Source organism: Salmo salar, chromosome 24 (genome assembly GCF_965601325.2).
Source record: "Salmo salar chromosome 24, fSalSal1, whole genome shotgun sequence".
Classification (NCBI taxonomy): domain Eukaryota; kingdom Metazoa; phylum Chordata; class Actinopteri; order Salmoniformes; family Salmonidae; genus Salmo; species Salmo salar.
This window is the reverse complement of record NC_138314.1, coordinates 3798447-3942625: the sequence shown is the minus strand read 5'-3', so window position 1 is coordinate 3942625 and position 144179 is coordinate 3798447. Positions and strand designations below refer to the sequence as shown.

Below are 144179 nucleotides of genomic sequence, written 5' to 3'. Positions count from 1 at the left end.
TTATTTCATTAAATGTTTTTAAAGTACAGTGGGGGAAAAAAGTATTTGATCCCCTGCTGATTTTGTACGTTTGCCCAGTTACAAAGAAATTATCAGTCTATAATTTCAATAGTAGGTTTATTTCAACAGTGAGAGACAGAATAACATGCTGGAATACCCATCCACGACCCATTTTCAATGCCCTGGCTGAGGGAAGGAGGTTCTCACCCAAGATTTGACGGTACATGGCCCCGTCGTTCGTCCCTTGGATGCGATGAAGTTGTCCTGTCCCCTTAGCAGATAAACACCCCCAAAGCATGATGTTTCCACCTCCATGTTTGACAGTGGAGATGGTGTTCTTGGGGTCATAGGCAGCATTCCTCCTCCTCCAAACACGGCGAGTTGAGTTGATGTCAAAGAGCTCCATTTTGGTCTCATCTGACCACAACACTTTCACCAGTTGTCCTCTGAGTCATTCAGATGTTCATTGGCAAACTTCAGACGGGCATGTATATGTATTCTTGAGCAGGGGGACCTTGCGGGCGCTGCAGGATTTCAGTGCTTCACGGCGTAGTGTGTTACCAATTGTTTTCTTGGTGACTATGGTCCCAGCTGCCTTGAGATCATTGACAAGATCCTCCCGTGTAGTTCTGGGCTGATTCCTCACCGTTCTCATGATCATTGCAACTCCACGAGGTGAGATCTTGCATGGAGCCCCATGCCCGAGGGATATTGACAGTTCTTTTGTGTTGCTTCCATTTGCAAATAATCGCACCAAATGTTGTCACCTTCTCACCAAGCTGCTTGGCGAAGGTCTTGTAGCCCATTCCAGCCTTGTGTAGGTCTACAATCTTGTCCCTGACATCCTTGGAGAGCTCTTTGGTCTTGGCCATGGTGGAGAGTTTGGAATCTGATTGATTGATTGCTTTTGTGGACAGGTGTCTTTTTTACAGGTAACAAGCTGCAGTTAGGAGCACTCCCTTTAAGAGTGTAGTCCTAATCTTAGCTCGTTACCTGTATAAAAGACACCTGGGAGCCAGAAATCTTTCTGATTGAGAGGGGGTCAAATACTTATTTCCCTCATTAAAATGCAAATCAATTTATAACATTTTTGACATGCGGTTTTCTGGATATTTATGTTGTTATTCTGTCTCTCACTGTTCAAATAAACCTACCATTGAAATTATAGACTGATCCTTTCTTTGTCAGTGGGCAAACATACAAAATCAGCAGGGGATCAAATACTTTTCCCCCCCACTGTATATGTGTGTATCTATATATGTATATATATATATATACACTGCTCAAAAAAATAAAGGGAACACTTAAACAACACAATGTAACTCCAAGTCAATCACACTTCTGTGAAATCAAACTGTCCACTTAGGAAGCAACACTGATTGACAATAAATTTCACATGCTGTTGTGCAAATGGAATAGACAACAGGTGGAAATTATAGGCAATTAGCAAGACACCCCCAATAAAGGAGTGGTTGTGCAGGTGGTGACCACAGACCACTTCTCAGTTCCTATGCTTCCTGGCTGATGTTTTGGTCACTTTTGAATCTACAACCCACACAAGTGGCTCAGGTAGTGCAGCTCATCCAGGATGGCACATCAATGCGAGCTGTGGCAAGAAGGTTTGCTGTGTCTGTCAGCGTAGTGTCCAGAGCATGGAGGCGCTACCAGGAGACAGGCCAGTACATCAAGAAATGTGGAGGAGGCCGTAGGAGGGCAACAACCCAGCAGCAGGACCGCTACCTCCGCCTTTGTGCAAGGAGGAGCACTGCCAGAGCCCTGCAAAATGACCTCCAGAAGGCCACAAATGTGCATGTGTCTGCTCAAACAGTCAGAAACAGACTCCATGAGGGTGGTATGATGGCCCGACGTCCACAGGTGGGGGTTGTGCTTACAGCCCAACACCATGCAGGACGTTTGGCATTTTCCAGAGAACACCAAGATTGGCAAATTCGCCACTGGCGCCCTGTGATCTTCACAGATGAAAGCAGGTTCACACTGAGCACATGTGACAGACGTGACAGTCTGGAGACGCCGTGGAGAACGTTCTGCTGCCTGCAACATCCTCCAGCATGACCGGTTTGGCAGTGGGTCAGTCATGGTATGGGGTGGCATTTCTTTGGGGGGCCGCACAGCCCTCCATGTGCTGAGGTAGCCTGACTGAGATGAGATCCTCAGACCCCTTGTGAGACCATATACTGGTCTCTTGTGTATTGCATCCAAGTCCATACAGATCCAGACCGAAGCCCAACAATGTAATTTCAAAATCAGGCGCAGTAATCAACTCATTTCTAGAATCCTATAATTTGTCTGATCCATGGAGGAGGAGCAATCCCAATGCTAAACAGTACTCCATTTTTTCTCCAGTCCACAGCACATACTCTAGGATTGACTTTTCCTGCTGGACAATATAATTCTTCCTTTTGTAACTAATAGCCAATATAATAGCATCGTTATCTCAGACCATAGCCCTGTCCAGCTAGATATCCGCTTTCTGGACAGTACTGTGTCATTGACCCACTACTACTATCCTGTAGTGCCTTTAAAAAATACATATCAACTCACATTGATGTCTTTTTACAGATCAACTGCACACCTGACGTGTCTCACTCTGCTGTGTGGGAGTCATTAAAATAATATCTAAGAGGCCAAATGATTTAATACACAGTGTATGACAACAAACAGTGCACCACACGCTTATCGGAGCTATCTCAACTCATTCTAGATGTGGACAACAGATATGCCTCTTCTCCAACTCCTGAACTCTACAAAGAGAGACTGTTACACCAATCGGAATTTGATAATCTTTCCACCAAACAAACGGAGCAACGTCTGTTTAAGTTGAGGCAAAAATTCTATGAACACTGAGAGAAAGTTGGCAAGTTGTTATCTCACCAGCTTTGACAATCTGCTGCTAGCAGCACCATACCTGAAATCTGTGTTGCAGCTGATTTAACTTCTACCAATCCCAAAGAAATCAACAATCAATTTAAGCAATTCTACTCTGCTCTTTACTCATCAGAGGCTTTTCCTGACACATCTCGTATGCATGCATTTCTAGACAATCTGGACATCCCCTGTCTCAATTCTGATGAACAAACCAACATGGATGCCTCAATAAGTGGTGATGAAGCTACTCTGGCAATCCACTCCATGCAGAGCAGTAAAACCTCTGGACTGTGGCTCATACCGCCCTATAAGCCTTTTGTGCTGCGATTATAAAATTCTCACTAAGGTCCTCTTGTGCCGTTTAGAGACAGTGATACCTAATATAATTAACTCTGACCAAACCGGATGTATCTCAGGTAGGCAATCTTTCCATAATATGTGGCAGCTATTTAATGTTCTTTATTCTGCCCACTCAACTCTACAGCCAGAGGTTGTCATCTCTCTTGATGCTGAAAAGGCTTTCGATTGGGTTGAGTGGGAATATCTATTTACAGTACTAGAGAGATTTGGGTTTGGCCCGTCACTCCTTTCCTGGATTAAGATTTTGTACTCGTCCCCAGTGGCTTCTGTTCGCACCAACAATGTTACCTCCAGCTACTTCGCTCTCCACAAGGGGGACCAGGCAGGGTTGCTGTTTATCCCCTTTCCTATTTGATATGGCTATTGAGCCTCTTGCTATCGCCCTGCGGGCGGAGGAAATTATTAAGGGAATATTAAGGGGCAACATAACTCACAAGGTGTTTTTATATGCAGACGATCTTCTTTTATACATCTCTAACCCTGTGGAGTCTATACCCTATCTCTTGGACAAGCTACAATGTTTTGGGACATTCTCTGGTTAGAAGTTAAACCTAATAAAAAGTGTGCTCCTCCCCATGAATCAGTTAGCAGAAGGAATTGTGTATGCCAATTTAAGGTGGAGCATCAGGTCTTTACTTATTTGGGGATAAAGGTCACATGATAATTTGAAGTTCTGTTTAAACATCACTTCAAAACACTTCTGGAACGCACTAAGCAGGATTTCATAAGGTGGTCGTCTCTTCCCATTTCATTAGCAGGTCGCATTAATTCTGTTAAGATGACTGTACTACCTAGGTGTTAGTACTTATTCCAAATGATTCCCATTTTTTTGCCAAAGTCAATGTTCAAACAACTGGACAATTACATTTCCAACTTCATTTGGAATAAGTCAAATCCACAAATGAGAAAGGTATATCTAGAGAGACCTAAGCCTGCAGCAAATATATCAGCAAATATATCTAAATGTGTTTATTGGGTTTCTACATTTGAAAACAAGGATGGCCCAACTTGGGCCATCATGGAGTTACAGTCAAGCCTTCCAACTTCTCTGATCTCACTCCTGTGCTCCTCAATGCCTATGAAACTTGGCACCCATGTTTTGAAACCCATTGTTAAGAACTCCCTTAAAATCTCGTCCCAATTCCAAAATCACTTTAGCCTTAAACAAGCTAGCTGCTTCTCTCCATTAACATCTAATCATCTCTTCTCAGCTTCACAGATTGACATGGTATTCCAGTTGTGGCATAGGAACGGTCCGGTGTTTTTTTGTGGGCTATTTGTTGATAACACATTCGTCTCATTTGATACTCTGAGGGTTGACCATAATATTCCCAATACCTACTTTTTTAGATACCTGCAAGCTCGCAGCTTTGCCAAAAAACATTTCCCTTAATTTCTACTCAAGCCTACTAAGTGTCCAGTTGAGAGGTGCTTAGATCTTAACCCTTATCTGAAGGGCACAATCACCAGATTATACGACATAATACAGAACATTAATCCGCCTTCCTTTGCAAATACAAAATATGCATGGGAGCAAGACACAGGTGGCGAGCTACCTGATGATATATGGCAACAAAGTATTGAGCGTATCCACACATCATCATTTTGCATAAGGCATGGGCTTATTCAGTTTAAGCTTTTGTACCGTCTCCATTACTCAAATGACAGATTGGAAAAAATATATCCAAATGTTTACCACAAGCGTTTTAGATGCCACCAGAGTCCAGTGACTGTGGGACACATGTTTTGGTCATGCCAATCTTTGAGTGGCCTCTGGGACCCCATTTTTGAGGCATTCTCACATATGTGTAATACAACTGCTAGCCCCAACCCGGTCACTGGCATTTTTGGGACACTTCCCCTAGACCAGAATGCTACCACGCATCAGGCAAATGCGAAAGCTGCTATCTCGCCGCCTTGTCCTATTTCACTGGAAGTCTGCAAAGCCGATCTCCTTTATGCAGTGGGTTAAGGAGGTGATGTCATCTCTGGAGAAGGTTAGGTACACTGTGCATGGGTCCCAACAAAAGTTCTACTTAACCTGTTCCCCATTAATACAACACTTTTACTTAGTGTAACTTGCATAGTTTGGTAAGCAGCCATGTCTGTTCTAGTGGCTGTTAGTGCTGATAATAATGTTTATATTACTTTTTTCTTGTAGAGATACCTCAGCCAACCACAACATTGAATATAAATGACTGTTCTAGAATTGATATTGCTATGTGGGGAGCAGACTTCTTCATTAAAAGTGATAGTAAAAGGAGCCTGGTGGTGTTTGTTAGCAACAGGCTCTCTAGGCCCAGCAGGTGGGTTGTGTTTTGTCCGCAGGCTAGGGGCAGCCCTCCAACTGAACATACACACAGACGCCACATCAATCAGGCTAACTAACAAACCTTTCAGCTTCATGAAGAGATATAATGGATGCTGCGAGTAAGTCTTTTGAATAGCAATCCATTGGGAAACATTCACATACAGATGACAATGCCACTGTCGAAAAGAAAACTAAAAACAATTCACACAAAGAACCATGACTCCTTTTACTATCGCAAACTAACATAGACAAGGGCAACAACAATTCAGTCTCCGTTCTGACTCATTCTGAGCAGGCACCAGTTCACCGCCTTCAGCTCGGCCAGCTATCTTCATGGGGTCCTTCGTCTTTGATACAGATATCAGAGGCAGTTAGTTGGTTCTTGTTGTGCCAAAGCATCTTGAGCCATGCAGATGAGACATGCTGAGCGGATACTTTACAAGGAGTGTACGCACCTCCATTAAATTGCAGATGCAGGGCACAAAAAATTAAGTATTGAAAGAAAGATAGAATCCCTCACACCGTTGCTCAATAAAACTGTGGGAGCATTCAATACTGTGTGGGTATATATTTTTTCCCTTCCGGACCCCAAGCAGACCCATTACCAGATTGACGACAAACACCAGGCCGGCTCTTTGCTGCTATGACACTTACTGGGACCCAAGGGGATGCTCGGCAGGCAGATAAAAGTATTAGGGATGCCGCCACAACACAATTAAATCATTAAATCATTCCTTTACTAGGAATAGGCTAACTGCCTTAGACTGGCATTTGTCTTAATCTCTAATGTCTTTGTCAGGACAACAGTAAGATGATAAGCCATACCAGAAGTTTCTCCCTGCCTGTACCAGGGAAATTCCACTATATTGTAGTGCTTGAGGGCCAAGCCCTGTTGGTTGTTCTGGAGTGGGTGGACTTTGCCCCTAACAACTAATAATAATAATTTATTCAACTTCTATAGCGCTTTTCAAAGAATCTCAAAGAGTTTGAAAAAGCAAAAACAAAAAATTATCAAATTATTAATATGACCAAATGTATGAGCCTGTGCACCAGCAGTGGCATCACCCAAGTGGGTACTGCACAAATGGTAGATCTGGAGGAATAGTAGTACGCTATCTACAAAGCCAAGGGCACGGAGAGGATGTTGGGGAAAGCGTGGTGTGCTGCTGAAGCTACGGACATGTCTATCTCTGACTCCCTGGCTGTTACTGAGCTGCTCCCTCCTCAAGACAATTGATATTTCCTCGGCTGACCATCCAATATGCAAGCTGTGCAACAACCCTGATCATACCCATGACTTCGGAACTTTCTTGATACTATATCGTATTTATTGATTTATTTACTTTTCTAAAATTTCCTGATGTATATGCAATTCAGCTTTTAGCTGCCATGTTCACTGACAAAAATGTAAATGCCACATGCTATAATTTCAAATCAGTCAATTGAAATAAATTCATTTGGCCTTAATCTATGGATTTAACATGACTGGGAATACAGATATGCATCTGTTGGTCACCACTATTTGCCTCATGCAGCGCGACACTTATATTTCCCTCACTAACTTTAAACCACAGCTTTCTGAGCAGCTAACCGATCACTGCAGCATTACATAGCCCATCTGTAAATAGCCCAACCAATCTACCTACCTCATCCCCATATTGTTTTTATTTACTTTTCTGCTCTTTTGCACACCAGTATTTCTACTTGCACATCACCATCTGCTCATCTATCACTCCAGTGTTAATTTGCTAAATTGTAATTACTTCGCTACTATGGTCTATTTATTGCCTTACCTCCTCATGCCATTTGCACACACTGTATATAGACTTTCTTTTTTTTCTATTGTGTTATTGACTGTACGCTTGTGTAACTCTGTGTTGTTGTTTGTGTCGCACCGCTTTGCTTTATCTTGGCCAGGTCGCAGTTGTAAATGAGAACTTGTTCTCAACTAGCCCACCTGGTTAAATAAAGGTGAAATGTTTTTTATTTTTTTTAAACCCATCTCCTTCACATAGAGTTTATCAGGCTGATGATTGTGGCCTGTGGAATATTGTCCCAATCCTTTTGAAGTTCCTGGATATTGCTGGGAACTGGCCAATATCCAGGAACACAACACACTGTCGTTGTAATGATGGGGCGGTGAGTCAAAAGCAGGTGCAACGTTTTAATAAACCAACAAAACCAAGAACACAACACTAATATAAGGCGAAACGCAGATACACAAAAGCAATACCAACTGGTGAGTGAACATGGGAGAATGACATATTTACATTTACATTTAAGTCATTTAGCAGACGCTCTTATCCAGAGCGACTTACAAATTGGTGCATTCACCTTATAATATCCAGTGGAACAACCACTTTACAATAGTGCATCGAAATCTTTTAAGGGGGGGTTAGAAGGATTACTTTATCCTATCCCATATAAAGGGGAGGAGATGATGAAGGTAATGGAGTCCAGGTGTGAAACATAATGATTAACAGGTGCGCATAATGATGAGTGCCAGGTGTGCATAATGATGAATCCCAGGACTGGGGGTTAGTACTCTGGCGACGTCGTACACCGGAGGGGAGGAGCAGGAGCAGATGTGACAGTCGTACATGTCGATCCACAGCATCCCAAACATGCTCAACGAGTGACATGTCTGGTGAGTATGCAGGCCATGAAGGAACTTGGACATTTTCAGCTTCCTGGAATTGTGTACAGATCCTTGCGACATGAGGCTGTGCATTATCATGCTGAAACATGAGGTGATGGTGGCGGATGAATGGCATGACAATGGGCCTCAGGATCTCGTCACGGTATCTTTGTGCATTAAAATTACCATCAATAAAACACAATTGTGTTCGTTGTCCATAGCTTATGCTTGCCCATAACCACACCGCCACACTCTGTTCACAACGTTGACATCAGCAAACCGCTCACCCACACGACGCCATACATGCAGTCTGCCATATGCCCGGTACAGTTGAACCCGGGATGCATCCATGAAGAACACACTTTTCCAGCATGCCAGTGGCCATCGAAGGTGAGCATTTTCCCACTGAAATTGGTTACGACGCCGAACTGCAGTCAAGTCAAGTAACTGGTGAGGACGACGAGCTTGCAGATGAGTTTCCCTGAGACGGTTTCTAAAAGTGTGTGCAGAAATTCTTCGGTTTTACCAGTGGAGGCTCCTCGGAGGAGGAAGGGGAGGACCATCCTCCTCAGTGAATTTCATAAAAATTATGATTTTGAAACATTTGAAAAGTTATCCTTAACTATACAAAACTGTACAAAATCACCCAAAAATTGATTAAAACGCACTGTTTTGCAATGATGGTCTACAGTAACCTCAACAGCACTCTGTAGGGTAGCACCATGGGGTAGCCGGAGGACAACTAGTTACCGTCCTCCAACTGGGTACGTTGACTTCAATACAAAACCTTGCAGGCTCATGGTTCTCACCACCTTCCATAGACTTACACAACAATTATGACAACTTCTTGAGGACATCCTCCAACCTGTCAGAGCTCTTGCAGCATGAACTGACATACCAATCAAAGGATCAGAGAATGAAACTCAGCAAAAAAAAGAAACGTCCCTTTTTCAGGACCCTGTCTTTCAAAGATAATTTGTAAAAATCCAAATAACTTCACAGATCTTCATTGTTAAGGGTTTAAACATTGTTTCCCATGCTTGTTCAATGAACCATAAACAATGAATGAACATGCACCTTTGGAACAGACGTTAAGACACTAACAGCTTACAGATGGTACGCAATTAAGGTCACAGTTATGAAAACTTAGGACACTAAAAGACCTTTCTACTGACTCTGAAAAACACCAAAAGAAAGATGCCCAGGGTCCCTGCTCATCTGTGTGAACGTGCCTTAGGTATGCTGCAAGGAGGCATGAGGACTGCAGATGTGGCCAGGGCAATAAATTGCAATGTCCGTACTGTGAGACACCTAAGACAGCACTACAGGGAGACAGGATGGACAGCTGATCATCCTCGCAGTGGCAGACCACGTATAACAACACCTGCACAGGATCGGTACATCCGAACATCACACCTGCGGGACAGGTACAGGTTAGCAACAACAACTGCCCGAGTTACACAAGAAACGCACAATCCCTCCATCAGTGCTCAGACTGTCCGCAATAGGCTGAGAAAGGCTGGACTGAGGGCTTGTAGGCCTGTTGTAAGGCAGGTCCTCACCAGACATCACCAGCAACAACGTCACCTATGGGCACAAACCCACCGTCACTGGACCAGACAGGACTGGCAAAAAGTGCTCTTCACTGTCTCACCAGGGGTGATGGTCGGATTCGCGTTTATCGTCGAAGGAATGAGCGTTACACCGAGGCCTGTACTCTGGAGTGGGATCGATTTGGAGGTAGAGGGTCCGTCATGGTCTGGGGCAGTGTGTCACAGCATCATCGGACTGAGCTTGTTGTCATTGCAGGCAATCTCAACGCTGTACGTTACAGGGAAGACATCCTCCTCCCTCATGTGGTACCCTTCCTGCAGGCTCATCCTGACATGACCCTCCAGCAAGACATTTTACATTTACATTTTAGTAATTTAGCAGACGCTCTTATCCAGAGCGACTTACAGTAGTGAATGCATACATTTCGTACAATTTCATACATTTTTTTCTGTGCTGGCCCCCCGTGGGAATGCCACCAGCCATGCCACCAGCCACACTGCTCGTTCTGTGCGTGATTTCCTGCAAGACAGGAATGTCAGTGTTCTGTCATGGCCAGCGAAGAGCCCGGATCTCAATCCCATTGAGCACGTCTGGGACCTGTTGGATAGGAGGGTGAGGGCTAGGGACATTTCCCACAGAAATGTCCGGGAACTTGCAGGTGCCATGGTGGAAGAGTGGGGTAACATCTCACAGCAAGAACTGGCAAATCTGGTGCAGTCCATGAGGAGGAGACGCACTGCAGTACGATACTGACTGTTACTTTTGATTTTGACGCCCCCTTTGTTCAGGGACACATTATTCCATTTCTGTTAGTCACATGTCTGTGGAACTTGTTCAGTTTATGTCTCAGTTGTTGAATCTTGTTATGTTCATACAAATATTTACACATGTTAAATTTGCTGAAAATAAACGCAGTTGACAGTGAGAGGACGTTTATTTTTTTTGCTGAGTTTAGTACTAAAAGCATAAGCTACAGCTAGCTGTCAATGCAGTACATAAAGGCTTAAGGATAACAAAGTCAAGGTATTGGAGTGGCCATCACAAAGCCCTGACCTCAATCCTATAGAAAATTTGTGGGCAGATCTGAAAAAGTGTGTGCAAGCAAGGAGGCCTACAAAACAGTTACACCATCAGGAGGAATGGGCCAAAACATATATATACATATATATGTATGTGTAGTTAGGAATCCAATTCGTACAATATTTTACAAATTTGTTGTGCTTAAGATCCCGGACTGCATCTTTAAGTGTTCTATTGTATCCCTGGTATTTGCTTAGTCAATTAGTCTCACTGAACAGAGAATAGACACATCTGCTTTGCCAGGTTTGAAGTCGTCTTGTCAGTCACTGACAGCAAGAAAAAACATAACCATCAGTGGTCCTTAAAGATTGGAGCTAAATACACTTAGTTTATAGTCCTGAATATCTAGAGGCTAGAACCACTTATACTGACAAAAAATATATACTTATTTGTGACTTTTAAATAACAGCCAATTACAAAGACATCAATTACTGAGGGAGATATTAGACTACCAAGAGCACTTAACTTTTTAGCAACTGGTGTAGAATTGAACATGACTTAACAAGGAGCTTGTCATACTCAATCATGCAGCAGGGAGGATAACCATCATCATTCTTGCCCTCTCTCTCGTTCTTTCACTCTCTCTATTTCTAGCTATCCTAAACTCTGTGTCTATCTTTCTGTTCTGTCTATCTCTGTCTCCCCTGTCCTTCTTGCTCTCTCTTCTTCTCTCTCCCTCCCTATGCATGAGTCTAGGCTAGTGGCCAATCTTCAAAAAGGGCTTTAGTTTTTGAGATACCCCTACCAGAGGTATAATAAAAACAACCATGTTTTTTTTACCTCCGTTATGTCTCACATTTATGAAATGGATGGTTGTGTAATAATATTTTACTGCAAAAGTGGTTAAATTGATCGATATTGTGACCCACACCCTAAACTAAAACAGTGCAGAATAATGCCTGACTAGAGATGGAATCAGCTGCATGAGCTCATGTAACCCAGAAATGCAAGCTCTGATATTGCTATCATTTGGAATACAAGCAGTCAGTTGCCTGCCCCTACACCACAAACAAACAGCATTAGAATATCTTAATGCATCATGGAAATATAGAAAACAAGTGGGCTTTTTTTTCAGTCAAACATTCCTCTGTGGATTTTTATTTCTTCACCCCCTATTCATGCAATTATGATAGGGGGTTCCCCTGGATTTTAATCCAAATCAAATATGGCTGCCACAATACCATTAAATGGTGGTTTAATCACCTGTATATAAACATGTTTTTTTTTGTGTGCAATTCAACTAGGTTCGAAATTCAATATGCCTGCCATAATTACACTCAAACACCATTGCCTGGATATAGAAAAGGCGGCAGACTGCTTGGCATGGCACCACCAAGTACTCCAAGTCTTTGAAGATCAATGAGGCATCTCAGAGGCTCCAACGAAATGAAAGAGAATCCAACACCCTCTCCCTAGCTCTACAACTTGCCCCCACCGTGGTATAACTTGTACCACCAGGATTGGGTTCTTCAGTCACCTCCTTATCATTTAGATGTGAGCTTTGATTCATGGCTAATCCAATATGGCTACCTGAATCCAACATGACCTTCTGCTGGCTCACTGCATTTGTGATGCACATTGGGATGTTCTGATGCACTCTTATGCTGTTCAGGTTGAGCTGGCACATTGCTTTTTCCAGACAATCATGTCCACCATCCTGGCTGTCTGCCCTGGAGTTGCCGTATGTGTCTTGGTGACATAATGGTGTATGTAAGAACCGACGCTGGAGTAGAGAAGCAGGTACGGGGAGTAAACATTTAATAAGGAACAGCCATGGAACAAGGCAGGAACAGCGTCAGCACACGGGTAACACAATGACATACAACAATTAATCCTGAAGCAGGGAACAGAGCTTGGGAACAGACAGAAATAGGGGATGTAATGACACAGGTGATAGAGTCCAGGTGAGTCCAATAATTGCTGATGTGCGTGATGATGGTGGCAGGAGTGCGTGATGCTGGGCAGCCTGGTGCCTTCGAGTGCCAGGGAGGGGGAGTGGGAGCAGGCGTGACAGTGTATGTGGAGGATGTAACCACATATGATGACAAGCACATAAGGCAGGTGTTCACTACAATGAACCAACACAACCTGAAACTCAGTGGGTCTTCACATGTCATAGGAATTGCAGCTCTCCAATGGGAATGCCATCCTGAATCTCCCAGTCTGTCCTGAGGGGTATACTACGATTGAAGCTAGATCTGCTCAGGGTTTTCGAAAGCTAACCAGCTTCAGTTAGCTTCACATTACAGCTCAGGCTTCATCCGTACTACAACAGTGGATATTGCTGCTTCTAACTCTAGCAGGCTTGTAACTGCGTGTGCACGTGCACCTTTACTCCACACAGAGATGCATACAAAGCTCTCCCCTACCCTCCATTTGGCAAATCTGACCATCCTCCTCCTGATTCCTGCTTACAAGCAAAAACTAAAGCAGGAAGTACCATTGACTCGCTCAATACGGATGTGGTCAGATGACGCGGATTCATCCAATGGCAATGAGGAGTATACCACCTCAGTTATCAGCTTCATTAATAAGTGCATCGACAACATCGTCCCCACAGTTACCGTACGTACAGTTCAAGTCGGAAGTGTACATACACTTAGGTTGGAGTCATTAAAACTCGTTTTTCATGGCCGATTAATTAGGGCCGATTTCAAGTTTTCATAACAATCGGTAATCTGCATTTTTGGAAAATTAGGTAAGGTGCTAGCTAGCATTAAACTTATCTTATAAAAAACAATCAATCTTAACATAATCTCTAGTTAACTACACAAGGTTGATGATATTACTAGTTTATCTAGCTTGTCCTGCGTTGCATATAATCAATGCGGTGCCTGTTAATTTATCATTGAATAACAGCCTATTTCGCCAAAACGGGTGATTTAACAAGCGCATTCGCAAAAAAAAGAACTGTCATTGCACCAATGTGTACCTAACCATAAACATCAACGCCTGTCTTAAAATCAATACACAAGTATATATTTTTAAACCTGCATATTTAGTTGATATTGCCTGCTAACATGAATTTCTTTTAACTAGGGAAATTGTGTCACTTCTCTTGCGTTCTGTGCAACAGAGTCAGGGTATATGCAGCAGTTTGGGCCGCCTGGCTCGTTGTGAACTGTGTGAAGACCATTTCTTCCTAACAAAGACAGTCAACTTTGCCAAACAGGGGATGATTTAACAAAAGTGCAAAAAAATTGCGGAAAAAATCACAATCGTTGCGCGAATGTACTTAACCATAAACATCAATGCCTTTCTTAAAATCAAAACACAGAAGTATATTTTTTAAACCTGCATATTTAGTTAAAATAAATTCATGTTAGCAGGCAATATTAACTAGGCAAATTGTGTCACTTCTCTTGCGTTCATTGCACACAGAGTCAGGGTATATGCAACAGTTTGAGCCGCCTGGCTCGTTGCGAACTAATTTGCCAGAATTTTACATAATTATAACATAACATTGAAGGTTGTGCCATGTAACAGCAATATTTAGACTTATGGATGCTACCCGTTAGATAAAATACGGAACGGAACGGTATTTCTCTGAAAGAATAAACGTTTTGTTTTCGAAATGATAGTTTCCGGATTTGACCATATTAATGACCTAAGGCTCGTATTTCTGTGTGTTATTATATTATAATTAAGTCTATGATTTGATATTTGCTAGAGCAGTCTGACTGAGCGGTGGTAGGCAGCAGCAGGCTAGTAAGCATTCATTCAAATAGTTTCCTATTTTGCCAACTTTCCTGCGTTTGCCAGCAGCTCTTCACAATGCTTCAAGCATTGCGCTGTTTATGACTTCAAGCCTATCAACTCCCAAGATTAGGCTGGCAATACTAAAGTACCTATTAGAACATCCAATAGTCAAAGGTATATGAAATACAAATGGTATAGAGAGAAATTGTCCTATAATAACTACAACCTAAAACTTCTTACCTGGGAATATTGAAGACTCATGTTAAAAGGAACCACCAGCTTTCATATGTTCTCATGTTCTGAGCAAGGAACTTAAACGTTAGTTTTTTTACATGGCACATATTGCACTTTTACTTTCTTCTCCAACACATTGTTTTTGCATTATTTAAGCCAAATTGAACATGTTTCATTATTTATTTGAGACTATATAGATTTTATTGATGTATTTAATTAAGTTAAAATAACTGTTCATTGTTCATTCAGTATTGTTGTAATTGTCCTTATTACAAATATATATATAAAAATCGGCGGAATAATCGGCAGCGGCTTTTTTTTTTGCCCTTCAATAATCGGTAACGGTATCGTCGTTGAAAAATCATAATCGGTCGACCTCTAGTCCAAACACACCAAGACAGCCATGAAGAGGGCATGACCATACCTTTTCCCTCTCAGGAGACTGAAAAGATTTGGCATGGGTCCACAGATCCTCAAAAAGTTCTACAGCTGCACCATCGAGAGCATCCTGACCGGTTGCATCACTGCCTGGTATGACAACTGCTCGGCATCTGACCGTAAATTGCTACAGAGGGTAGTGTGTACAGCCCAGTACATCACTGGGGCCAAGCTTTCTGCCATCCAGGACCTATATACTAGGCGGTGTCAGAGGAAAGCCCCAAAAATTGTCAGACACTCTAGTCACCCAAGTCATAGACTGTTTTCTCTTGGTACCGGAGCGCCAAGTCAAGGAGCCTTTTGGTCCTAAACAGCTTCTACCCCCAAGCCATAAGACTGCTAAACAATTAATCAAATGGCCACCAGATTATTTACATTGACACCCACCCCCCTCCATTTGTTTTGTTCACTGCTGCTACTCGCTGTTTATTGTCTATGCATAGTCACTTCACCCCTACCTACATGTTCAAATTACCTCGACTAACCTGTACCACAGCACATTGACTCGGTACCGGTACCCCCTGTATTTAGCTTCGTTATTGTTATTTTGTTGTGTTGCTTTTTATAATTTTTTACTTTAGTTTATTTGGTAAATATTTTCTTAACTCTTTCTTGAACTGCACTGTTGGTTAAGTGCTTGTAAATAAGCATTTCACGGTAAGGTCTACACTTGTTGTATTCGGCGCATGTTACAAATAAAGTTTGAATTTATTTGAAATAGGCTTGTTGAAATGCATTCTTTATTTTATTATCGTTAATGCCATCTTTGATGTGCTTTTCAATGCACAAGCACCTTTTTTCCCACTCCTATCGATAAAATAATTGTATTAAGTCATACACAAATTTTACTATGCGTGAAGTTTCAAAAGATTCTGTCACTATTAAATGTTCAATGTGATGGGTATGTTAACGTTGTAATTTTTTTACACACACAAACATTTGATTAATAAAATACACGGAATTTCCAATGGTATGCGAACACCTGCTTGTCGAACATCTCATTCCAAAATCATGGGCATTAAAATGGAGTTGGTCCCCTCTTTGCTGCTATAACAGCCTCCACTCTGCGCATGGTGATCTTAGGCTTGTGTGCGGCTGCTCGGTCATGGAAACCCATTTCATGAAGCTCCCAAGGAACAGTTCTTGTGCTGACGTTGCTTCCAGAGGCAGTTTGGAAATGGGTAATGAGTGTTGCAACCGAGGACAGACGCTTCAGCACTTGGCGGTCCCGTTCTGTGAGCTTGTGTGGTCTACCACTTCACGGTTGAGCCGTTGTTGCTCCTTGACGTTTACACTTCACAATAACAGCACTTACAGTTGACCGGGGCAGCTCTAGAAGGACAGAAATCTGACAAACTGACTAGTTGGAGAGGTGGCATCCTATGACGGTGCCACGTTGAAAAACTGAGCACTTCATTAAGGCCATTCTACTGCCAGTTTCATCTATGGAGATTGCATGGCTGTGTGTTCGATTTTATACACCTGTCAGCAATGGGTGTGGCTGAAATAACCAAATCCACTAATTTGATGCGGTGTCCACATACTGTTGTATATACAGTATATATGGAAAGAATTCAACCCCTTAACTTTTTCCACATTTAGTTACGTTATAGCCTTATTCGAAAATGTATTAAATAAAATACAATTTGCATCAATCTACACATAATACCACATCTTAAATGTATTACAAATAAAAAACTGAAATACCTTAAGTATTCAGACCCTTTGCTATGAGACTCGAAATTGAGCTCAGGTGCATCCTGTTTCCATTGATCATCCTTGAGATGTTTCTACAACTTGATTAGAGTCCACCTGTGGTAAATTCAAATGATTGGACATGATTTGGAAAGGCACATACCTGTCTATATAAGGTCCCACAGTTGACAGTGTATGTCAGAGCAAAAACCATGCCATGAGGTCGAAGGAATTGTCCGTAGAGCTCCGAGACAGGATTTTGTCGAGGCACAGATCTGGGGAAAGGTACAAAAAATGTCTGCAGAATTGAAGGTCCCCAAGAACACAGCGGCCTCCATCATTCTTAAATGGAAGAAGTTTGGAACCACCAAGACCCTTCCTAGAGCTGGCCGGCTGGCCAAACTGAGCAATCTGGGAAGAAGGGTCTTGGTCAGGGAGGTCGACCAAGAACCCTAAGAAGAATTGAGGCTGTAATTGCTGCCAAAGGTGCTGCAACAAAGTACTGTTGAAACACTTATGTAAATGTTGGGATGACTCATGCATTGGTCTGGGAAACTGCGCAATAATGTCAACATCCTTTTAAGGACATAATGCCATCTATGACAAATAGGATGGTCAGACTTCAACAAAGATGCTGTATGTCATTGTGTATGGTGGCTGGGGATTAACTGTGATATAGTGGCCATGCTTGACCAGCTCCACCTCCCCTACAACCCCTTTAGTGTAAATTCAAAGCCCAGGGATTATATTCAAATGTACAGTATGTGTCTGGACTACGTCCCTCAAAACGCTTCTTATTCATATAGTTTAGGACCTACCCTCTAAGTCACTCTCCTTATCTCCTGCTGGACCTGCCCCAGACCGTTATCAGAGCCTACCACCCACAGTTCCAATCTGTTGGTGTTTTTTTTCATTAGTTCACTGTTGATACAGTCCCAAACTGTTTTGCATGTCAGCAGTCAAGTTCTCAAAATATCGGACTTTCAAGAAGCAAAGTGTCACTGGCCACATCATCATCGGCCAAATTATCATCCTACCCAACTTCCAAAGGAATATGAAGGAATATGTTGGACAAGCTGGTCAGGCCCCAAAACCACAACCACCACTGGCTACTTTGTATCCTCGACCTGTTAGGACACACTCATGTCCTGGTCACTTCAAAGACTGTATCAACTTTGCACACTTAGTTTCATTGGGGAAAAGAGGGAAAAGGCTTGCGCTGACTGTTGTATTACAGGTTGCTTCCCTGTAACTTGGTTACGCTACTACGTGCTTGTGTCGTGAAAGGCTTGTTATTATATTTTGTTGAAATGCCCATTGTTGATATGCTGTAAGTGTGTGAATGAGATTTAAACATGAACAAACATTGAAAAGTTATTTGGCTATTCAAGCACAACAGAGGCATGGCAGTACCACTTATATTCCTAGATATACCGTACCAAGATAGTGCTGTGGCGGTCATGAAATATTGTCAGCCGGTAACTGTCATGTAAATAACTGCCATTCTCACGGTAATTGAATGGTAATTAACATAAATTAACATAGAATTAACGTAAATACACTTAGCATCTCCGGGCTACCATGCATAGCCTAAAAAGCCACTGATGCGGACCTCTGGAACTTTTTTTTAAAAGTCTATTAATTCCATTTAATATAGCCTACACCATCACAATAAATCCTTTATTTAATTTAGGCAGGTCTAAAGAAACGTTATGATATGAAGAAAATGTAGCCTTTATTTCAGAAGAACAGAATAGCATATTCTGAGTCGTCCTTATGTTAGACCCTGATCTGGCTATGCCATATGACTGTGGGCTACACTAGTTCATTAAGCAGACAAGATGTACTTATAATTCCCGTGGCATTATTTTATATTATTTTCTAGTAAGAAGAATACAGTTGATACAATAGCTGATATTTTTCCCAAATTATTTCCGAGGGTGTGAGCACATGCAGCTCATTCTGTGTTGAGCGTTTAACAAAGTGATTATTTCAAACATGTCCTCCTATATTCTTAATTTATAGTTATTTATGCAACTTTAGTTGTGATACAAACCTTAGAATGTATTAGAAATCAAAACATATATCCTAAGACTGCATGATGCAACTAACGATGATGAAGAAAAAAGTTGCATTAAAGGCTCTGTTTCTTGTGCAGGCTGCACACATTTCATCAATCTCTAATACACAATTTAACAAGCACTTGATAATATTCTCACCTATCAGACTCTTCTCAATTTAATCTGGTCTTTACGTACATATAGACAACTAATATACTATATGTGCAGAATTAATTTTGAGTTAGAATGGCCCACAAAAAAAACATGTAATCCGTAGGCTACACTCGAATAGCGTTTCGCACATGTACATTTTTAATACAGTGCCTTCAGAAAGTATTCACACCCCTTGACTTTTTCCACATTTAGTGGTGTTACAAATAGGGATTCAAATGTATTTAATTGTCTTTTTTTATCCACACAAAATACTCAAAGTGGAAGATATATACACAACCCTTTGCCTTAATGACAGCTTTGCACACTCTTAGCATTCTCTCAAACAGCTTCATGAGGTAGTCACCTGGAATGTATTTCAATTAATAGGTGTGCCTTGTTAAAAGTTAATTAGTGGATTTTCTTTCCCTCTAAATGCATTTGAGACAATTAGATTAGATTCAACTTTATTGTCATTAAACAAGTAGAGTACAACAAAATGCAATAAGCATCTGACCAGAAGTGCAAATGAAAGAGTACAAAAAATGTACTAGTGAAACAATTAAGTACAATGTATGTTATTAAGTGGGATGTATAACTGTGCAATGAAGGCAAATGGCAAGTACAAATGGCAAGTCTAAATATGCAATGAAGGCAAATTAAAAGTGCAAGGAGGCATGCAACTGAAATGCAGGGATAGCAGTAATGAGGTTACCGAGGTAAACATGTACATGTACAACTGAATAATGTCCTTAATCAGACTTTGCAAAGCAATATCAGAGTCCAGTAGTACATTGAAGAGTGCAAAGAGAGTAATGCAAAAAGGTCCCTGAGAGGCAGTACTAAGCGGTGGGCGTGTGGATATGGCTGGTGCCGTGTCACAGAGTTCAGTAGGGTTACAGTAGCTGGAAAGAAACTGTTCTTGAGCCTGTTAGTGCGGGAATGTAGAGACCTGTACCGCCTGCCTGATGGTAGGAGGGCAAACAGTTTGTGGCATGGATGTAAAGGGTCCCTGATGATGCGGCGTGCCCTTTGTAGACACCGCTTGCGCTGGAAGTCTACGATGGCAGGGAGCTGGGGACGAGTGATGTGCTGGGCGGTTTTCACCACCCGTTGCAGGGCCTTATGGTCGGCCCCGGAGCATCCGCCAAACCACACTGTGGCGCAGTTAGTCAGAATGCTCTCGACTGTGCAGCGGTAAAAGTTCACCAGGACCTTGGGAGACAGACGGGCCTTCTTCAGTCTCTTCAAAAAGTACAGGCGCTGCTGCGCCTTTTTGACCAGGGTTGAGGTGTTGACCAGTTGTGTTGTGACAGGGTAGGGGGGCATACAGAAGATAGCCCTATTTGGTAAAAGACCAAGTACATATTATGGCAAGAACAGCTCAAATAAGCAAAGAGAAATGACAGTCCATCATTACACTTTAAAGACATGAAGATCAGTCAATACGGAAAATTTCAAGAACTTTGAACATTTCTTCAAGTGCAGTCGCAAAAACCATCAAGCGCTATGATGAAACTGGATCTCATGAGGACCGCCACAGGAAAGGAAGACTCAGAGTTACCTCTGCTGCAGTTCATTAGAGTTACCAGCCTCAGAAACTGCAGCTCAAATAAAGGCTTCACAGAGTTCAAGTAACCGACACATCTCAACATCAACTGTTCAAAGGAGACTGCGTGAATCAGGCCTTCATGGTCAAATTGCTGCAAAGAAACCACTACTAAAGGACACCAATAATAAGAAGAGACTTGCTTGGGCCAAGAAACACGAGCAATGGACATTAGACCGGTGGAAATCTGTCCTTTGGTCTGGAGTCCAAATTTGAGATTTTTGGTTCCAACCTCCGTGTCTTTGTGAGACACGGTGTGGGTGAACAGATGATCTCTACATGTGTATTTCCCACCGTAAAGCATGGAGGAGTGGTTATGGTGTGGGGGTGCTGTGCTGGTGACCCTGTCTGTGATTTATTTAGAATTCAAGGCACATTTAACCAGCATGGCTACCACAGCATTCTGCAGCGATACGCCATCTCATCTGATTTGCGTTTAATGGGACAATCATTTGTTTTTCAACAGGACAATGACCCAACACACCTCCAGGCTGTGTAAGGGCTATTTGACCAAGAAGGAGAGTGATGGAGTGCTGCATCAGATGACCTGGCCTCCACAATCTCCCGACCTCAACCCAATTGAGAGAACGTGGGATGAGTCGGACCGCAGAGAGAAGGAAAAGCAGCCAACAAGTACTCAGCATATGTGGGAACTCCTTCAAGACTGTTGGAAAAGCATTCCTGATGAAGCTGGTTGAGAGAATGCCAAGCAAAGCTGTGATCAAGGCGAAGGGTGGCTATTTGAAAAATCTCACTTTCTTTAACACTTTTTTGGTTACTAAATGATTCCATATGTGTTATTTCATAGTTTTGATGTTTTCACTATTATTCTACAATGTAGAAAATAGTAAAAATAAAGAAAAACCCTTGAATGAGTAGGTGTTCTAAAACTTTTGACCGGTAGTGTATATTTTTTTGATGATTAATGAAAAATAAAAACACGTCTTGCACACCTGCGCCTCATGACACTCACCTGGACTCCATCACCTTCTTGATTATTTTCCCTATATCTGTCCCTCCCCTTGGTTCTTTCCTCAGGTGTTATTGACTCTGTTTTCATGTCGGTGCGTTGTTTGTGTTTTGTGTTCATTATTTATTTTATTTATCAAAACACTCACTCCCTGAACTTGCTTCCCGACTCTCAGCGCACTCGTTACAGGTGCAACTTTCACTGGGGATGGGAGGGACATGACGCCCCAGTTTTATCATTGCACTGTGATACAAAAAGCTGCAACTGTGTGCTTTAGGACCATACGGACGCCTCAGAGCGGTCGGGTAGGCTGTTTGTCAGTTTCAGCCAGATGGATTTAGGACAACGCAGACACAACAGTGCATGCGAACAGAGTCAGCTGTTGTCTTTGTGTGTTGTGATTTTTCTCAGAGTTGTCAAAGCAAGCAGAGCAGAAACTGGCTACTCTTTATTTGACTGATGAAGCTGGAAAGGTAACTGCTGTTTGACTTAGCAGGAAAAAAGTACTAATTCCTAGCTAGCTAGATCACTAAATTGAACTATTCTCTTTGCCTCGATCACACTAGACCTGAATCAAACATTGAAACCAGCGGCCGATATTGAAGACCTATATTCTGACGTTTTTTGACAGCGCAATGTGAGTTTTTATTAGTGTCAGTATAGCAATGTAACGTTATTGGTGTCAGTTTCCCCAAGTAATACCCTACTTTTCACAATGACACGGTATAAACAGCTCTACAGGTTTCACTGTCATGGTGCACAGTCAGTGCACAACACTATGCTCATCATGTCTTAGCAGAATCAGATGGTGACGGGTGTCCCAGCAGGGTCTCAGTGAATGGATATGAAGTTCCATCTTGAGTTGATTGGTAGGCTACAGTTAGAGATCTGGGAATAATGGTAATTTCAATTATTGAAGCATTGATTCTATTCTTGGATAATATAATGTATTTATGTACCCCAAGGTAATTCTTTGTCATGCCTCATCTGAGCAGGATCAGATGGTGACAGGGGTCTCAGCAGGGTCAGGCAGCAAGTAAAGACCTGTCTGTGACCGCTGACGTGACATTTTTCAGATGCAACACATTATTCTCTCTGTGCAGCAAACACTGGACAAAACAGAAAAACTTCAAAGATCGAAACTATGTTATGGCAGTCAGACAAACCTCTTAAGTTGTGAGGAAAACCTGGGAGACACTATTGATGATGATGAATGGATACAGATGTAAGACCATCCAGCTCCAGCTCCCGCTCAGCCCAAGCTCTTCTCTGTCCTGGCACTCCAATGGTGGAATCAGCTTCCCCTAAAGCTAGGACAGCAGAGTACCTGCCCAACTTTTGAAAACATCTGAAATCCTACCTCTTCAAACAGTATCTTAAATAATCCTCCTCCTCCTCATCTCGACCCCCCCCCCCCCCCCCAAAAAAAAATGTTTTACAAAAAATTATAAATACACTGTACACTGTACTTTCTATGCCTGTGATACATGATTGTCCCACCTAGCTATCTTAAGATGAACTGTAAGTCGCTCTGGATAAGTGACAAAAAATGTAAATGTTTTAATAGAACATACCTATATGCCAGTGAAACTGAATAGCATGCACTCAGGAATGTAATTCCTCTAATGGAGTTGTAAAACACAAAAAGGGACATATTTGATCTTGTGAAGGCTGGATGAATTCTGGCATGTCTATAGATTCTCCCTTCTCCCTGTTTTTGATTGCTTGGAAATGTTGATACTGGAGACTGTTATAAAAAGAAACTGTGTAACCATAGCATTTATAGCGGCTAAGAAATGCATTACCATTAATTGGAAGGTTGGTTATCCTCCCACAATGTCACAATGGACAGGAGAAATGTCAAGTTATGTAAGATTAAGGGTATACTGTGCAACTTTCACAGGGTCTAGGTGCCTTATATGGAATACTGTATGACAAAAGGGGTCTGTATTTAAAACATTCGATTTTTGGGGGTCAAGCAGTCACAAATGTTTTAATTTTTTTATGCCACACGAGACACCTGTTGGATTTGTGCCTGTTTCAGTGGACTAATTCATTGAGGAGGCCGTGGTGATGCCACGCTACAAGAATATGGGGATTGTGGCTCAGATGCACAAGGCACATCTCTCTCCAGAATGTGCTCTCTCCTGTCATTTTGTGGGTATTCATTGCTTCATAACTTTATTGTGTGCATTGTTTGCTATGTCTATTAATTCCCCATTACAAATATCACCAGAAGTAGCCTACATTTACTGTTAATTCCCATAATTTCTAATCTGCAATGTTTATTTGGTTACGGTAATTTCTGTTAATGCATTCAATATATTATTATTACAGTCATTTACCGTTCTTATTGTCAGAGTGGACATGTGTTTTGCAGAACACACAACCTATGCTACACCTGATTACGCATATAAAAGTATGACTAGTCTACCTGGCCTGCACGCAAATGTAGGCCTATAAATGTGCCCATTTGGGGATGTCTGATATTATTTCTGATTGTCTTAACTCACCACCACTAATGAGCTGTGGAGCTTCTCAAAGTAATTTTTCTTCACCTCAAACAGCAACTAAACAAAGTCTGTTTTTAGAATCAGTTGAGAATGACAATAGTTCCTCAAAATATTTGAACAATATTTATAGTTCGCCCCTTTTCGATTACCACTTGGCATAGAAGTGGAAAATGTAATGCTCTGATCCAGTGGAAACATAAAATACCTGATTACTTCTTATCCCTTACACAAATAGCCTACAGCTGTGTCTGTCCCGAGCTCACTGGCGCAGGAAACTCTGAGGGCCCAGAATATTTTATATAATGTTTCAAGTTTGCTAGTGTGAGTTTCTGGGCGACCCAGTTGACAGTTGATACAATGTTTCGAGATTGTTGCAGACAGGCCATGCGGAGCCAATGTGATTTATAGGATATTTATTTTCATCAGGATATTTTCTGCCTGCAGGCTGCAATGTTTTTATGTTGGCTTTATGTAGACTCATTTTACATAGTTGGTAATGGCAATAAAAGTTACTTTTAGATTTGTATAATTTTAATTTAGATTTAGATAGAACCACAGACAATGATTTTAAGATACAAAGACTATTATAAATTAAACTGTTCCACAAAAATGTGCATATGAAAAACATAACTGGCACGCAGATTGGTAGAAATGGTAAGATAAATTGGCAATCCAAATGGAAAAGGTCGCTGGTGTAGCCTATTACCGGCATTTTCAGGAGCTTAACGGCAGAATCTGCGAAGGCAAGCAGCACCGGGAGAAAAAGGGTAAGAAACAGTTTTTTTTATCTCTGGCTCCCTCGAATCATTTGTGTGTCTTAATTATTTAACCAAACAGCATGTTTAAAGCATCACACAAGTTCAGTACACATAGTTGATTTTAGTAAAACACATTGGGTGTGTCTATATATGGAAAAATGCATGTTTAAAAATGTTGACCAATCGATTGGTCAAAAGAAAGACCACCCTTGGTCGACTAAGATTTTTTTCCGTCAGCTACAGCACTAGTAGAAATGCAGGAAATTTGCTTTAGATGCCTCAAAAAATGTTTTACCAAAGTTGCGCCCCTGGTTTAGTATAGATACACACGGCAAGGCAGGGCTTAACATGACCACGCCCGAGTAGGGTACAGCTGTAGGGTACTCGCATTACTCCTATGTTAAATTGCCTACCTTACTCATAACCTGACAACGGCTGTATTCTTTTTTTTATCATTCTATAAACATTTTGGATATGCTTGGTTGGTCATTCTTAACATGCTTCCATGCTGTCTTAATCAACAAACGATATCATACCTAAAAACATTTTAATTCTAAACGTAGAAATGTTAGGATGAACACGTGAAATTTATGTCACGATTATCAGCCAAACAGACTTTATTAATTAGCTAGCTAACCCTCCTTTTACGATGCTGATAAGCTGTTGCGTACTGTTCTGCTTGAACAATGTTAGGAGAAAAAGACTACCAAATTAAGTTTCATCAACTACCCAAGGACCAGGTTAACCTCATGGTTTCAGGCTTTTACGCCGCGATGTTGATGGAAAGTTGTGGGCTCCGCTTCCTCGATACGTTTAAGTGTGTTAGAAGGACTTCATCACTGTTATGTCGCTAACACTTGTTTGTATCTCACTAGCTACAGTTGGAAGTTTTCATACACCTTAGCCAAATACATTTAAACTCAGTTTTTCACAATTCCTGACATTTCATCCTTGTAAAAGTTCCCTGTCTTAGGTCAGTTAGGATCACCACTTTATTGTAAGAATGTGAAATGTCAGAATAATAGTGGAGAGAATGATTTATTTCAGATTTTATTTCTTTCATCACATTCCCAGTGGGTTAGAAGTTTACATACACTCAATTAGTATTTGGTAGCATTGCCTTTAAATTGTTTAACTTGGGTAAAAAGTTTCGGGTAGCCTTCCACAAGCTTCCCACAATAAGTTGGGTGAATTTCGGCCCATTCCTCCTGACAGAGCTGGTGTAACTGAGTCAGGTTTGTAGGCCTCCTTGCTCGCACATGCTTTTTCAGTGCTGCCCACAAATGTTCTATAGGCTTGAGGTCAGGGCTTTGTGATGGCCACCCCAACACCTTGACTTTGTTGTCCTTAAGCCATTTTGCCACAACTTTGGAAGTATGCTTGGGGGCACTGTCCATTTGGAAGACCCATTTGCGACCACGATTTAACTTCCTGACTGATGTCTTGAGATGTTGCTTCAATACAGTGAGGGAAAAAAGTATTTGATCCCCTGCTGATTTTGTACATTTGCCCACTGACAAAGAAATGATCAGTCTATAATTTTAATGGTAGGTTTATTTGAACAGTGAGAGACTGGCAAGTTGAAAGGACATATAGGCAAGCCAAGAATAATCAACTTTCTAAATATGTACCTTGACCATTCAGAGACAGGCAAAGACTGGAAGAAGTTACACGACATATTTAAGACTAGCGAATTAGATTGAGATGAACTTCTCTCACTAGCCAGGTAGATGTCAACTAACCAGCAAAAAAGCTAGGGGTAAACAAACAGTGACGTAAGTATAATGCGACAGCTTTACTAGCTTTACTGTCAGTGGTGGCCGGTCGTGTAAAAATGTAGAGTGTCAGAATACAGTGAGGGAAAAAAGTATTTGATCCCCTGCTGATTTTGTACGTTTACCCACTGACAAAGCATTGATCAGTCTATAATTTTAATGGTAGGTTTATCTGAACAGTGAGAGACAGAATAACAACAAAAAAATCCAGAAAAACGCATGTGAAAAATGATTTGCATTTTAATGAGGGAAATAAGTATTTGACCCCTCTGCAAAACATGACTTAGTACTTGGTGGCAAAAGCCTTGTTGGCAATCACAGAGGTCAGACATTTCTTGTAGTTGGCCACCAGGTTTGCACACATTTCAGGAGGGATTTTGTCCCACTCCTCTTTGCAGATCTTCTCCAAGTCATTAAGGTTTCGAGGCTGACGTTTGGCAACTCGAACCTTCAGCTCCCTCCACAGATTTTCTATGGGATTAAGTCTTGAGCCACTCCTTTGTTGCCTTGGCTGTGTGTTTTGGGATATTGTCATGCTGGAATACCCATCCACGATCCATTTTCAATGCCCTGGCTGAGGGAAGGAGGTTCTCACCCAAGATTTGACGGTACATGGCCCCGTCCATCGTCCCTTTGATGCGGTGAAGTTGTCCTGTCCCCTTAGCAGAAAAACACCCCCAAAGCATAATGTTTCCACCTCCATGTTTGACAGTGGGGATGGTGTTCTTGGGGTGATAGGCAGCATTCTTCCGCCTCCAAACACGGTGAGTTGAGTTGATGCCAAAGAGCTCCATTTTGCTCTCATCTGACCACAACACTTTCACCCAGTTGTCCTCTGAATCATTCAGATGTTCATTGGCAAACCTGCTTTCTTGAGCAGGGGGACCTTGCGGGCGCTGCAAGATTTCAGTCCTTCACGGCGTAGTGTGTTACCAATTGTTTTCTTGGTGACTATGGTCCCAGCTGCCTTGCGATCATTGACAAGATCCTCCCGTGTAGTTCTGGGCTGATTCCTCACCATTCTCATGATCATTGCAACTCCACAAGGTGAGATCTTGCATGGAGCCCCAGGCCGAGGGAGATTGACAGTTCTTTTGTGTTTCTTCCATTTGTGAATAATCACACCAACTGTTGTCACCTTCTCACCAAGCTGCTTGGCGATGGTCTTGTTGCCCATTCCAGCCTTGTGTAGGTCTACAATCTTGTCCCTGACATCCTTGGAGAGCTCTTTTGTCTTGGCCATGGTGGAGAGTTTGGAATCTGATTGATTGATTGCTTCTGTGGACAGGTGTCTTTTATACAGGTAACAAGCTGAGATTAGGAGCACTCCCTTTAAGAGTGTGCTCCTAATCTCAGCTCGTTACCTGTATAAAAGACACCTGGGAGCCAGAAATCTTTCTGATTGAGAGGGGGTCAAATACTTATTTCCCTCATTAAAATGCAAATCAATTTATAACATTTTTGACATGCGTTTTTCTGGATTTTTTCGTTGTTATTCTGTCTCTCACTGTTCAAATAAACCTACCATTAAAATTATAGACTGATCATTTCTTTGTCAGTGGGCAAACGTACAAAATCAGCAGGGGATTAAATACTTTTTTCCCTCACTGTAAGTATCATGCAAAACATTTGCATGATACTTACAGTGTCATGCTGTAAGTATGACACTTACAGCATGACAGCCAAGTATGTTAATAACGACACGTGAGGCTGCTGAAAATGTTTATTTATTGAAACTACAAAAAAGTGTCAGTTTGCTGAGGATGCCATGAAAGTTTGGCTAAATACATGGGAGTAATGCGAGTACCTTATTGCTGTACCCTACTGGGGGCATGGTCACATTAAGCCACGCTGAGCCGTGTGTATCTATTGTGGAGTAACAACAATATTTGAGATCCATCCTCAGTTTTCTCCTATCACAGCCATTAAACTGTGTAACTTTTAAAAAATCCCTTTTGGCCTCATGGTGAAATCCCTGAGCGGTTTCCTTCCTCTCTGGCAACTGAGTTAGGAAGGACGCTTGTATCTTTGTAGTGACTGAGTGTATTGAATACCCATCTAAAGCTTAATTAATAACTTCACCATGCTCAAAGGGATATTCAGTGTCTGCATTTTTTTGTTGTTGAAAACCTCCCTGGTCTTTGTGGTTGAACCTGTGCTTGAAATTACTACTCGGCTGAGGGACCTTACAGATAATTGTATGTGTGGGGTACAGAGATAGGGTAAACATAAAAAAATCATGTTAAACACTATTATTGCACACAGAGTGTGTCCATGCAACCTATTATGTGACTTGTTCAATAAAATGTGCTGAAATGTATCCTGAACATATTTTGACATGCCATAACAAAGGGGTTGAATACTTATTGACAAGACATTTAAGCTTACATTCTTTATTCATTTGTAAACATTTCTACAAACAAAATTCCACTTTGACATTGTGAGGTATTGTGTGTAGATCAGTGGCACACAATCTCAATTTAATCCATTTTAAATTCAGTCTGTAACACCATTTATTTGGGAAAAAGTCAAGGGGTGTGAATACTTTCTGAAGGCACTTTATGCCAGATAGGCTACACCGGTTGTAAAGCGGATTTATCTGCTAATTTTAAGAACTAAGCAATAAATATAGCAGCAGGAGAAAGCTGGGATCTTCTTTTAAAAAGTGTCCACCCAAAACTATGTTTTCACACTTGATTGACTGGGCTTATAAGAACCCGTTTCACTTGGCTCTATCGGCTATGCATGGGCTCTCCAACCCTGTCCTATAGGCTATGCTTAGAGTTATATACAATAGCCACAACATCAAAAAAACATGTGCAACTGCATGCATTTTCATCAGGCAGAACCATAACGCACTGAATGACAGAACATTTGACTTGGAAAGTTGTCTATTAATCAGTTACCAAAAAGCCAAGCTTACATTCATCTTAAATATACATAGTTGACATTTCCACCTATTGTATCTCTGTGTTTACAGGTCTATATTTCCATGAGGCATTAAGATATTCTAATCATTGTTGTGTATGATGGGCAGACAACTGACTACTTGTATTCCACATTTTAGCAATATCAGAGTTTGTAATATTGGGTTACATCCCCCCTCTAGCCAGGCATTATTCAGCATTTTTTTGTTTAGGGTGTGTGTAACAATATCAATGTAATCACTTTTGCAGTAAAATATCATAAATGGGAGACATTAGGGGAGTGAAAAACATGGTTGTGTTTTGTTGTACCTCTGGTAGGGCTATCACAACTGTTTGGAGGCATTGCCACTAGCCTAGTCTGTGTACGGATGCACTCTGCGGCCCAACAGCAAATCAGCTCCAAGTGATTCACATGCATAATCGAAAGATATACACTGAGTGTACAAATATTAGGAACACTCTCCCTTTTTGCCCTCAGAACAACCTCAATTCATCAGGGCATGGACTCTATAAGGTGTAGAAAGTGTTCCACAGGGATGCTGGCCCAAGTTGACTCCAATGCTTCCCACAGTTGTGTCAACTTGGCTGGATGTCGTTTGGGTGGTGGACCATTCTTGATACACACGGGAAACTGTTGAGTGTGAAAAACCAAGCAGCGTTGCAGTTCTTGACACACTCAAACCGGTGCACCTGGCAACTACTACCATACCCCATTCAAAGGCGCTTAAATCTTTTGTCTTGCCCATTCACCCCCTGAATGGCACATATACACAATCCATGTCTCAATTCTCTCAAGGCTTAAAAATCATTCTTTAACCAGTCTCCTCCCCTTCATCTACACTGATTGAAGTGGATTTAACAACTGACATCAATAAGGGATCATAGCTTTCACCTGGATTCACCTGGTCAGTCTATGTCATAGAAAGAGCAGGTGTTCCTAAAGTTTTGTACACTCAGTGTATGTGATCGTACACAAATGTAAGCAAGGTTTGACATTATTATGTTTTAGTCAAATATTATATCTGTTTGGGCTTCTTGGGGTCAATTTGCAGTCTACAAATTATTTGTAATTATGTTCCGGCCCCCTGACCATCCACTCAATTGGCCCACGGCTGAATCTAGTTGATGATCCCTGGTCTAAACCCATTCAGGTCCCCTATCGACGGCCATATTTCACTCCTGTCCCCGACACCCCTGTCCCTGCCTCCGTCATTCTCAGTCTCCTCACATCGTCTTCCTCTCACTCTCTTTCTCAGTACCGCTCAGGCGCTAATGGCTTCCGGTGGGGACACTAAGAAGGCAACAGCCAATAAGGTGGCTGTATGCGCTGACACGGTACCTCTGGGTATCCTGGGATACGTGTATGTGATCTGTGAAGGATTAGTCTTCGTCTATGTGTATAATCTCACTGAGAGAGAGAGAGAGAGAGAGAGAGAGAGAGAGAGAGAGAGAGAGACTGCAGTCACTGGGTTTAGGGCTGAATATAGAGAGAGACTGAATGGGAAGTGGAGGTATGGCTAAGACACTAAACTATATTATGTGGTACTACCATAGAGTTACCATAAAACTGGACACAGACAATGGTCATATGACACTTGAACAGATAAGAGAGTGGACAAACTGTGAAGTCAATACAGTCGTATAATGCCTGAAACGTATGATTTAGGAAAGCTGTCTGCATACCTGGGTATCATAACTTGTTAGTGACCAAGGTAGTCTAGAAAGGGCACTTACTTGCATCGGAGTGGACGGGGGGAGTGGAGGGGATGAAGGTGGGGAAGAAGAAGGAACGGAGTGAGCGATGGTCAGAGGAGTGGAGGGGTGAGCGTTGGGTAGGGAGGTTCTCACAACTCCCCACACTGCTGTTGATCTTCAGGTGCTGAGGCTTGGACTTCTTCTGCTTCACTCTGAAACACACACACACAGCAGAATGGTTATACTACCATTAGACTGTTATAAATTATTATAAACTACAGTTAAAGAGTTTATACTGCAAATATACGGTTATAAAACAGTTATAGACTTCTATTATACAGTTAAATGTCCAGTATATTTATAGCTCTTATACAATAGATATACTGTTATTAAACAATCTACAGTAATAAAGCTCTTATAGTAGTATTATACTGTAATAAAATGGTTATTAACTACAATTAAAAATGTATACTTAAATAATAATAATATATTATACCGTTAAAATGCTCTTATAATACAAGTTCTTATACAACTTATACAGTAGAACATGGCAAGGGTTATCCAGAGTAAAAAAAGTCATATTTTTCTTTGAAAATGGGGAAAATCAAACAACTTGAGACATCTCAGATATCCTGAGAAATGATATCACTTCAAGGGTAATAGTGTTAAACTTTCGACATTAATCATCACTCTCCCTGAAGCCTCAGCCTCCCCCCAAAGAAATGCCAGGGGGAAGAGGCAGTTAGGTAATACCTAGTACACAACCCACCAATTAACCCTAAGGCCTGACAAACAACAACAACAGCAAACATGGCTGCCACCCAACGGGAGTGACTCACCGAGAGAGAGAGAGAGAGAGAGAGAGAGAGAGAGAGAGAGAGAGAGAGAGATAGAGACAGAGTGCCCCGAGAGAGACAGAGAGAGAGAGATAGAGAGTGCACCGAGAGAGACAAAGACAGAGGGGATGGATGGCTCTTCAAGACACGGGCTGTAAAACTAGGCTAGGTATGGGCTCTGCCACCTAACCAGTCCATAATGGGATTACACACCCCCAGAGTGGCCCAGAGCAGTGGCCCTTCAGCCTCTTTCAAGCATCACTGAGGGGGGCTTGTGTAACCCATCAAAAACGAGACAGGAACACTCATCACACACGTATCACTCAGTTCCCCTTGACACTGCTAATGATGAGCCTGCAGTGGCACCTGGGGGACTGGGGTGGTGGTGGGGGGCAGATATATATATATACACTGCTCAAAAAAATAAAGGGAACACTAAAATAACCCATCCTAGATCTGAATGAATTAAATAATCTTATTAAATACTTTTTTCTTTACATAGTTGAATGTGCTGACAACAAAATGACACACAAATAATCAATGGAAATCCAATTTATCAACCCATGGAGGTCTGGATTTGGAGTCACACTCAAAACTAAAGTGGAAAACCACACTACAGGCTGATCCAACTTTGATGTAATGTCCTTAAAACAAGTCAAAATGAGGCTCAGTAGTTGTGTGTGGCCTCCACGTGCCTGTATGACCTCCCTACAACGCCTGGGCATGCTCCTGATGAGGTGACGGATGGTCTCCTGAGGGATCTCCTCCCAGACCTGGACTAAAGCATCCGCCAACTCCTGGACAGTCTGTGGTGCAACGTGGCGTTGGTGGATGGAGCGAGACATGATGTCCCAGATGTGCTCAATTGGATTCAGGTCTAGGGAACGGCTGGGCCAGTCCATAGCATCAATGCCTTCCTCTTGCAGGAACTGCTGACACACTCCAGCCACATGAGGTCTAGCATTGTCTTGCATTAGGAGGAACCCAGGGCCAACCACACCAGCATATGGTCTCACAAGGGGTCTGAGGATCTCATCTCGGTACCTAATGGCAGTCAGGCTACCTCTGGCGAGCACATGGAGGGCTGTGCGGCCCCCCAAAGAAATGCCACCCCACACCATGACTGACCCACTGCCAAACCGGTCATGCTGGAGGATGTTGCAGGCAGCAGAACGTTCTCCATGGCGTCTCCAGACTCTGTCACGTCTGTCACATGTGCTCAGTGTGAACCTGCTTTCATCTGTGAAGAGCACAGGGCGCCAGTGGCGAATTTGCCAATCTTGGTGTTCTCTGGCAAATGCCAAACGTCCTGCACGGTGTTGGGCTGTAAGCACAACCCCCACCTGTGGACGTCGGGCCCTCATACCACCCTCATGGAGTCTGTTTCTGACCGTTTGAGCAGACACATGCACATTTGTGGCCTGCTGGAGGTCATTTTGCAGGGCTCTGGCAGTGCTCCTCCTGCTCCTCCTTGCACAAAGGTGGAGGTAGCGGTCCTGCTGCTGGGTTGTAGCCCTCCTACAGCCTCCTCCACGTCTCCTGATGTACTGGCCTGTCTCCTGGTAGCGCCTCCATGCTCTGGACACTACGCTGACAGACACAGCAAACCTTCTTGCCACAGCTCGCATTGATGTGCCATCCTGGATGAGCTGCACTACCTGAGCCACTTGTGTGGGTTGTAGACTTCGTCTCATGCTACCACTAGAGTGAAAGCACCGCCAGCATTCAAAAGTGACCAAAACATCAGCCAGGAAGCATAGGAACTGAGAAGTGGTCTGTGGTCACCACCTGCAGAACCACTCCTTTATTGGGGGTGTCTTGCTAATTGCCTATAATTTCCACCTGTTGTCTATTCCATTTGCACAACAGCATGTGAAATGTATTGTCAATCAGTGTTGCTTCCTAAGGGGACAGTTTGATTTCACAGAAGTGTGATTGACTTGGAGTTACATTGTGTTGTTTAAGTGTTCCCTTTATTTTTTTGAGCAGTGTGTATATATATATATATATATATATATATATATATATATATATATATGAGAGAGAGAGAGAGAGAGAGAGAGAGAATACAAGAGGGATGCCGGGAGGAGAGAGAGTATACAAGAGGGATGCAGGGAGAGAGGTGATGAGGGGCAGAGAGAGAGAGAGAGAGAGAGAGAGAGAGAGAGAGAGAGAATACAAGAGGGATGCCGGGAGAGAGGTGATGAGGGGCAGAGAGAGAGAGTATACAAGAGGGATGCAGGGAGAGAGGTGGTGAGGGGCTGAGGCAGAGAGAGAGGAAACAAAAGAGTGAGGAAGTGCCATAGTGGGAGACAGACAGAGATGGACAGGCTGAGTGAGACTGCTCATTTGGACTGCAGTCAGTTTCTGGTTGGTATTAAAGCCTGCAAGACTTTTCCTCAATCACTGACACACAATTAGACCTTTTAAGCAGTCCTTCGACACATCATCACAATCACTCTCCTGCAATAAGGAAGCTCCCTGCAGGTTATCCCTTTCTCACTCAAGCCTTGGTTGGCAATAACGCTAAAACCACATTATGCCATTCAAATCTAATTTGGCCCATTCATCTCTCCTTGTGTCTATAGATGAACCTCCAGTGATGGATAGATTATTTGCAGAGGGGGAAAGAGGTAGAGAGAGACATAGAGAGTGGATGGGGGAGGACAGGTGTCAAGTAAGATGTGAATAATTGTACACTGTTGCTCAGATCAGCAGCATGGCAATCTGTTCAGTCATTGTGTCACTACTATGTGGAATACGAAACATGCTACTGTACCATTCCATCATACTGCCAGACATGGAAGTATTTGAGGGGAGCCCCCCCAAAAAAATCTATGAAATGGATTCCTTCCACATGGTGGGTGGCCCATAAGTATACCCTAGCTAGCGCAATAAGCATACCACTACTGGTAAGTATGCCATCATACTGTCAACCATGGTAGTCTGTGGTGGAGTTAACATTTGCGAGAGTTCCGATGTCCATGTTATGGATTCCATACTAGCATAAGTAGCACACTACAGTACATTGTATTATATTATGGATAATGGGACACAAGCAATGAAGAAGAAGAAGAATTTGGTGGGTTATGATATTTGTCCAATTTCACACATACAAGTGTGTATTAATACACATGTGTGAATTGGAAATGTGTTTTTTGCATATCCCAACTCCTACTGAGATGATCTCGGAGAGTGGGCTCTCGGCCAGGGTCTGAAGTTCATTACCTTATTATTTGTACATTGTATCAAATCAAATCAAAGTTTATTTGTCACGTGCGCTGAATACAACAGGTGTAGACCTTACAGTGAAATGCTTATTTACAGGCTCTAACTAATAGTGCAAAAAAGGTATGAGGTAAACAATAGGTAGGTAAAGAAATAAAACATTAGTAAAAAGACAGGCTATATACAGTAGCGAGGCTAGATACAGACACCGGTTAGTCAGGCTGATTGAGGTAGTATGTACATGTAGATATGGTTAAAGTGACTATGCATATATGATGAAGAGAGAGTAGCAGTAGCATAAAAGAGGGGTTGGCAGGTGGTGGGACACAATGCAGATAGCTCGGTTAGCCAATGTGCGGGAGCACTGGTTGGTCGGCCCAATTGAGGTAGTATGTACATGAATGTATAGTTAAAGTGACAATGCATATATGATAAACAGAGAGTAGCAGCAGCGTAAAAAGAGGGGGGGGGGGCACACAATGCAAATAGTCCGGGTAGCCATTTGATTACCTGTTCAGGAGTCTTATGGCTTGGGGGTAAAAAACTGTTGAGAAGCCTTTTTGTCCTAGACTTGGCACTCCGGTACCGCTTGCCATGCGGTAGTAGAGAGGTGAGTTTATGACTGGGGTGGCTGGGGACTTTGACAATTTTTAGGGCCTTCCTCTGACACCGCCTGGTGTAGAGGTCCTGGATGGCAGGCAGTTTAGCCCCAGTGATGTACTGGGCTGTACGCACTACCCTCTGTAGTGCCTTGCGGTCAGAGGCCGAGAAATTGTCGTACCAGGCAGTGATGCAACCAGTCAGGATGCTGTCGATGTGGCAGCTGTAGAACCTTTTGAGGATCTCAGGACCCATGCCAAATCTAGTTTCCTGAGGGGGAATAGGCTTTGTCGTGCCCTCTTCAAGACTGTCTTGGTGTGTTTGGACCATTCTAGTTTGTTGTTGATGTGGACACCAAGGAACTTGAAGCTCTCAACCTGCTCCACTACAGCCCCGTCGATGAGAATGGGGGCGTGCTCTGTCCTCCTTTTCCTGTAATCCACAATAATTTCCTTAGTCTTCGTTACGTTGAGGGATAGGTTGTTATTCTGGCACCACCCGGCCAGGTCTCTGACTTCCAGCCCTATAGGCTGTCTCGTCGTTGTCGGTGATCAGGCCTACCACTGTTGTGTCGTCTGCAAACTTAATGATGGTGTTGGAGTCATGCCTGGCCGTGTATTAAGTGAGTTGAGTAAGAATCACATGGTCCAGTCTCGTGTCTGTGTTTATATACCGTAACTCGAAGCCTGACGCAACACAACAACACTTTGATTTTCATTAAAGGTTCAACTCTCTTTTTTGGCAAGTCATTAGAACTGCTGGAGGGAATAGATAAACACAAAAACCACATGATCTGGTGTGGATGTTACACAGACAAGCAAACATGCACACACCCGAATGATGTTGATATAAACAGAACAAATTCTCATTTGATCAGGCAGAATACAGCGGTGAGAAAGGCAGCACTTCAAACAAACATCTTTTGCGGATAAATTAAATGAAGAAAGTGAAAAGCGTAGGTCATGAATATTTCACAGGTTCCTGTCTCTACGTGTGCATCATCCCAGCCCAGCTGGAATATGTACACTGAAGAATTACAGCCTGTATTACGCCCTGCAGAGATTCCATCTGCATACCTCTGCACTAATTAACTAATGTCAGACCTGGGTTCAAATACTATTTCAAACCTTTCAAATATTTTTACCATTTGCGCTAGTATAAGATGGGCAAGGTTTGCAATTTCGCAATTAATCTATTGGTTCCATTGCGCCAGGCAGGGTCAATCAAGCCCAGATAAAGTATTTGAAATGATTTCAAATAGTATTTGAACCCAGGTTTGACTTACGTCGCTAACGAGAAATAGTCTTATGTTTTCACTAAGCCCATATGTGAAAGAAGCGACCAGTTGTTTTTTATGCAAATGCCCTCAGGATATTAACATTCTCTCAATGACATCTTTATGCAGCTTTAATAGAGGTTGGCGAGAGATGAGATAAAAAATATATGAGGCAAATGCTTCAGAGGTGGGCTACTGACAGTGAGCCATTATTCCCATACTGATCTATAGTCAATATTCTGCTGTGATATTCTCTCTCTCTCTCTCTCTCTCTCTCTCTCTCTTTCTCTTTCTCTCTCTCTCTCTCACTCTCTCTCCTGTCCTCCTCTCCCTGTGGGACCAATGTGTGTCAGTGCTGTCAGAGGCTGTAGTGGGTGAAACTCTGAGACACACAGCCCTCAGTGGGGATGCATGGAGGAAAGAAGGAGAGTGGGAGAGAGAGGGGAAACAGGGTACAAGTCCATTTAAAGCTGAACATGTTGGAGGGGTGACAGCAGGCAGTGAAGCCAGTAGGTGCAGTGAGCCCAGAAAAAGACAGGCCGAGAGAGAGAGAAAGAGAGAGAAATGGCACAATGCAAAGGACTTCCTCTCCTGTCAGTTTGTGCTTTCCAACCCCCCTCTCTGACTTCACTTTTGAAATAGTTAAGAACTTCTTGGTGTAACGAGGTTTCCCATTCATAACACATTAAGAAGACATTGTTAGAGGGGTGATATTTAAATATTGTACTGGATAATATAGTGGTTTCCACTACAAAGACGCAATGTGATTTCTGTCAGAGTTAACTTTGTTCTCGTCCTCTTGGGCCATGAAGATATCACATAAAATTTAAAAAAATAATGCATAAATTAAAAAATGTAAAATGCATTCAAAAAAATTATCTTGGAAGATTTCCCAATAAACCTGCAATTTCCCAATAAACCTGCCACACTATTACCAAGAACATCTAAAGCATGCGTTTTGTATCTTTGTGGTAAAGGACAGTTAGAAATTTATTGGGGTGGGGGGGGTGGGTCTGAAATAGGGGAGGGTTTTTTGTGCTTTGGGGATGGTTGTGTGGTTTTTTATTGTGCACAGGGGAGCACAGGGGAGGGTAGAGTCCTCATCTGCTTGCATGCGCCTCTGTTATATCAAGGTATTTTGGTACTTTCCTTATGCACTATGCTTTTTCCGTGTGCTAACTTTTTCTATACCACAGGTCAATATAGTCTACCAGTCTAACTGTCTATCCTGCCCTCAATCAACCATTCATAATGACAATAGTGGTAGGTCGATCGTTTGTCCAGATCTGCAATAGGCTAACTAGCAATCATACCACACATAAATGCATTCAAAGCTGCATAGATTTTCTATATGAATCCAAAAGAACAAATAGGAGGAATAGCTTATAGGCAGCAGAGAAGCCAGGTGCGTCAATGCACGCGAAAGAACAGTGAATACGAGACACGCAACTCAAAAAGCTCCCCTATTGATCTTGTTTAGGGACAACACAATTATCCTACCTAGACTAGCCTGCAACGCCACAATACAATGAATAATTGCATTATTGTTTCCTAGTGAGTACAACATTTTACTCTAGGCTACAGTCAAAATGTCATTTGAATAATGCCGCAAAAGCCCTGTAATTTGAATGTTTCATTTCATTTGGATAATTTGCAGGTCTACTATCTACAGTTTATAAGTTCTAGAAAATGCACAGTAGCAGGCCAGTCTGCCTGTATTTTTACTTCTGCTACTGACATGCGCTGTCTGTTGTGGATCAACATTCTTCCAAGTCGTCCTATATTAATGTGGTCACATATGCTCCCGGCAGGCCAAGTAATTCAGGAAAGAGTAACACGCTCTGCATCTTCTCCAATTCGAGCGGCTATTCCTCGCGCACCTAAACAATGTCAGGACAGGCCTGATGGAAACATCAAATTTGGTGGTAAACTTTCCAAATGTCGACAAAACTAAATACGCTAATGAATATGCACATCTTTGGTTAATCCTGAAACTGTTTGACCACACAGAAGATCAAAGGGTCGTAGTTAGTCCATCAGCAAGATGATATCACTGAAACACACACACTTTCAAACACCAAACATGACAGTATCTGGCACACTGGCCTGGCGCCTAAACGAATATGCTTTCATGGTATAATCACACACAAGCCCACACGCGCTATCACTATGTTCAATAACACAGAGACAGTCTAACTCATTTCAGAAGGTGATCCCCAGTTAGAGGTGTGTGTGTGTGTCTGTGTGTATGTGTGCGTGTGTGCGCATGTGTGTGTGTCAATATCACCAACAGTCCCAGTGGGAGAAGCAAGCGAGAAGAGAACGGCTTTACACTCAGAGCTCTACCTATCTAGATCCACATTTATTTTCCTATTATTTCAAAATGAAACCATACCTCAACCCTTGTATGAGCAAACCTTAATATTAAACAATGCTGCTGGAGACAAGAAAAGCATAGCCGTGTTCTTTAAGTGGTGCTTTAGGACCGTGGTAAAGGGAATGGAGAACAGTAGAGCAGAGACTAACCAGAGGAACAAAGGGTCCGCGAAATATTGAACCAAAACCAAATGAAAATGACGCCTTAAAACTCATTGAGATGATTTCAATACCAAAGCACACATCAGAGATAAATCTCACCTATGGTCTTCAAGATAAATTGCAGAAAGAGTATATGTCTTGGTCGTCGGCTGTGAAAAACAAATAAAACTCAACATTGAACGTAGGCAGGGTATCAAACCCTCTGCATTGCCTTTAAATCCTCTCTCTTACGGCGCTCCACCCTGGGGTCTCAAGAGTCATCTCAACACCCACCCAAACCCCCACTGGCCCGCGCTCATCCCCGCTCACCCCTTCCCCGGCACCATGGCTTGATAAATCAATTATGCAACAATGGCATTCAGTCCAGCACAGCCTCTGCCTTGCACTCCTAAATACTCATATAAATTCAGAATCATGCTTCAATTTTCTTGTGTGGTGAATACACTGAGGGGCATTAGGTTGTGTGTGTGTGTGTGTGTGTGTGTGTGTGTGTGTGTGTGTGTGTGTGTGTGTGTGTGTGTGTGTGTGTGTGTGTGTGTGTGTGTGTGTGTGTGTGTGTGTGTGAGTGTGTGTGTGCGGACACCCCTTTTCTCCTGACTCGTCATTAATGGCAAGGGCCAGAAACCTGATTAACATGGATGAGCTTTCCTTGAGAGCCAAGAGGAGCGGAGAGAGAAGACACACACATACAATACACACACACATACACCTTACGTCCGCCCATGATGTGATGTGTCTTTATGCACTGTGAGTGTCTTCTTTAAAGGTTTTACGGGCAGACAATATAGCAGTGTTGTGTGTCACTAATAAACCAAGAGGTCAGGGGTCAAAGCATTAATGTTTCTGTCAAGGGAATAGCTGTAGCTCTGATCTGTATTCTAATGGGAGTCATTGACTATTCAACAACATTAACATATAGCCTAGTTAGGAGTTAGAAATTATAATTTAATAAATCTCTCTGTGAATTTAGAGCTTCTTTTTCCACACAGGAAGTGTGTTTGCGCTTTATATGAAATAAACTATATACCATGAACAATACCTATGTAAGTACAATGTAACAGCAAAGTATTATATAATAACACGGTATTACCACGATATAATATGGCACTTATAAACAAAGTGAGACCAAAGGGACTTTAAAAACTTAAGAACTGTTCAGTAGTGTAAAGTATTTAAGTCAAAATATTTGAAAGTACTATTCTGTATTTGACATTACTATTTATATATTTTCCGACTTTTACTTCACTACATTCCTAAATAAAATATATACATCGTATTCCCATACATTTTCCCTGACATCTAAAAGTACTCAGATTTATGGTCCACTGCCTCTGATCTGGCAGACTCACTAAACACAAATGTTGCGTTTATAAATGAAGTCTGAGTATTGGAGTGTGCCCCTATTTGTCCGTAAATTTAAAAAAACAAGAAAATTCTGCCGTCTGGTTTGCTTAATATAAGGAATTTGATGAATAGCATTTACTTTTACTTTTACTCAAGTATGACTGTCACGACTTCCTCCGAAGTCGGTCCCTCTCCTTGTTCTGGCGACGTTCGGAGGTCGACGTCACCGGTCTTCTAGCCATCGCCGATCCACCTTTCATTTTCCATTTGTTTTGTCTTGTCTTCCCACACACCTGGTTTCAATTCCATCAATTACATGTTGTGTATTTAACCCTCTGTTCCCCCCATGTCCTTGTCCGGTATTGTTTATTGTAGGTGCTTGTGCACGTTATGTCTGGTGTGTGTCGGGTTTTGTACCCATTTATTGATTGTTCTGTTTTCCGGTGTTTTTTTTTATTATTAAACTGCGCCGTTGGAAGCACAGTTTTTGCTCTCCTGCATCTGACTTCTCTGGCGCCAGTACGCACCCCTTACAATGACGTTTGAGTACTTTTTCCACCACCGTACCATATAATTTTTTTGTTTTATTCAACTAGTATTTCACTGGGTGACTTTTACTTTTACTAGAGTCATTTTCTATTATGGTATCTTTACTTTTATTCAAGTATGACAATTGAGTACTTTTTCCACCACTAGAACAGCTGTTGCACATCACCACATGATATCCTCTGATACATAAGTTATTCAGGTGACTGTGTATTTCCCTCTCCACCTAGAGCATCTGACAGAATAGAGATCGTATTTTGGCTATCACCATCCCTGGGTATACAGTTCCCTTGGCGTCACTGAACAGAAATCCAATAAATAAATACAATTCAGGCTGAACTGGGGGATTCCACAGATTACAGTAAACAAAAAAGTCAACAAAAACCCAGGAAGACATGCATGGAGAGGGAGACAGAGAGAGGGAGAAAGAGAGAGAGGGAGAATAGATTAGTAATATCATCTATAAGACATTTTAATTAAAGCAAACATTCAAATTGACCATGGAATAGATTCACATTTCTCCCCTCACCAAGGCACAGACTTGGTGAATCATAGCCTACCCTGCCCCCTCCTCTCCCTGACTCCCCCTCTCCCTCATGCCTCCTCCAATCCCTCCCTCCTCTTCCCTAACCTCCCACCCAGTGCTGCGTGATTTATTAGCAAATATCAAATTCAATAAGAAAGTGCTTAACATTCACCTCTAAGGCGGAGAGAAGTGTGAGGAGGAGAGGCTTATAGGAACTTTCATAAAGAAGCATTATACGGAATTATGGTGAAAAGAAAAATGGAGGAGAAAAGGAAACTGAGGTAGAGGTAATTGTCACACCCTTCTGGAGCAGCCTGTCATGGGAAGAAATTGATGGGATTCACAAGCTTGATGAGAAACTCTCTGTGTCACGAGCGGAATGAACAGTTTAAGGAGTGAGTCAAACGCAGGAGACTGAGGTCCGTTGAAACAATCTTAATTTAATAAATCCACGGGTAAGTTTCACATACGGCTGGGAGCATAACAGTCAGAAAAATGGACAAAAAGAAGCTCCGTTCAAAAGGCAGACGGGGCGCAGCCCGGCAACCCTAATGCCTAGATAATAAAAGTAACACCACACGTAACAACGAACAATCCCGCACAAAATCCTAGCTAAACACAGACAGACTAAATAACCCCCCCACTAATGACAAAACACAAAACAGGTGCAAACAAAAACCAGACATAACTAATAGACAGTGAAACACAGATCGGTGGCAGCTAGTAGGCCGGCGACGACGACCGCCGAGCGCTGCTCGACCGAGGAGAGGCGCCCCCTTCTGTGGATGTTGTGACAGTACCCCTCCCCTGACGCGCGGGTCCCGCAGCGCGCCGACGCCGGCCTTGAGGACGACCCGGAGGGCGAGGCGCTGGGCGATCCGGGCGGAGGTTGTGGAAATTCCGCAACATGGCTGGATCCAGAATGTCCCTTGCCGGGACCCAGCACCTCTCCTCCGGACCGTACCCCTCCCAGTCCACGAGGTACTGCAGGCCCCCCACCCGACGTCGGGAGTCCAAGATGGCCCGGACTGTGTACGCCGGGGCCCCTCCGATGTCCAGGGGGGGCGGGGGGGCCTCCCGCACCTCAGCGTCCTGCAGCGGACCAGCTACCACCGGCCTGAGGAGAGACACATGAAACGAGGGGTTAATGCGGTAATATGTAGGAAGTTGTAACCTATAACACACCTCGTTTATTGTCCTCAGGACTTTGAATGGCCCCACAAATTGCAGACCCAGCTTCCGGCAGGGCAGGCGGAGGGGCAGGTTCCGGGTCGAGAGCCAGACTCTATCCCCCGGGTTAAACACGGGGGCTTCACTGCGGTGGCGGTCAGCGCTCTCTTTGTGTCGTTCTCCAGCCTTCTTTATACACTCCTGGACCGCCTGCCAGGTCTCCCTAGAGCGCTGGACCCATTCCTCCACCGCAGGAGCCTCTGTCTGGCTCTGTTGCCATGGCACCAGGACCGGCTGATACCCCAACAAGACCTGGAAGGGTGACAGGTTAGTAGAGGAGTGGCGCTGAGAATTCTGGGCCATCTCGGCCCAGGGTACGAACCGCGCCCACTCCCCTGGCCGGTCCTGGCAATATGACCGCAGGAACCTGCCTACATCCTGGTTAATGCGCTCTACCTGCCCATTACTCTCGGGGTGGAAACCCGAGGTCAGGCTGACCGAGACCCCCAGCCTCTCCATAAACGACCTCCACACCCTGGACGTGAACTGGGGACCCCGATCAGATACGATATCCTCGGGCACCCCGTAGTGCCGGAAGACGTGGGTGAATAGGGCCTCCGCGGTCTGTAGGGCCGTAGGAAGACCGGGCAACGGAATCAGACAGCAGGACTTCGAGAACCGATCCACAACAACCAGGATCGTAGTATTTCCCTGAGATGGCGGGAGACCCGTAAGGAAATCCACCGAGAGGTGAGACCAAGGTCGTTGTGGAACGGGGAGGGGCTGTAATTTCCCTCGAGGCAGGTGCCTAGGAGCCTTACACTGGGCGCACCCCCCGAACAGGAAGAGACATAGTGTGTTACATCCTCTACCAAGGTGGGCCACCAGTACTTCCCCCTCAGGCCTCGCACTGTCCGTTCCACCCCAGGGTGACCCGAGGAGGGTAGAGTATGGGCCCATCGGATCAAACGATCGCTAACACCCAGCGGAACGAACTTCCGACCCGCAGGACATTGAGGTGGAGTGGGTTCGAGCCGACCCGCCCGCTCGATGTCCGCATCCACCTCCCACACCACCGGCGCCACCAGACAGGACGCAGGGAGTATGGGAGTGGGATCGACGGTCCGCTCCTCGGTGTCGTAGAGACGTGACAGTGCGTCGGCCTTCCGGTTCCGAGAACCCGGGATGTACGAAAGGGTGAACTGAAACCTCATAAAGAACATGGCCCACCTGGCTTGACGAGGATTAAGTCTCCTCGCTGCCCGGATGTACTCCAGGTTACGGTGGTCGGTCCAGATGAGAAAAGGATGACGTGCCCCCTCAAGCCAATGTCTCCACACTGTCAAAGCCTTGACCACGGCTAACAACTCCCTGTCCCCCACATCATAGTTGCGCTCCGCCGGGCTCAGCTTCTTAGAAAAGAAAGCGCAGGGGCGGAGCTTCGGAGGAGCGCCCGAACGCTGCGAAAGCACAGCTCCCTTCCCAGCCTCGGACGCGTCCACCTCCACTATGAATGGCAAAGAGGGATCCGGATGCGCCAGCACCGGAGCGTTGGTAAACAGAACCTTCAGACGACGGAAGGCTCTGTCCGCCTCTGCCGACCACCGCAATTGCACTGGACCCCCCTTCATCAGTGAGGTAATGGGAGTTGCCACCTGGCCAAAACCCCGGATAAACCTCCGGTAATAATTGGCGAACCCCAAGAACCGCTGCACCTCCTTCACAGTGGTAGGGGTCGGCCAATTACGCACAGCCGTAACGCGGTCATCTTCCATCACCACCCCTGTGGTGGAAATGCGATATCCCAGAAAAGAAACGGCTTGTTGGAAGAACTCACATTTCTCAGCCTTGACCTATAGGTCATGCTCCAGCAGCCGCCCAAGCACTTTACGCACCAGAGCCACATGCGCGGCGCGAGTGGCGGAGTAGATCAAGATGTCATCAATGTACACCACCACCCCCTGCCCGAGCATGTCCCTGAGAACCTCGTCCACAAAGGATTGGAAGACAGCGGGAGCATTCTTTAACCCATATGGCATGACGAGGTACTCATAATGGCCCGATGTGGTACTAAATGCGGTCTTCCACTCGTCTCCATCTCGGATACGCACCAAGTTATAAGCGCTCCTGAGATCTAATTTGGTGAAAAAGCGCGCCCCGTGAAATGACTCCACGGCCGTAGCAATGAGAGGTAGTGGGTAACTGAACCCCACTGTGATAGAATTTAGACCTCTATAGTCAATGCACGGGCGCAGGCCTCCCCCCTTCTTCTTCACAAAAAAGATACTCGAGGAGACGGATGATTTAGATGGCCGAATGTATCCCTGTCTCAAGGATTCAGTGACGTATGTCTCCATTGCCACTGTCTCCTCCTGCGACAGAGGATACACGTGACTTTTAGGAAGGGCCGCGCCAGCCTGGAGGTTTATCACACAATCCCCTTGTCGATGGGGTGGTAATTGAGTCGCCTTCATTTTACTGAAGGCGATAGCCAAATCGGCATATTCAGAGGGAATGTGTACAGTGGAGACTTGGTCTGGACTCTCCACCGTGGTTGCACCGATGGAAACTCCTATACACCTACCTGAGCACTCCCTCGACCACCCCTTAAGAGCCCTCTGCCCCCACGAAATCAGAGGATTGTGAGAGGCTAGCCAGGGAAGTCCCAGCACCACCGGAAACGCCGGGGAATCAATAAGGAACAGGCTGATACGTTCCTCATGACCCCCCTGCGTTACCATGACCAGTGGCACTGTTTCCTCCCTCACTTGGCCAGACCCTAGTGGTCGACTATCTAACGCGTGCACGGGGAAGGGTTTGTCCAGTTTAACCAGGGGGATCCCTAACTTATCAGCAACACTTCGGTCCATGAAACTCCCAGCTGCGCCTGAATCGACTAGTGCCTTATACTGGGAGTGAGGGGAAAAACCAGGGAAGAAAACAGAGACATACATGTGGTCGACAGGGGGGTCTGGGTGAGACTGGTGCGGACTCACCTGGGGGGTCGATGGAGTGCTCTGCCTGCCCTCTGAGTTCCCGGGAGAACCTCTCCAGCACCGGTCCGCAGTGTGTCCTCTACGGCCACAGTGGGTGCAGGAGAGGCCCCCCCCTCCGGTCCTCCTAGCAGCGGTCCCTCCAAGCTCCATGGGCGTTGGAGCAGGAGGGATGGGAGGTGGAATGAATAGGCCCCGATCGGAACGTCCCCGGGCAGTTAGCAGGGCAATCAACTGGTCCAGAGTGATGGTATGGTCCCGGCAAGCCAGTTCCCGGCGGACGTCCTCACGTAGACTACACCTGTAGTGGTCAATCAGGGCCCGCTCATTCCACCCCGATCCGGCGGCTAGAGTCCGAAACTCCAGCGCAAAGTCCTGAGCGCTCCTCGTCTCCTGCCTCAGACGAAATAATCGCTCGCCCGCCGCCTTGCCCTCCGGGGGATGATCGAATACCGCCCGGAAGCGGCGAGCGAACTCTGGGTAGTTGTCCTTTGCTGAGTCTGGGCCCTCCCAGACGGCGTTGGCCCATTCCAGGGCTCTACCCGTGAGGCATGAGACGAGGACGCTCACCCTCTCTTCATCGGAGGGAGAGGGCCGGACGGTCGCCAGGTACAGGTCCAACTGGAGCAAAAACCCCTTGCACCCAGCGGCCGTCCCATCGAACTCCCTGGGAGCCATTATCCGTATCCCGCTTGTACTGGGTTCGGTTGGATTCGGTAGGGGCGCAGGGCGATGAATTGGTCCTGGTGGGGGTGATGGAGCGACTCGCTCCCAGCTCTCCAGTCGGGTCAGCACCTGGTCCATGGCCGTGCCCAGTCGCTGGAGGAGACTGGCATGTTGGCCGACTTGTTCCTCCATTGACAATGTTCCTGTCCCTGCTGACTCCATAAGTGGTGCGGGATTCTGTCACGAGCGGAATGAACAGTTTAAGGAGTGAGTCAAACGCAGGAGACTGAGGTCCGTTGGAACAATCTTAATTTAATAAATCCACGGGTAAGTTTCACATACGGCTGGGAGCATAACAGTCAGAAAAATGGACAAAAATAAGCTCCGTTCAAAAGGCAGACGGGGCGCAGCCCGGCAACCCTAATGCCTAGATAATAAAAGTAACACCACACGTAACAACGAACGATCCCGCACAAAATCCTAGCTAAACACAGACAGACTAAATAACCCCCCCACTAATGACAAAACACAAAACAGGTGCAAACAAAAACCAGACATAACTAATAGACACTGAAACACAGATCGGTGGCAGCTCGTAGGCCGGCGACGACGACCGCCGAGCGCCGCTCGACCGAGGAGAGGCGCCCCCTTCTGTGGATGTTGTGACACTCTGGCTTTCCCTCACAGAACTAAGATTAAACAAACATCTCAAAGTATTTACGCACATCTAACTAGGGCTGTCCCCGACAAAAAAAAATCTTGGGTTGACCAAGAGTCGTCTTTTTTCGACCAATTGATTGGTAGAATTTTTAAAACGTGTATTTTTCCATATATTGACACATCCTATGTGTTTTAATCAAATCAACTATATTCACTGAGCTTGTCTGATGCTTTGAGCACACTGTTTGATTAAATAATTAAGACACACAAATGACTAGAGGGAGTCCGACCAGAAATTGATCTGATTGTGCTGCGCCGGGCTCAGACTTGCTGCACTGTGTTAAAAAAAAGACAGCGAATGACTGTGATTGGCAACCATTGTCTCTCTCTCCTCCCTGCTGCAGTGACCACCACAGAACATCAAAGTGTTTATCGCGCTGTCTGTGTTGCTAAAGCTGCAACATAATTACAGCCATTTCTGACTGAAAAGTTCTGTTACAGAAATACGTCATTTGTTTAGGAAAAACATTCCCTTTTCCCTCAACACTTGCTCTCTTTACGTGACACAAGTATGCATCGCATGCACGTGACCAAAGACTTATTCAAAGACTTGCTCCCTCTCCGGCCTCTAGGTCACCAGGCTGCTCGTTATGGCGCACACCTGTCACCATCATTACGCGCACCTGCGTGTCATCAGCCTCACCTGGACTCCATCACCTCCCTGATTACCTTCCCTATATATGTCACTCCCTTTGGTTCCTTCCCCAGGTGTTATTGTTTCTGTTTCTATGTCATGTCTGTGCGTTGTTCTTGTTTGCTATTTTGTATTATGTTGTGTTTATTTATTAAAACCCTCACTCCCTGAACTTGCTTCCTGACTCTCAGCGCACATCGGTACAGGCCTAGTATTACTAGAGAACATTGGTTATGTAATTATTACTCCAGAATGTCCATTATTCCAGAGGACAATTCAGACGGGATTAGCTTTTTCCAAACTGCCCCCTGTAATTGTTATTTTTTTCTATAAATTAACAGTTATGACAGAGCGAAATTTGTGAAATTGTTTACTTGACTTGTCGTTGCGTGACACTTGGTGCTCACAGAATCAGTAGGCTATTAAACAAACACTCAAACAGGCAACAGAAGCAGGATCTGTCTTATTTCTGTAGATATATTGATGATTTATAAAGCCGGGCACATTAACAGTTAGGCTATTGATTAAAGACCTAATTACGTTGGGGTTTCTTCTCTCCTCACTTTTCTTAGACAATAAGGCAGGGGCTGTTTTCTCGTCTCATTCTGCTGCTGCCTCCGCAGCATTGTTCTCAACACCAATATGCTGGTTAACTTTGCTATTATGCACATAGCAATATGGTCAAGGAAAAGTCAACTCTACATCTAACACAGCTTGACAAAAAAAAGGACAACTAAGGAGAGAAGGTGAATGTTTACTCTATACTCACTGTTTGCAACTCACCAAAGTTAACTTTTAATTACACTTTTTTTGTGATATATTGGATAATAATGATGACTGAACCGTGTGAGTTTGTAATTTGAATTTCGTGGTTGCAAGCACAAATGTGTAATTTAATTTTGCAAGAGATTTGTAAACTTTTTGAACGTTTTGTAAATTTGTAGAAAGAGATTCGCAAGTAAAAAATTGGTTTGAGCAGCTCTTTTAGTCCTGACCAATCAGCCAAAACCACAACCGCCTATTGTTGCAACCATTGGCTGGATTGTTCCATCAATCAAATCTCAGGAAGTAGCTTAAAGAGGAGAAGAGAAATAATTTCAACAAAGTAACAATGTTACTCGTCGGTCAGAAGTGTCTTGTTTTGTACGCTTTGTACAAAATAATAAAACACAGAACTACAGGATGTTTCTTAACATAACTCTTTATTAACTAGCTACAACTGCATGTTCGCCTATCTCCAACCAGATCAACTGGCCATGACCTAACCGTCTGGGTGGTCTTAACCAATCACCGCACAGTAGGATACGGCGGTAAAATGCATCCAATTATAATTCGGTATGTATTCACATATGAATATTACAAGAAGTACTAGCATAAAATGATATACTTGAAGGTAGTAATCTCTTTTATATGTGTACATCGATTTTTGACAGTAGTTTGTTTAACGTGAAATATACTGCTCAAAAAAATAAAGGGGACACTAAAATAACACATCCTAAATCTGAATGAATTAAATAATCGTATTAAATACTTTTTTCTTTACATAGTTGAATGTGCTGACAACAAAATCACACAAAAATAATCAATGGAAATCCAATTTATCAACCCATGGAGGTCTGGATTTGGAGTCACACTCAAAATTAAAGTGGAAACCACACTACAGGCTGATCCAACTTTGATGTAATGTCCTTAACCTGTTAGGGCTAGGAGGCAGTATTGACACGGCCGGATAAAAAACGTACCCGATTTAATCTGGTTACTACTCCTGCCCAGTAACTAGAATATGCATATAATTATTGGCTTTGGATAGAAAACACCCTAAAGTTTCTAAAACTGTTTGAATGGTGTCTGTGAGTATAACAGAACTCATATGGCAGGCCAAAACCTGAGAAGATTCCATGCAGGAAGTGGCCTGTCTGACAAGTTGTTGTTCATCTTGGCTCTTTTTATTGAAGACTGAGGATCTTTGCTATAACGTGACACTTCCTACGGCTCCCATAGGCTCTCAGAGCCCGGGAAAAAGCGGAATGATATCGAGGCAGCCTCTGGCTGAAACACATTATCGCGTTTGGCAAGTGGCCGATCAGAGTACTATGGGCTTAGGCGCGTGCCCGAGTCGACGCCATGCTTTCTTTTCTTTCGTCTGTTTACCTAAACGCAGATTCCCGGTCGGAATATTATTGCTTTTTTACGAGAAAAATGGCATAAAAATTGATTTTAAACAGCGGTTGACATGCTTCGAAGTACGGTAATGGAATATTTCGAATTTTTTTGTCACGAAATGCGCCATGCTCGTCACCCTTATTTACCCTTTCGGATAGTGTCTTGAACGCACGAACAAAACGCCGCTATTTGGATATAACAATGGATTATTTGGGACCAAACCAACATTTGTTATTGAAGTAGAAGTCCTGGGAGTGCATTCTGACGAAGAACAGCAAAGGTAATAACATTTTTCTTATAGTAAATCTGACTTTGGTGAGTGCTAAACTTGCTGGGTGTCTAAATAGCTAGCCCTGTGATGCCGGGCTATCTACTGAGAATATTGCAAAATGTGCTTTCACCGAAAAGCTATTTTAAAATCGGACATATCGAGTGCATAGAGGAGTTCTGTATCTATAATTCTTTAAATAATTGTTATGTTTTTTGTGAACGTTTATCGTGAGTAATTTAGTAAATTCACCGGCAGTGTTCGGTGCGAATGCTAGTCACATGCTAGTCACATGCTAATGTAAAAAGCTGGTTTTTGATATAAATATGAACTTGATTGAACAAAAAATGCATGTATTGTATAACATAATGTCCTAGGGTTGTCATCTGATGAAGATCATCAAAGGTTAGTGCTGCATTTAGCTGTGGTTTGGGTTTATGTGACATTACATGCTAGCTTGAAAAATGGGTGTCTGATTATTTCTGGCTGGGTACTCTGCTGACATAATCTAATGTTTTGCTTTCATTGTAAAGCCTTTTTGAAATCGGACAGTGTGGTTAGATTAACGAGAGTCTTTAAAATGGTGTAAAATAGTCATATGTTTGAAAAATTGAAGTTTTTGCATTTTTGAGGTATTTGAATAACGCGCCACGGGATTACACTGGCTGTTGTGTAGGTGGGACACTTGCGTCCCACCTAGCCCATAGAGGTTAAAACAAGTCAAAATGAAGCTCAGTAGTGTGTGTGGCCTCCACGTGCCTGTATGACCTCCCTACAATGCCTGGGCATGCTCCTGATGAGGTGGGGGATGGTCTCCTGAAGGATCTTCTCCCAGACCTGGACAAAAGCATCCACCAACTCCTGGACAGTCTGTGGTGCAACGTGGCGTTGGTGGATGGAGCGAGACATGATGTCCCAGATGTGCTCAATTGGATTCAGGTCTGGGGAACGGGCGGGCCAGTCCATAGCATCAATGCCTTCCTCTTGCAGGAACTGCTGACACACTCCAGCCACATGAGGTCTAGCATTGTCTTGCATTAGGAGGAACCCAGGGCCAACCGCACCAGCATATGGTCTAACAAGGGGTCTGAGGATCTCATCTCGGTACCTAATGGCAGTCAGGCTACCTCTGGCGAGCACATGGAGGGCTGTGCGGCCCCCCAAAGAAATGCCACCCCACACCATGACTGACCCACCACCAAACCGGTCATGCTGGAGGATGTTGCAGGCAGCAGAACGTTCTCCATGGCGTCTCCAGACTCTGTCATGTCTGTCACATGTGCTCAGTGTGAACCTGCTTTCATCTGTGAAGAGCACAGGGCGCCAGTGGCGAATTTGCCACTCTTGGTGTTCTCTGGCAAATGCCAAACGTCCTGCACGGTATTGGGCTGTAAGCACAACCCCCACCTGTGGACGTCGGGCCCTCATACCACCCTCATGGAGTCTGTTTCTGACCGTTTGAGCAGACACATGCACATTTGTGTCCTGCTGGAGGTCATTTTGCAGGGCTCTGGCAGTGCTTCTCCTGCTCCTCCTTGCACAAAGGCGGAGGTAGCGGTCCTGCTGCTGGGTTGTTGCTCTCCTACGGGCTCCTCCACGTCTCCCAATGTACTGGCCTGTCTCCTGGTAGCGCCTCCATGCTCTGGACACTACGCTGACAGACACAGCAAACCTTCTTACCACAGCTCGCATTGATGTGCCATCCTGGATGAGATGCACTACCTGAGCCACTTGTGTGGGTTGTAGACTCCGTCTCATGCTACCACTAGAGTGAAAGCACCGCCAGCATTCAAAAGTGACCAAAACATCAGCCAGGAAGCATAGGAACTGAGAAGTGGTCTGTGGTCCCCACCTGCAGAACCACTCCTTTATTGGGGGAGTCTTGCTAATTGCCTATAATTTCCACCTGTTGTCTATTCCATTTGCACAACAGCATGTGAAATTTATTGTCAATCAGTGTTGCTTCCTAAGTGGACAGTTTGATTTCACAGAAGTATGATTGACTTGGAGTTACATTGTGTTGTTTAAGTGTTCCCTTTATTTGTTTGAGCAGTGTATAATGGTACATTTCAGACTAAATTGACAGCAGCTAATGTTAGCTGGCTTCTCACAGTCATCCTAGCTTTATTATCAACTGGCTAGCTTCATTAACCTGTTGGGGATAGGGGGCAGTATTTACACGGCCGGATAAAAAACGTACCCAATTTAATCTGGTTACTACTCCTGCCCAGTAACTAGAATATGCATATAATTATTGGCTTTGGATAGAAAACACCCTAAAGTTTCTAAAACTGTTTGAATGGTGTCTGTGAGTATAACAGAACTCATGTGGCAGGCAAAAACCTGAGAAGATTCCTTACAGGAAGTGCCCTCTCTGACAAGTTCTTCTTCATCTTGGCTCTTTTTATTGAAGACTGAGGATCTTTGCTGTAACGTGACACTTCCTACGGCTCCCATAGGCTCTCAGAACCCGGGAAAAAGCTGAATGATATCGAGGCAGCCCCAGGCTGAAACACATTAGCGCGTTTGGATAGTGGCCTGTCAGAGGACCATCAGACTGGGGCTCGTGCACGAGGGCACGAGATGTTTTTATTTTCCCTCTCTTTGAACGAAAACCACCACTCCCGGTCGGAATATTATCGCTTTTTTACGAGAAAAATGGCATAAAAATTGATTTTAAACAGCGGTTGACATGCTTCGAAGTACGGTAATGGAATATTTTGACATTTTTTGTCACGAAATGCGTCGTGCTCGTCACCCTTCTTTACCATTCGGATAGTGTCTTGAACGCACGAACAAAACGCCGCTATTTGGATATAACTATGGATTATTTGGGACCAAACCAACATTTGTTATTGAAGTAGAAGTCCTGGGAGTGCATTCTGACGAAGAACAGCAAAGGTAATAACATTTTTCTTATAGTAAATCTGACTTTGGTGAGTGCTAAACTTGCTGGGTGTCTAAATAGCTAGCCCTGTGATGCCGGGCTATCTACTGAGAATATTGCAAAATGTGCTTTCACCGAAAAGCTATTTTAAAATCGGACATAGCGAGTGCATAGAGGAGTTCTGTATCTATAATTCTTTAAATAATTGTTATGTTTTTTGTGAACGTTTATCGTGAGTAATTTAGTAAATTCACCGGAAGTGTTCGGTGGGAATGCTAGTCACATGCTAGTCACATGCTAATGTAAAAAGCTGGTTTTTGATATAAATATGAACTTGATTGAACAAAACATGCATGTATTGTATAACCTAATGTCCTAGGGGTGTCATCTGATGAAGATCATCAAAGGTTAGTGCTGCATTTAGCTGTGGTTTGGGTTTATGTGACATTATATGCTAGCTTGAAAAATGGGTGTCTGATTATTTCTGGCTGGGTACTCTGCTGACATAATCTAATGTTTTGCTTTCGTTGTAAAGCCTTTTTGAAATCGGACAGTGTGGTTAGATTAACGAGAGTCTTGTCTTTAAAATGGTGTAAAATAGTCATATGTTTGAGAAATTGAAGTAATAGCATTTCTAAGGTATTTGAATATCGCGCCACGGGATTACACTGGCTGTAGCCCAGAGAGGTTAATGTCGAACAAGCTTTCTCTGCCCTTAACCTTGTTCTGAACACCTCCAAAACAAAGGTCATGTCACGTCCTGGCCAGTATAAGGGTTAATTGTTATTGCAGTTTGGTCAGGACGTGACAGAGGGTATTTGTTTTATGTGGTTCGGGGTGGTGTTTTGGTAAAAGGGTGTTTGATTTAGTATTTCCGGGTTTTTGGTTTATGGTCTATGTTTATGTATTTCTATGTGTAGTCTAGTAAGTGTGTTTCTATGTAGAGTTAATTGGGGTGGACTTCCAATTGAAGGCAGCTGTGTGGTGTTGCCTTTGATTGGAAGTCCTATATTAGTTGGGTGTGTTTGTCTGTGTGTTTGTGGGAGATTGTTCTGTGTTTAGCCTTGTGCCTTGCCAGACTGTCTGTATATCGTTCGTTCACTTGTTTTGTTATTTTGGTGTTCATTTTGGGAAGTTAATAAACCTCAAGATGAGCTTACACATACCTGCTGCGTTTTGGTCCTCCATTACCGACGAAAACCGTGACAGGTCATGTGATTTGGTAAGAAGAATCCCCCTCTCCCCACAGGTGTGATTACTACCTCTGAGGGTTTAGAGCTTGAGGTCGTCACATCATAAAAGTACTTGGAAGTTTGGCAAGACGGTACACTGTCCTTCTCTCAGCACATATCAAAGCTGCAGTCTAAAGATAAATCTAGACTTGGTGGAGAGGAGGCTGTGGAGCCTCGCCATGTGAGGACGTACTTTTCTGAACTCCTCACCAGAACATTTAAATATTTGATTGGTTTGTTCCAAAACATATGGGCATATTGTAATTTTTATCAAAATACCACTCTACAACCTGAGACTAAATTTTTAGACTTACTGTCACGTCTTTGTAATTTTTGTCGACGATGCCAGGCACCAACCGTAAGTATCAGCCCAAGACTAATGCTAACAGACCAGCTTACCTAGCCAAGGACCAGGAGGCTACACCAATGGCTGAACAATACACATCTGAGGCGACTGGACAAGAAGCTATTCTACAGGCATTAACTGAAATGAAGCAGGAATTAATTGACAAAATGGACGAAAAGGCAGAGATTCAGTCGGCAGAACTATGAATTCATGTTAGCCAGCTGGGAGAGGAGCTGAAAACTGCCACTGAACAGGCTAGATCCAACCATGAGGCACTGGACATCCGCATGACCAGCCAGGAGACCGCGGCTAATGGCCACTCTGACTCAATCACCACACTGGAAAGGAATGTTCTCCAAATGAAAAAATAAATCAAGGAACTTAAAGAGAAAAACAAAAATTTGGAGGCTAGATCCCATCGTTCGAATTTACGTGTAACGGGTGAGAGAGAGAGACAAGAGGATGGCAAGCGGACTACAGAGTTCATGGCAGAGATGCAACAACAGGCACTCGGCCTGGATAAACCCCCACTGCTAGACCGCACACATCGCACTCTACGAGAGAGACCGAGGGATGACCAGCCACCACGAGCATTCGTGATAAGATGCCACAACCTCCAAGAGAAAGAAGCAATCCTCCACAAAACAGCCGAGGTCAAAAAAGTGATATCCACAATTGGAGACCAGATCCGAATCTATCCTACACCCAGGCGGTTACCAAGCAGAGGGCTGCCTTCAGGGAGGTGAGGGCTATGCTCAGGGGCTGTGAGGAAATCCGTTATGGCCTGTGGTACACTGCAGATTTGAGGATAACAACTCCAGATGGCGCCCGGGGAAAGCTTCTCATAACCAGCGCTAGCTAAGGATTTCATTCTGAAAAATTTGACATACGCGTGAAGATCGAACACAACAGTAATTCAGTTCTCGCTTTCAAACATTGGGTGAAATTCTAGCCTGCCAAACCAAGCTCGGAAGAAACGGGCGATTTGCAAATCTGGAGGTAAACTACGCTAGCCAGTTTAAGGACTGAACCAGGCCATCCAGCTGCATGGATGTTACTGTTGTTGATCTGTTAATGGACTGGTTACTTGTGCCACCTGGAGAAGATGGGTAACTAGCTATAACGTTATGTGAATTTTTCCAGTAATCAGCATTTTTGATTATGATGGCCCATGTTAATGCCAGATTAGCTAGTTAGCTAACATTTATGTTACAGATCTGACCTTTTTAGCTAACATTAGCTGACATCACTTGTTCTCAATCTCAGCTAATTCGGACTAGAGCACATCTGCATTAATATTCATGATGCTTAGACCAAAAGTGAAATAATACTTTACTAATCTTGTTATTTTACTTTGACTTTTATTTTACTACCTAGTAGAGCATATATTGCAAATTATGTACATCTAAGGATCTCACTAGTTTGTTTAGCTGTCATTTTTTGAGGCAACCATTACCCTTAGTTTACGTATAATTTACAGCAGTTTTCGTTTTTTTTGGTTTAATGCTGGTATTTTGCTTCTGTTTGAGTGAACCTTGTAGCTAACCCATGTCGTTAATCCATGGTACAAGCACAACGCAGCCATCGCTGTTATCTTTCACCTCCATAGTTTGGAGTTATACATCTAAGCTATCATTGTAGATCATGAGATCTCTACTTTCATTAGTTTAGTTCGAGTCCATAATTCCCCTCCGTTATTATGTAGCTCAGTGTAGCCCGTAGCCATGAGACATTTAAAAAAATCTACGCATTACATGTCATACCAACTAAATTCACTAGAGGGCATTCAATTTAATGGTATGATTATTGTCCTGCATAGCCATGCTATTTTAGCAATAAGAGCGGGTTGAACTGGGTGATTTGAAAGGGGCTATTGTGAATTGCGGCACGTTATAGTATACTCAAATCTGTTCGTTATTGTTATATTTTTAAGGGAGTTTTGTTTCCTCTCCTTTTAATAGCCTGCTGACTGCGTAATTTGAGGTTATCTTAAATTAACAAACATATTTGAAGTGTCACAGAACACAAAAGTAACAGGGTAACCACAGTGAGATATTTACTCTCAGACTCAGACATTACAAGTTACATAAAAATGTACATTGAAAGTTTGCATGGTATGCTATATGGCAAGGAATTCACTAATCACTGCATGTGTGTATATGTATGTATGTGTATATGTGTATATACAGTTGAAGTCGGAAGTTTACATACACTTAGGTTGGAGACATTAAAATTCATTTTTCAACCACTCCACAAATTTCTTGTTAACAAACTATAGTTTTGGAAAGTCGTTTAGGACATCTACTTTGTGCATGACACAAGTAATTTTTCCAATAATTGTTTACAGACAGATTATTTCACATATAATTCACTGTATCACAATTCCAGTGGGTCAGAAGTTTACATAAACTAAGTTGACTGTGCCTTTAAACAGCTGGGAAAATTCTAGAAAATTATGTAATGGCTTTAGAAGCTTCTGATAGGCTAATTGACATAATTTGAGTCAATTGGAGGTGTACCTGTGGATGTATTTGAAGGCCTACCTTCAAACTCAGTGTCTTTTTGCTTGACATCATGGGAAAATCAAAAGAAATCAGTCAAGACCTCAGAAAAACTATTGTAGACCTTCGCAAGTCTGGTTCATCCTTGGGAGCAATTTCCAAACGCCTGAAGGTACCACGTTCATCTGTACAAACAATAGTACGCAAGTATAAATACCATGGGACCACACAGCCATGATACCGCTCAGGAAGGAGACGCATTCTGTCTCCTAGAGATGAACGTACTTTGGTGTGAAAAGTGCAAATCAATCCCAGAACAACAGCAAAGGACCTTGTGAAGATGCTGGAGGAAACAGGTACAAAAGTATCTATATCCACAGTAAAACGAGTCCTATATCGACATAACCTGAAAGGCCGCTCAGCAAGGAAGAAGCCACTGCTCCATAACCACTATAAAAAAGCCAGACTACGGTTTGCAACTACACACATGGGGATAAAGATGGTACTTTTTGGAGAAATGTCCTCTGGTCTGATGAAAAAAAAATAGAAGTGTTTGGCCATAATGACCATCGTTATGTTTGGAGGTAAAAGGGGGAGGCTTGCAACCCGAAGAACACCATCCCAACCGTGAAGCACGGGGGTGGCAGCATCATGTTGTGGGGGTGCTTTGCTGCAGCAGGGACTGGTGCACTTCACAAAATAGATGGCATCATGAGGAAGCAAAACTATGTGGCTATATTGAAGCAACATCTCAAGGCATCAGTCAGGAAGTTAAAGCTTGGGCGCAAATGGGTCTTACAAATGGACAATGACCCCAAGTATACTCCCAAAGTTGTGGCAAAATGGCTTAAGGACAACAAAGTCAAGGTATTGGAGTGGCCATCAAAAAGCCCTGACCTCTATCCAATAGATAATTTGTGGGCAGAACTGAAAAAGCGTGTGCGAGCAAGGAGGACTACAAACCTGACTCACTTACACCAGCTCTGTCAGGAGGAATGGAACAAAATTCACCCAACTTATTGTGGGAAGCTTGTGGAAGGCTACCCGAAAGGTTTGACTCAAGTTTAAATTGTTTAAACAAATCTAAATATTTTATCTTTTTGACTTTTCAAAGTAGCCACCCTTTTCCTTGATGACAGCTTTGCACACTCTTGGCATTCTCTCAACCAGCTTCATGAGGAATGCTTTTCCAACAGTCTCGAAGGAGTTCCCACATATGCTGAGCACTTGTTGGCTGCTTTTCCTTCACTCTGCGGTCCAACTCATCCCAAACCATCTCAATTGGGTTGAGGTGGGGTGATTGTGGAGGCCAGGTAATCTGATACAGCACTCCATCACTCTCCTTCTTGGTCAAATAGCCCTTACACAGCCTGATAGTCTCATTAAACGCAAACCAGATGGGATGGCGTATCGATGCAGAATGCTGTGGTGGCCATGCTGGTTAAGTGTGCCTTGAATTCTAAATAAATCACAGACAGTGTCACCAGCACAGCACCCCCACACCATCACAGCCTCCTCCTCCATGCTTCCCGGAGGGAACCACACATGCGGATATCATCCGTTCACCTACTCTGCGTCTCACAAAGACATGGCGGTTGGAACCAAAAATCTCAAAAAGATTTCCACCGGTCTAATGTCCATTGCTCGTGTTTCTTGGCCCAAACAAGTATTTTCTTATTATTGGTGTCCTTTAGTAGTGGTTTCTTTTCAGCAATTCGACCATGAAGGCCTGATTCACACAGTCTCCTCTGATCAGTTGATGTTGAGATGTGTCTGTTACTTGAACTTTGTGAAGCATTTATTTGGGATGCAATCTGAGGTGCAGTTAACTCTAATGAACTTATCCTCTGCAGCAGAGGTAACTCTGGGTCTTCCATTCCTGTGGCGTTCCTCATGAGAGCCAGTTTCACCATAGTGCTTGATGGTTTTTGCGACTGCACTTGAAGAAACTTTCAATGTTCTTGAAAGTTTCCGTATTGATGGACTATCATTTCTCTTTGCTTATTTGAGCTGTTCTTGCCATAATATGGACTTCTTTTACCAAATAGGGCTATCTTCTGTATACCACCCTACCTTGTCACAACACAACTGATTGGCTCAAATGCAAAAAGAAGAAAAGAAATTCCACAAATTAACTTTTAACAAGGCACACCTGTTAATTGAAATGCATTCCAGGTGACTACCTCATGAAGCTGGTTGAGAGAATGCCAAGAGTGAGCAAAGCTGTCATCAAGGCAAAGGGTGGCTACTTTGAAGAATCTCACTTTTTTGGTTACTACATGATTCCATGTGTTTTTTTGGATTTTCGTAATTTGGATGTCATCTATTATTCTACAATGTAGAAAATAGTACAAAAAAATAAGAAAAACCCTGGAATGAGGTGTGTGCAACCTTTTGACTGGTACAGTATATCATTTTTATTTTCTTGAAACCTAATGATGGTGGTGGGAGTTCAGTAATTTCAATTTAGCTAGCTACATGTTGATAGCTAGCTAATGGCATTTATATCAACTTTGTTTTTCGTCTGAAATGTACCATTTATATTTCACATGATAAAAACTACTGTCATGCCTTTTCACAAAAATTACTTTAAAGTAGATCATTTTATTCCCTCACTTCAGGCCGAGTACTGTTACTTTGTAGAAATTACTTCTCTTCTGCTCTTTGATTGACGGAACAATCCAGTCAATGGTTGCAGCAATAGGCGGATGTGGTTTTGGCTGAATGGTCAGGAGTAAAAGATACTGCCCCCAAAGCTGCTCAATCCACTTTTTTTACTTGCGAATCTCTTTCTACAAATTTACAAAACTTTCTACAAGCTTACAAATCTCTTAGTAACGTGACAACAGTGGCAGAACTCCAAGCGTGTACAGATAAAAAATCTGCAAGTTTATTTTTGATTCACAGCAGAATATTCATAGTCGTAAATTGAGTTATTGAATGTATTCAAAGTTTCAAGTTTGTGACCATTGTTACATTTTTCGCAACATCACAAGCTTGAGAAATTCAATTAGTATTTGCAACCACGAATCTCAATGTGCGAACACAAAATTCAAAATACAAACTTACAGGGTTCTGTTGTCATTAGTATCCCATAGCGATACACCAACAAAGTGTTGACCCATAAACAAAGACACACAAACACAGCACAACACTTCTGGAGAGCACTTTAGTCTGTGTCAGAGCCCAATGGGACTCAACTCGATGGCTCCATGACAAAACTCTGTGGCCTTTTCCACAACACAAATTGCTCATCATTACCATAGCGAAGAAGCCTCATTCATTACCACTTAAGCTGAGAGAGACACTCACTTTGAAAAGGGCAACGAGACAAGAGAGGCAACGTAAGTTAAATTAATGGGCACTCGCACTGCACATCGCAACCCCTGCTCCTAGGACGCTAAAGTTTAAGTGGGGGTAGGTACCTAAGACACTTGTGTCGACAAAGTTAATTTATTTACATTTTTGTGCACACACACACCATATGTGGGTGGGTTGTGGTGCTAGTTGGCTGAGGCATGGATAAGGGAGTGGTTTCTGTAACTAACTAGCTAACCAACCATTACAGTACAACTACTCTGTTCCCTGATTGAGTGTGTACAGAATAGAGATTAGCTGAGCTAATCATGCAGGTAAGCCCTGTTCATTGTATGAAAAATTAAACAAGTAAATGTTGACTTAATTGATTTTGTGTACATGAGAGAGAATGATAGACGAGAAAGAGAGAATTACAACTGATTAGTGTATCAAGCAGGTGGATTACATGAATCCTTTCTAATTGGCCTGTGGGGGATTGATGAGAGACAGATTATATTTATTATATTCTCCTCTCATTACGCCACCATGAAATACATGGACCACTTACCCAAACTAGACATATTCATGATCAATTGCCTAAACGAGACACATTTTCCTAACTGTCCCTCAAGACATACAAATATGCAAATTCAATCAGGAGACAAGCCAGTCTAGCAACGTTCCTTCCATAAAACCAATTATCAAATCATTGAAAAAGCTAGCCAATTACTTTTTCTGGGTGTTGTCATTTTTTCACTAACAAATTAATGACGGTTTTTGAGACAGTGCATACTGAATGAATTTCAAACTAGCTAAATAGACTTCTAATTTAAGCAAAACTATACAATTGTTTTGGTATGAGACTACAGCCTTGTCATTCTCAACTCTAAATTGTGTGGGTGCTTATATTTGTCCTATTTCATGCATTTTTTTGCATATCCCAACTCTCCCTGGGAGAGTAGGGTCACAGCCAGGGTCAGACATTATTAACAGCACCCCAGAGGTTCTGCCAATTAGGGCGAACTGCCTTGCTCAAGGGTAAATGTTGGCGCAGGAAGTTGAACTAGCAACCCTTTGGTTACTGGTCCAACACTCTAACCACTAGGCTACCTGGCATACTTCTCATTAGCAACAGTACAGTTGAGGAGATTGCCATTTAAAAACAAGTGTTCAAAATGACCAAGAGTTGGGTATTATTTTGAGCAAGAGCCTACTCGAGAACACAGAAAGTCTTTCAAATTCCCATCCATAACCAAGTGCCAAAAAATAAAAACTGTGATTGGCCACTCCTGGACATACGAATTGTCTGCCTCTTTACGGAAAAAAATGTGGGAAACAATGACAGTGAGGCCATACAGGTAACGTTATCATGGCTAGTTAACGAGGTGATTCACTGGTCACTGGTTTGTTGAGTGTGCAACTTTCTTAAGGTTGTACAGTGCATTTGGAAATCATTCAGACCCCTTCCCTTTTTCCACATTTTGATACATTACAGCCTTACTCTGAAATTAATTAATTCATTGTTTTCCACATCAATCCTTACTTACATAAGTATCCAGACCCTTTGCTATGAGACTTGAAATTGAGCTCAAGTGCATCCTATTTCCATTGATCATCCTTGAGATGTTTCTACAACTTGATTGGAGTCCACCTGTGGTAAATTCAATTGATTGAACATGATTTAGAAAGGCACACACCTGTCTATATAAGGTCCCACAGTTGACAGTGCATGTCAGAGAAAAAACCAAGCCATCAGGTCAAAGGCACAGAGCTCCAGAAACAATATTCTCTGGTCTGATGAAACCATGATTGAACTCCTTGGCTGAATGCCATGTGTCAAAACTGGAGGAAACCTGGCACCATCCCTACAGTGAAGCATGGTGGTGGCAGCATCATCCTGTGCAGATGTTTTTCCGCGGCAGGGACTGGGAGGCTAGTCAAGATCGAAGGAAAGATGAACGGAGCAAAGTACAGAGAGCTCCTTGATGATAAGCTTCTCCAGAGAGCTCAGGACCTCAGACTGGGGCAAATGTTCACCTTCCAACAGGACAATGACCCTAAGCACACAGCCAAGACAACGCAGGAGTGGCTTTGGGACAAGTCTCTGAATGTCCTTGAGTGACCCAGCCAGAGCCCGGACTTGAACCTGGTCGAACATCTCTGGAGAGACCTGAAAATAACTGTCCAGCGACGCTCTCCATCCAAACTGACAGAGCTTGAGAGGATCTGCAGAGAAGAATGGGAGAAACTCCCCAAATAAAGGTGTGCAAAGCTTGTAGCGTCATACCCAAGAAAACTCGAGGCTGTAATTGCTGCCAAAGGTGCTACAACAAAGTACTGCGTAAAGGGTCTGAAAACGTATGTAAATGTGATTTCAGGTTTATTTATAATAAATTTGCAAAAAATTATAAAAACCTGTTTTTGCTTTGTCATTATGGGGTATTGTGTGTAGATTGATTGTTACATCTACTCCCGCACCACAGGGCCTGGCAACCCATCTTTACGCACACCTGCGCATCAGTCACACCTGGACTTCATTACTTCCTGATTACTTACCCTTTTATATAGCACTCTTTTGTTATCAGTTATCAGGTAGTATTGGTTATGTTTCCTTGTCAGATGTTTCTCTTGTTTTGTAGTGTTCTATGTTCATTATTGTTAAACTCACTAACTGCACCTGCTTCCTGACTCCCTGTGTCGACGTTACAGAATAGTACCTCAACAAATGGAAGCAATCAGGACATCTCCCAGATGGTCAGCGAACAGGGACACCTACTTCGCCAACACCGTGACCAGCTGGGGACGTCTATGGATGAGGTCCTCCGCATTCTTCAACGTCTCTACAATCCCCGAGAGGCGTCACGTCCAACAAGCGGAGGATTCTATACCACAAGTCGAACAAGCACCCAGCCCATCAAACAGTCCACCCAGGTCAGCGATGCCCGTTTGTCCCTCCCGGACAAATATGACTGGTCTCCATCCAAATGCCGTGGCTTCCTACGCCAGTGCTCCCTCTATTTCACTCATTAGATGGGAGCCCTAACCACCGAGAGGTCCAAGGTTGCCACGGTTATTTCCCTGCTGACCAGAAGGCCGTTGGAGTGGGCTACGGCCATTGGGAGAGAGGAGAGGAGGAGCTGGGTTTCTATGAGGGGTTCAGGGTGCTCTTCGACCATCCACCAGAGGGAAGAGAGGGGGGTGAGCGCCTATTCCAACTACGGCAGGATGGCCAGACCACGGCGGTGTACACGTTTACCTTTCGGACAGTGGCAGCATCCAGCGGATGGAATGAGCAGACGCTCAACGCCTTACTCAGAAGAGGATTACGCAAAGAGGTCCAGACGGAGTTGGCGTTCCGAGATGAGAAACTAACCTTGGACACACTCATTGCGATGGCCATCGGCATCCCCAACACCTCACTCCCTCCTTCGTTGACCTTTCTGAGTCAGAGCCTGAACCCATGGAGGTAGGGGCCACACGCCTCCCCGTGGCTGAGCGACGCCATCTGAGACAGGTGGGGCTATGTCCCTATTGTGGCCAGGAGGGTCACGAGCTTCAACGGTATACGGTACGTCCCAATCCGGAATCCACGAGAACAGAGGGACGGCCCTGTGATCATCCATCTCCTGGGTTAGGCGTGAGTAATCCATCATCATCACTTTCCGCCAAACCTTTTTTAGTATTTATTTCGCTGGCTGTCCGTCATCTATTGTTTCTACAGCTCTAGTGGATTCCGGTGCCGCAGGGAATTTTATTGACCAGGCACTTGCTTCCTCCCTGCACATCACCTCACACCCGCTCTCCTCTCCATTTCCGGTCCAAGCGTTGAATATGCGACCATTGGGATCCAGCACTATTACGTACGTCACAGCTCCACTCAACCTCACCCTGGGACCCAAGCAGCAGGAAATCCTTCCCTTCGCCATCACCTCTGCACCCGTGCACAAAGTCATCCTTGGCCTCCGGTGGCTCCAACTCCATAATCCCACCATCTCCTGGTCAGAGAGGAGGATTACCGCCTGGGGACCAGGATGCCGAAAGATCTGCTTTCCGGCACCCTGTGGTTCCACGTCGGCGGGGGGCCCTGTGAGTGTCCACCAGCCCATCAATCGGTCCTCCTGTATCGTTGGCCCTGTGTTTTGGGATGTAGATGTGGACATCTGCCAGGCTCTGGAGAGGGAACCTACTCCTGCCACCTGCTCTCCGGAGCGCATCTACGTCCCCACGGGGGTCAGAGATCGGTTGCTGACCTGGGCACACACATCCCTCACCGCTGGACACCCAGGTATCACCTGCACCACTCAATCCCTTTCTGAAAAATACTGGTGGCCCAATTTGGCGCAGGACGTTGCACACTAAGTCAACTCATGTTCAGTATGTCCTCAATCTAAATCTCCCCGGCACACTCCAGCATGAAAATTCCTTACCCTTCCCGTGCCTCAGCATCCCTGGTCTCATCTGTCCATTGATTTCGTCACTGATCTCCCCTGGTTTTACCCCCATTTTGGTGGTTGTGGACAGATTCTCAAAATCATGCCATTTCATCCCTCTCTCTGGTCTTCCTACCGCTTTCCAGGTTGCTGAGGCACTGTTCCAGCAGGTCTTCTGGCACTATGGCCTTCCGGAGGATATTGTTTCCGATTGTGGCCCACAATTCTCCTCACGTGTATGGAAGGCTTTCATGGAGAAGCTGGGGGTCACGGTCAGACTCACTTCTGGGTACCGGCCTCAATCTAACGGGCAGGGGGAGAGGATGAACCAGGAGCAGCGACGGTTCCTGAGGAGTCACTGCCAGGACCGGCAGGGGGAGTGGGCCTGATTCCTTCCTTAGGCTGAATACGCCCAGAATTCATTGTGACAATCCTCTAGCGGGCTGACTGGGTTCTGGGTTATCAGCTGGCCCTGGCTCCATGGAGTCTGAGTCAGACCGAAGCTCCTGCGTTGGACGAGTGGTTCAGGCGCACAGAAGAGGTATGGAACGCTCGACGTCACAGGTCTACTAACCACCGGTCCTGGCACCCCATCTTTACACACACCTGCGTCTCATCAGTCACACCTGGACATCATTACTCCCTGATTACTTACCGTTTATATAGCACTCTTTTGTTATCAGGCATTATTGGTTATGTTTCCTTGTCAGACGTTTCTCTTGTTTTGTATCATTCATTATTATTAAACTAACTGCACCTGCTTCCTGACTCCCTGCGTCAACGTTACATTGGTGAGGGAGAAAAAAAACAATTTAATACATTTTGTAGAACATTTGGAAAAAGTCAAGGGGTCTGAATACTTTCCAAATACTCTGTATAATTTAATACTTTATCATGGCCGTAACAATGTCCCCATTGTTAGGTCAGCAGACAGGCTGCTCAGGGCCTTCTGTCCCCATTCAGGAAGTGACACGATACTCTCCAGCATCTCTCCACCTGTCAAAGTTTCAACTAGAATCTCTTCCCAGACTTTCACAAAGCAACGAGCCACAACCTGCCAACAAGTCCTCTGATAATTTCATACTTTTTGCTGGGTTGTGCATACAGCATGCATGGGGATGGAGGGTTATATTGACATTGTACTGAGTTCTGGCACATATAGCTTAACCCCTCCATACAGAACTACACTGCCACACAAAAGTGTTTTGCAGGTTTGTACGTAGAGTATGGAGGGGGATTAATATCCTAACATAAACACAATTTTCCCTGCTGTTCCCATTAGTGGTTTTGTGCAAAATATGCCACAGACAACAAAACATCTGTCAGGTTCAGTTTATGTGCACAATAACGTTCCTCCTTCTCCACATCAAGTCACAGGCTGCTTCTATGGAATGAGGAAACCAAGCTAATAGCAAAGAAATACCTCAAGATGTTCTCAAATGTGGATAAGCAAGGCAACCATCAATGTTGTGACTCAAACAGAAGGACATTCTTCTAATTTCTCCCTAATGAATCTGAGTGTCTCCTTTCAGGCCAGCACAACATTCTCAGCGCCCGCTGTTCATTCAAGTCTTTTGTCTATGTGATTTAGTATTCTATTCGCATCACCATTAGCTGCAGCAGTTACTCTTCCTGGGGTCCACAATGAGTTAATGGTGGCCGGGAGGTGGGAATATTTGGAGTGCATGCCTGACGTCTGTCGGTACGACTATCTCATTAACAGGAATGTGGAGGGGTTAAAGGTTAATCCTGGATATTGTGTCCTTTTCACAAGACCATGTAATTAGGACAGGAGAGGATGAGCTAATAGGTGTTGAGAGCTCTTTCAGATACTAAGGATAGGAGGTGAGACATGGGGAACCTGTTACCAGGTATAACAACTTTGTAATTATGAAAGAGGGAACAAGCTGAGGTGTGTTGACAGCTTGTAGAGATACAAAGGGTAGAAGGTGAGGAATGAGGTATTTGGTATTTTATTAGTTTCCCCATTTTCTGTTGCAAATGCAGCAGCTACTCTTCCTGGGGTCCACATGAAACATGACCTAATACAGAACATTAATAGACAAGAACAGCTCAAAGACAGAACTACATACATTTAAAAATGGCACAAATAGCCTACATAATATGATAAACACAAAATATCTATGTCAAATAAAGAGCGAGGCATTGTGCTGTGAGGTGCTACTCTATCTGTTTTTTTAAACCAGGATTGCTGTTAATTTGAGCAATATGAGATGGGAGTTCCATACAATAATGACTCTATATAATATTGTACGCTTTCTTGAATTTGTTCTGGATTTGGGGACTGTGAAAAGACCCTAAGGTGGCATGTCTGCTGGGATAAGTGTATAGTTGAAGTCATTAAAACTCGTTTTTCAACCACTCCACAAATTTCTTGTTAACAAACTATAGTTTTGGCAAGTCGCTTAGGACATCTACTTTGTGCATGACACAAGTACTTTTTCCAACAATTGTTTACAGACAGATTATTTCACTTATAATTCACTGTATCACAATTCCAGTGGGTCAGAAGTTTACATACACTAAGTTGACTGTGCCTTTAAACAGCTTGGAAAATTCCAGAAAATGATGTCATGGTTTTAGAAGCTTCTGATAGGCTAATTGACATAATTTGAGTCAATTGGAGGTGTCCCTATGGATGTATTTCAAGATCTACCTTCAAACTCAGTACCTCTTTGCTTGACATCATGGGAAAATCAAAAAAAATTAGCCAAGATCTCAGAAAGAAAATTGTAGACCTCCACAAGTCTGGTTCATCCTTGGGAGCAATTTCCAAATGCTTGAAGGTACCACGTTCATCTGTACAAACAATAGTACGCAAGTATAAACACCATGGCACCACGCAGCCATCATACCGCTCAGGAAGGAGACGTGTTCTGTCTCCTAGAGATGAATGTACTTTGGTGCGAGAAGTGCAAATCAATCCCAGAACAACAGCTAAGGACCTTGTGAAGATGCTGCAGGAAATAGGTACAAAAGTATCTATATCCACAGTAAAACGAGTCCTATATTGACATAACCTGAAAGGCCGCTCAGCAAGGAAGAAGCCACTGCTCCAAAGCCACCATAAAAAATCCAGACTACGGTTTGCAACTGCACATGGGTACAAAGATGGTACTTTTTGGAGAAATGTCCTCTGGTCTGATGAAACAAAAATAGAACTGTTTGGCCATAATGACCAAAAGGGGGGGGCTTGCAAGCCGAAGAACACCATGCCAACCGTGAAGCACGGGGGTGGCAGCATCATGTTGTGGGCGTGCTTTGCTGCAGGAGGGACTGGTGCACTTCACAAAATAGATGGCATCATGAGGAAGCAAAATTATGTGGATATATTGAAGCAACATCTCAAGACATCAGTCAGGAAGTTAAAGCTTGGCCGCAAATGGGTCTTCCAAATGGACAATGACCCCAAGCATACTTCCAAAGTTGTGGTAAAATGGCTTAAGGACAACAAAGTCAAGGTATTGGAATGGCCATCAAAAAGCCCTGACCTCAATCTTATAGAAAATTTGTGGGCAGAACTGAAAAAGTGTGTGCGAGCAAGGAGGCCTACAAACCTGACTCAGTTACACCAGCTCTGTCAGGAGGAATGGACCAAAATTCACCCATCTTATTGTGGGAAGCTTGTGGAAGGCTACCTGAAACGTTTGACACAAGTTAAACAATTTAAAGGCAATGCTACCAAATACTAATTGAATGTATGTAAACTTCTGACTCACTGGGAATGTGATGAAAGAAATAAAAGCTGAAATAAATCATTCCCTCTACTATTATTCTGACATTTCACACTCTTAAAATAAAGTGGTGATCCTAACTGACCTAAGACAGGGAAATTGTACTAGGATTAAATATCAGGATTTGTGACAAACTGAGTTTAAATGTATTTGGCTCAGGTGTATGTAAACTTCCGACTTCAACTGTAGCTTCACTTCTTACCAGTAATACATGTATTGTTTTAGAAACATTACAAAGCATGCTTATCCATTTTTTGTTTTTGTTATAATTATGGTGCAAACATTTTTGGGCTGGTAAAAATCTGACTGGCTGGTGGACAAAAAAGTTAGTCTCAGGCCCTGAACTGATCTATTTGTTATCAAAGCTTGAGTTTTGAAATATAATATGGTCTGAGAAGAACAATACTGACAGACCAGGCATGTAGCCAATATGCTGTGATAATGTATTAGGCCTGCCTACTTCACAAACGTCATTCTTACAGAACTGTTTATATTAGGTTAATGTAAAAAAAATTTAAGTCATGTTTTAAAAAATATCTGAGCGGTAGATCTCAGCTTGCTTTATTACTGCGAAAGTGATCTTTACTCAGAAAAGGTTGGTGACCACCGCTGTAGACTTAGATTAAAGATATGACGGATACGAGTGGCCATAGAGTCAGCTACCATCCTCGGTAGCATTTCATCTAAGTTGACAATGCCAGGAGGTTTGTTGTTATTGATCAATAACAATCATTTTTAAAACCTCTCCCACACTAACTTTACAACATTTTAACGTACATTGCTTTTCTTTCATTATTTGTTTTTAAATACATGATTACAATGGCTCAATATTCGTTGTTGGCATTTCCTGCCTAAGTTTGGCCATTTTGCCAATGAATCATTAATCATCAGAATAATTGCCAACATCAAATGGTTTTGTGATAAATAAGCCATCTAATTCGATGAAAGATGGAGTGGAATTTGTCTTTCTGCCCATCATTTTATTTCAAGTACTCAAAAGTTTTTATATAATTGATCTTGGCTTAGTAATACAGTTTCTCCATTTTGTTGAGTATAATCACATCATTTCTCAATTTGCAGTAAGTCAGCCAGTCAGATGTGAAGCCAGACTAATTAGCCATTCCTTTTGCCCCATCTCTTTCAACCATACAGTTTTTCATTTCCTCATCAATCCATGGAGCCTTAATAGTTCTAACAGTTTCTTAACATCTCTGGGATATGTGGGACGCTCGCATCCCACCTCGACAACAGCCAGTGAAATTGTAGGGCGCCAAATTCAAAACAACAGAAATCTCATAATTACAATTCCTCAAACATACAAGTATTATACACCATTTTAAAGATAAACTTCTTGTTAATCCAGCCACAGTGTCTGATTTCAAAAAGGCTTTACGGCGAAAGCATCAGATGGCACTCATAGGACTTCATGTCACACAATACATGTATGTTTTGTTCGATAAAGTTCATATTTATATCCAAAAATCTCAGTTTACATTGGCGCATTATGTTCAGTAATATTTTGCCTCTAAAAAACATCCGGTGATTTTACAGAGAGCCACATCAATTTACAGAAATACTCATCATAAACTTTGATGAAAGATACAAGTGTTATGCATAGGATTATAGATAAACTTCTCCTTAATGCAACCGCTGTGTCAGATTTTCAGAAAAGCTTTACGGTGAAAGCACACCATGCGATAATCTGAGTACAGCGCTCAGCCACCAAAACAAGCCATACAGATACCCGCCATGTTGTGGAGTCAACAAAAGTCAGAAATAGTGTTATAAATATTCACGTACCTTTGATGATCTTCATCAGAATGCACTCCCAGGAATCCCAGTTCCACAATAAATGTTTGTTTTGTTCGATAAAGTTCATCTTTATGTCCAAATACCTCCTTTTTGTTCGCGCGTTTAGTTCACTATTCCAAATGCACAAGGCGCATAGGTCCAGACGAAAAGTCAAAAAAGTTCCATTACAGTTTGTAGAAACATGTCAAACGATGTATAGAATCAATCTTTAGGATGTTTTTATCATAAATCTTCAATAATATTCCAACCGGACAATTCCTTTGTCTTTAGACAAGAAAGGGAAAGGAGCTCGTGCTCACGGCCGCATGTGACTAAACTAAAGGCTTTCAGCCAGACCACTGGTTCAAACAGCTCTTATTCCCTCCCATTTCACAGTAGATGCCTGAAACAACATTCTAAAGACTGTTGACATCTAGTGGAAGCCTTAGGAAGTGCAATCTGACCCCATTTACACTGTATATTGGATAGGCAATCACTTGAAAAACTACAAACCTCAGATTTCCCACTTCCTTGTTGGATTTTTCTCAGGTTTCTGCCTGCCATATGAGTACTGTTATACTCACAGACATTATTTTAACAGTTTTGGAAACTTTAGAGTGTTTTCTATCTGAATGCAGACAGATATGCATATTCTAGCTTCTGTGCCTGAGTAGCAGGCAGTTTACTCTGGGCACCTTATTCATACAAGCTACTCAATATTGCCCCCCGTTCCCAAAGAAGTTAACAGGTGCATGTTTATCAATAATTGGAAGAAGAAATTTCATAAATTCATCACGTGCAGCGTCTGGATACTCCTCATTAATCACATCAGACCAACATATATTTTTAACTTCATCCACATAAGAGTCACAGCAAAATCGTTTGTATGATCTCTTATACACTATTTTAGGCCCAGCTTTTGGAACTTTGGCTTTCCAGGATATAGCCACTATATTGTCATCACTGCATCCAATGGGTTACACTGAGAAGCTTCCTCTTGTGCGGACAGCTTGATGAAAATCCGTCAATATTGAGGTCCCCAAGAAAGTAGACCTCTCTGTTTACATCACATACACTATTAAGCATTTCACACACATTATTATTATTTTATTTGTTTCATTTTAGAATAAGTCTTTACGTTAACAAAATGTGGAAGAAATAAAATTCCTCAGCAATCTACACACAATACTCCATAATGACAAAGCGAAAAAAGGTTTTTTGAAATTTTAGCAATTATTTTCCAAATTTTCTTACGTTACACTTATTCTAAAATGTATTAAATACAAATAAATCCTCAGCAATCTACACACAATTCCCCATAATGACAAAGCGAAAACAACCTTTTAGAAATGTTTGCTAATTAATTCAAAATAATAAACGTAAGAATTCAGACCCTTTGCTATGGGACTCGAAATTCAGCTCAGGTGCATCCTGTTTCCATTGATCATCCTTGAGATGTTTCTACAACTTAATTGGAGTCCACCTGTGGTAAATTCAATTGATTGGACATGATTTGTTTATATAAAGGGCCCACAGTTGATAGTGCATGTCAGAGCAAAAACCAAGCCATGAGGTCGAAGGAATTATCCGTAGAGCTCTGAGACAGGATTGTGTTGAGGCACAGATCTGGGGAAGGGTACCAAAAAATGTCTGCAGTATTGAAGGTCACCAAGAACACAGTGGCCTCCATCATTCTTAAATGGAAGAAATTTGGTACCACCAAGACTCTTCCTAGAGCTGGCGCCCGGCTAAACTGAGCAATCGGGGGAGAAGGGCGGTGACCAAGAACCTGATGGTCACTCTGACAGATATCTAGAGATCCTCTGTGGAGATGGGAGAACTTTCCAGAAGGACAACCATCTCTGCAACACTCCACCAATCAGCCACTCTTCAGTAAAAAGCACATGATAGCCCGCTTGGAGTTTGCCAAAAGGCACCTAAAGGACTCTCAGACCCAACAAAATTCTCTGGTCTGATGAAACCAAGATTGAACTCTTTGGCCTGAATGCCAAGCGTCACGTCTGGATGAAACCTGGCAGCATCATGCTGTGGGGATTTTTTTCAGCGGCATGGACTGGGAGACTTGTCAGGATCGAGGCAAAGTCGAATGGAGCAGTCCAGAGAGAGATCCTTGATGAAAACCTGCTCCAGAGCACTCAGGACCTCAGACACAGCCAAGACAAAGCAGGAGTGGCTTCGGGAAAAGTCTCTGAATGTCCTTGAGTGGCCCAGCCAGAGCCCGCACTTGAACCCGATCGAACATCTCTGGAGAGACCTGAAAATAGTTGTGCAGCAACGCTCTCCATCCAACCTGACAGAGCTTGAGAGGATCTGCAGAGAGGAATGTTAGAAACCCCCCAAATACAGGTGTGCCAAGCTTGTAGCGTCATACCCAAAAAGACTCAAGGCTGTAATCACTGCCAAAGGTGCTTCAACAAAGTACTGAGTAAAGGGTCTGAATACTTATGTAAATGTGATACATCCATTTTTTTTATTTTTAACAAATTTGCAAAAATGTCTAAAAACTGTTTTTGCTTTGTCAATATGGGGTATTGTGTGTACTGTACATTGATGAGGATTTATTTTTTTTGGACTCTGTGTAACATAACAAAATGTGGAAAAAGTCAAGGGGTCTGAATACTTTCCGAATGTGCAGTATATAGCAAGAATTCCTCCACCATAAGAATTCCTGTCTCTTCTTTAGATGTTATATCCTTGTATTGCTACTGCTGTATCATCAAAGGAATTTTCTAAGTGAGTCTCAGAAATGGCTAAGATATTCATGTTATCTGATGTTAACCTCTTGACGGTCGCCTAGGATAGGGGGCGCCACAGCGCATTTTGAAAAAAATTAGTGCCCATTTTAAACGGCCTACTACTCAAACTCAGAAGCTAGGATATGCATATAATTAATACTTGTGGATAGAAAACAAGTTATTGATTTCATGAAGCTTGTTTCCAAGGCTACATATATTGGTATGGGCTATTTTCAGCCCTTTTCTGGCTAGCTTCTCAGAGATAGACATCTTAGGGAAAAGAACAAACAAAGCAAGAGTTGATGTGTGTAAGTGTGTGTGTGCTGTGGGGTTGAAGCTAAGAACCCATAGGCTTGGCTCTCATCCCTTCCAGACTTTTGGGAGGGAGGGTGGACAATGACCCTGTCATAGCGGATGTCCCCACGCGTTCTGGCAGCTTTCATGGCCGAGATAAGTTATTTTCTCTTCTTGCGCACAGCTTCAGGATAATCCTCGTTGAGGAAGATGTACAATCCTCTCAAGTTCTTGGTTCTTTCCAGAACAGAAACCTTGTCCTTGAACCTCAGGAACTTGACCACTGTCGTGCCTGTCACCTGGGCCAGTGGTGGTTTTCCAATCCTGTGGGCGTGCTCCACTTCAATCTTCCTGTGGTCCATCTTTAGTATCTCCAAGATAATTTCCCTCACTTTGTCCTTAGGTCTCATGTGGAGATTCTGCAATTCCATTCACAACAATGTTGTTCCACCTTGATTGTCCCTTTAAATAATCACATTTCTCCATCATTGTTATCATGGAATCACATTCAGAACTGATGTCCTTTCTCAATGACTTACAGATTGCTGTCACCTTGCCGTTTTCCTGTTTAAACTCATCGAGCTGACCCTGGGAGAAGAGCAAACTGTTCTTCAGGTCCTGGACCTCTATGGTCAAGTCGTCCATTCTTTTATTAGGTGACTCCACCAGTATTTGGACACAACACTTGAAGCTATTTTCTTGTTGTTGTAACAACTGCTTGTAGAATATACACTACCAGTCAAAAGTTTGGACACACCTACTCATTCAACGGTTTTCCTTTATTTTTACTTTATTCTACATTGTAGAATAATAGTGAAGACATCCAAACTATGAAATAAAACATATAGAATAATGTATTAACCAAAAAAGTGTTAAACAAATGAAAAAATATTTTATATTTTAGACTCTTCAAAGTAGCCACCCTTTGCCTTGATGACAGCTTTGCACACTCTTGGCATTCTCTCAACCAGCTTAATCAGGAATGCTTTTCCAACAGTCTTGAAGGAGTTCCCACATATGCTGAACACTTGTTGGCTGCTTTTCCTTTACTCTGCGGTCCAACACATCCCAAACCATCTCAATTGGGTTGAGGTCGGGTGATTGTGGAGGCCAGGTCATCTGATGCAGGATTCCATCACTCTTCTTCAAGGTCAAATAGTCCTTACACAGCCTGGAGGTGTGTTTTGGGTCATTGTCCTGTTGAAAAACAAATGATAGCCACTAAGCACAAACCAGATGCGATAGCGTTTCGCTGCAGAATGCTGTGGTAGCCATGCTGGTTAAGTGTGCCTTGAATTCTAAATAAATCACAGACAGTGTCACCAGCAAAGCACCACCACACTATCACACCTCCTCCATGCTTCACAAGCGGAGATCATCCGTTCACCTACTCTGCGTCTCACAAAGACACGTCGGTTGGAACCAAAAAATTTTGCTCATCAGACCAAAGGACAGATTTCCACCGGTCTAATGTCCATTGCTCATGTTTATTGGCCCAAGAAAGTCTCTTCTTCTTATTAGTGTCTAATAAAGGCCTGATTCAAACAGTCTCTGAGATGTGTCTGTTACTTGAACTCTGTGAAGCATTTATTTGGGCTACAATCTGAAGTGCAGTTAACTCTAATGTACTTATCCTCTGCAGCAGAGGTAACTCTGGGTTTTCCTTTCCTGTGGCGGTCCTCATGAGAGCCAGTTTCATCATAGCGCTTGATGGTTTCTGCGACTGCACTTGAAGAAACTTTCAAAGTTCTTGACATTTTCTGGATTGACTGACCTTCATGTCTTAAAGTAATGATGGACTGTTGTTTCTCTTTGCTTATTTGAGCTGTTCTTGCCATAATATGGACTTGTTTTTTTACCAAATAGGGCTATCTTGTGTATACCCCCCCTACCTTGACACAACACAACTGATTGGCTCAAACACATTAAGAAGGAAAGAAATTCCACAAATTAACTTTTAACAAGGCACACCTGTTAATTGAAATGCATTCCAGGTGACTACCTCATGAAGCTGGCTGAGAGAATGCCAAGAGTGTGCAAAGCTGTCATCAAGGCAAAGGGTGGCTACTTTGAAGAATCTCAAATATAAAATATATTTTGATTTGTTTAACACTTTTTTGGTTACTGCATGATTCCATGTGTGTTATTTCATAGCTTTGATGTCTTCACTATTATTCTCCAATGTAGAAAATAGTCAAAAAAATAAGAAAAACCCTTGAATGAGTAGGTGTGTCCAAACTTTTGACTGGTACTGTATATTTGTTCTGTTAAAAGATCCTTCACCTGTGATAGAGAGACACAACTATCCTCAACGATACTCCCACTGGCTTTGGTCTTTGTCATAGTAGCAACGTAGGCTATGTTGTTACTCCTCGCAGTTCTAGATAGGGCAGGTCTCAGGGAAGATGGAAACAGCAGCAAACAGCAGGGATCTAGACAGTCTCAAGCCCGGGACAAGCCGTGGTCGCAGCCACAAGGGCTAACCGTGTCACGGGTTGCGTTCAAGCCCTCAAGGAAACTCTGCTAGCTTGATTGGCTGCTAACAGTGGCAGCTAGGCTAGCTTCTAAGCCAAGCAGCTCATCAGACCCTTGGTTGGCAGGATCCCTGGGCAGATAGCAGCAGTCTCAGCAACTGATGCCAATCGTGTCGTGGGATCCCAAGGTAGCTAGCTAGTGACTAAACTTTTTCAATAGAACACTTTCAGAGACTTTCAAAACAGGATCCTCTGATAATGACAGCAGCAACAACACTGAGTCTACAAAACATTGGGAACACCTTCCTAATATCGAGTTGCATGCCTTTAGCCCTAAGAACAGGCTCAATTCGTTGGGCATGGAGTCTACAAGGTGTCAAAATCGTTCCACAGGGATGCTGGCCCATGTTGACTCCAATGCTTCCTATAGTTGTGTCAAGATGTCCTTTGGGTGGTTGACCATTCTTGATACATAAGGGAAACTGTTGAGCGTAAAAAACCCAGCAGCTTGACACACTCAAACCGGTGTGCCTGACACCTACTACCATACCCTGTTCAAAGGCACTTAAATATTTTGTCCCATTTACCTTGTGAATCCATTTCTCAGTTGATCAAGGCTTAAAAATCATTCTTTAACCTGTCTCATCTCCTTCATCTACACTGATTGAAGTGGATTTAACAAGTGACATCAATAAGGGATCATAGCTTTCACCTGGATTCACCTGGTCAGGCTATGTCATGGAAAGAGCAGGTGTTCCTAATGTTTTGTATACTCAGTGTATAACCCACTGAAGAACAAGGGGCCATATTTACTTTGTACCTGCCCAAGGTTTGCCCCTACTATTCTAAGGAGAGACTGAAAAATAAAGGTAGAATAAAACATGAAATCAGATTAGGAGAAACAACTCTGTTTGAACCAAATGTAGACCTCTACTTATCCTCTGTGTGCCATGTATAATGCAAGCAGAGGGACAGCACTAAATCAGTGTTTCCTATGCATTCAATAAACCAAGGGCTGGCTGATTAGTCCACTAGTTCAATCAGGTGTGCTAGTTCAGGAATAGATTGGAACAGTATAAATGACTGGGGGAACCTGAGGAGAGGTTAGTGAAACACTGCACTATGCTACTCCCCACTGTGTCCAGATCAGACCTGGGTTGAAATACATGTGTATTTGAGAATGTGTTATTAAATCAAATCAAATCAAATTTTATTTGTCACATGCTTCGTAAACAACAGGTGAAATGCTTACTTTACGCATCCTTTTCCAACAATGCAGAGTTAAAGATTAAAAAAAGAAAAAAGAAAAGTGAAATAGTGACAGGAGGAATAAACACACAGTGAATAACGAATAAGAATAACAAGTAAAAATAACATGCCTTTATACAGGGAGTACCAGTACCAAGTCGATATGCAGGGGTACGAGGTAATTGAGTTCTTTTTTTAGTTATGTACATACACTACCGTTCAAAAGTTTGGGGTCACTTAGAAATGTCCTTGTTTTTGAAAGAAAAGCAAAAAAAATTGCTTTTCTTTCAAAAACAAGGACATTTCTAAGTGACCTCAAACTTGTGAACGGTAGTGTATATTTGAGTATTTCCTAATAATGTGGCTGGAATCAACTATTTTCAAATAATTTCCTATAAATAGCCTTCTACTTGAAAGTATTTTTAAATGCTACTTTTAAATACTATTTTCAAATACCTGGGTTAAATGCATAGGTGTGTATTTGATTCAGTATATTTTAGTATTTTCAAATACTTTCCAAGTGTATTTCCAAATGCATTCCAATATTCAACTAGTTGTCTTTTCAAATAAAAAAATATCGAAATACTTACTTCCAAATGTCTTTGAAAGTAATTGAAATACCCTAAATAGTATTTGAACCCAGGTCTGGTCCAGATGAATCCTAGTGTTTCCAGGCATGGTCCAGTACAGTCATTGATTAGAGAGCTTAACTTTGAGCCTGCAGTCTATCAGTGCTCAGGGACCGGTAATCAATTCTCTAATGCTGTGTGAGTCCCTATTCACTGCCCTGCTTATACACTACCTCACAGGAAAGACAAGTACGTGCACAAACACAAACAAACACACACAAACCGGGGCAGAACACAACCCAGATGGCGGTCATAAAGAAGGAATATAACCTCCAAATATTAACTCACCAAGTAGGCAACGATGGGCCACTGTCATAATTGTATTATAAAAATGACTGTTACTCTCCTGAGGGGCACTCCTTTCCTGACTGCTGATGGTTCCTGATTACCCTAGGTACTCTGGTGGATCCTCTCTGGCCTGGCCCGTTAGTAGAGGATACAAGCTGATCTGATCAGCATTGCACCAGACCAGACGCACGGTCGGTTTGGTCAGGAACTCAGCGCCTTGCTCCCAGCCAAGCTCTCTGTTATCTCTGTTCTGTTGACAGGCCATTGTTTTTCTACGGGCGCTGGTGGACATGAATTAAACTGAACGAATTAGGCTGATTGGGCCTCGGGCAGGAAGATAGAGGAGTAAATAAAGTACTGAGAGAGAGAGAGAGAGAGAGAGAGAGAGAGAGAGAGAGAGAGAGAGAGAGAGAGAGAGAGAGAGAGAGAGAGAGAGAGAGAGAGAGAGAGAGAGAGAGAGAGAGAGAGAGAGAGAGAAAGGAGCTCCATCTTGCATTTATTGTCTAAGTGTTTTATTAAATGCAGTTAGAGACAATACAAGATTTCCTATGAGTGCCCTCTTCCGCTCTTTTATATAGAAGTCTATCTTAATCTTATTCTTATTTTATTAAAACAGTTAGACAGTAAATGCAAGATTGAGTTGTTTTCCTGGGAGTGGCCTCTGTCTTAAATAGAACTTAATCTTACTATTTTTTTAAATACTTGCTGTATCAGAGGGCTAGAAATCCGATTCAGAAAGTTTAAAGTTAAACTCCACTATTTATAATTGTACATGCTTTATTATAAAAGCATATATATATTATATAAAACATTTTTGTAACTTTGACCCCTTTTTCGTGGTATCCAATTGGTAGTTACAGTCTTGTCTCATCGCTGCAACTCCCATAAGGACTTGGGAGAGGCGAAGGTCGAGAGCCATGCATCCTCTGAAGCACGACCCAACCAAGCCGCACTGCTTCTTGACACAATGCCCGCTTAACCCGGAAGCCAGCCACACCAATGTCCTGGCACGCCACAGGAGTCGCTAGAGCGCGATGGGACAAGGACATCCCTGCCGGTCAAACCCATCCCTCACCTGGACGACGCTGGGCCAGTTGTGTGCCGCCCCATTGGTCTCCCGGTCGCGGCCGGCTGCAACAGAGCCTGGACTCGAACCAGGATCTCTAGTGGCACAGCTAGCAACTGCGATGCAGTGCCTTAGACCACTATGCCACTCAGGAGGCCCATGCTTTAGTTTTATTGTACTGACTGCAAGCTCTCTCTCTTTATCCATAAACTCATTGAAACCCTTGTCCCCCAGCAGAATCAAACTTGTTGGTACAACAAACAAACTGCTCTAAAATCACAACCAAAAGCACAATTGTTGTTATTGTAGTTGACCAATATCCCCACAAAAGTCAAACACTTTATCACAATAGTTGCCATTACTGACAATTTACTCAAAATGGCTGTTGTATCATGTGGGCAGGTCACCCTGTGGGGTGCCTTGCAAAATAGGTTTCTAACCTAAAGGATCCAGATGTAAAAAAATTTAAATAAAAAAAATACTCACTTGAGTGTCTGTGTGTCAGCTGCCTCCAGAACTATGCGGTTGCCCTGCTGGAACTCATGTGACTTGGAGCGGTGCAGCACCGTGAAGCCTGGCAGCAGGTGGATGAGCTTTCGGCTGGGGGGTGGGGGCGTCCCGGGGGCCTTCACCTTGTTTCTGCGCCTCATGGGGGGCGTGCCCGGGGGGGTCATGGTGTTCACCACCAGTGGAGTCCGGGGAGGAGTGTGGTCAAAGTGCCTCTGACGGGGCGAGGGGGGCAGGGATCGATGACCCATGTCCATGGGGGGGAAGGCCCCCAGTCCCAGGTGGCTGTCCACGGTGAGGCGGTCTGGCTGGACATAGGGGCCATACGGATAGGGTAGCAATGACTGGGGGCTGTGGCACTGGCTGTGGTGCTGCTGGTTGTACTTGGCCTGGACCATGGGGCTTTGGGAGAGCTGGAAGCGGACCCACTGGCTGGGTTCTGGAGAGGGGAAGGGAGTGTTCTCCTTGCCAGACTCAGAGGTGGGCCACTGGATGGACCAGTCCTGCTTAGCATGGCTACCTGCTGTGGAGGAGGAGGAGGAGAAACAAGAAGGAACATGTTACAGATAACATTTAACCACAAACAATTACCTGATACCTTGACTCTGCTTAATTATTTACATTTATACATGTCATTTAAGGATAATAAAAACTAAAATTTGATTAGAAAAAAATGGCCTGACGATAGAGCAAAAAAGCGAGAGAGCATGGATCTGACATCAATAGCAGATGTAATGTAGCATGGGCTCAGATAGGAGAGGAATAGAGGAGAGTGATGCTTGATTAACCACAGCCACCTTGATCCCTAAACATTAGATGAGAAGCTGGAGATGAGGTTGATGTTGAATAAGTGAGACAGAGGAGTTTGGTTTGGGAGAGCAGAGAAGAGAGAAATTATATTTTCAGCTTAAATGGAAATATTCACCTCCGTTATTGGGCAATGAGTCATCCTCGAGTTGTTCTTGAAAGAAAAGAGAAGCAAACAAACGTTTAATTGATTTGATAAAAAGATGGCAAAAATATTGTTTGTTTCCTCTCTCTTTCTGTCCATCAGAGACCCAGCCATTGTACTAATCACAGTCTCTAAAATTCAACTCTGATCTGAATGCAGTATCCGAATTAGCTCAATAACACTAATGGCTATGCATTCTCCCGAAAGGCTTGAAGGAAAAAAAGTATTCCTTAGTAGTATTTCTTCCCTGTGATGTTTTAAGACAAGCCCACCAGAGACTTCTGAAGGGACAAGGAGAGGGATAGAGAGATGTGGAGTAGAGGGAGACACATTGGGAAAGGAGAGAGAGAGGGAGAGGGCTGAAGTAACAAGAGTGACAAACAGTGTCCCCGGGATAGTAGAGTACAGTATATACTGCGTGTACAAAACATTAGGGACACCTGCTCTTTCTATGACAAAGACTGACCAAGTGAAAGCTATGATCCCTTATTGATGTCACCTGTTAAATCCACTTCAATCAGTGTAGATGAATGGGAGGAGACAGAAGGATTTGAGACAATTGACACATGGATTGTGTATGTGTGCCATTCAGAGGGTGAATGGGCAAGACAAAGATTTAAAAGCCTTTGAACTGGGGTATGGTAGTAAGTGCCAGGTGCACCGGTTTGAGTGTGTCACGAACTGGTTTTTCACACTCCACAGTTTCCTGTGTGTATCAAGAATGGTCCTCCACCCAAAGGACATCCTGTCAACTTGACACAACTGTGGGAAGTCAACATGGACCAGCAACTGTGCGGAGTCAACATGGACCAGCAACTGTGGGAAGTCAACATGGACCAGCATCCCTGTGGAATGCTTTCGACACCTTGTAGATTCCGTGCCCTGACAAATTGAGGCTGTTCTGAGGGCAATAGGGGGTGCAAATCAATATTAGGAAGGTGTTCCTCATGTTTGTACACTCAGTGTACATAGACTATAGGAGTCCTAAGGGATGTGTCCACTCATAGGCACAGACTGGGACTGGGAGACGGGTTGGTTGTTAAAAGACATCCCTCACGACTAGCGATCCAGTCTGTATTTTAGAGGGGTATTTTACAGCCAGGCCAGAGTTCAAACTGCACTGGACATTAGAATTAGTCATTGCAGTTCTATGGTGGACGTAATGATCTGTTCAGATAAACAACACTATGGAAAGTTTATGATCTAATCATAGAGGCTACAGTGGACTGTCTGCTTGCATGGATCTCCTACACACAATCACTATCAATGCTGCACTCAGTCTCAACATACAATAATACAACTTTGCCCATAGTTACTCATGGTGTTGCATATTAATCAACTTCATGCATAAGCAAGGCCACATGAGTTAACCCCTGAGATGAGAGAGACTTCTAATGATCGAGGAGAACTGTATACGGGGTTAAACAGTATACAGGGGTATTGGGGTGGAGACGGCCTGTTTAATGGAGTACCTCTGTGCTCTACTCTCTCCTGGAGAGGCACCAGCCTCCTTCCTGCACTTCAAACACACGCAAGCACACACTGTGGGGACTCTGAAAGTGTGCTGCACAGTGCACCAAACTCCTCAGACAAGACCAGGATGCAACAGGAAAAGAGCCAGACGGAGCGCTCCTCAACTGCTCAGAAAGGAATAGAAGGGGAAGATGACGCACGATCAAGCCTCCTTCATTAGCAAAAACGTACGACAAACAAGCCACTCGAAATTAAAAAGTTTGGCATCTCCTCACTTGAAATGTTTCGAAATCATCAAAGAGCCTTCTTCACCCTTGAATGCCAGTAAACTGACACTAGGTCTGTAAATATAGATGATGACGAAACACACACACACACACACACACACACACACACACACACACACAAAGCCTGCGATACTGAGGAGGATTTTAGTGAAATTACCAAAGGCTTCAGATCAAATCACAGCCCAGCCATTAATTAAACACAAGACCTGCATAATCCAATATTGTCTACAGACATCCATGTAACTGATTAATAGTGTGAATAGTCCACGTCTTAGAGTATCCATTTCCTTGGAGTCTTTCCATTCTGTTTGTCAGGGCTAGAACCCTGTGAAGTGACAGTTCCAGAAAGGCCTATACAGTAGAGAGAGAATGGAGTGTAATCAGATACATAAACACATTGCCTCATTAATGACTTAAAGGGGCAATCTACAGATGCTACATCCATTTTTGAATGTATTCATTAATGATATGTACCCACTGATTCTTGAAGAGTATCATTTATTAATGCCTCATGAGCTTAGTTTAACTGTCGTACCCCATCAGAACCCAAAATATAAGCTTGTTTTACTCCCATGTTTGTAAACAAAGTAAATGTAAACAAACACTATATAGCCTCAAAACATGGTCCTTGCATCCATAGCGCTGTCTCTGAATTTGAGAGTGGTTACATTTCTCCAGCCCCATCCCTCAGCTTTTTACCGAAACAGGGGCGGGGAATCACTTTGTTATTGTTTCAACTGCTGATTGTCCCTTTAATTTACCAACCATACTAGTATTTTACTTGCTCGTCTACCCATCCACTTCGCTCTGGCCAAACGCCAAGCCCACTAACGTTTCTTCTCCACAATGAGTCTGGAATTTATCTCCTCATCGTGTGTATGCAAACACATTCAAAAAACTGTTCTGATTCATCCCAGAAACCAATGAGTTGGGCCAGAGCCTGAACACAAGTGTGTAAAGCCAGAGATATTAGAGAAAGGAGGAGATAAGAATCCTATCGGGAAATGAATGAAGGAACATGTAACACCCCACCCATCACACTGTCGACCAACCGCATTCACGTTGTCATGCTGCATCATTCAGTTGCTAAGCTAATCGTCACACAATCCCTTCTCAAAGTCAGGCTATCAGTCGAGAAATCTGCCTATTTTCCTCTAAAGTAACCAATGTCACCATTCCAAAGCTATATGATATTACAGAGAACAAGTTAATTATCTCACATCTCAGAAAAGATTTGTAATGTACTTGTCCACGAAATTCATGCTAATGTTGGGTTTTTGAGTTTACGCCCAATTGAGTCCCATTCACTCATTGAAGGAGTGCTCTCCTTATCCCAGAATCTCCCAGAATGCACCAGGCGGCCTATTAATGATGCATGGGCAACTTACAAAATGGCTGTTAATACGATTCCAATGGAGTTTCCCATCTCCTCCAAAGTATCTCTGGTAACGTGCCATTATGGGAAATTAGTCAATGGCTTTGATCCTCTGATTGGTAAGAGATGAGTCTCAGACAATCTATGCAGTGATAGATAGAACAGTGGAATAAAATTCAATATGAGTCTTAGCAACTGGTTTATCAAAATTGTAACAAAACTCGACTGCAGTTAGTTCATGTGATCTCACTTGTAATAACAACAACAATATATATATATATTAGCTCTTCTTTATCCCATTTAATCCTTCTCTATGGGGCTCCCTATTGCTCAACAAGACTCCCCCATAGCTTACAATTACGTTATGTTGCACCCTATGAGTCCCCATAGCTCACAAATGTTCCAAAGCCCATTCATTCTAGTACTTTGGGTCCACCTGTCTGTAGGGTGGCATGTGCAGCCAGTGTTCTCTGTGTTGTCACTTGGCAGTAGCAGAGGCCCTATACAGTACAGTAGCCTGAATTTTCTCCATAGTGCTTCACAACACTTTAGCCCAACAATACACCAGTCAGAGGAGATGTATTGTATGAGTAATTATCCAAGATAATGATTTTTGGTAAATGGCCAACGCATTATACATCCCCATTGTTAATAGCAGATCTTTACATGGGGAGAGTGTTGGGAGAAAAGGTGGTCAACAGCATACTAATTGGACTAATTAGGACCAGGCTCTGGCTGTTGTGTGGTAAATGGCAGAGAAAGGCCACTGGGATTCTATCTGGTCCATTAAACTGCCATAATAAGGCTGCGTGGCAAATGACACCCTATTTCCTACATAGGGCCCATAGGGCTCTGGTCAAAAGTAGTGAATAGGGTGGCATTTGGGATAAACCCTTTGTGAAAGGATGCCATATGCTCCTCGGGAGGAATCCCTGGAAGGATTGTTTTTTAATTCAGTCTTTTGAATGGGATGACTGTGGACGAAGGAGGTTGTTACGGCATCATCAGTAGCTAGATAGCACTTTATGTTGGCTAACTAATCTATCATTGTCCAGATGATAGGTAACCTAAAAGTTGTTTCTCCACCTTCTGGCATCTGTGAACATCCCCACATTTCTCTCCCTTATTCTCGCTCTTCATTCTCCTCTCATAAATGGAAGAAACTTGCTCTCCTTTTCCTACTCCTTCTCTCCTCTCCCCTATTCTCTTTTCCTCTCTAATCCTCCTCTCCTCTTCTCCTCTACCATACTCCTTCCCTCTCCTTCTCTCCTCTTCTCCTCTGCCATACTCCTCTCATCCCTTCTACCATACATCTTTCCTCTTCCTCTCCTCTTCTACCATAGTCCTTTCCTCTCCTTTTCTCCTCTCCTCTATCATACTCCTTCCCACTCCTCGTCATCTACCATAATCCTTGCCTCTCCTCTTCTCCTCTTTTCTTTGCTGCTCCCTCCTTTCCCTTCCCCATTCACTCCTCCTCTCCTGTACTGTCATCTCCTCTCCTCTTCTCCCATACGCCTCTGCTCGTCTCTTCTCCCATACGCCTCTGCTCTCCTCTCCTCTCTCCTCTTCTCCTTTTTTTCTATACTCAAAGATGGCATTTGAAGCGAATTAATGGTGAGTGTAATTGAACCGGTCTTAAGGCATGGCAAGCGTGGGGACAGTCCATTTAATGATGAAAAGATGAGTGAGGACAGATACTGAATCTGAGACTAACTTCAGGGCACGAATTGTCGCTCTCATGTAAACCTAGCTCTCAGCGTTAGGGCTAGATCAACACTATTAGTAAGGACAAGGCAGGATGTTGGGTTTACAGTGTGTGTGTTTTTGTTTGTTTGTTTGTTTGTTTGTGTGTGTGTGTGTGTGTGCGTGCGTGTGTGTGTGTGGGCGCCTGAAGAGGGGCATGCTGGGTCATAGAATGTGTGGATATTGCAGCAACACAGAGGACCAACTGACGAGCCCCTAGCTGGAATAATATGAGTCACTAAAGCAACTTGTGAGCTGAAATACAAAACAAGAGCTTTGTTGAAAGCGACAATCACCTTGCATTTGTTTTTAATATAATAAACTATTCTAAGCTATTCTAAGTGTTCTTAATAGCTGACATTCTCATTTACTGTAAGTGTATTACTTAACTCACTTTTTACTATGCATTTATGCATTACGTTTCTCTATTTGAACCTTTAAAACCTTTTTATGTATGCAACTGTGACGGACATCACTGTACTTGATTAACCATACATCTTCCCCACTAACAAGGTCACACAGAGACTGAAACGCGGGACCTCTGTCTCGCAAACACACCCCACTGGGCACAAAATGGTGGAATCAACGTTGGTTCAATGTAATTTGTCAATGTATTGTGAAGTGGAATCTATGTGGAAAATACAAATATTGTACCTTTAAAACAATGTCAGATTTTTTTATACACACTATCAGAAGAAGAAAAGACAATTTGGGCAGCATCTCCTACTGGAGGATTGATCTATCAACTGCTACCCTTTAGTCTCCCATTCAAGGTTTTAACCAAGCCCAGCCCTACTTAGCTTTGATATTTGTCACTAACTATTAGCAATGTGCTACTGTGAGCAAGATTGTTGAGAGATCTCCCCTTAAAAACTAAATAGAATCACTTTTGCTATCGAAGTCAAGGGAGCAAGGAAAATGTTACCATACCTTATCACATATCAATGATGATATTTAGGCCTACAGTTGAAGTCGGACGTTTACATACACCTTAGCCAAATACATTTAAACTCAGTTTTTAACAATTCCTGACATTTAATCCTAGTACAAATTCCCTGTTTTATGTCAGTTTGGATCACCACTTTATTTTATGTGAAATGTCATAATAATAGTAGAGAGAATGATTTATTTCAGCTTTTATTTCTTTCATCACATTCCCAGTGGGTCAGAATTTTACATACACTCAATTAGTATTTGGTAGCATTGCCTTTAAATTGTTTAACTTCGGTCAAACCTTTCGGGTAGACTTTCACAAGCTTCCCACAATAAGTTGGGTGAATTTTGGTCCATTCCTCCTGACAGAGCTGGTGTAACTGAGTCAGGTTTGTAGGCCTCCTTGCTCGTACACACTTTTTCAGTTCTGCCCACAAATGTTCTATAGGATTGAGGTCAGGGCTTTGTGATGGCCACTCCAATACCTTGACTTTGTAGTCCTTAAGCCATTTTGCCACAACTTTGGAAGTATGCTTGGGGTCATTGTCCATTTGGAAGACCCATTTGCGACCAAGCTTTAACTTCCTGACTGATGTCTTGAGATGTTCCTTCAATATATCCACATAGCTTTCCTTCCTCATGAAGTCATCTATTTTGTGAAGTGCAGGACTCGTTTTACTGTGGATATAGATACTTTTGTACCTGTTTCCTCCAGCATCTTCACAAGGTCCTTAGCTGTTGTTCTGGGATTGATTTGCACTTCTCGCACCAAAGTACATTCATCTCTAGGAGACAGAACGCGTCTCCTTCCTGAGCGGTATGATGGCTGCGTGGTCCCATGGTGTTTATACTTGCGTACTATTGTTTGTACAGATGAATGTGGTACCTTCCAGCATTTGGAAATTGCTCCCAAGGATGAACCAGACTTGTGGAGGTCTACAATTTTCTTTCTGATATCTTGGCTGATTTCTTTTGATTTTCCCATGATGTCAAGCAAAGAGGCACTGAGTTTGAAGGTAGATCTTGAAATACATCCATAGGGACACCTCCAATTGACTCAAATTATGTCAATTAGCCTATCAGAAGCTTCTAAAACCATGACATCATTTTCTGGAATTTTCCAAGCTGTTTAAAGGCACAGTCAACTTAGTGTCTGTAAACTTCTGACCCACTGGAATTGTGATACAGTGAATTATAAGTGAAATAATCTGTCTGTAAACAATTGTTGGAAAAATTACTTGTATCATGCACAAAGTAGATGTCCTAACCGACTTGCCAAAACTATAGTTTGTTAGCAAGAAATTTGTGGAGTGGTTGAAAAACAAGTTTTAATGACTCCAACCTATGTGTATGTAAACTTCCGACTTCAACTATATATAGCATTTGCAAAGTCATCAACAGCGATTGTTGGAATTAAACAAAAAATGAAACAAAAAATAGACAACACAATATGCTTAGGGCTTCAAGCTCTGGTTGATTTCAAATGTAATGATATTTAGTGATATTTAATTATATTTGGTTGTCAACGCAAACAAATATCAACATATGAAGAAGATGAAGAAAAGTTAAAGAATAAGACTTAATCAAATCAAACTTTATTTAAAGTTCATTTAAAGTTTGATTTGATTTAGTCATATTCTATAACTTAGATTTTTGGTTGAGATGGAGACTTGAATCGAACCTATCAATTACTAATTTGCAGACAAACAGGAAATGAAATCCAGACTAAGTCAGTGGCACAGATGGAACTATCCAAGCAGAAGATAAATGTAAATGTTGATAAGTGGTTGCATTGTCAACCAAACACAATTCAATATTACCTTTGATCACAGTAAATAGCCTACAATTGAGGCTATCTTACAAACTAATGTAACATTCAACCTTAAAATGAATAACACATCCACGGCCACATTTTGATGTTACAGTAACTACATTTCTTGTTATCTAATCATATAAAGCGCAGGTCAGTAGAGATCTTCACAATTCCTGTAATAATCTGCACAGAATCTCTTATGGCATTGATCAATCAATCAATCAAATTTATTTATAAAGCCCTTACATCAGCTGATGTAACAAAGTGCTGTACAGAAACCCAGCCTAAAACCCCAAACAGCAAGCAATACAGGTGTAGAAGCACGGTTTCTAGGAAAAACTCCCTAGAAAGGCCAGAACCTAGGAAGAAACCTAGAGAGGAACCAGGCTATGAGGGGTGGCCAGTCCTCTTCTGGTTGTGCCGGGTGGAGATTATAACAGAACATGGCCAAGATGTTCAAATGTTCATTGATGACCAGCAGGGTCAAATAATAATAATCACAGTGGTTGTCTAGGGTGCAACAGGTCAGCACCTCAGGAGTAAATGTCAGTTGGCTTTTCATAGCCGATCATTCAGAGTATCTCAGAGTATCTCTAATATCTAAACATTTTAACTTTGCTGTGCTTTTAAAATGGTTGAAAGCGCAGTAATATATATTTTGGTGACAACTAAACCAAAAATCTGACATTGTTTTTCAATGGAATTTGGTTTTGCTTTTAGACCAACACATTGGATATTCATCTAACTTTAAGCTGTCTTTTTCAGTGGTCACCCATATAGGTTGTAATCTCATTGATCAACGTCTCAACTAAATATTACCCAATTAGCCACATTGAAATGACGTAGTGTGCCCAGTGGGGCATTACCATCCCTTTGAAAACATCTTAACCAGCTACGCCACCAAATAGCTAGCCATTCAGCTGTGCGGGTGGAGACATTTCAAGCTGAAGAGTCCGAGTGAGGTTACAAATCCTGTACAAAGTCTTTATTAGTCACTGTCTTGTCAAAAAACAGAAGTGCTGGCCAACAAAGTCTGCGATGGCCTTAAGAGTCATTACAAAATAATGTGACAATTATTACTTTTTCATGTGATTCGAGGCAAGAGAATATTTTGCGTATTCATGTTCTGCGTAGGAGTTACAAAGACAGGCTTCCATAGAGGACGATGACGAATCCTCCCAACGGACCCCGTTCCTCTCAGATAATTTAAAAATGTAATATTTAAAAGTGGTGGCTGAGCAAGATGGTGTAGTGGTGGTTATATTCTTTCCCTTTAGGTTTAAAGAAAGGGCTGAGATAGAATAGGCCTTTCTCTCCCCTTCGCTCTGAGTATGAGTGGCCCTTACAGCAGCAGCGCAGTGTGTGGTGTTGCTATTACATTCACACCTCTCCCCAGCCATCCGTTTGAAAAGAGCCCATTAGTGTGTGTGTGTGTGTGTGTGTGTGTGTGTGTGTGTGTGTGTGTGTGTGTGTGTGTGTGTGTGTGTGTGTGTGTGTGTGTGTGTGTGTGTGTGTGTGTGTGTGCCCGTACAAGTGTGTCTGTGTGTGTCCAGCGCCTTTGCTGCCTTTGTGAACCAGGAGGACTGGAGAACAAGCACAGCAGTAGTAGCAGCATTTTCTAATGGAACTGTCTGTATAACACAGAGCTACAGTCTTAGTTATCCATGTTGTGCATTGCTATCTAATGTATAGTTGGGGTGAGTTGGGCTGGGTTGGATCTGTTTCATGTATACACCTAGCCTATGTGTGATAATCTTTCAGGCTTGACGCACAAACACGCATGCACCCACACACACAGAGAGAGAGAGAGAGAGAAAGACAGACAAACACACAGACACACAAAACATACACACAGAAGAAGGACAAACATAAGGACACACACACCCATCTGGACCCTGTATGGGCGTCCAACCGCCTGGCCGGCTCCTGTGGAGGAAGTCAGAACTCAGCCGCCAATCAGCTACCGGCTACAATCTAATCATGCCTCAGGAACAGACACACAGGCCAGACCAGTGTGTGTGTGTGTGTGTGTGTGTGTGTGTCCAGCCACTATCTCACCCCAGCCCAGAGCCTATTCACCACCCACAGGTTACAATGAACCTACCCACTGCCCTGCGTAGGGTGCCATCTTTCGGATGGGACGTTAAACGGATGCCCTGACTCTCTGTGGTCGTTACAAATCCCATGGCACCCTACGCAGGGCAGTAGACAGGTTCATTGTAACCTGTGGGTGGTGAAGGCTCTGGGCTGGGGTGAGATAGTGGCTGGATACACACACACACACACACACACACACACACACACACACACACACACACACACACACACACACACACACACAAGTAGGGGTGTTAACCCCGGTGACCTGGCCCCATTCCATCATGGCCACCTAATCTTACCCTCAATCCTAATTGGCATATATCACTCCTTACCGCTCCACCATGCTAGCTGAGCGTTCTGGAACAAAAAAATGGTTGCCGTGCAATACCCAAGTGGGTGCCACACATTAGTGGTGGATGAGGTGCGTTTCCCCCTTACTACAGTATGTAAAGCACTTTGTGTTCCTCAGTTGGTAAAAAGGTGCTATATAAATCCAATTCATTATTATTATTATTGCTGGAGTTAGCTGTGTGTAGAATCAAAGGAGGGAAGGGAAGTGAGCCGATGATGAGCATTTGGGCCGATGGGGCGTTGTGTTATCTGACAACAGTTTGGTATGTGAACAGGTTTTCCCGAAGCAAGATCTGCAGTCTTTTTTCATTTGGAGAAAAGAAAATGGTCTGTGTATTATGGCTTTAATGAGGAGAACACTGCAGTGACAATGCAACTCTTCTCAACTTGGCTTGACAACATGTCCTAAAGTATTCCTAGTGAAACATATGAGAGACACATCTGGTGGGCATTAATGCAAACATTTAGGTGTGTGTGCGTGTGTGTATGTGTGTGTAGGAGGAACACACACGCATAACATGGCAGGTTATCCAACCTTGTTATCAAACCTAGTGATAGTGCTGGTTTCCTGATGGTATAGTGCCCCCTTCTGTTCAGCCTGCAACACTACAACACTATGCTGTGCAGTTCAGAAAATAAACATGTGGTCTGTGCTGCCCTCTATTGGACAAACTAGCATTGTACTAAATGCCCTGTGTGCTCAGAGGGTGCATCTCAATAGTCTACAGCAGTGGTTCCCAACCTTTCTCAGTTACAGTACCTACATCAAAATGTTGCTCTGCCCTGAGTACCGCTGAAGTACCCCCTCATGTTCATTTTACCAGTAGGTCTATGGTCTCATGAATCTTCTCAAGTACCCCTTGTGGATAGGCCAAGTACCCCCAGGGTCCTAGTAACCCTGGTTGGGAACCACTGATCTACAGCAGCCTCCTCTCCTCGTGTCCATCCTTCATCTATGCTAATCTGAAAACACTGGACAGGTGAAAGCAAAATGTTTCACCTGTCTGATTATTTTACAACGGTGGAGATTTAGAAAAGGAGGCTAGGAGAGCCTTTTAACAATTGAGATACACCCATGGAGAGGAATGAGGAGACAAGACTACTATGAGAATATCACTCAGTCACAGATAAGGGGTTGACTAGCTCTAGTTGTTACAGTATAGGAGGGCAGAGAGACTAACGCTTAATTAAGACAATAATGGCAAGAGTTATTAATGACTCAATATCGATCATTTATCCCCTAGATATTTTCTAGATATTTCCCTTTCTGTTCCATTCTGGACTTTTGCCAAATCAAGCCTTGTATTATTTGAATATTGCAGGATTTTGCCCTAGTCCCGCACTAACACAACACAATAAACTTGCAGAATCAACAGATTCAATCCTACCATTCATTGTAAACTCCAGCCCTCATTGTAAACAAACACATAATATGCCCTTATCAAACAATGACCTACTTGTAAATGTTTTATTTGACAGTTTCCACACTGAAGGCACATTTCTGAGACTGCATCCTACTGAATTCATAATGTGTTGCAAAATCTGGTCAACAGGGGGCGACATTCACCATATTATGAAAACTCCTCATGAACTGTACGTATAGATAGCCTAGTACTGATCCTGATCTCACGAGCTACATAAATAGGTTTTGCGTGTAGCTTGTAGCGAAACATATGTAAGCTTGCGAGATCAGGATGGTAGTATGAGGCTACTGTATAGTACACTAACTGAAAGCTCCCCACGAACTGGCTGTGGGCCTTGCTGACGCAATAACAACCTGGAGAAGAGTCACGGTTACATTGCAGAGTGCCCTCCCTCGCTCTGTCCCTTGCTCAGCGATTGCATGTGTTAGGGCCCTACCTGACTTGTCCCCACTGTCTGCCTTTCCCTCCCTCCCTCCCTCCCTCCCTCCCTCCCTCCCTCCCTCCCTCCCTCCCTCCCTCCCTCCCTTCGTGTGTGTAGGGTTCCTACCTGACTGGTGGGCCTTCCTGAGGCAGGACAGAGAGGCGTTGAGCCGGGCACACTCCTCGTCGTTGGCTCCAAACTTCTCCATGGCCTCACACACCTGCTCATCACTCATCTCCAGCAGCCCCTCCAGAGTCACGTCGCCCGGATCCATCTCCTACAGAACACACACAAGTAACCTGGTCCCAGATCTGTTTGTGCTTTTGCCTACTCCATTGTCATTGACAATTCCATAAGGAGCTGGCAAAAAAGCAGAAACAGACTGGCACCCAGGGTAATACTCAAGTACTATAAGTCAAATTCCAGTTATTGCAGGCAATAGCTATTGCAGGTTTTAATTTCTCCCACACAGGGAGTCAGCATACATGGTTTCCCAGGTATAAATCAGACACTAATTTAAAGGAAAAAACAAAAAACAGCAGACTACTAACACTCCTGGGCCCGTATTTACAAAGAGTATCAGAGAATGCTGATATAAGACCAGGTTTGCCTTTTACATGCTTATCATTATATGGACTTCGTAAGACACTTCGTAAATACAGGCCCTGGTCTAGACCCACTGACACTGAGTGGCTCCATTCCTACTGTAACAATGTTGCTTCCGTCCCTGTCCTTGCCCCAACAAATCTTTCTCCTTTGTCAAATAAAGTCTTGATTACTATATTGCTGAAATCCCAACTTGAATCTTTTGATCAAGTGGTTATAGCCTACTGTTATACCTGACATATTTGTGTCAAATTCCTGACATTACCATTAAGAATGATTATAACACATCAGTTTGATTTTTCCCATATAGAAGTGTTCTGTATAGATATGTCGCATTTATGACAACACGCAACCTTGTTGGCGGCAGCCTACCTGAATGTATGGCCTATAGCAGTTATTTATTTAGATCCATTCAATCCTCATGAAGAGAAGCGAAAGCCGTCTGAGCCTTATTCTAGTCCTATGTTTTATTCAATGTTAAGAAAGGTCTCCCATGAAAAAGGTCATGTTTCAGCCTCTGTCTTGCATAGAGCACTATCTAGCCATTTCACATCAGCTACGCTACCAGGGTAACACCCCTGGCCCAGACCCATATAGTGTCTTTCATCCTACTGCCAGAGGGATTTCAATACTAAAAACATAACTATTTTATTTTTTCCCCTTACTCTTACTTGCACAAATTTTGCAGACCATCGGCTATTTGTAAGAAGGTGTTCCTTGCAATGATAGTGATACGTAGATGTAAATCAATGTACCTCAGTGACCTCCTTCCTCAGGTTGACAATGCGGAACCAGTGTCCCAGTCTGGGGAAGTCCTGTAGCTCAGTGCTGTCCTCCTGTGAGGCCACTCTCACTTTACAGGACAGCTGGCGACTGAAGTACTTCACCAGCTTTCCCTGCAGGGGGGGACAGAGGGACATGTGTGAGTTAGAGATGGAGGAGCACAACCAAAAGTTCTGGATAGCTATGAATGCACGGAATCATAGTCCATTAGAGCAGTACTTTTCAAATCTCACTTTTGGGACCCCCAGATGTTTTACAAATGTGTTGTAGTGCTGAACTAGTTTGATAATTAGTTGATGAGTTGAATCAGGTGTGCTATCTCTGGAATTGTTCAAATACATGTAACGGCTGGGACAGGTTTGAAGTAGGCTGCATTCAATAAAACATATTGTGAAGCTATACATTGTTTGTTTGTCACCTCACTGACCAAGGGCATTCCCCCCTGATTTCTCAGTTTGGCCGGGCGGCCAGCACTAGGAAGAGTTTTGCTGGTTCCAAACTTCTTCCATTTAAGAATGATGGGGGCCACTGTGTTCTTGAGGACCTTCAATGCTGCAGAAATGTTTTGGTACTCTTCACCAGATATGTACCTCGACACAATCCTGTCTCGGAGCTCTACAGACATTTCCTTCGACCTCATAGCTTGTTTTATGCTGTGACATGCACTGTCAACTGTGGGTCCTTATATAGACAGGTGTGTGCCTTTCCAAATCATGTCCAATGAATTTCATTTACCACAGGTGGACTCCAATCAAGTTGTAGAAACATCTCAAGGATGATCAATGGAAACAGGGTGCACCTGAGCTTAATTTCAAGTCTCATAGCAAAGGGTCTGAATACTTATTTTAATAAGGTATTTCTGTTTATTATTTCTAATACATTTGCAAACATTTCTAAAAACCTGTTTTGGCTTTGTCATTACGGGGTATTGTGTGTAAATTGATGAGGGAAAATGTTTATTTGATCAATTTTAGAAAAAGGCTGTAATGTAACAAAATGTGGGAAAAGGGAAGGGGTCTGAATACTTACCAAATGCCCTGTATAGTGTAGTTTGGATTAACTACCAACTACCAAAACTGCACTCTCAAAAAGTGAGATCCATCTGTGCAATATTCAGCCCATGTTCATTAAGCACATGTGTTAAAGGCCCAGTGCAGTAAAAATGCATTTTCCTGTGTTTGATATAATATTAGACAACAGCTGATGAAACTAACACTGTAAAAGTGTGAAAAAATGTGATCATTGTTATTTCCTGGTAGTTGCTGGTTGAAAATACAATCTACACAGGACCTTCTAATCCCTACTACTGCAAATAATGGTAATAATAATATTTCCATATGAGTTCTGTGAACAGGATATATGGCAGGAAGTTAGATATATAAAATAATGACCGTGACTGGTGTATTTGCAGAACCACATAAAAGGTCTCTACGCACTTTGTCAGCAGCATACCACCCGGCATCCCACTGCTGGCTTGCCTCTGAAGCTAAGCAGGGTTGTTCCTGGTTGGTCCCTGAATAGGAGACCAGGTGCTGCTAGAAGTGGTGTTGGAGGGCCAATAGGAGGCACTCTTTCCTCTGGTCCCAAAAATAATATCCCAATGCCCCAGGGCAGTGATTGGGGACATTGCCCTGTGTAGGCTGCTGTCTTTCGGATGGGACGTTAAACGGGTTTCCTGACTCTCTGTGGTCACTAAGGATCCTACGGCACTCATCATAAGAGTAGGGGTGTTAACCCTGGTGTCCTGGATAAATTCCCAATCTGACCGTCATGACCACCTAATCATCCCCAGCTCCCAATTGGCTCATTCCTCCCCCGTTCTCTCCCCTGTAACTATTCCCCAGGTAGTTGCTGTAAATGAGAATGTGTTCTATGTGAACCTACCTGGTCAAAATGTATAAACTTTAAACCAAAACAGAATTTCTCTAGGCCTTTATGAAACTATAATTTATTTGTTCAAAGCAATTTGAGATAATTCCCTCTCAATTAAATGTCCTTTACTGGCTGTGCCAATATATCAATAGAACAACAACAAATTCCTGGACAAAATGAACGATGGTACATCTCTCCACTTTACCCTGCCCATGGCATGGATTGATATTGATAAACACACTGATTACCATCTATTTCCTTTTTTAACCATGAGAAAACAAAGTCTGAATCGTAAATAATGAAATGTCCCTTTGGTGAAGCTATGGTTACGTCCCAAATGGCACTCTATTTCCTATACAGTGCACTACAAAATACATTCTTAAATGAACTGCAACAACTAGCCACTAGCACTACAATTACTGAAATAGGTGTAAGCTATTGTATAATACAGTACATAGAGCAAGTGTCATTAAAGTAAATATTTGACATGGATACTCACCAACAAAAACATAAACAATCTATTTCATTTCATGACATTTCTCATGGGAGGAAGGAAGACTGCTATCTCTAACTCATTACACAAATAAATTGAATTATCTAAGTCTAAAACACTAAACCTCCACATGTGAATCTTTTATATGTCAGTAGATCTCTAAGGAGCTTGGCAGATTCATAGACGCTTGTTCCTGTGTTTGCATTGTCATAAGAATACTTGTTTGGTTAGACAGTTTCTACCCAAATCTTTAGTTGTGGAGTACCAAACGTTTTAAAGCTCTTGTTCATGGGCATGGATAGTGGTGTATGAATCGTCCTCTGTCCAATTATACTTTTTTAGGACCAGGTCAAAAGCTTGTTTTCAATAGGAGAATACTCCGTTATTCAAGGGGTGAATGGCAAAAGTGGGTAAGTAGCAGTCAATACCACCAGAGAAACAGAAGTAAACACTGGATTATGTGGAGTTTGTCTTTTCACACTAATCCTAGGTCCCAGTGAGTGTGTTTGAGCTCCGAAGGTTATGGTTACAATTGAGTTATGGAGAGCTGATACTTGACCTGCTCCCACCGCTAAGGCCAGTCATTTGTTGTCTACACTAGGGAGGAAGTGCTGGTCATAACTAGGGTTGAGGAGTTTTCAAGGAAGCGTGCAGTAAAGATCATCATCGACCCCGCCCACCCTGGACATCCCCTATTCCAAAAACTCCCCTCTGACAAACAGTTCAGGTCAATCATGACCAAAACCACCCGCCAGCTGAACAGTTTCTTCCCCTGTGCTGTAGCCCTCACCAACCGGCCATCGGGCTCATAGGGATAAAGAGACTTTGCACTCTGTGCCGAACACTGCACCTTGCCATCATTGACCTGCAAAACGAATAACTTCACTATACTGCATTTGCACTATGTATACCTCTGCACAACACTGTATATGCACTGGATATATACACGTCATGGCAGCACCCCTCCCTCTGCATATATAAATATATCCCCACTGCAAATTGTATATCCTCACTGTAAATCAGCCTATACTCTAGATTTTTATGTTTTATGTTTACTGTGTGTCTATATTGTATATTCTGTTTGTTGAATTTGTGTAAATTCCTCTGTCTGTGTTCTGTCTGTACAGTTGTCTATTAGCAGCAGTCTGCTAGCAGTACCAATTCACTGAGTCAAATTCTAGGTATATGTAAATGTCCTTGGCAAATAAAAGTGATTCGGATTCTGAGAACCTAATCAAAATCTTATATGATGAAAAAGGCATCTGAGATACAGTATAGTCAAACCTATCCCACGTGCATCTTACTTTACAACAGCGAGATACTGCGAAACATACTCTGACACACATCAAGCCCATTTCTGGACTAAAAAGCAAGCTCAAAGGAGAATCCCCAGTGAAAGTGCTATTTAGTCCAGGACTATAGGCTTAATCTGTCAGGGAAAGGTCAAGACAGCTCTTTTGTGCAAAAGTAAAACATCTAAGTGAACCCAAAGCTCCTCAAACCTGTGATGTAAGAACAAGTTCAATGTATTGAACAGTGCAGGTGGACATTTTACAAATTAAGTAATATCCCACAATTGCAATGGTTAGACGCTTTCATATTCGAAGTAGTAGTTTCTATAATAATGCATATATCAGGGTTAACACAGGACTTTGTCCGAAATTCAACAAAGAAGCAACAAGTGCAGCAAAGATCTATGGGGTGCAACTGGTGCATGATTCTGCTACAAGTGCATAAGTCACCTGCCAATGAGTCTACACACTTGACCCGACTCGGAGGAGACAAGGTAAAGGGGCAATCTGCAGGTCAAACAATAACAAAGCATACTGTACCACCACCACTTTTTGCCACTGTTATGGTAAAAAGCTGAGGGATGGGGCTGGAGAAATGTAACCAATGTCATAGACAAAGCCATAGATGCAAGGACTCCATGATATCATGTATTTCAACTATGTTTTTACGCTAGGCCTACAATGTTTGTTTACATTACATTGTTTACAAACAATGGAGTAAAACAAGTTTATATTTAGGGCTTGAAGGGGTACAACAGCTATATTATTAAAAAAATAATGGGTATACAGTGCCTTCGGAAAGCATTCAGATCCCTTGACTTTTTCCACATTTGGTTACGCTACAGCCTTATTCTAAAATTGATTAAATAAATATTTTTCCTCAGCAATCTACACACAATACACCATAATGACAAAGAGAAAACAGGTTTTTTTTATGTTTGCAAATGTATTCAAAATAAAAAACAGAAAATACCTTATTTACATAAGTATTCAGACCCTTTGCTATGAGACTTGAAGTTGAGCTCAGGTGCATCCTGTTTCCATTGATCATCCTTGAGATGTTTCTACAACTTGATTGGAGTTCACCTGTGGTAAATTCAATTGATTGGACATGATTTGGAAAGGCACACACCTGTCTATATAAGGTCCCACAGTTGACAGTGCATGTCACAGCATAAACCAAGCTATGAGGTCGAAGGAATTGTCTGTAGAGCTCTGAGACAGGATTGTGTCTAGGCACAGATCTGGTGAAGGGTAACAAAACATTTCTGCAGCATTGAAGGTCCTCAAGAACACAGGGGCCTCCATCATTCTTAGATGGAAGAGAGCTGGCTGGCCGGCCGGCCAAAATGAGAAATCTGGGCGAATGCCCTTGGTCAGTGAGGTGACCAAGAACCCTATGGTCACTGTGACAGAGCTCCAGAGTTCCTCTGTGGAGATGGGAGAACCTTCCAGAAGAACAACCATCTCTGCAGCACTCTATCAATCAGGCATTTATGGTAGAGTGGCCAAAAGGAAGCCACACCTCAGTAAAAGGCACCTAAAGACTCTCAGACCATGAGAAACATGATTCTCTGGTCTGATGAAACCAAAATTTAACTCTTTGCCCTGAATGCCAAGCGTCACGTCTGGAGAAAACCTGGCACCATCCCTACGGTGAAGCATGGTGATGAAAGTGTCATGCTGTGGCGATGTTTTTCAGTGGCAGGGACTGGGAGACTAGTCAGCATCGAGGCAAAGATGAACGGAGCAAAGTACAGAGAGATCCTTGTTGAAAACCTGCTCCAGAGAGCTCAGGACCTGAGACTGTTCACCTTCCAACAGGATAATGACCCTAAGCACACAGCCAAGACAACGGAGGAGTGGCTTCGGGACAAGTCTCTGAATGTCCTTGAGTGGCCCGGCCAGAGCCCGGACTTGAAACTAGTCTAGCATCTCTGGAGAAACCTGAAAATAGCTGTGCAGCGACGCTCCCCATCCAACCTGACAGATTTTAAAAGGATCTGCAGAGAAGAATGGGAGAAACTCCCCAAATACAAAAATGTCTAAAAACCTGTTTTTGCTATGTCATTATGGGGTATTATGTGTAGATTGATGAGGGTAAAAAAACTATTTAATCCATTTTAGAATAAGGCTGTAGCGTAATAAAATGTGGAAAAAGTAAAGGGGTCTGAATACTTTCCGAAGGCACAGTATGTCATTAATTGAAAAGTCAAAAAATGGATGTACCAATCGCAGATTGTCCTTTTAATGTATACAATCTAAAGCTTTTGTCCAACACAATCAGTCAACCAATGAAAAAAAGAATAAGTCAATGAAATGTATTCATAAAGTTTTTACATCAACAGCCTGCGAGACAGGCAACTGCTTGTCCACTTGTGAATACATTATTACAACATACTAATGCAATGCTATTAGAACTAATCAGGACGAAGAGCAACTTTATGTAAATCATCTACTGTGCCCTCTGCCTCAGAAGGCCCAAACAATGTGCATGCAAACACCTGCACATACACTACACCTAATCAGGCTTTAATACAACCATGTTTTTCCTGACTGACGATACCTGCATGACACAGCACAGTTTCGCCGAGTCAAACTATTAGCCCTACATTTCAAAGTGCTGTTTTTGGTTGGTAGCTAGGGAGTGAGGAACTTCACACTGTGAACTTTTGTTAGATCAAATAATTGTGACAGCTGGACATATCATGGTATCTATTCAGCATGTTCTATTCACACTAACATGTAGGCTAATGATTTAATTTGTGGCCATACTGAAGGCCTGGTTATAGGGCCATACTGTATGTTTTCAATATCTACTCCACTCTGAAATTCAATTCAACTCCAGCCTCTAGGCCTACTTACAGTATCCCTAAAAATATATTGTAAAATGGTGTGCCTATATACATATGAAGTCCATATGAGTGACAGATGTGGATTTGTTTTCCTTGTATCATTGGGGAAAGGGAAATTACATGATTAAGTTAATAAACAAACAGTATATACATACTATTCCTTCATCTGTGGTCACGTAAACGTCATTATACATTTATTGCAGGCCAATGTCATCTCATCATGTTTAGGATAATGAAGTTCCCCTATTTTACTCACACACATCAAGTCCCATCACATTGGGCCTTGGTTTATATAGTTCCATTTGAAAGCCTGGAACACACCAGGGAATGTCTACGTAGTCTAAACCACATTGGGGCCTAAGTGCATCTGAAATGTACACAGGGTATGCAGACCCTATTTTATTAATTTGACAAACACATATATCTATGTTTTGATATCAAAAACACAACATTGGGTTTGGATAATATCCTGGCCAGTACATAACGCAATTTACGAAATACCCTGTGGGCCAATTAAATCAGATGACAATTCGAAGCAATTTCACTAATAGACACTTGCATAACAGTCGTGGCAATATAGCCTGGCTGATGATAGAAGCGCGAGCTGATGATAATGGCAATGATGACGATAATAATATAAATCATACACAAATAATGTTTAGGCCTCAGCGTTCTCATGGAGAATTCGGGTGGAGAAGAGTGCACGGTGCTAAAACTGAACATTCCACCTTCTTTCCACCACCTGCAGAATGCGCAAGCCCACAACAGCTCGCTCACTGCAGCTACAGCTTCTTGATTTATTACACTGCATAAAACACATTTCGGATATAGGCATATAAAATATAAATAACACAGTATTCCAATTGTATAGTAGTCAACCGTTTCAACAACATTGAATAATGTACATTGATGTTGATTGACAGACGTGACCACTAGCGGTTGGGGGGGGGGGGGGGGGGGGGGGGGCAGTGCCCCTGTGACAACAATTTTGGACCCCCTTGTGGCCCCCCTAAATGTGGAGTATGAAATAATTTTGACATAACACATTTTTGCTATCGTTCTTTTTTTTACATCAGTTATTAGACAGTGGCAACGATGATGATTATGAACATGGTATTTTGCCTGCTAATGCCTGCAATGCAGTGAAGAAAACGATATGACAACAATAACGTCTAATGTAACTGGCCCCTCTAACAGTACAACTGGCCCCAGCTTGGCCCCCCCAGTTGAAATGGTCTAGAACCGCCACTGGACGTGACAACCAACCCTACATTGATTTTGATCAAAATGCATAGCTTGATTAGCCTCAATGCAGCCGTAGCCTATTCATTCTACAGAATGGGTGCTTTTACTTACCTCCAGCGTTCGTATTTCTTTTTGTGTCAAGTCGTTGGATGTGGCACATTTGGTCCTCAAACCCTCCAAGCTGGAAATGCTTATGTCTATCATATTTTGAACCAACTCGCACTGCTGCAAAGCTTTTTGCAAACTCAAATGCTGCTCATCGCTTTTTGTCATATTCTCCTCGTCCATAGTTTGCGAGCAGTGGTCGTTTTTATGTGTACTTCAACAAAAATATTCTACTCGGGGGAAAAAAAGGTGGAAATAGCTCCATGTAAAAAGTACCCTGCAAAACGCCAGCCAACGTGGTGTTATAATCTATTATATACACTGGTTTAGAAACGAGATGTGATCTATGTGAAAGTCGACTTCATTGTAATAGTCCTTGTATTCCTGGTGGTGGTTCATCAAGGTGTTTCTGATTGAGCCTGGTACTGATGCTGAGGGCTATATCGTCAAACACATTATGCAGATAGCCTAGGCTATACCCCCTCAACAGAAATACAAATCAGAACACAACCGATCAAGCCTTATCTAATAAATCCAGTCAGCGTTCTGTTTGTTAATTTCAAATAAAAATCATAACGGATCAATAACACTAAAGCAGCTTCGTATAATCATTTTAAAAGTGATGCTGTGTGGATTGGGTACAGGTTCTACTCGTCACACATGCCAGCAGCTGCATCCCGGTTCGCTCCCACCACCACACCGACATGTTTCACGTCAATCAAATCCACAGCATTGCCCATGGAAGCTGCGGGAGAAGAGAGGGGGGGGGGGGGGGGCACTGTTTGGGGCACCACCAACGAGTGATGCTGCGTGTGGGAAGAGTTATCGCGAGATTATATTAGTGCAGTGAGCGTGAACTCAGGTTTAACTTCATACCAGTAGGTTCCATCATCAGCTCCACATAATTGTAATGTCATGTTTCACTAAACCGGGATAATTTTTTTATCTAGGCTTTTCTACATGTGCCCTTTTAAGGCTACTTGTATCTTGGTCAATCCACACACACACAGTGATGTGGTAGTAAAAAAATAACAGATTACTGCTCGCAGTGAAAAAAAGTTCTCTATACTTTCAATATTTTTTTAGAAGGTGAGCAAGCCATTGTGCAAAAAAAGTACCCTCCACTGCACACAGACAATAACCATACATATGTTACAATTGTATACTCCACATGAACTGCAACAGTTATTGCCTGTCTGTCCAAATTAAATTACAGAACGCTGAGTGAGCCTGAGTAGGCCAGGTCAACATCTCTCACTGAATTATACATTATGACAGCTCTTTCTCTTCTGTGGGTGGGGGGGAAATAAACAGAGGGGCGATATAGAGCGTTACAAGTGAGTGTCATCTTGAATGCAGCAGTTAGTGGGGAACCAGTGATTTTTATGACATTTCCTCCGTCACCTGCGGAGACATCAGACAGCATTGTGTCTCACTGCTGGACTGAACAGGCATGGTGCCGTGTGTTGTGCTACCTGCTGGAAATCCATCACAATTAAAAATAGAGCTACCCGGCTTCTAAAGGCTACACTACATTGTTGCCCAGTTTCTAGTGAATTATAGAATGATGTCTGTTGTGCCTAATGTACAGTATGTGATCAGAAATACAGCTGATCAAGCAATCATAAGGATTTATTGTAGGCTGTCTGAGCCTACAATAAACTAATTATTTGGGTTACCGATTTTTGGCACCCTTTTGATTTAAACACTTTAATTCAACTGCCATATTTAGACAAATGTCACTCACTTTTTGATAAGTGCACAACTATGAAAGTGCTACTAGGCTACATTTGCATGCATTTCAGTGAGTCAAATGTATCCTTTAACTTTTGAAAGTTAGCATACCTCTGTACATTCCAAATGGCAGTATACATTGTGGTCATCTAAAATGTTTCATAAAATTAGTTTTAAACTTAACTGCACTAACCTTATACTTTACCAAGGACCAAAAAGCAATGTGTCTGCATTCATGGTCACAATATACCCAATTTTGCCTTTGGTAACTAGTGGAAACAATGTGGGGGGGCACAAGACAAACACGCTCAAAAAGTGAGTGGCGTCTGGCGTGTTTTTTGCTATTCAATGTCTAACTGAAAATGATCCTAGCACCTCTGAAAGTGATGACCGCTTCCGCTTTGCTTCCGTATTGAGGCTCGTATTGTTTGAGAATGGGAGTCAAGAATATGTAAAATTCATGAACACCGCGTGGTCAATTAGCTAAATATGACCATGTCAGAGTTTACCCCATGTCCTACTTACGAGTGAGTGGTCATTTTCGTCGCTAAAGGACCGGTCTCTTGAAAGTGGTAATCTGTAGTGAATAAATTCATACACAAAAACCGTTATTGTAGTAAAACATCATATTTTAACGCTGTTTCGTTAATTTGATATGGCAAAATGGTTTCACTAATGACTGGTGAGATATTGTTTTTCAACAAATAGTTTTAATAGGCGCAATGATGACAATTGACAACAAAAAATAATCTTCAATGTTGACGATACAAAGACCAGAAGTACAAAATCGCCCCCAGGTGGAATGTTATTGGGCAAGACCATGAACATGGTTTGTAAATCAATGGCCGACACACGTGGCTAAATGTAAAGATGCTCAAGCTAGATACATAAACAGAGAATAGGACTAAGACTACAACAAAAGTCTTTCGGTCAACATGGACTTTTCTTGAAGAGTCAGCCAAATGATCTTGAATCGGAGTGTTACTCGTTCACAGCATAGCTAGCTGTCGTAACTGTCCCTGTAGGATCCTCGAGGTAACCGTAGCCTCCCTAGGCCCTAATTATTGTCCCTGTAGCCACCGCCGGAGGAGTATCCACCGCCTCGGCCTCCACCACCGCCGCCGCTCCTGTATCCGCCACCACCCCCGTAACCCCGGTCTTCACCACCATAGCTACGGCCACCGCCGCCACCATATCCACCGCCACCACCATATCCACCGCCGCCTCGGGAACCTCTGAATCCACCGCCTCCTCCGCCGCCGCGACCGCCACCCTGGCCTGCCTCATTCACACGGATGGTTCTGCCGTCAAGAGACTGACCGTTCATTCCCTCCATTGCATCCTTAGCATCCTCGGCATTGTCGTACTTCACAAAGCCGAATCCACGGGGCCTTCCTGTTTCTCTGTCCATGATGACATCACATTTAGCGATGTTTCCGTACTTGGAGAAAGCTTCCGCAAGAGATTGCTCTGTGGTGTCGAAGCTCAGGCCACCGACGAAAAGTTTTCCTTCGTCGGACATGTTTCTTTGTCTTTTACGAACAGAACGAGAAAAGCTGCTGCTTGGAGAGGCACGTCGTCGGAAAAGAAATGGAGGCTTGCCGCGAAATATTATAAAGATTAATTTGACTCCGCCCACATTAAATCAACGGATGCGATTGGTTGCAAACCTGCCGTAAACTCTGTTTCTTGACGTAAAGCACATTTTGTTGAAGTGGAGCGCGCCAAAAAAAAAAGCCAATTAGTGAAGCACTCTTTTCTTGCTAACTTAATCAACGATTCAAATGGCATCGACTAGCAAGATAGCGTTGCAGTCAAGAAATTTGCCGTGGTAAGTTGAATCAACTAGCTAGCTAGTTTACGTGTTGCCAGCAAGGTAGTCACGTTAGGTTTAGCAGGATTTAGCTAGGGTCGTCACTAGTTAACACAGCCATAAAGTCATAATTCTGGCTAAACCCCTCCCATTTCTACAATTTATCTTAAAATGATTTTAGACCTAACCACACTGATAATTTTATGTCTATCTCTATTCATAAATGAAGACTAAAAAGCTAATTGTTGTAGCCAATGTTTATTTTGTGGCTGTGTAATGACTGTGGTTGTGTTATCTAGTGGAAACCTTTAGCTACTGTAGCTCGCCGAACTGCAATCAATGTTTCGCTTGTGTGATGTGTATTTTCGCTGACTTGTGAAAATCTCTTTTGAGCATTTTGATCTTGACTAGGGGTTGAAAAATTGCTGGGACCGGGACTGCGTCACATACATTTAACATACCATTAAGGGGCCGCGGTCCTGCACGGGACCAGTTCTTGCTAGAGCTGGTGGGTGTCGGACAATAAGTCATGCATGTAAGATGTCCATGAATATAACGTTACTTTTCGTACCGCTCCCGCTGATTTATTGTCCGTCACCCACCAGCTCTAGCAAGAACTGGTCCCGAGCCCGACCGCGGTCCCGCAATGTTACGTTAAATGTATGTGACGCAGTCCCGGTCCCAGCAATTTTTCAACCCCTAGTCAAGATAAAAATGCTCAAAACAGATTCTCACGTAGCCAAATGTATTAGAGCATCGGTATTATTGTGCTATATCAGCCAATAGGGTAGACGTAGTTTGAAAGATAGTAGAGTTGGGGCGAAATATAGGAGAGCAAACACTTGACTTTAACTACATTTAGAAGAGGAACAATTTGCAAGCTGAGTAAATATATGTGTTATTAATATTTATCTCCTGTTTCATATAATGTTTTTCTGAATCAAAACGGGCTTTAGGTGGGCGTGGCAATGGGAGCAGTCGCCATATCTCCTACAGATGCACATGGGTTTTGCAGTATGTTGTTTTTCCCGGATGTCTAACCCCCATTTTCCGTACGTGATGCACACGTGCTTCGCAAGGTTGCGGAACCGTTTGCAGCATGGCGAAGATCAGTTGAGCCCTGTTCGACCAAAACTAATATTTGAACAGATGAACGTTATTCTTCGGTCGTTTTACAGGTTTCATAGGCTGGCAGAGCTACCAACAGACTGGCGCGTACAGGGGCGCATTACAACAATTAATTAATTTATATTCTTCTGTCACATTCATCTCTAGCAACATCAATAAATTGAACTGGTTGTTTTCATATAGAGTAGTGATTTGAAATCACTAGCTTGCCCAGCATGATGGCATGCTAAATTATGCACAGAACAGTTATGTGTGTATTGATTTTGCACGCCATTCTGTTGGCTGGTTTGCAGTACCCAAGTGTAGTAATGATGAATTGTTCCAGTGTCATTCTTACAAGAGACAAATTTCCAGTCATTCAGCTGTTATCTTCTTGCCTGTAATTACACAATAGTCATGATCATTTTGGCCTCTGTGTGGTCCTTCCCAATGGATAACTTTTACTTCCATCTGTACCACTGCATGGTAATGCCATGCACATTTAATTCACATAGAGTTGATCTGGCTGTTGATTGTGGCCTGAGGAATGTTGTATCAATCCTCTTCAATGGTTGTGCGAAGTTGCTGGATATTGGCAGGAACTGGAACACGTTGTTGTACATGTCGATCCAGAGCATCCCAAACATGCTCAATGGGTGATGTCTGGTGAGTATGCTGAAACATGAAGTGATGGCGGTGGATGAATGGCACGACAATGGGCCTCAGGGTCCCATCACAGTATCTCTGTGCATTCAAATTGCCATTGATAAAATGCAATTCGTTGTCCGTAGCTCATGCCTGCCCATACCATAACCCCACCGCCACCATTGGGCACTCTGTTCACAACGTTGACATCAGCAAACCACTCGCCCCCACACGACTTCATGCATGTGGTCTGCAGTTACGAGGCCGGTTGGACGTACTGCCAAATTCTCTAAAATGACGTTGGAGTCGGCTTATGTTAGAGAGATTAACATTACATTCTCTGGCAACAGCTCTGGTGGACATTCCTGCAGTCAGCATGCCAATTTCATGCTCCCTCAAAACTTGAGGCATCTGTGGCATTGTGTGACAAAACTGCACCTTTTAGAGTGGCATTTTATTGTCCCAAGCACAAGGTACACATATGTAATGATAATGCTGCTTTATCAGCTTCTTGATATGCTCATGAAACATGGGACCAACACTTTACATGTTGCGTTATTTTTGTTTTGTGTAGTAAATGCAGATAGACAGATAGACAATTTTAGAGACCTCCATCTTGGTGGTGTAGAGACATTTTTGCATTTTAAAGCCAATTTCCTGCAGTTCTACACGTTTTGTTTTTTGCTCAAACATAACATCTAAACAGCTAAATTCATTGTTTTTGGAATGTTCGATTTTCCCTGACTGTCTATCTTTTTTTTGGTGATTGTGGAGTTCTCAAAGATTATATTATAAAACAATATAGGTCCATCATCTTTTCTGCATACTTTATTTTAGTCGTTAATGTTTACAATGAGAGTGTTTTTCAATCCAAAATATTTTCTATTTATTTTTACACTATTTGGACTTAAGTGACCCAAAAGAACACTTAGGCGGCCCGCCCAAGGATTTACATGGCATAAAAAGCCCTGCATATTTAGGAAGTTAAAGACAACTGCTCCGTGCTTCTCCGCCCAAATAGCCTAGTCTACAGACTATTTAAGTGAGACCACACATATTGTCGCACTTGATCTCGCACACCCAACAAAAGAGAAGAAAGGTAGGCTACTGAACTTGAAGCAGAATTTTCCTATGAGAGTTTTGAATAGTACGACAAAGATGTGCTTTTAATACAATAGATAATGCATACTAAACAGAAAGACAACCGGTTGAATTAATCTGTGGGACACATTTTTTTTTTCTTCATATTTTCAGCAGGAATGTAGCTCTCTATTCCCACCACCTCTTCCCTGATTCTAATGTAGCCACTATGCGCGGATGCTGGCTGACATTTTTGTACATATTTTTAGGGTTGAGAAATACAGGCCACAGACCCTAGATGACTTGATTTCTCACAAGGACATATTAAGCACCAGTAAGTATGTTTTTGTTAGTCTTTGAAACAGCAAGGGATGGAACTACTGTTGAAAACCTGACCCTTATCCATTCCAGCAACAATTCAATTGTCTGGTCAAGTGAATGTATTCCAAATAATGTTTTCATGCTCAAATGAACTATAACATGTTTTGCATAAGTTCTATGTAACAACCCTGGCTTTCTTCAGTCCAGAAGTTTATCAGTGAGGACAGACTGCCACATCTCTTCTATGGACCTCCAGGTGCAGGGAAGACGACTACTATTCTAGGTTGTGCCAAGCAGCTCTACAAGGACAAGGAGTTCAACGCTATGGTCTTGGAGGTACGCTCCAACTCAGCACATAGAATTATCAGAAATAAATGTAACGCTCATAACACTGTACTTGAAGGGTTGTCGTGTTTTCTAGTCAGCTAGATTGATTCTTAACATTTCATGTTAGTTAAAGAAATGTTCTCGGGTGCAATCAAGGTTATGTTCCAATTTACAGTGAATTCGGAGCATTCAGACCCCTTAACTTTGTCCACATTTTGTAACGTTTCAGCCTTATTCTAAAATGGATTAAATTAATGTATTTCCTCATCAGTCTACACACAATACCCCATAATGACAAAGCGAAAACAGGTTTTTAGACATTTTTGCAACAAAAAAAAAAACGTATTTACGTAAGTATTCAGACCCTTTGCTATGGGACTCGAAATTGAGCTCAGGTGCATCCTTTTTCCATTGATCATCCTTGAGATGTTTCTACAACTTGATTGGAGTCCACCTGTGGTAAATTAAATTGATTAGACATGGTTTACAAAGTTACACATCTGTTTATATAAGGTCCCACAGTTGACAGCGCATGTCAGAGCAAAACCTGATGGTCGCTCTGACAGCCTTAGGTGTTCCTCTGTGGAGATGGGAGAAACTTCCAAAAGGACAACCATCTCTGCAGCACTCCACCAATCAGGCCTTTGTGGTAGATTGGCCAGACGGAAGACACTCTTCAGTAAAAGGCACATGACAGCCCACTTGGAGTTTGCCAAAAGGCACCTAAAGGACTCTCAGACCATGAGAAACAAGATTCTCTGGGCTGATGAAACCAAGATTGAACTATTTGGCCTGAATGCCAAGCATCACGTCTGGAAGAAACCTGCCACCATCCCTACGGTGAAGCGTGGTGGCAGCATCATGCTGTGGGGATGTTTTTCAGCGGCAGGGACTGGGAGACAAGTCAGGCTCAAGGGAAGCTGAACGGAGCAAAGTACAGAGAGATCTTTCATGAAAACCTGCTCCAGAGCACTCAGGACCTCAGACTGGGGTGAATTTTCATCTCCCAACAGGACAACGACCCTAAGCACACAGCCAAGACAATGCAGGAGTAGCATTGGGACAAGTCTCTGAATGTCCTTGAGTGGCCCAGCCAGAGCCTGGACTTGAACCCGATCGAACATCTCTGGAGAGACCTGAAAATATCTGTGCAGCGACGCTCCCCATCCAACCTGACAGAGCTTGAGAGGATCTGCAGAGAAGAATGGGAGAAACTCCCCAAATACAGGTGTGCCAAGCTTGTAGCGTCATACCCAAGAAGACTCAAGGCTGTCATTGCTGCCAAAGGTGCTTCAACAAAGTACTGAGTAAAGGGTCTGAATGCTTATGTAAATATGATATTTCTGTTTTTTATTTTTTATTCATTTGCAAAAATGTCTAAACTTGTTTTCACTTTGTCATCATGGGGTTTTGTGTGTAGATTGATGAGGGAAACAAACAATTTAATCAATTTTAGAATACGCTGTAACTGTCAAGCCTGCTCCCGCTCTTCTCCCCTGGCTCTCGAGGGCGCCAGGCTCCCCAGCATTGTGCACTCCTGCTATCATTATTACACACACCTGCCTTCCCCCCGTCACACACATTAGCGATTATTGGACTCACCTGGACTCAATCACCCCTGTCATTACCTTCCATATATCTGTCTGGTTCCCTGCTCTGTTCCCTGCTTCTGCATTAATGTTTGTATGTCTTTGTATACCCGTGTGCTGATGCTGTTCCTGTCCTGTTACCTGTCTGTTCCGCATTAAATGTTCAACTCCCTGTACCTGCTTCTCATCTCTGGTGTCGGTTCTTACAGTAACGCAACAAAATGTGGAAAAAGTCAAGGGTCTGAATACTTTCCAAATGCACTGTATCTGATATTATATCAAATTATTGTTCTTACATGTTAATGCATTTATTTTAGCTAAACGTGTCCGACGACCAAGGTGTTGATGTTGTTTGAGGACTCATCCTGTGTTTTGCCAGCACCAGGACCATATTCAAGTAAGACAATAATAATTGGGGATGTGAATCTTTCCTTTCAAGCACAATTCGGTACGCATCTTGATACATGGGTTCCGATACGACTAAATAACAATTATTTTAGTTTGAAACGATTCGGTGAAATACAGTTTGATTAGTGGAAGGAATCAATGCGATTTGGTTGGGGATTCAAAACGATTCTATGCACTAACATTTGTTTCATGAAACACATTCATTTTACATTCTATATTAAATGCTGATGGCGCTCAGGAGCTGGGCCTTTCTAAACTGGATCTATCTGATCTGACTTCTCTGAGCTGAGTGACACTGTGTGAGTGAGTGCTTTACAGTGTATGGTGTGTGTATGAACCTGAGCTGAGCATTAGGGCAGATTGAGCATCTATCACTATCAGATTAGGTGGGGGACAGGCAATCTGAAATCCCCATCACCCACTGATTCACTTGCCATTTTAGCAGATACATTTTTTTTTTTTTAGCACGTAATATGTCAATATTTATCTTTAGAAATTAGCTTTGACTTAGCAAATTAATATAACACAGATATTTATCTGTGATGATGTCTGATTGGCCAAGCTTCAGATCAATCACTCCCACTTGAGTCCAGTTGCGGAAGAAGGTGTGGTTTAGTTAGGTTCTTTTCATAACTTATTATGGCTATAACAGTCTGTACTTTCGTTGTGCAGTCACAAAACCTATTTCAATGTTCTTGTCATTTCCTTGTGGTTCCGTGCATACCAAAATTGACATGCTAATAACTTCAAATTCATGAATGCTCAAAAATATCTGAAATTCATTACACAAAGTGAGAGGCATAGCATAATTACACAATTATTAATTTGTTATGATGGATATCAGAAATACTCTTTGGAACTCTGTGTCCTTTGGAAAAAGTACAATATAAGGTTTTTGTAAATTTTTTGCAGCTTTTCACTTTAGCAGTCCGGTCCCTTGGTATCATCCAGGGCCTACACTCTACAACATCTCTTTGTCTTGCAAACGTAAAGGACCTCCCATTGAATGGGAACCATTTGGGGCAGACTCCACCGAGGATAATTCCTTTGACATTCCAACTGGCCATTTGACGGCGGGGTTCTTTCTTAGCTGGGCGTCTTCCTGGATGACGTGAAGCCATTGAAGAAGAATGGGGGATCTTTCTCCCCCATGGAGAGGTGTCTCCTGTGAATTGAGGAGTTTTATTGTCACATACACCGGATAGGTTTAGTGAAATGTGTTGTTTTATGGGGTCAGCCATGGTAGTAGGGGGCCCCTGGAGCAAATTAGGGTTAAGAGTCTTGCTCAAGGGCACATCGACAGATTTTTCACCTTGTTGGCTCAGTTACTGGCCTAACGCTCTAATCGCTAGGCTGCCTGCTGCCCTAGTAGACAGAGCACTCAGAACCTCAGACTGGGGTGATTGTAGATTGTAGATGTTGATTGGAAGAAGGTGTCCTTCCTAGTCAGACGGTGTGGACGCGGTCGGTGGTGGGGGGGGGCGACTCTGCTCTAATGCCTCAATCAGATCGACAGCGTCATTGCGTTTTGGTACACCAGCTTTGGATTTCGGCCCCTTCTCAAAAGTGAAGGGTTTTGACCTTTTGAAACTTTATGGAGGAGAGCTCTTCTCCCGCTCCAACCGATTGCAGCTTGCAAAAATGAATGCTGTCCTTCTTGTGAAATTACAACTTTACCCAGTTCATGTACAAATTACCAATGCACTGACTGTTTAAAGCAAATCTACCAAAGCTATTTCTTATGGTGAACATGCCAATCGAAAAGCCCCAATCAGCAGTTAGATGTGAGTTGCGTCCACTCCGATAGCCTAGCCTACACAACTCCCCTGGTAAAACACAATTTTCTACACCGCATTTGGTAACAAAGACCCAGCAAATTACATTGGATGTCACCCAACTAATAAAGCCTATGATTTGACATTGCGAAAGCCATTTTACAAGCATTTGAATGCGGAAGGTGCTGCACAGATGTACGAATATTAGATCAGGGATATGCCTACCTCTCGTTGGCACGAGCAGCTATGCTCTGTGCGCACAGCTGTTATCTGACTTTGAGATCAGTGACTGTCATACACATTTACATGCTTAATTCAATATTGGCTAATGGGTGAGATGACGCATACATTCAGTCACAAAAGATTAGAGGTATTTATTAGAGGTACAAATAAATGACTAAAACATTTTAGTGAACTTGCGTTTCATAATATTTGAATTCATTTTCTGATGACGCGTGTAACTTTTGGATCGGTTTGGGCTCCCGTGGACCGACACACTCCTATCTTAAACGATTCATATCGGTAAATCGTTACAATCCCTAACAATAATCCTTTTAGAGAAGTAGGTCTTTTAGCTACCATATCGCAATCAGATTCCTGGGACTTTTCAGCAAGGACAAGGGAATGTATGTTTCATGATTAGCGACTCATGGTGTAATTGTAACAGCGTACAAGAACTCAAGTCCTTTTGTTCACCTGACCTAGAATTCCTCACAATCAAATGCCGACCGTGTTATCTTCCAAGAGAATTCTCCTCTGTTAATGTCACAGCCGTGTATATCCCCCCTCAAGCCATTACCACGGCCCTCGATGAACTTCACTGGACTATGCAAACTGGATACCATATATCCTAAGGCTGCATTTATTGTACCTGGGGATTTTAACAAAGCAAATTTGAGAACAAGGCTACCTAAATTCTATCAGCAAACTCTGAATCACTGCTACTCTTTCTTCCGCGATGCATACAAGGCTCTCCCCTGCCCTCCTTTTGGCAAATCTGACCACGACTCCAATTTCCTCCTTGCTATAGGCATAAAATCAAACAGGATGTACCCGTGTTAAGAAATATTCGACGCTGGTCTGACCAATCGGAATCAATAAGAGATTTAAACGTGTTAACCCTCGCAAGGCTGCCAGCCCAGAAAGCATCCCTAGTCGCGTCCTCCGAGCATGCTCAGACCAGCTGGCTGGTATGTTTACGGAAATATTCAATCTCTCCCTATCCCAGTCTGCTGTCTCCACATGCTTAAAGATGGCCACAATTGTTCCTGTACCCAAGAAGGCAAAGGTAACTGCACTAAATGACTATCGCCCCGTAGCACTCACTTCTGTCATCATGAAGTGCTAAGACCCACTTCAATTTGCTTACCTCGCCAATAGGTCCACAGACGATGCAATCGCCAGGGTAGCCTAGTGGTTAGAGCGTTGGACTAGTAATCAAAAGGATGCAAGTTCAAATACCCAAGCTGACAAGGTACTAATCTGTCGTTCTGCCCCTGAACAAGGCAGTTTACCCACTGTTCCTAGGCCGTCATTGAAAATAAGAATTTGTTCTCAACTGACCTGCCTAGTTAAATAAAGGTATAAAAAAAAAATAATGCCCTATCCCATCTGGAAAAGAGGAATACCTATGTAAGAATGCTGTTCATTGACTTTTGCTCAGCATTCAACACCATAGTACCCTCCAAGCTCATCATTAAGCTAGAGGCCCTGGGTCTCAATCACGCCCTGTGCAATTGGGTCCTGGACTTCCTGATGGGCCGCCCCCAGGTGGTGAAGGTAGGAAACAACACCTCCTCTTTGCTGATCCTCAACACTGGGGCCCCACAAGGGTGCGTGCTCAGCCCCCCTCCTGTACTCCCTGTTCACCCATGACTGCGTGACCATGCCCGCATCCAACTCAATCATCAAGTTTGCAGACGAAACAACAGTAGTAGGCCTGATTACCAATAATGACTAGAAAACCTACAGGGAGGAGGTGAGGGCACTCAGAGTGTGGTGTCAGCAAAACAACCTCTCACTCAGCGTCAACAAAACTAAGGAGATGATCGTGGACTTCAGGAAACAGCAGAGGGAGCACTCTGAGTACACATCACGGACAAACTGAAGTGGTCCACCCACACAGACAGTGTGGTGAAAAAGGCGCAACACCGTCTCTTCAACCTCATGATACTGAAGAAATTTGGCTTGTCATCTAAAACCCTCTCAAACTTTTACAGATGCACAATTGAGAGCATCCTGTCGGGCTGCATCACGGCCTGTTATGGCAACTGCACAGTCCACAACCGCAAGGCTCTCCAGAGGGTGGTGCGGTCTGCACAACGATTCACCGGGGGTAAACTACCGGCCCTCCAGGACACCTACAACACCCGATGTCACAGGAAGGCCAAAAAGATCATCAAGGACAACAACCACCCGAGCCACTGCCTGTTCACCCCGCTATCATCCTCAAGGCCATCAGACTGTTGAACAGCCATCACTAACACAGTGAGGCTGCTGTCTACATACAGACGTTAAATCATTGGCCACTTTAATAATTGGTTCACTAGTCACTTTAATAAAGCCACTTTAATATTGTTTACATATCTTGCATTACTCATCTCATATATATATACTGTATTTTATGTCGCTCTGTCATTGCTCATCCATATATGTATATGTTGTTTTTCCATTCCTTTACTTAGAGTTGAGTGTATTATGTAGTTGTTGTGGAATTGTTAGATTACATGTTCGATATTGCTGCACTGTTGGAACTAAAAGCACAAGCATTTCCCTACACTCGCAAGAACATCTGCTAGCCATGTGTATGCTACCAATAAAATTTGATTTGATTTGAACACAAATGATTATTTATAGTCCCCGTAACCTACACAGGCAACCCTTACTTCAATTCACAAAATGTGTGTTTATTTTTTTGTCTTTGTCTTCCAGGAAGGGTTTCAAGTTGGTGATACTGGACGAGGCCGATGCTATGACCCGGGATGCCCAGAATGCATTGCGGCGAGGTAACCATCTGTTTTGATGTGCTCACCTGCTGTGTACCAACTGGCCAAATGAGCTGCCTGCCAGCTAACCAGTCATTTCCAGTCATTCACACTGATTAAAAGATGTGCTTACTGTAACATGAGATATGAGACGACAAGCAAAATGTTGAATGCATTTGGGAGGGGGATACTGCATATTACCCTGTTATTACTGCTAATGATTTACAATATTAATGTGCTGCAATTGCTTGTAATAGATCACACTGATTTAACAGCGGGTTAATATTTTGGATTTTACATTTTTATGAGGTTATGTCCGCTGATCTTCAAAACATTGACATCCATTCCTCCCTTCCTCTCTCTCTTCTTGCTTCCTCTCCATTATCTATCTCCTCCCCCTCTACCTCTCTCTTCCTCTCCTACAGTCATTGAGAAGTACACAGAGAACACGAGTTCTGTCTGATCTGTAACTACCTGTCTAAAATTATCCGGGCCCTGCAGTCCAGATGCACCAGGTTCCGTCCTGTCTCAGGACCAGGTGATCCCCAGGCTGGAGTATGCTATCCAACAGGAGAGGTGAGGCCAGAGGGTATCTGGAGAGGCCAGAGGGTATCTGGAGAGGCCAGAGGGTATCTGGAGGGGGCAGGCTTTTAGTGTCCCAGAAAGACACTGCGTGCTGGGTTTTATTCTTGCCTTTTAATCAGAGGCGTATGTATGTCTGATCTTGTCCCTGCAGCATCGATATAACTCCAGATGGAATAAAAGCTATTGTGACCCTATCATCAGGAGACATGAGAAGTTCACTCAACATACTGCAGGTACGGGGGGAAAAAAACATATTCCCAGTGTGTAGCTAAATGTAGTCAATTGCATCACCATGTTCAGTTTTTATTGCTGATCAAAATGAATGAATGTATTAACTAGTGATGGTCACCAATATGGAATATCGATATTAGTAGCCGTTTTAGATTTCATATTGATGTATCAGTTTGTAAAAAAAAATACATTGCAACTGTGTGAATTTTCACTTTTCTGTAAAGTCTAGACATCTGCTTGCGGATTGCCCATTGGGACAGGTGTAAATGTTCTGGTAGCATAAACCTACCTAACCAGTTTGAATACAATGGGAAGCCCACAGTTGATGGCCCATCAGCAGGCAATTAAATATGCTAATTCGAGAACCTGCCTTGTGAGAAGGTCTGTGAGAGGGTTTTGTGCATACAGGAACAGTCTTTTATACTTTTTACAGAACAGTGTAGGTTAAAGCGAGAATCCTTAATTTCAAAAGAACAAAGCCTCTCCCCGCCTCTGTTTTGGTAAAAAGCTGAGGGATGGGCCTGGATAAATGTAACCACTGTCAAATTCATAGACCGAGCTGCCTACGGGTGCAAGGACTAACCATCCATGATATCAACATTTGAGGTTCAATCATGTTTTGAGGCTATACAGTTTTTATTTACATTGTTTACAAACATTGGAGTAAAACAAGCTGATATTTTGTGTTCTGATGGGGTACGATAGTTGAACTAAGCTCATGAGGTATTTATGTTATATTCTCCAAGAATCAATGGGTATATATCATTAATGTATACATCCAAAAATTGATGTAGCAACTAAGGATTATAGCTTTAAAGACGTCCTCCAGAGATTTTTTTTAATGTTCCTGTTGAAAAGCGATATCCTAAATAATGTACACATTAAAAGTAAAACAATATGTTTTGAGCAGAATAGTGTTTTTTAGATACAACTGCAAACTTTAAGGAGTAAGACATTCAAGGAGTTGGTCCGATATGATGTCATCGGCCTCCCACTTGCTTGAGGAACAATAGAGGACAAAATAGGAAAGGCCCACCCACTGGTGTCAGATCATACCTGGACCACCTATTGAGATGTACCTTTTGTTAAGTAAATTGGGTGTTAAATGAGGTCAAAAGGAGACTGGAGTATGACCTCCTCCAGTCTCCTTTTTCACAGGAAGAATAAACCGATATCACAATATGCCTTTCTCTTATCGATATCAAACAATAACAATATTGGCGCTCACCACTAGTTTTAGCCATATAATACAGATATAGAGTGTACTAGCTACTTAAAGTGAATTTATTTGTGTTATATTTTATGACTGACTGATTCCTCACCCATGTATTTCTCAGAGCACCAGCATGGCGTATGGGAAGGTGACAGAGGGTAATGTGTACACCTGCGCTGGTCACCCACTACGATCAGACATAGCCAACATTCTGGGCTGGTCCCTAAACAAGGTCTTCACCTCCGCTTACAACCACATCCTTTATTCTCTTTCGCAACCAAATGTAATATCACAATTTATGTTTAGCTTACTATCTTCAATAGAACATGCTTGTTTTTCTCCACAATGGGTATATTTATGTTTTTCTAAAGCAGCTCTTTCAAATAACAATATATCCAATGCATTGTATATCTACATACCAAATGTAATATCACAATTTATGTTTAGCTTACTATCTTCAATAGAACATTCTTGTTTTTCTCCACAATGGGTATATTTATGTTTTTCTAAAGCAGCTCTTTCAAATAACAATATATTTAGCGCAGTATCTAGAAATAGCAAAATGGCCATCTGAGAATACAATCATCACATAGCGTAATATCTCAATTTAGCATAATATCTCCAATATGTGGTATCTCACATAGTGTCACATCTCAGTATAGCGTAGAATCAGTATAGTGTAGATTCAGTATAGCGTAGAATCACCTTTGGCAGCAATTAAGCTGTGAGTCTTTCTGGGTAGGTCTCTAAGAGCTTTGCACACCTGGATTGTAGAATATTTGCACATTATTCTTTAAAAAAATTCTTCAAGCTCTGTCAAGTTGGTTGTTGATCATTGCTAGACAGCCATTTTCAAGTCTTGCCATAGATATTCAAGCCCATTTTATGTCAAACTGTAACTAGGCCACTCAGGAACATCGTCTTGGTAAGCAACTCCAGTGTATATTTGGCCTTGTGTTTTAGGTTGTTGTCCTACTGAAAGGTGATTTTAATCTTTCCCAGTATCTGTTGGAAAGCAGACTGAACCAGGTTTTCCGTTAGGATATTCCCTGTGCTTAGCTCTATTCCGTTTCATTTTATCCTCAAACTCCCTAGTCCTTGACGATGACAAGCATACAGTGGGGGAAAATAGTATTTGATCCCCTGCTGATTTTGTACGTTTGCCCACTTACAAAGAACTGATCAGTCTATAATTTTAATAGTAGGTTTATTTGAACAGTGAGAGACAGAATAACAACAACAAAAATCCAGAAAAACACATGTCAAAAATGTTAGAAAATGATTTGCATTTTAATGAGGGAAATAGGTATTTGACCCCTCTGCAAAACATGACTTAGTACTTGGTGGCAAAACCCTTGTTGGCAATCACAGAGGTCAGACGTTTCTTGTAGTTGGCCACCAGGTTTGCACACATCTCAGGAGGGATTTTGTCCCACTCCTCTTTGCAGATCTTCTCCAAGTCATTAAGGTTTCGAGGCTGACGTTTGGCAACTCGAACCTTCAGCTCCCTCCACAGATTTTCTATGGGATTAAGGTCTGGAGACTGGCTAAGCCACTCCAGGACTTTAATGTGCTTCTTGAGCCACTCCTTTGTTGCCTTGGCCGTGTGTTTTGGGTCATTGTCATACTGGAATACCCATCCACGACCCATTTTCAATGCCCTGGCTGAGGGAAGGAGGTTCTCACCCAAGATTTGACGGTACATGGCCCCGTCCATCGTCCCTTTGATGCGGTGAAGTTGTCCTGTCCCCTTAGCAGAAAAACACCCCCAAAGCATAATGTTTCCCCCTCCATGTTTGATGGTGGAGATGGTGTTCTTGGGGTCATAGGCAGCATTCCTCCTCCTCCAAACACGGCGAGTTGAGTTGATGCCAAAGAGCTTCATTTTGGTTTCATCTGACCACAACACACCCAGTGTGGATTTCAGTCCTTCACGGCGTAGTGTGTTACCAATTGTTTTCTTGGTGACTATGGTCCCAGCTGCCTTGAGATCATTGACAAGATCCTCCCGTGTAGTTCTGGGCTGATTCCTCACCGTTCTCATGATCATTGCAACTCATTGCAACTGATCTTGCATGGAGCCCCCCAGGCCGAGGGATATTGACAGTTCTTTTGTGTTTCTTCCATTTGCGAATAATCGCACCAAATGTTGTCACCTTCTCACCAAGCTGCTTGGCGATGGCGGCCCTCCGCCTGGAGGCACATGCCCTGCTCCGGAGAGCTCTTTGGTCTTGGCCATGGTGGAGAGTTTGGAATCTGATTGATTGATTGCTTCTGTGGACAGGTGTCTTTTTTACAGGTAACAAGCTGCGGTTAGGAGCACTCCCTTTAAGAGTGTGCTCCTAATCTCAGCTCGTTACCTGTATAAAAGACACCTGGGAGCCAGAAATCTTTCTGATTGAGAGGGGGTCAAATACTTATTTCCCTCATTAAAATGAAAATCAATTCATAAAATTTTTGACATGCGTTTTTCTGGATTTTTTTGTTGTTATTCTGTCTCTCACTGTTCAAATAAACCTACCATTAAAATTATAGACTGATCCTTTCTTTGTCAGTGGGCAAACGTACAAAATCAGCAGGGGATCAAATACTTTTTCCCCCCCACTGTACCCATAACATGATGCAGCCACCACCATGCTTGAAAATATGAAGAGTGGTACTCAGTGATGTGTTGTGTTGGATTTGCCCCAAACATAACGCTTTGTATTCAGGACATAAAGTATAATCAGTATAGTGTAGAATCAGTATAGCGTAGAATCACCTTTGGCAGCAATTAAGGAATATTTTTTTATTCTGTACAGGCTTCCTTCTTTTCACTCTGTCAATTCGGTTAGTATTTTGGAGTAACTACAATGTTGTTTATCCATGCTTAGTTTTCTGTTATTACTGCCATGTAATTGTTTAAAGTCACCATTGGCCTCATGGTGAAGTCTTTGAGCAGTTTCCTTCCTCTACGGCAACTGAGTTAGGAAGGATTCCTGTATCTTTGTAGTGACTGGGTGCATTGATATCCAAAGTGTCATTAATAATGTCAGCTTTTTTTTTTACCCATCTTCCAATAGCTGCCCTTCTTTGCAAGGCATTGAAAAACCTCCCTGGTCTTTGTGGTTAAATCTTTGTTTGAAATTCACTGCTCGACTAAGGGACCGTACAGATAAAAAAAAAAATTGAGGTAATCGTTCAAAAAACGTTAAACACTATTTTTGCACACAGTGAGTCCATGCAACTTATTATGACTTGTTAAGCACACTTTTACTCGTAAACATATTTAGGCTTGTCATAACCAAGGGGTTGAATACTTAAGACATATCATATTTTTAAATGTTATGTTAATTAGTAAACATTTCCAAAAACATAATTCCACTTTCACATTATGGGGTATTGTGTGTAGAACAGTGACACAAAATCTCAATTTAATACATTTTTAATTCAGGCTGTAACACAACAAAATGTAGAAAAAGTCAAGGGGTGTGAATAATTTCTGAAGGCAATGTATATTGTCATGATATATTTGGTAGATCAATTCTAAACAGACACAGTATATGAGGGAAGACCTACCAGGCCAGAATTTGACACCATCTGCACTGTGACTAGATGTTTTCTTGGTCTGGTGTCCCAGGAGACCCCTCACGGTTGCCATGGCTACCGGTGTTTTCATGGTAGGAGGAATGGCTTGCCCTCGGTTGTGTGGTACGCACCACTACTGCTATGATTTAGCATTGAAATGAACAATATAGCGAAATTTAGTTTAGTTTTTTATGATTATGAATAATTGTCTTATTTCTGAGGTTATGTATTTCTGTTCTTACTTAACTATCTTGGCAGATTCATCAGGCCTTACCATAGAGGACTTAGTTATTTATAATTCTAGTCAATTTTATGATACGTTGATTTGATACACTTCTGTAGGGTATATTAAAGAGGTGTCTCTTGATATATAAAGAGGCAATGGTGATAATGTGATAAGTGGTTTGATTATTAGTTATGAAATATACGGGGCACCGTCCATAATCTGAGTCTATGGGAAAATCTGGTCTAAAATGAATCTTTGTCAATTATCATCCAACTTTCTGAAGGCATCGTAAATTCTTTTGAACTGTTTGGTACCCGAACCACACGCTTGTAAACACGCAACATTTATTAAAAGATAAAACAAACAAACAATGCAAACTGTAAAATGATACAGAATAAAAGAATGGGGTTTCCTGAATGGAAAACAGGAATGGGATAGCTACATGTAGTCAACGCCAAAGCAGCACAGATGCCACACTTGGCAAAAGGAGTAGGCAGAGGCATAGATTTGAAAGACGTTGAGAGAGAATGGCTCGTCTGTGGTACATCATCAATTTTTTTAATTTTATTTAACCTTTTATTTAACTTGGCAAGTCAGTTAAGAACAAGTTCTTATTTACAATGACTGCCTACCCCTGACCAAACCCGAAAAAAACTGCAGTACATTAATCAATACACAAAATCATAAGATTAGGCCTACAGCTTAACACCAATGCATTTGAGGATAGTAAGGCAATCCACTTGTATACTTATTCATCTGTGTTGAAGTCTGATTGGCCAAGCTTCAGATCACTCACTCAGTCACTCACTCACTTGAGTCCAGGTGTGAAAGAAGGTGTGGTTTAGTTAGGTTCTGTTCATAATATATTATGTCCATAACGGTCTGTACCTTCTTTGTGCAGTCACAAAAGCTATTTAAATTTCATGTAATTTCCTTGTGGTTCCGTACATACCAAAATTGACATGGCGATAACTTAATATTCATGATTGCTTGAAAATATCTGAAATTCATTACACAAAGTGAAAGACATACAGAATTACAGTCAGTAATTTGTTACGATGGATATCAGAAATACTCTTTGTCCTTTTGTAAGTTTGTCTTTTCACTGTAGCAGTCCGATCCCTTGGTATTACCCAGGGTCTTCACTCTGCTACATCTCTTCATCGTGCAAATGTAAAGGACCTACTATTGATTGGGAAGCATTTGGGGCAGACTCCACCGAAGCTAATTCCTTTGACATTCAAACTGTGGCCATTTGACGGCAGGGTTCTTTCTTAGCTGGGTGTCTTCCTGGATGAAGTGAAGCCATTGAAGAAGAATGGGGATCTTTCTCCCCATGGAGAGGTGTCTCCTGTGACTTAAGGAGATTGGTTGATGCCTCAGTCCTGTCTTGATTGTAGATTTAATATATTTTGATTGGAGGAAGGTGTGACAACCGACATCGCCATTGCGTTTTGGTACACCAGAAGTACATTCATTTCCAACGGAACACTGCGTTGCAGAGGCAGATGCAGTGCGTTCTGTGTGTGTGCCTTCGGAAAGTATTCAGACCCTTTGACTTTTTTCACATTTTGTTACGTTACAGCCTTATTCGAAAATAGATTAAATAAAACATTTTCCTTATCAATCCACACACAATACCCCATAACGACAAATCGAAAACTGTTTTTCAGAAATGTGTGCAAATGTGTGAAGAAAAAAAAACACCTTATTTACACAAGTATTCAGACCCTTTGCTATGAGATACGAAATTTAGCTCAGGAGTATCCTATTTCCAGTGATCATCCTTGAGCTGTTTCTAGAACTTGATTGGAGTCCACCTGTGGAAAATTCAATTGATTGGACATGACTTGGAAAGGCACACAACTGTCTATATACGGTCCCTCAGTTGATGAAACCAAGATTGAACTCTTTGGCCTAAATACCAAGCTTCACTTCTGGAGGAAACCTGGAACCATCACTATGGTGAAGCATGGTGGTGGTAGCATCATGCTGTGGGGAGGTTTTTCAGCAGCAGGGACTGGGAGCAAAGTACAGAGATATCCTTGATGAAAATCTGCTCCAGAGTGCTCAGGACCTCAGACTGGGGTGAAGGTTCACCTTCCAACAGGACAACAACCCTAAGCACACAGCCAAGGCAAAACAGAAGTGGCTTCGGGACAAGTCTCTGAATGACCTTAAGTGACCCAGCCAGAGCCCGGACTTGAACCCAATCAAACGTCTCTGGAGAGACCTGAAAATAGCTGTGCATCAACTCTCCAACCTGACAGCTTGAGAGGATCTGCAGAGAAGAATGGGAGAAACTCCCCAAATAAAGGTGTGCCAAGCTTGTAGCGTAATACCCAAGAAGACTCAATGCTGTAATTGCTGCCAAAGGTGATTCACAAAGTACTGAGTAAAGGGTTTTGAATACTTATGTAAATATGATATTTCAGTTTATTTGTAATAAGATACAATTTCAAAACCTGTTTTTGCTTTGTCATTTATAGGGTATTGTGTGTAGATGAGGGGGAAAATATAATTTAATAAATTAAAAAATAAGGGTGTAACGTAACAATGTGGAAAAAGTAATGTGGTCTGAATACTTTGCGAAGGCACTGTACTGTACAAGGTATGCATTGTATGTGTACATTTCCCAAAAAACATGCGACCGTCTGTACACGTGTGGCAGATACATTAATTCAGTATAGTTGCATAGCTACTAGGGCTGTTACGATATCAGTATCGTAATATTTTTTTCATGGGAAACCATGAAGCAGACTTAACTCTTTGGTACTTTATAACCTATGGAAAATGTTGTGTGCTATAGCTTAGAAAATAAATAAAAATGACTCCAAAAAAACAGCTCAACTTTAGGGCTGTTTTCCTGAAGAAGTTAAATCCACTTTGTTTTGTTTCCTTGCCATGATACTAATGAGTATCGAGATACTGGTATCATCCTGGCTGAATGTTCCGCATAATCGATGCTGTCGGTCTGAGGCGTAGGATCAATGCGTGACATTGCTACACCTGTTAATTTTACAATGCAATGTTTTGAGGCATTTGAAACACTTCTTTGGTATAAATTAACCATGTATTTTGGTTTCTTACAGTTGACTTTCATCCTGTGTTTCGGATGGGTTTGCTTATCAAGTTGGCAGATATTAAGTGCTCCTGTATCTTCGGTATGGCTGTTGATTATATACAATTTGTTGGGTAAGTCGCTTTGGAAAACAGCGTCTGTTAAATGTGAATTAAGATTACTAATATGTTACACTTTTTTGATAATGTGTTTTGTTCTTATAGGTACCGGCTGGCCTCGGGACCCAACGAGAAGACCCAGTTGAGTTCGATGGTGGCAGCTTTTCAGGCAGTGAGAGAGATCTGGGTCAGGCAGTGAGAGAGATCTGCCACCCAGACCAGCGGTCCCCAAACAGTCACAATCTATTACAGTGCTTCCCAAACTGTGCCCACGCCCCCCCCCCCCAATTTTTAAGGAACTCAGTGCAGCTTTCAACTTACTCTTGAAAGTTGTAATAGTAGAATGCACAAGATGCAATTTAAAAAATGGGTAGTGCACCATCAGTGTTCCTCTTGTTATTTCAGTCATTGCCTACCTTAAAGCTATTTGTAACTTGTCAGAAATGTCCATGTCAGCTAACATTTTTTTAGCCCATAGATTTTGTTGTAATGTTTGAGACTCAAATCACATGAATACACATTAGACACGGCAACATTTGATAGAATTCCAAGAAAATGATTGAAAACTGCAACATTTTCTCTGCACCCCTTGACAAAATGTTTGAATTGCAGGAAAAAAAGCTTTAAACTTGCAACATTTTCTCTCCACCAACAAGAGGGGTGTGAACAGTTTATGTCATGAACAGTGCTTGTGCCCATAGAACTAGACGTGGCGCAAACGCGGGAGGGGGCGGACGTTCCCCATTGCTGGAAGGGGTGGCCTGAGTGAAAAAGTTTAGGAACCCCTGATCTAGTACACATTGATCACCTACCAAGTTCTTGGAGAGCTACGGGTGTGCATGATTTTGTTCTAGCCCATCTTTAACACACCTGCTGCAATTAATACATTGCTGGTCGAGACCATGGTTACTTGAGTCAGGTGTGTTAGCGTTGGGCTGGGACAAAAGGCCTGCGTACCCTGTTCACTAAAATATAACATTTATCAATGAAAGTGTGAGGGGATAGAACCAGTGAGATTAACGTCATAAAAACACTTGTTGTCCCCGTTTGCTCGATATTCCTTTATGTACATTAAGTAGAATTTCTGTTTAATAAAATTGTAATTTGTGTATTTTTTTAGACTGTCATGGAATTATGATTTAATAGACCAATTTACACAATACAAAATGTATATTTACTCTCAGCAAAATTACACAAATGTCACTTTACATACTATAATATATCTCTAACACAAAATATAGATCTAGTAACTTCCATTTTCCATTTATGTAAATTAGCCAGTAAGAGTTTTTTTAAAGTTCATCTGTATGTTTGTTTATAATCACTAGCTAATTGCATCCAGGTGAATTTCCATTTTGACATCCTGAGAGATTTCCTTGGACAAATAGCTGATCAGACATGACTGATTTTGTGTAAACCAAAGTATCCACTCCACTCAAGGTCCTAAAAAGTCCCATCATTTCAGTCAGACAACATTCCCACCAACTTTTTATGCATTTGTAAACGAGGCAAATAATAAGCTCTCCTCCTTTGACTGTTCCATCATTAGTTAGTCAATACATCCATCAACTCAAATGCATTACAAATGGAGTCCAGAAACATTCCTCCACCCATTCCCAAAGTCACTATTCCTCCTCATCCGAGGAGCGGTCAGATCGGGCTTCTGAGTGGTCCGGGATGTCTCTGTAGGTGAGGAACTCCAGGATCCTGCGTGGTATGGGGAGGGCCTCCACCTGGTGTGTGGAGACTGAGTGGCGCAGGACGGAGCGGCACAGGTGGCACAGACTGGGCACTGACCTGGGTACCATCCAAAACCTCACGTGGCCATCTCTGGTCCTGCAACAATAACACACAGGGTATTAGCCTATTTGTTTGCCTCGTTTTAACCTTCCTACATGGATATGCTAACTAAATAAGACTAAAAAGACCAACTGCAACAACACTGGGTGTCGTGTCCGAAATCTGTCTTGCCCACTGTGTACTAATCATACTAAATACTATTTAGAACGTACTGTTTAGTATGTAGTAAGCAACTAATATCACCACACTAGGCTCATCCTACTGAGAATGCGTCATCTAATGCGCAATTGCGTTCATTCCCAATATTAGTTTATTTTGTTACAGCGCGTCCCCTCAGCTGAGTATCAGCTGTTGTCAGACTAGGGTTGCAAAGCTACAGGTAATTTACTATAGTTACCGGGATCTTTGGTAATTAACATAAATTCTTTGGCAGTAACTTTGGTAATTTATACTTGAATAACTTTTAAAAACTGTATTCATATATGATTCATGTTTCATATTGTCCATGAGTTTCTAGTAGATAGACCATATGGTTCAAGAGAAAATCGCCTAATTAATGAAAAAAGCATCTTATCAATTAACTCTGGAACTCTAATATTGACTTTTTTCACAACTGCCACCAGTTTGACGCCAAAACGTTGTACTGAATACAGACAGTAAAATAAATGTGTAAAAATGGTTTTATATATATATATATATATATATATATATATATATATAATATTACAGACACCTGTGATAATCTGAAGTACTCAAAAGGGCCACTAGATGTCTTGTGATATATAAAATCCTTGAAAGATACAAAAATTCAAGTAGTTTACTGGTAAACTTTGAAAGTTTCCAGTAATATACCCTCCCTTTACATACCTATGTCAGACACACATGGGTCTCAAAAGATGATTCCCTTAATAGTGTGCAGTGAATTCTACTGGATGAAAAGCCCAAATGAGTATGACACCCTGGCATTTAAAGCACACTAAACCTATAAAACGACATTTTTCCGCATACCTAAAATGCCTACTATTTAGAAAACGCAAGTACGGTTATTCGGATACGGCCAGGATCTTAGAGGTGCATCTGAAGGTGAAGGCAAATTCCTAGGACCGTATTCACAAAGCCCTCTGGAAATTGCTTTCAACAGTCTCATATCAGTATAAAATAAGGGGGTATTGTCTTCCCCATCTCTCCAATGTTATCTATTAACTCTACCCTTATAATTCATAGTTGATTATATCCAGGCCTGACAGAGCTTGGATGCATCTAAAATGAGTTAGTAGTCCAAACACACCAAGACAATCATGAAGAGGGAGACTAAAAAGATTTGGCATGGGTCCCCAGATCCTCAAAAAGTTCTACAGCTGCACCATTGAGAGCATGGTGGCAGCGTAGCCTAGTGGTTAGAGCGTTGGACAAGATCGAATCCCCGAGCTGACAAGGTACAAATCTGTCGTTCTGCCCCTGAACAAGGCAGTTAACCCACTGTTCCTAGGCCGTCATTGAAAATAGGAATTTGTTCTTATTAACTGACTTGCATAGTTAAATAAAAATTAAAAATGTAAAAATCCTGACCGGTTGCATCACCGCCTGGTATGGCAACTGCTCAGCAGGCGCTACAAAGGGTAGTGCGTACTGCTCAGTACATCACTGGGGCCAAGCATCCTGCCATCCAGGACCTATATACTAGGTGGTGTCAGAAGAAAGCCCAAAAAATGGTCAAAGACTCCAGTCACCCAAGTCATAGACTGTTCTCTCTGCTACTGCACGGCAAGCAATACTAGGACCAAAAGGCTCCTTAATAGCTTCTACCCCCATGCCATAAGACTACTGAACAATGAATCAATGGGGATCATTTACATTGACACCCCCCCCATTTCTTTTTCACACTGCTGCTACTCACTGTTTATTATCAATGCATAGTCAGTTCACCACTACATACATGTACAAAATTACCTTGATTAACCCTTCACATTGACTTGGTACCGGTACCCCTTGTATATAGCCTCGTTATTGTTATTTTATTGTGTTACTTTTTATAATCTTTTACTTGAGTTTATTTGGTAAATATCTTTCTTGAACTGCATTGTTGGTTAAGGGCTTGTAAGTAAGCATTTCACGGTAAGGTCTACCTGTTGTATTCGGCGCATGTGACAAATAAAGTTTCATTTGAGGCTCATGTTTGTATCAAGTTATTCTAATGAGAATGAGCCAGTAAAGTAAATCTACCCTGTGGCTACGACTCCCCCTTGTGGATGGAAGTTGCAGCACAGCCCATTGGAGGTACGGTCCTCCTTGGTCTGCATCACCATACCCCTCTGTCCTGGCTCCCACATCTGGAGGGCTCTGTGAGACACATGAAACAGAAGGCCTAGCACTTTCTCTTTTAAATTTGTTGAGGAGGGTGCAAAGCTTTTAACTAAACTCTTACCTGTCTTCAGTAACAATGGCCAGTTGCAAACCCCCGGGGGAGAATCTCAATGATGAGATTTGGTTCTGTCCATACATCTCAGAGCAATCCCTATTGGAAAGAAAAAGCAACAATGTGTCAACTAATGCACCACACACATCACACCATTATCTTGCTACAGATATCAAACCATTATCCACACAGAGATGTACATTAGAGTAGACAATTTCTGTGCAGTGTAGGGGTCCCACAGATCGATCCACCAACTGGAACCACTGAAGGCTGCGGTGGCGAGCAGTGCCCCATCGGGAGAGAAGTCACAGGAAGCTAATAGGTAGAATGTCTTGTGGTTGATCCCCGTTAAGTTCCTGATGAAGGTGTACGACCGCAGGCTCCATAGACACACCATCTGGTAAAATAAAAAATACTTTTATAGCCTTTTCATACTACCATGCGGAGTCGAACCAAACTCTGCTGGCTCAGACATTTCCTTTTCAGCACGGTTTCAGCAACTATTGTGGTTCTCTTGGAGAGTCCTCTGTTGAGGGGCAACTCACTCTGTCAAACCTGCCGACCGATGCGATCATGCTGCAGTCTGGTGAGACACTACAGCAGCTGACCCAGTCCTTGTGACCAGAGAGGACATGTGGCTCCTTTTCACCTATGGAGGGCAGAGATACAGTATATAGAAGTTTAAGGTCAATTCCACATGCAATAAAAATGTCCATGAATTTCTGCATTGAAGAAGATGAGAGAAATGTCCTTTGGAGGAATGATTTTTAGCTGTATAACAATAGCTGACCTTTCTGGGTTAGATCCCATATCCTTAAGGTTTTGTCTCGAGAGGATGATATGAGGGTGAGCTTTTCGTTGGGAGTGAAGACCAGGTCCCTTGCAATACCCTCATGTCCTTTGAGGTCAAACCGAGGCTGACCTGAAAATGTAATCAGGGCACTGTGAGTTGCACGTTAACATTCGAGACTTGGCATCATGTAGTCAATAAATGAAATAGAGCAGTGTCCTAAGTTGGATATCCCACCAGTTACAACATCCCATATCTTGATCACTCCATTGTCTAAGCCAGTTGCCAGAAGCAGTCTGGATGATTCTCTCTCACAGGATGCTGCTTTTTCTCCAGGTGCTGGTGTCTTTGATGGACGTGGTCCAAACGCCAACCCCCACACTGTCTGACCACAGTTCAGGGTCTTGTCCTGTCTGTTGCTCTCTAGGGCAATCTCAACCCTATTGACCCTATATGGACAAGCATTATTGACAGTAAACAAATTAAGAATAAAACTCAAGAGTTGCTGATGAATAACATCAAGACCATCAAATGAGGAAGGAGATGAAGCAAGGAAGAATGTTAGGAAGGAAGGAAGAATGGATGGAAGGAAGGAAGGAGGAATATTTACAGGCCTATAGTCTTTAAAGGCCCTACATACTTATCATGCCGAAGCGGCCAGGCAATCACCCACACAATTCCGTGTCCCATGGACCATGCAAACCAGGATCCATCTGGAGAGAAATCAACGCTCCACGTCTCGCAGCCAGCGCGCCCCTCCAGCGATGGAGGGTGGGCGGATTTCAATTCCAATATCAGCCCATCGGAAGCTGTGAGAGGCGAGAAGTTAGAATAGAAACAATGAATGCTGTTGGACTACCGTAATACAGTACATTTGAGTGAATACTCCACATAAACTCAGCAAAAAAAGAAAAGTCCCCTTTTCAGGACCCTGTCTTTCAAAGATAATTCGTAAAAATCCAAATAACTTCACAGATCTTCATTGTAAAGGGTTTAAACACTGTTTCCAATGCTTGTTCAATGAACTATAAACAATTAATTAACATGCACCTGTGGAACGGTCGTTAAGACACTAACAGCTTACAGACGGTAGGCAATTAAGATCACAGTTATGAAAACTTAGAACACTAAAGAGGCCTTTCTACTGACTCTGAAAAACACCAAAAGAAAGATGCCCAGGGTCCCTGCTCATCTGCGTGAACGTGCCTTAGGCATGCTGCAAGGAGGCATAAGGACTGCAGATGTGGCCAGGGCAATAAATTGCAATGTCCGTACTGTGAGACGCCTAAGACAGCGCTACAGGACGGAAAGCTGATCGCACGTGTAACAACACCTGCACAGGATCGGTACATCCGAACATCACACCTGCAGGACAGGTACAGGATGGCAACAACTGCCCGAGTTACACCAGGAACACACAATCCCTCCATCAGTGCTGACTGTCTGCAATAGGCTGAGAGAGGCTGGACTGAGGGCTTGTAGGCCTGTTGTAGGCAGGTCCTCACCAGACATCGCCAGCAACAACGTCGCCTATGGGCACAAACCCACCGTCACTGGACCAGACAGGACTGGCAAAAAGTGCTCTTCACTGACGAGTCGCGGTTTTGTCTCACCAGGGGTGATGGTCGGATTCGCGTTTATCGTCGAAGGAATGAGCGTTACACTGATGCCTGTACTCTGGAGCAGGATCGATTTGGAGGTGGAGGGTCCGTCATGGTCTGGGGCGGTGTGTCACAGCATCATCGGACTGAGCTTGTTGTCATTGCAGGCAATCTCAACGCTGTGCGTTACAGGGAAGACATCCTCCTCCCTCATGTGGTACCCTTCTTGCAGGCTCATCCTGACATGACCCTCCAGCATGACAATGCCACCAGCCATACTGCTCGTTCTGTGCGTGATTTCCTGCAAGACAGCTATGTCAGTGTTCTGCCATGGCCAGGGAAGAGCTTGGATCTCAATCCCATTGAGCACGTCTGGGACCTGTTGGATCGGAGTGCGAGGGCTCGGGCCATTCCCCACAGAAATGTCCGGGAACTTGAAGGTGCCTTGGTGGAAGAGTGGGGTAACATCTCACAGCAAGAACTGGCAAATCTGGTGCAGTCCATGAGGAGGAGATGCACTGCAGTACTTAATGCAGCTGGTGGCCACACCAGATACTGACTGTTACTTTTGATTTTGACCCCCCCTTTGTTCAGGGACACATTATTCCATTTCTGTCAGTCACATGTCTGTGGAACTTGTTCAGTTTATGTCTCAGTTGTTGAATCTTGTTATGTTCATACAAATATTTACACATGCTAAGTTTGCTGAAAATAAACACAGTTGACAGTGAGAGGACGTTTATTTTTTTGCTGAGTATATTTGTTAGTGTGCCAGCTGTTCATTTGGCAATTTTTCCCTTTCCTTTCTCACGACTTCTACATGGGATTGACTGTTTCTGAAAGCTATAATGGAAACACCAACATAAAGTGTCTTAACTGGGTGTTGGGTCCCTACGAGCCGCCAGAACAGCCTTGGCATAGATTCTACAAGTGTCTGGAACTATTGGAGGGATACTACACCATTCTTCCACGAGAAATTCCATCAATTGGTGTTTTGTAGATGGTGGTAGAAAACGCTGTCTCAGGCGCTGCTCGAGTCTCCCAAAAGTGTTAATTTGAGTTGAGATCATGGCATATGGTTTACATCAGGGTTCCCCAACTGGCGGCCCACATTTTCGTTGCCCAATAAAAAATCGTCCCGCAGCTGAATCTAGTTTTACATCGTTTTCATGCTCATCAAATCATTCATTGACCACCACTTGTGCCCTGTGAATGGGGGCATTGTCATCCTGGAAGAAACCACTCCCACCAGGATATAAATTATTAATCAAAGGTTGAAGGTGATCACTCAGAATGGCTGTGTATGTATTTATTGGCGTTTACCTTGCCCTCGGTGGACCTAAACCATGCCAGCAAAATGCACCCCACACCATAACAGAGCCGCCAGAACCCTAATTTACTCAAGTGTTTCCTTTATTTTTGGTTACCTGTATATTGTTACCTGTATATTGTTTATTATAGTCCTATAAATAAAATGGAACGTACCTGGCCGTATGCGCCGAATGTTGTCTTTCAATGAACACATTTTTGCAAATTTTAGATGTTGACGGAAGCAGGTTATCACATTCTTGATCGGGTTACTGTCTATACTTCCTGATTATCTAACAATACCGTCTAGTCAATAATCCCATGTTAAAATGCCATATTCCGAGAGAAAAATAGAGCGCATACTGTATATTCGGATCGCTAAATGACGTGATATAGCCAAATGGTGTTTTTTTAAGCTTTCGGTAGAGAAATGTAAGTCAAATAAGAATTCATCTCATTTCCTGTACAGTAAAATTCCATTCCTCCAATGCGATAGGATTGGCTACCTTGCCACACGTGCCTTTGTTTTCTATTAAGTAACATGGACTCGTCTTGGGCTTGTTTGATCTATTGATAAGCATACTCATTCCCAGGGACATGTCCCCCCCACATTCTGAAATTGCATTTTTGTCCCCCCCCCAGTTTTATCATTGTAATGTGACACAAAATAGGGTTAGGTGAACTTTAGGACCATGCGGACGCCTCGGAACGTCGGGTAGGCTGTTTGGAGTGTTTATCCGACTGAATACAAAAATGTATTATTATGTTCCCACCACTTCTAAAACTAAAGTTGCACCCCTGCTCATTCCAACTTGTAAATTGTATACGTTGTTCATTAATAAAAAGAGAAAGAGAGAGCGAAACAGTGTACAAAACATTAGGAACACCTGCTCTTTCCATGAAATAGACCGCTCAAACTCAACTCTGGACCTCGAAGCCAGCTCCACTTCATTTTTTCATTGTTCCCCTCTAATCAGGGATTGATTTAGCCCTGGGACAACAGGTGTGTGCAATTCATTATCAGGTAGAACAGAAAACCAGCAGGCTCCGGACCTCGTAGGATAAGAGTTGAGTACCCCTGAAATAGACTGACCAGATGAATCCAGGTGAAAACTATGATCCCTTATTGATGTCACTTGTTAAATCCCCTTAATCAGTGACAATGAAGTGGAGGTTTAAGAGTTTTAAGCCTTGAGACATGGACAAAACATTTAAGTACCTTTGAATGGGGCATTGTTGTAGGTGCCAGTCAGTTTGAGTGTGTAAAGGACTGCTACACTGCTGGATTTTTCACACTCAACAGTTTCCTGTGTGTATCAAGAAGGGTCCACCACCCAAAAGATATCCAGCCAACTTGACACAATTGTGGGAAGCATTGACATCAACATGGGCCAGCATCCCTGTGGAACGCTTTCAACACCTTTTTTTGTCCATGCCCCAACGAATTGAGGCTGTGCTGAGGGCAAATGGGGGTGTTACTCACCCTGCCTATGCTTTTTTATTCAGGTTTATTTTGTGTTTGAGTGATACAAAATGTTATGAAATGTTACATTATTGTGAAAAATGTCATTTATTGAGACACATGGCAACAATTCATTTAAATAACCCTGTTAATGATCAATTAATAAGCCTGAAGCGAAAACAAAAAAGTGAAATGGATGATAAAAAGCTCACCCATACATCGACATAGGCTACTGTGAAAGCCAACCACCAATAATTACACATCTTTTCACAGTTTCATAGGTAGTGAAATGTTATCTTTGTTTTTATGTAATGTTAATATCAATCTTCCAACACCTAAAATGTGACAAGTTCTTCCATATCTGTATTTTCTAGCTGTAATGGATGTTCAACAATTTCTTCATCTTCATGGTCATCTGAAAAAGAGATGGGTTACAGATTTGGGTTAAAGCTGCATATACAGTATGAGGTCAATACAAAGCAGAAACAGAATAGTTACAGTTCTATCCACACTAAATTACGGATACATGCAATTACAACATTACGATCACATTACTTGCCTTCATCATGTAATATAGAACAGGCCTACACCTTTTCAAAACAAATATATGCAGCTAGTACCCCAGTGGGCAATCCTCCCTTCTACAAGCAGGAAGCAGCTAGAATCATGTCTTACTGGATGAGATTCGATGTATTTGTACAAGTGTAGTGCTGTGTCCGTTAGTCAGAGATAGAGGTGGCAGTCTGGGTACTGCTTCAGGAAACACCTCTTCATCGGACTCTACCAGGCTCAACACATCCTCCCTCTCCTCCTCCATTCGCTCAAATCCATTACCTGTAATAAAAAAATATCAATTTCAAAATTGGTTGTTAGTATTTAAATATATATTTTTGCAAGTCAGTAACTTTCCAAGTCAGTCATCATCAAAGTATATCTTATCTTTAAGGTTAGGTTGATGGATCTTTTTCTTTCACCTTTCATGAAATTACACAATAATAAACAAAGGCAGATGAGCTAACTTAAAAGCTCTTGTAACAAAAGGAACAATGCAATTCATGGGGAAAAAAGGTTTTACCCAGGCAAATTCGGTCACGGCTGGAATATACTGTTTTAGCGATAACAATCCCAGATCCTACAATCAAAATGGCTAGGAATATCCCAATGATTGCTCCAGTGGATTGAGATGAGGCTGAGAAAAAGAAAAAAAAACTAGATTAGACATGTTTTAGTCTCTCATTAGGCATGCTTACATGTCGCTAAAGGGACATGAATGTACAAGAATCTCTCACAAGGAGAGGCAACAGGTTTATCGACATTCCAAAGAAGGTATTGCCATGCTACCTTTCTGCACCTGCCTTTGTTAGGTTTTGTTTATAAGTATGGTCTTCTGTGTCTATACCTCTATTACAAATCAAATGTTATTAGTCACATGCACCGAATACAACAGTGAAATGCTTACTTACGAGCCCCTAACCAACAGTGCAGCTTAAAAAAAAAAAGATGTATAAGAATAAGAGATACAATTAACATGTATTTAAGGAGCAGCAGTAAAAAAAATAACAATATATACAGGGGGGGTGCCGGCACAGAGTCAATGTGCGGGGGCACCGGTTAGTTGAGGTAGTATGTACATGTAGGTAGAGTTAATTAAAGTGACTATGCAAAGATGACAACAGAGAGCGGCAGTGGTGTGGAGAGGGGAGGGGAGGGACAATGCAAATAGTCTGGCTAGCCATTTGACTAGATGTTTACGAGTCTTATGGCTTGGGGGTAGAAGCTGTTTAGAATCAAATATAATGTATTTATAAAGCCCTCCTTACATCAGCTGATATCTCAAAGTGCTGTACAGAAACCCAGCCTAAAACCCTAAACAGCAAGCAATGCAGGTGTAGAAGCACGGTGGCTAGGAAAAACTCCCTAGAAAGGCCAGAACCTAGGAAGAAATCTAGAGCGGAACCAGGCTATGAGGGGTGGCGAGTCCTCTTCTGGCTTTGCCGGGTGGAGATTATAACAGAACATGGCCAAGATGTTCAAATGTTCATAGATGACCAGCAGGGTCAAATAATAATAATTACACTGGTTGTCGAGGGTGCAACAGGTCAGCACCTCATGAGTAAATGTCAGTTGTCTTTTCATAGCCGATCATTCAGAGTATCTCTACCACTCCTGCTGTCTCTAGAGAGTTGAAAATAGCAGGTCTGGGACAGGTAGCACGTCCGGTGAATAGGTCAGGGTTCCATAGCCGCAGGCAGAACGGTTGAACAGTTCAAACTGGAGCAGCCGTTTCAAGCCTCTTGGACCTAGACTTGGTGCTCTGGTACCGCTTGCCATGCGGTAGCAGAGAGAACACTCTATGACTAGGGTGGCTGGAGTCTTTGACCATTTTTAGAGCCTTCCTCTGACACCGCCTGGTATAGAGGTCCTGAACGGCAGGAAGCTTAGCCCCAGTGATGTACTGGGCGTTCGCACTACCCTCTGTAGTGCCTTGCGGTCAGAGGCCGAGCCGTTGCCATACCAGGCAGTGATGCACTAAGCATGTTCACAAATGGTTTTGTTCTGATAAAGATCCCCCACACCTGGCCTTTATGATTATAAACAAATTATCACTAGGGCCATAATCAATCTCTAGATACGTTTTCTATTCAATTTCCCATAGTCCCACAATTTTCTTACAGGAAGGAAAATTAGGTGCATGCACACACACAGACGCCCCAACACTCAACTCAGTCTTAACTCACTTTTAACTGTTAAATAGATCTCCAGCTCGCGGACCATCAGTGGGTTCTCACTCCTGCAGAAGTAGAGGCCCTCGTCCTGCTTGGTGATGTTGACTATGGTGAGGGTGAAGGTGGGGCCCTGTCCTAACAGGACATACTTGGGGCTGGGTACCACATCCTCCTGCTGGGCTGTCCTCTGCCAGGTGGTGAGGGCTGGAGGCAGAGAGCTGGACTCTTTACAGGTTAATGTGATGTTGGTGCCTTCAAGAGCTGTGACCAGTGGTTCCCCTTCAGGATAGGGAGACTCTGGGAGATGAAAAGAAACAGGGTGTTAGACTGGGCCAGGGATATAATTACACATAATTACAATTGAGCCAGAAGCATACCACCCTGCATCCCACTGCTGGCTTGCTTCTGAAGCTAAGCAAGGTTGGTCCTGGTCAGTCCCTAGATGGGAGACCAAATGCTGCTGGAAGTAGTGTTGGAGGGCCAGTAGGAGGCACTCTTTCCTCTGGTCTAAAGAAATATCCCAAGGGCAGTGATTGGGGACATTACCCTGTGTAGGGTGCTTGCTGCCTTTCGGATGGGTGTCCTGGCTTTATTCCCAATCTGGCCCTCATTCTGTCACCTAATCATCCCCAGTTTACAATTGGCTCATTCATCTCCTCTCCCCTGTAACTATTCCCCAGGTCGTTGCTGTAAATGAGAATGTGTTCTCAGTCAACTTACCCGTTAAAATAACCGATTAAAAAAACAACAACATTTATATTAGCTATAAGGATGCACACACACACACTGGAGAGGTGTGGCTGAGTAAGAGGTTCTTTGGCGCTTTTTCATTGTTTGAGTAACCTTTCAAATATCCCTCGGCACGCCTTTCTGGAATTGCAAAAACACACTTGCTGTGTGCCACTGAATGGTTTCACACCTGGCTAACATTCTGAGCTTTGTACAGTTGCAGAAACCATACAGTTGTTTAAAAGCGGAAATAAACAAGAGTTGACCTGAAGTGAACTAAACATTGATACGTTTCAGGGTGTTTTTCTACAGTATTTGCAATACAGAAACCATAAATCTGAAAAGTAAACATAAAGCATAGCAGATGTTGACTAGTTTGCAGGGTGTCTCTTATATTTCTTACTGAGCGTGAAGGAGCAGAACTTCTCGTCTTCTGTACTAATCATAGGATGATACCCATCACACTTCAGCGTCTGCCCGTCGAACAACAACGACCTGTTCAGATTTACCACTAGACGGTCTGTCACCTCCGACTCCATCAGCTGTCCAGCCACCTAAAGAGGACCACAATGGAAATAAGTTGTTACACTTTTGTGTTACCGTCAATTATTTTAAATGCATTGTATTCCATTAAATTGTGTTTTTAAATTGTCCCCCAAAAACACCCAAATAAACACCTCGTTCCCCTGGCTCGCTGGCACTTGATGTTTCTCCCCCCAGAGTAACGTGGGAGAGGGGTAGCCTCCAAACCAGCTGCAGTTAAACTGGACATGGGACGGGTCCTTCCCAATCTTCCACTGACACTCCGGGTGCTTCTCTGGGGAATCTAGAGAAATGGAAGCAGTTCATTTTACGGTATAGAATTGATTTGGTATTTGAGTAATTACACAGTAATAACAAACCAGGTACCATTTACATTTTTATGATAATACAATTTATTATTTTGGTTAATCTAAACAAATAGGGCACCATTTGGTACCAGGTATATAGCCAGTGGCAACTGCAGATAAACAAAACAGTATTGACATTGAGATTTTATTTCATTTTATTATCACTAAGCCCATGGCAATCACAGAAGACAGATCCCAGTATCAGAGACTAGTGAGTCTATTACCCTTATAGCCACCTACAGTATACAAGCAGCTCTTTGCTCCAGCCAACTTCCTTCTGGGAAACTGAGTTCTGGGCTCTACATATGTAGTTCCCCTGAGCTGTGGGTTGGATGTCCTCTATCCTGAAGTCCAGCCAGGACCCACTGCCCGCTGTCAGAGAGTCATTTCTGTACGCCACACCCTGAAACTCCCAGGACAGACGCTGGGAGGGATAGGACCAGCTGGAGCAGTTGAACAACACCGTGGAACCCCTGTGGACGACGAGGGTTCCATTGGAAAGGGTTGTGGCTGGGTGGATGTCTGTGATGCCATTGCCAGGACCACCTGTAAGAGGTCAACATAAGGTGGTTTCGTAGGCATACACTTTCCACTTGAATACAGTCTTCACATTATACAACAATCAAGCATTGTTACAATGTTTCATTATTGAGCAATGTGGACTGATAGCATTCTCTTTAGAGATCCTTCTCAGTCCTTATTCATTAATATCAGACAGTTCAATGCTCTTCAAGGTACAGTATTTAAGATCACCCGCAAATACCTTCTTATCATGCTCATTCAAATGGCTACAGGATACATGGACATACTACTACAGTAACTGTTATCCACGAAACTAGCCACTGCAGCAAATATTCCGGAAGAACCAGTTTCAAGGAATTTGGAGCCAGGGCAATAGACCAAAAATACTCGATTCTATACACCTGTCAGCAACGGGTGAGGCTGAAATAGCCAAATCGACTAATTGAAGGTGTCCACATACTTTTGGCAATGTAATGTATATACAATTAATTATACAAGAATGACACCAACACACACATTGTTACATTAGAAAACATATACTTACTGACTATTTGCAATGTCAGACTTGTTTGAGTGTTGTTGTCATGGGGTAAGGAATCACAAAGATATATCCCCTCATCTGATAAAGCTAGTCCATTGATGTACAAGCTTTGATTGTTCATTATCGTCAGGTGCCCTTCACTTGAAGGTGTTAGAATTATGGAATTATTTCGGCCAATGATAAACTGTCCATTCTTCATCCATCGCGTGAAGGAGGGAGTCACATTCGTCGCAGTGTTCCAACACGGAAGTAGAATATTCGCCCCCAGAGTTTTAATTACAGTAGTTTTATCTGAGCGCCCATTTGCTGCAACTTTCATAAAAACAATAAGCAAGAGATGAGACACGATTATCAAATAGTAGAAGAGAGCACCACATAGATCAAAACATTGACCTAATATAAACTAATTTCACTGTATCACTTATTAGGCTAAGTCCACTTTTTAGGTTACATAGTCGATTCATAAACATGTCACAAGTGGACACTCACCTGTCTGATGCATGAACAGAAGAAGAAAAATTGCAACTGAGAATGCCTTCATGATTATTCCTGCTGTATAGCCTGATTTCAAGTTAAACAAAAGCTCGGTTGCCAATGTCAGCAGTTTACCTGACTACCTGTTGTACGTGCTATGACACAAGACAACTCTACACGTATTTACACGAGACTGCTTAGAGTAGATAATAGATCCATAGGCCATAATTCAACATGTCTCTTTTCCATGGAACTGCCACATACTACATATTTTAACCTATTTGACTACCTGGCTGTTTACTCGGGGAGAGGCATTATGGACACGCCTAGTGCCCAAATGGATGACGCATGTCGCGTAGCTGAGTCGAGTGTGGAGACAAATCGGTTCAGTCAGTTGTCGCGATAAACCCTTCCCAGTTGCAATATGTAACCTTTTGTGCGACCAGACCAAATTCACATAGACATCAGAGTTATAGATATGTCATTCTTATTCACAGCAAGTCTAACAATTCTGTTTTCTATGTGCTCTATCTATGCTCCCCGTTCTTTTGTTTCGTTTTTGCATCTTTTACTTTCGGCTTTGTACACCAACTTCAAACTGCTGAAAATACTATATTATAGGTTATGGAAAATATATTTATCACCGGTTAAGATGGTAGAATGAATCTCTACACAGTAGATTGCAACACCAACCCCTTTGGCAGTTCTATCTTGTCGGAAAATGTTATAGTTAGGGATGAACATTTCAAGGTTTTTGGTGGTCTTCCTAAGCCAGGATTCAGACACGTGTCACGGCTGTTCAAAGGATCGGACCAACACGCAGCATGGTTGTAGTTCCACACATGTTTATTTATTCCGTGAAACATTTGCAACACACCAAAATACTTGTAACAACAAAACAACAAACCGTGACGCAGAGAAAATAACACTCCTCAAAAATTAACAACCCACAAAAATAAATGGAAAACCCCCTACATAAATATGATCTCCAATTAGAGACGAGAACTGGCTGCCTCTAATTGGAGATCATCCCAACAACCCCAACATAGAAATATAAACCTAGAAAAACAACATAGAAACAGAAAACAAGAAAACCACCCAAAAACACCCCCTGTCACGCCCTGACCTACTCTACTATAGAAAATTACATCTTACAAGGGTCAGGACGTGACAACACGGCTAGACATCCGGGTTGGCAGAGTGTGCTAAAGCAGTGAATAAAACAAACTTAGGGAGGAAGCTTCTAATGTTAACATGCATGAAACCAAGGCTTTTACGGTTACAGAAGTCAACAAATGAGAGCACCTGGGGAATGGCACCTCTTTCAAGCTGAAAGAGGAAAGGGCCTTCCACAAACTGTTGCCACAAAGTTGGAAGCATAGAATCGTCTAGAATGTAATTGTATGCTGTAGTGTTAAGATTTCCCTTCACTGGAACTAGCGCGAACCATGAAAAACAGGGATAGACCATTATTCCTCCTCCACCAAACTTTACAGCAGTGGCATGTATTCATGGATGCCAAGGGAAGCCAGGCTTCCCAAAACATTTGACAAATAAAATGTTTTGAAAACATAAAATCATTTATCTTTCATCTTTCTGTGTTTCATAACTTTCCTTAAATTCTCAAGAGACTGAATATATCACAGGAGAATGCATCCGAGCGAGCGAAACAGCGCCCCTCTATCTCGCTACGTATAGGCCATCTATCTCGTTCTGTCTGGTTCAAACGAATATGACATTGTTGCCACCCGTAGCATTGAAGGCAAGGGAAGTCAGCTAGGAGTCTGGCCTCCTCTTGACAAAAAAGTATAACAAATTAGCCAACCAGCGTTGAACTGAACTGAGCAAGCTCAACTGTGAATGGTCCTGGCACACCAAAAGAAAGTTGTCCAGTGGCTAGATAGCTGAAATTGTCCCTTTCCTAAATTAGCCATGGATGGAGATAGGGATTTGGACCTGTGGTTTTACTTAATTCTCCTTACTGGCCAACCTCTCCTTGTCCGAGTCTGTAATGCCAACATATTTTAAGCAGACCACCATAGTCTCTGTGCCCAAGAACACTGTGGTAACCTGCCTAAATGACTATCGACCCGTAGTACTCACGTCAGTAGCCTTCAAGTGCTTTGAAAGGCTGGTCATGGCTCACATCAGGAACCATCATGCCGGAAACCTTAGACCCACTCCAATTCGCATACCGCCACAACAGATCCACCGATGACTTAATCTCAATCATACTCCACACTGCCCTTTCCCACCTGGACAAAAGGAACACCTATGTGAGAATGCTGTTCATTGACTACAGCTCAGCGTTCAACACCATAGTACCCACAAAGCTCATCACTAAGCTAAGGACCCTGGGACTAAAACACCTCCCTCTGCAACAGGATCCTGGACTTCCTGACGGGCCGCAACCAGGTGGTAAGGATAGGCAACAACACATCTGCCAGGCTGATCCTCAACCCTTTCAAGCTTAACATCCTTATCATTTATCGCCCTCCAGGTTCCCTTGGAGAGTTCATCAATAAGCTTGACGCCTTGATAAGTTCCTTTCCTGAGGATGGCTCACCTCTCACAGTTCTGGGTGACTTTAACCTCCCCACGTCTACCTTTGACTCATTCCTCTCTGCCTCCTTCTTTCCACTCCTCTCCTCTTTTGACCTCACCCTCTCACCTTCCCCCCCTACTCACAAGGCAGGCAATACGCTTGACCTCATCTTTACTAGATGCTGTTCTTCCACTAATCTCATTGCAACTCCCCTCCAAATCTCCGACCACTACCTTGTATCCTTTTCCCTCTTGCTCTCATCCAACACTTCTCACTCTGCCCCTACTCGGATGGTATTGCGCCGTCCCAACCTTCGCTCTCTCTCTCCCGCTACTCTCTCCTCTTCCATCCTATCATCTCTTCCCTCTGCTCAAACCTTCTCCAACCTATCTCCTGATTCTGCCTCCTCAACCCTCCTCTCCTCCCTTTCTGCATCCTTTGATTTTCTCTGTCCCCTATCCTCCAGGCCGGCTCGGTCCTCCCCTCCTGCTCCGTGGCTCGACGACTCACTACGAGCTCACAGAACAGGGCTCCGGGCAGCCGAGCGGAAATGGAGGAAAACTCGCCTCCCTGCGGACCTGGCATCCTTTCACTCCCTCCTCTCTACATTCTCCTCTTCTGTCTCTGCTGCTAAAGCCACTTTCTACCACTCTAAATTCCAAGCATCTGCCTCTAACCCTAGGAAGCTCTTTGCTACCTTCTCCTCCCTCCTGAATCCTCCTCCCCCTCCCCCCCCTCCTCCCTCTCTGCGGATGACTTCGTCAACCATTTTGAAAAGAAGGTTGACGATATCCGATCCTCGTTTGCTAAGTCAAACGACACCGCTGGTCCTGCTCACACTGCCCTACCCTGTGCTTTGACCTCTTTCTCCCCTCTCTCTCCAGATGAAATCTCGCGTCTTGTGACGGCCGGCCGCCCAACAACCTGCCCACTTGACCCTATCCCCTCCTCTCTTCTCCAGACCATTTCCGGAGACCTTCTCCCCTTCCTCACCTCGCTCATCAACTCATCCTTGACCGCTGGCTACGTCCCTTCCGTCTTCAAGAGAGCGAGAGTTGCACCCCTTCTGAAAAAACCTACACTTGATCCCTCCGATGTCAACAACT

At 42.8% G+C, this 144179-nt stretch overlaps 5 protein-coding genes across 5 annotated transcripts; 1 reads left to right on the top strand and 4 right to left on the bottom strand.

Moving 5' to 3' along the window:
* Positions 1-31148: 31148 nt before the first annotated feature.
* On the bottom strand, positions 31149-103170 carry LOC123730423 (kinase suppressor of Ras 2). The gene is made up of 6 exons (XM_045707065.2): positions 102491-103170; positions 94595-94735; positions 93360-93510; positions 81287-81322; positions 80341-80884; positions 31149-31564 (listed from the first exon to the last, which is right to left on the bottom strand). Exons 1-6 carry the CDS (start codon positions 102665-102667, stop codon positions 31375-31377), a joined length of 1239 nt encoding a protein of 412 aa, XP_045563021.2. The 5' UTR covers positions 102668-103170; the 3' UTR covers positions 31149-31374.
* A 1742-nt stretch (positions 103171-104912) lies between these two features.
* On the bottom strand, positions 104913-105794 carry cirbp (cold inducible RNA binding protein). Its single transcript, NM_001139676.1, has one exon. It carries the CDS (start codon positions 105738-105740, stop codon positions 105276-105278), a length of 465 nt encoding a protein of 154 aa, NP_001133148.1. The 5' UTR covers positions 105741-105794; the 3' UTR covers positions 104913-105275.
* Positions 105795-105883: 89 nt separating this feature from the next.
* On the top strand, positions 105884-126384 carry LOC106585245 (replication factor C subunit 5). Its single transcript, XM_045707144.2, is given in 12 exon segments — positions 105884-106049; positions 109133-109197; positions 109387-109520; positions 111418-111497; positions 116215-116288; positions 116693-116716; positions 116719-116788; positions 116790-116843; positions 117004-117085; positions 118421-118528; positions 125182-125284; positions 125375-126384. Coding segments are annotated over 12 exon segments (882 nt in total). The 5' UTR covers positions 105884-106002; the 3' UTR covers positions 125416-126384.
* Positions 126381-133750, bottom strand: wsb2 (WD repeat and SOCS box containing 2). Its single transcript, XM_014171244.3, has 9 exons — positions 133362-133750; positions 130916-131084; positions 130513-130724; positions 130276-130407; positions 130031-130134; positions 129686-129882; positions 129495-129584; positions 129293-129409; positions 126381-127105 (listed from the first exon to the last, which is right to left on the bottom strand). The coding sequence occupies exons 1-9, from the start codon at positions 133399-133401 to the stop codon at positions 126895-126897; spliced, it is 1272 nt and encodes a 423-aa protein (XP_014026719.1). The 5' UTR covers positions 133402-133750; the 3' UTR covers positions 126381-126894.
* A 985-nt stretch (positions 133751-134735) lies between these two features.
* Positions 134736-140878, bottom strand: LOC106585246 (V-set and immunoglobulin domain-containing protein 10). Its single transcript, XM_014171249.3, has 9 exons — positions 140544-140878; positions 140058-140366; positions 139232-139537; positions 138779-138927; positions 138505-138655; positions 137385-137669; positions 135722-135835; positions 135322-135480; positions 134736-135061 (listed from the first exon to the last, which is right to left on the bottom strand). Exons 1-9 carry the CDS (start codon positions 140593-140595, stop codon positions 134982-134984), a joined length of 1605 nt encoding a protein of 534 aa, XP_014026724.3. The 5' UTR covers positions 140596-140878; the 3' UTR covers positions 134736-134981.
* Between the last annotated feature and the right edge of the window lie 3301 nt (positions 140879-144179).

Bases quoted from the DNA above. Each gene is read 5' to 3' on its own strand.
- wsb2 (XM_014171244.3), bottom strand. From the start codon at position 133,401: ATGTGTTCATTGAAAGACAACATTCGGCGCATACGGCCAG. The intron at 129,410-129,494 runs GTAAGAGTTTAG...TGTGTCTCACAG, and splicing joins GCCATTGTTACTGAAGACAG to AGCCCTCCAGATGTGGGAGC. The intron at 127,106-129,292 runs GTAGATTTACTT...TTATTGTTGCAG, and splicing joins GGGGGAGTCGTAGCCACAGG to GACCAGAGATGGCCACGTGA.
- LOC123730423 (XM_045707065.2), bottom strand. From the start codon at position 102,667: ATGGACGAGGAGAATATGACAAAAAGCGATGAGCAGCATTTGAGTTTG. The intron at 94,736-102,490 runs GTAAGTAAAAGC...CCCCCCCTGCAG, and splicing joins AAGAAATACGAACGCTGGAG to GGAAAGCTGGTGAAGTACTT. The intron at 80,885-81,286 runs GTGAATATTTCC...CCTCCTCCACAG, and splicing joins CTCATTGCCCAATAACGGAG to CAGGTAGCCATGCTAAGCAG.
- cirbp (NM_001139676.1), bottom strand. From the start codon at position 105,740: ATGTCCGACGAAGGAAAACTTTTCGTCGGTGGCCTGAGCTTCGACACC.
- LOC106585246 (XM_014171249.3), bottom strand. From the start codon at position 140,595: ATGAAGGCATTCTCAGTTGCAATTTTTCTTCTTCTGTTCATGCATCAG. The intron at 139,538-140,057 runs GTAAGTATATGT...GACCTCTTACAG, and splicing joins TCTGACATTGCAAATAGTCA to GTGGTCCTGGCAATGGCATC. The intron at 138,928-139,231 runs GTAGGTGGCTAT...CCATTTCTCTAG, and splicing joins CAAAGAGCTGCTTGTATACT to ATTCCCCAGAGAAGCACCCG.